Raw genomic sequence first — 144,179 nt, 5'->3', positions numbered from 1 at the left:
TTTCTTTAGTCCGACACCTGTACCTTGCATATATACAAATATTATTTAGTCACTTTTTGCATATATATAGGGTGAGACCACTCGTACACTTCTTTTCTTTCAAAAATTAAGCATTTTGAAGAAAAACGTTTTAGACAAAAATTGTATGGTTTCAAAGGAGACATATAACTACATCATTTTATTTATAGATGGCGCCACTTTCGAGATATTAGCTGATCATTATTTTTCTTAAATGGAAATTCCAATTTTTATTTTATCATATTTTATTATATTTATTATATCATATTTTTCTATCAATTAATTTAAACAACTTTTATCTGAAATATTTTTTTATTTGCCTAATATTTTTTGAAATATTTAGGGAAAACTGTACTTACTAACTTTTTCAATATTTACCTTATGATATTTTGTTATTTGTCGGAAGAAAAAATGATATTAGACTTTTTTACTCTATTTGATTTCAAGAATATATTGTTACAATAGCGCCCTAATATTTGTAAATTTGATGATTTTGAAATTTCCGAAGATCGATAACAAAAGTTAAAGCGCTCTTGTAACAATATATTTTTGAAATTTAATAGAGCAGAAAAGTCTAGTACCATTTTTTCTTACGACAAATAATTAGCGAGATATCATGAGTTAAATATTGAAAAAGTTATCAAATTTTCCTTAAATATCTCAAAAAATATTAGACAAATAAAAAAATGTTTTAGACAAAAGTTGTTAAAATTAATTGGTAGAAAAAGATGGTATAATAAAAAATTGGGGTTTCCATTTAAGAAAAGTAATGATCAGTGAATATTTCAAAAGTGGTGCTATTTGTAAACAAAATAGTATAGTTGTTTTATGTCTCCCTTGAAATCATACAACTTCTGTTCGAAACATTTTTGCAGAAAATGTTTCGTTAAAGAATTATCGAGATACGTTTTTTAAAATGGGACATTCTGTATATTACTTGATTTATTAAAAAGGTACGATATGTATTTCTCAGATTCGTTAATTTTTGTATATGATTTTTTATGGAAAGATTCGATTATGAATATTTGCATAACTGTTATTACCGAAAGCCTTATTAAGAAATGAATTAAGAAATTTTATTTTCAAACTGTATCGAATCTTCTTCTACTTTTTTTCCACACAATATAGAGAAGACTATTGAACTTCCTAATGTGTAATTCTCTTTTTCTTCAAAGAAAGTAGCAGTTTTTTTTAACGGTAGTTTCAACACTTTTCACAGACTGACTAATCGCACATCGCCTCGGAATTTGATGTATTGTTACGAAGAACGGCAAGGTCTACTCCCATACAAATATTAAAAAAGATTACAAACAAGAAGCCAAATGGCAAATATTTTGAATAACAGAACAGCCACTAATGCTGCATTCGCATTAGATGGCAGAGCACACTGCAAGAAAGTAGCAAATTGATCTGCATGTTTATAATAAATGGATAATCTTATAAGCATCTACTTATTGATTATTTGAAAAATGCTGCAGAAATTCCACGAAATCAGCCCCGAAATGTTCTTCATCACGATTAGCACAATTTTACCTACAAGAAGGCATGCGATCAACGCCGTGCAATATCATCTCATACTATCGTTTGCAATTTATGACGCGGTATGCTTCAGATACTGCGTTATAAACGAAAATAACGAATTTATGTCATTTTCAGATATATATTCTTCCAAACTTTAGCTCGACTCGCTATCTCGCGTCTGCACATGTTTCTAACTTCGTTCATTGAGCGACCATCGTATCACCTGATGGAAACTCAAAAATTCTCATGTCCATTCGTTCGTAATCTTTGACTCGATTGAAGAAGTCGATTCTCATCTTGGTTCTGACTTGAATGAGACATGGTAAACAAGAATGAAATGAATCACACGATTGGTTCGCTTCACTTATGATATTTCTATATGTATCGTACGAAATGCTTCATCTGCAAGAGGTTCATGTATGATCATACGTAGTCCTCGACTACTTAACTAAATGAATCATTTATATCTTTCTCTTTTCCTCTTTATTGTTGATTGATCGTCAACGATAAATATAACAACTAAAAGATAAAATTATCGAATAATTAATTTGCTTGATTTTCCTCATAATATATTTACGCTCGTTTCGATTCAGGATCTGATTATTTAAAAAAATCATTCGTTACTTCTAAATACATAAATCTTAGGAAACGTGTGAAACTGAACATTTCTTTTTTCATATCAAGCGTTTCTATTCTTGTATTAACAGTTTCTTGTGTTAACAATTTTGATAGATGTTGATTGTAAATTATTAATTTAATTTGTTATTATTGTAAAGAAATCGGTGTTGTGGTACAAGCGCTAGTTATGCAAAATAAATTAAATGATTAAGCAATTAATAATAAATTAAATAATAATTAGCAGTCAATGGTTCATATTTTGAACTCTCTTTTATCATTAAAAGTGACTATAAAAGCAACTTATAAGCCTTCTGATTGGTTGTGAGTTACTTTTAGTCACTTTTAATGATAAAAGAAGGTTCAGAATATGGGCCGATATATATAAAAAAATTAAAGTTGAATTATTGTCCATCAGGCCGATGCTTTTTTAACATTTTTAACTCTTTACAAACCACGTGGTTTGTAAAAAGTTATGCAATGTAAAATGTTTATAAAGAGTGGTCAACCACTACGTAAAGAAAGAGAGAGAGAGAGAGAGAGAGAGAGAGAGAGAGAGAGAGAGAGAGAGAGAGAAAATGTTGTTTATTCTACCTTTTGGGAATAATTTCTCCCACTAGTTACTAATCAAGTGCAGTTCAAATGTCAATAACATATTATACGTCCATGTTGCATTTGTAATTGAGGAAGAGAGAAACGGTAGAATAGCGATAAGAGAAAGAGAGTGAGTGAGAATGAAAGGAGAAAAAAAGGAGAAGAGGCCGTTATAACAACCAAATCTATTTCTTGCGGATAACTGACGTGCCCATCGAGAATAATCTGAAAAGAGATACATAGATATAATATGCCAGACCGCTTCTTCTTTTCATTCTCGGCACACGAAGGTCGAGCAGTCACAAGAGCTTATTGCGCTGAAAAATGCGATTCTGATAAAGAAATGGAGAACCGACGAAACTAGGTGGATAAGATCGCTGGAGAAAAAAAACATCGTCGATAACTACGATAGCGGCAACAGTGGATTGTAGTTGCGTCGTTGCTGTCAATCGCTCAACAATCGAGTATTTTTGGAATCGTTGAATTCGGCATCCGGGACAGACATCACCTCTGTGTTGCCTGGACGCGACTCGGAAGTACGTAATTTCTGCTGGGCAGCGGAGCGGGGACCGAGGGACAAATAAGTAGGCGAAGGTAGCAGGAGGTCATTGTTTGAACGAGGAAGATTCCCTCGCGCGAGGAAATGGGACGAAAAACGACGACCTGATCATTACGCTAAGATAATCACTGGGATAATCCGAGTATGTCGCGATCGGTCCGATTGATTATATATATTGATTGGAAAAGTGTTATTTCCCATGTTATTTACAAGTCCTACTGTACGATGACATGATTAATGGCACGATGCTTCTATAGAGCGGACGAAATTAGAACTGAGTAGAAAAAGCATCTATCATTTTGCATATTTTACAATATTAAGTTATTCAGTTATTAAGGAATTAACTTAAAGATATTAGCAATTAAGTGTACGGGCAACGGGATCACAAGATCTATAGCTAAAGTCACCCAAGGTATCTTAAACTTGTTGATAATCTCCTGAGAGACAATGGCAGGTGGAATGTGCGTGATGCTATTCCATATTTCAACTATCACGTACTATTCACGCTCGCTGCCAAGAGATTGTCAACAGATTTTAGATAACTTGAATAGAGTTTGCTTATGAAACTTGTTCTACTGCTCCCCACATAATAATTCGTTAACATTTTTTAATTAAATTCGTAATAATTATTGCGAAATTGACAATGTAGTAGAAAACTTTTCTGTTTAATTTCTGCTTCGCTCTACTAATACGCGAGAATTACATAAATATCATTAAACATTAAGTAATATATAATGAAAACGCTAGATATACTTAAATCATTATAGTTTCTAAATAAACTAATCTCTTTGAAAGATTCGGATGCGTAAAAGAAACATATACTTTTCCAATAATAATACATAATTATAAATGTTGATTGGCTCAATTGCTGACCGATCAGAAGCCGTTTCGTTTACCAGCAAAGCGGCCAGAAGAAAAACGGATTGTTAGAAGAGAGAATCCATCTTTTCTCCGTATACCCTATAAATAGTTTTCACCCAGGCCAGTAAAGCAACGAATCGGAGAGATCAGAGGTGCGCCAAGCGGAGAGAAGGAAAGGGAATGAGAGAGTGAGAAAAGGGAAGCGAGGGTGCGAAGTAGAGAAGGAGAGAGAAAGAAGAGAATCTTCATGGAGCCACGTGGTGTGGCATGCGCGGGACAATCAATGCGGTGACGTCATCGTCAGCCCGACCAATGGCGGCTGTACTTCATTCAACTCCGCTAGCTTCGGCGCCTCCGAGTGGAAACTCGCAGAGTTCCATCGGACTTTCGCCTGACTGCAGTTCGGTCTCGATCACTGAGAGGTGCAAGTTGAAACTCTCGAATGTTCTCTGCACGACGACCGCATCATTTTCAGTGAACAATTCTTCACAGAAAATCTCGAAATCTATGCTTTCACAAATTACTTCGATCATAAAATGGCAAAACCCGTAGATAGATCCTCATATAATATAACAAGATTCTAACAAATCAGAGAAGGTACCGAGGAAAATAATTTTGCTAATCTCTAGCAAAGAAAAAGCAAACTGATGCGAACGAACTCTCGAGAGATGATATGTCCTGTGTAAGAGATTTGGATAAGAAAAGTGAGCTTACGAGCCTGGGAGAACAACCAGAGAACGCTGCTTCATGGTTTATCGTGGGCCATGACAAAAACGTTGAAAAAAGGTGAATGACACTTAACAGTTGAAAAACTATTTCTTCGTCTTTGTTCTCTTTTTGTTTACTTTTTAACCAATTTGCGATGTTATGTGTTGAACTGCAGTGAACAGAAGTATGCAGCTGTGGGACTATTACGGCAGATGATTTCTAGGGAGGGAGGAAAAAATACTCTAATTACCGTATATTCTAAAAATATAATATATTCTAAATACAATATATTCTAAAAAGGACATGACAAAATTATATTTTATGCAGAAAGAATCTGGTCAAATAACAGTTTTGGTATAGAAAATGACAAGTGGTCTAAGAATCCTCTAGCCAACGATAAATTAACGCATTACATAAATCGCAAAAATGTAAAAAAGAAGAAAAAACAAAGATAAATTTTAATCAGAGATTAATGTTTATCAGAGTCGCTATGATATCTGAACAAGTGAAAACTAGCTTTGTTCTCTTTGAACGCAATGTTTCTCGTATATAAAGGCAAACTTAATCCTTTTGATAAATTCATGCTTTTTTCGGATATTATAGATGAAAAATACAAACTGTAACATTTGAATTGGATATATGAGAAAAGATTAAATTTCTTACCCCCATTTAATCGTTTTTTTATTTTATGAATTTTACGTTATTTCAATACAGCAAGCGACAAGTGTAAATAATGTTTCATAATTGTTTATTTTATATTTAAGTTTTAATTAAAAAGTGGTTTTGGCACGAAAAAAATTAAAAAATTGTTAATGGAAATTAGAAAGTTAATAAAGTTTTAATTAGCTTTTTAATGTTAAATAATATAAAGCTACAACCGAAAAAAAATGGCTCCGAAAATGTTCTATTAAACGAAATAAATCATACACACAATCAATAAATATTTATGTTTTTAAACTTTTATATGCTGTATACTCTCTCTCTCTCTCTCTCTCTCTCTGTCTCTCTCTCTCTCTCTCTCTCTCTCTCTCTCCCCTCCCTCTCTCCCTCTCTTTCCCTTCTCCTCCCTCTCTCCCTCTCTCTCCCCCTCTCCCCCCTCTCACTCTCTCCTCTCTGTCTCTCCCTCCCTCTTTTTTAAGAATACATCAGAATTAAAAGATAAATGAAACTCTACATTATGTAAATATTTATTTATCATTTTATATCAATGTATCATCGATATATATAACTTTCTTCTTCCTCAGACAAGTGAAATAGTCGTGAATGCTATTTCATTCCAAATTGGTAATCCACAATTTTTCTCGATTTTAATTTATCGGATATTCTGATATTGAAAGTAATGAATACATTTACATAGCTTGTGTACTTTTACTTACTTTTTTTATATGTGACAATATTTTGACATGATAAATGATTCATAAATTAATCTCTGAAGGTTCTAGACCGAATTAAAAAAATTTTTTTTAATTATTTTCACTAAGATATCTTTATTATAAATTATTATAATTCTCGTTGTGAAAATTACCTTTCGCGATCGTTTGAAATTGTGGAAATATGTGAAACATCTTCGTGGCATTGATGCGAGGGAACAGCACGGCTCGAGCGAGACCCAAACAGACGCCCACGCAGAATTCTTAGCAGACGAGACGCCCACGTTTCTGAAAATCACCGTGTAGCCGTTGCTTTCACGAAGAGCGAAAGTGCGACGACCTGCCACTTGCCTGCTCAAAATACTATACACTCACCAAATAGAAATATTCTATTTCTTCTTCTCTTCACTCCATTATTCATAACTTCTAAACGTTACACTTTCATAAAGTTTCGTTTACGTACCTACACGATTATCAGGGTATAAATATTAGATTGCAATTTCTCAGGAATGTAAATATATACTTAAATTATATATTTTTTATTTAGTCTGTCGCTCCCCTGCACCTTGATATATTTATCGTTATTTATAACCATTTCTTCAGTTTATATATGTGTTATATATATATATATATATTGTATATATATATATAATATCGTAATATATTCATATAAGTATAATATATTATACTTATTGAAAGAATTAAAAAGATTTTATTAATTAATCTCTGAGCATATGTGTGTGTATATATGTATATGTATGTCATGCATACACATGCTGTTTGATTATAAATGTCTCGGCCAATAATTTGGCAATTTTTTGCAGTTATAGAGAATATCAATAAAAGAAATTTGCATGGTTTTTAGACCGCACTAAAGTACAATTAAAATATCTTTTCTTACCTATGATCTTTCTAGGTTTTGAATATTACCTTCATTTTTAAGTGAATACATGGATTTTATATGACGTACTTATGTAATAGGAAATAAAAGAAATTAAAATTGTATCGAATAAAAAATGTTTGCTAATATCCAATTTTACGAAATTGTCGCTATATAAGTACTAAAATAATAAATAAGATTGTAAGCACTTTAAAATGAATTCGAATGTCGACGAATGAAAAAATAAATAAACTATTTTATTATATATTTATTAATGCTCCTGTTTATTCTAAGATAAACATTTCAAAGAACTTTGCACACTTTATACATTGATTTAAGCTATCAGTGTACAGAGATGAGTCGTGCGTCAAACTATAGGACATATAAAGAAGATTAAAAATATTTTTCATTATTGACTACAATTTGTCTGTTGCATTATATACTTTCAACAGCCATAATAATTTTAGAGTATAAGTTTTGTCCATATTTCCAGAAGTAATTGCATAAACAATACCTTTAACTTATTGTTACAAAAAAACCACATAACTAGTTCCAGAGATTTCGGTGATTAATACGAATTTTAAACGCTGACTAACTAATCGATAAACTTGGAATGTTTATCGATAAACTTAGAATGAACAAGAGCGTTAATAAATATTTAATAGAGTTCATTTATTTTTTCAACCTTCAAAGTTCGAATTTATTCCAAACTGCTCACAATCCAATTTACTAGTCTAATGTTTATTATATATAACAAAAATCTCGTAAACAAATTATATATTATATATATTACATATATATTATATATATATTATATATTAGCAATTGGCGCGTAAACGAAGTACATATTAGCAATATTTTACTTATTTTTTAATATATACAATTACACAAATATAAATAAATAAATAAATATATAAATAAATATGTTTACTATCTGGCTTTCTTCTAGCCGAGGCAATGTTTTTCACTTTATATATAAACGTCAGATAGATTTTTATAATTTAGAGAAAAAGTAGAATTAATATGATTTAAGAAATAAAATCAAGATATAAAATCGTTGGAAAGTAATGAAGTTTATAATTAATAACTCGCGCACGTTTAGAAAATCAAAACTTCTCGGTACATGCAATATTATGTCCATATTATCTTCCAATATTATGTCCATATTATCTTCTAATTATAGAAATAATTCTTTGCAACTATTATTTTGCACAACTGTTATTGGCTCTAGAAATTTTTTGTAATTGTATATCTAGATGAATCTTGCCGTTAACCATACAAAATTTTCTTTCTTCTCTTACAAGTTGTATTTTATATTAATTTTTAAGGAGTGTTTCCTATTAATAAATGATTAAATGAGCAATTAATCATTGTCCAAGTTTATTCTCGAACAGCTTCCTGATTCTCCACAAGGCGTATCGTTTTGCGAAGAAATTACGATAAGATGTGATCTTCGTGCTTCGTCAAATTTGATCCCTCAAGGGAATTGTTGAATTCGTTGAGTTTTTATTGTCGAAAAGAAATTATAGTTTGTTTCTTTCTGCTCCCACCCTCCTTTCTCTTTCTCTACGCAATTGCTCAAACATCTTTCATAGCAGTGTCTCATCGCGGCAACAATTCGTGCAAAAAATTCACCGTAATGTGACATGTCGTCTCTCATCATCACTATCATTGCCCTACTTTTCAGCCAGTATATACGATCGAGCGAGGTTACGTGTGAACGCTTTCAACGCGCACGACGTAAATTCCACGTGGCTTAAGAAAGCCGCGAATTATAAAAATAGCGACACGCTCGAGAGACAAAGTTACTTTTTAAAACTTCTTTCCGCTATTTTTGGCGGCACTTAGAAGAAATTTCCTATCAACTTGTCGAAAAATACCAAATGTATCGCGCGCTTTTATACGTTACGAATTTTTCATACGTTGATTACGTGATAATCTTATTTCGCTTGTTACTTACCATTTCAATTATCTATCTTCCCATGCATTGTATGCAACAGTGAGAAGAAGTTGCTTACATAACCAGAAAAACGGAGATTTCTCCGAAGCTATATCGATATGTGTCGATCTATAATGAAAACCATAATCCAAGAACATAACCATCGGCATTGAATCTAAAGTTGATCTTCGAGTAATTTTAAACAAATTTTCAATGGCGTATTCAACATCATTAGCCGACAACCCCCTCGAAATCTTACAATTCATGTCGGAAACATTTTTTCGAACAAAATCCATTTCTTCCGAAATATCTTTCATGAGCATTTAAAGTAAGTCATCCTGTGTATAATAAAATATCAGTGTTACGTTGAATAATATTATCTTGATATATTTTATGTATTGACCTACAACGAAGTATATCGGATAATTTCCAAACTGCATTTTAATCTGCAGTTATGATCTGCCCTGGCACAAAACTTAACACAAGAAGTCATTAAACAGCGAAATTTTTCGTATGTGCTAAATTCCGCAAGATCGGCGATCTTTACTCCTGCTTCATCGATAACACGGCTAATAGGGACACGTTATCGCGAATGTCCGAAGAAACGGGCAAATTTTCACGGCGGTCGTTTAGTCCAGTTAATTGGGTCAAAATATGGCGTACCCCTCATCCTTGTCATCCTGCACCTTCCGCCGCCGCCGCCGTCAGCCTCACCCTTCTCCACCGCGTTCAGCACGACAACCCTGTTACCAAACCCTTGCTCCCTCTTTCTCCTTGGAATGCACGTCACAACGGGGGAGGTGATGACGTCGATGGAATGCGGACGTGCGATTGGCCGAAAGCTGGCTGACGTCACGGGGGTGAGTCTCTACATGCGCCCGTATGCAACCCCCTGGACTCCCTGCTGCCTCGATCGCGGAAACCCCACTCCCTTCCTCCTCGGTCGTGCATCGCACGCGGAGGGGCGCAATAGGTATCGAGAAATGGTGCATGGCAGTTCAAAGCCACAGTTTCCCACGGCTGTCCGATCCGAGAGGTTGTGCGTCTTTCACCTTCTTCTCCGTCTCTCTGATTCTTCGGGGCAACCGAGAGATTTCACCTCCTTTCCCGCTAACACGCGATAAAGACCCGTTTATCACAGCTTCTTTTCATTCGAGTCGGGCATACATCACACATCAAACTACACACATTCACATATACATGCGCACATACGCATATGCACATACATGCACGCGCGCGCGCACATACTGTTTTGCTGTCTCCATATTTCTTCACTTCTTCCTTGTTCTTCATTTCATCTGGTTTCGTGAGATTCAGAATCTTTTCCAAATAAGTCTCACTTTATGTTCTTTGCAATGTGCACTTATATCGATACGTCCGCAGTTAGGCGGCGAAGTGGCATAGTTCGTCTTCTTAAGTCTCTCGAGGGGCACAAGAACGGTATACCCGCACATCGGAGCTTTCTACCGTGCGCGCGCGCGCACGCGCGTATTGAAATAAAAATATAATTTAAAATACGTTACGAATCTACCGAATGCGAAATTTTATGCACATTTGTCTTATACGCGGAAACTAGTATCCACCATTTGCAAAAATTCGATCACCAGGCTCGTTTCTTTTGCCTGACGCATTTCCGAGTACAATTTGCTGAACTTATCGATCTAATCCCGTTGTCGTGTTATTACTCGGCCAACTTAATCGATCATACGTGACTTACGTCTGCGAACATGATTAATGAATAAAAGTAGAGTTCAATCTTGAGAAAGTTTCGAGTCGATACGAGCGAGTAGGTAGAGAGTTATACTTTAATCTGACCGAGTTTCCGTGACCTTCGGGCAAAAGCGGACAAATCGATAAATCGTTGACATTGTCAAATGAGGTAATTTCTTCTATAAAGCTCAGTATATATATAGCGGTGCAAGCCGTTATTGATTAACGAATATTCACGTACCTACGGTTTAAAAGCGACCGCGGCACAAAGTCCACGTATTAAATTCTTTTGTGATACTCGCAGAAAAATTGGTCGACTCGCGCTTCTTCGGATGACTCTCCAGCTATTATTTTCCTCGACAAAATTAGAGAAGAATCCTTTCCTTCTGAAAATAAAAATAAAACTCCGGGAATAGCGAAATAAAATTTTCATTGAGAAAAAGGGACTCCGAGAATACGTGTTTCTGTGTACAACTGGCCGAAATATTCGACTAACGGGACTCTATGAAATCGCTAAATCGCGCACACGTGCGGTGAAAATCAGTGTATTTTCCACTCCGAGAAAGATCCAAGCGCTCTTCATGGAACGGGGACTTCAGGAAGACGGTTATTTATTGGCCGCGCGGACCTCGAGTCGAAATCCTATTCATGATAGGTGCTTTAATCGCAACGTGATATCCCATCCTATCCGCACATCGGTAGATACATCCTTGGCTGGGCGACATCGGGTTTCATAAATAAAGCCCCATTGATGAGAAGTTCGCTGAGGGATGGGGTAGCATGACCTGCTGACCCAGATTTTCCATGACTTGCGTCATTCACAATTTCTCCCCACCGTGTGCCTCGGCAACTACACGCATCTAAAATAGTGGAGCGCACAAAGGAAAGTGGCGAGAGAGTGAACGGATGATGGTCGCAGGCCAGACAACGGGAGAATCGCAAATTGAACGCATCCTCGACGCAAGCAACCTCCGGGACTGCCACGATAACCGACGACTTTTGCTTCTCTTTGAAGACAGTGCTCGCGTTCGCATACCGGGTTCGCTCGACTGCATCGAATTCTTCCTGCGCTGATCGCCGTCGTGTCATCCTCAGCAGCTAAGTGTCGAGTGTTAGACTTCGCGGTGTCCGAGAATCTTTCGCTGCGACCATTCGGGAACCTATAACGAACTCACAAAGCGTATATCGGGGCGATAATTTTCGAGTTCGTTCGCATGAACTTCGAACTCCCAGACTTGCCTCTCTCCCCCGCGCGATTCGATCGCGAGTCGCGCTTGAGGTAAGTCAACGGTAAACCAGAGCGACAGGAGAAAGTTCAACCGCGCGCCGAAATGGACCCGTGATGAGCCATGGTGCGCCCTCGCTGCTGCCTAGCAACTATCCCCGGGGTCAATGGGATACGCGCACATGGGAGAATCTGGGTCAACCTGCAGGACCTTCAACGGAACCTCCTCCTTGGAACGGAGCCTCCTTGAAACCTCCCATCGCCTTGCAGCGCAAGGATACATGCGAAGGATGTATGTACGTATGTACCTGTGTGTGTGTTTCCAGTAGAACAAGAGAATGCTATAAAAACATTCGGCGTCGGATGGACCCAAGGTCGTTAACGGCTGTAAAACAAACTTGCTTCTAAGAATTTGTCGTACCTGCTGCTCGAGATACGTCTTACTCGCGTGAATACGTGGGGTTGTTTCGCGTTATGATCTGATGAGATGATAATGAAAAAAAAAAATGACAGATGTGTCACGATGAATTTTCTCGCAATTCTGACGTTCGTCCACGAGGATCAAATCAACAGAAATTCGCTATCGAAAATTTGTAGTGTGTGTGCTCGTTACACACATACTGTTCCTTGTATAACACATAAAATGATCAAGTTACTCGCAATAGATTTTCTTTTTTTCTCTTTGCCGGTGTTATGTCCATTTGCAAGGAAAAATTAATAATTATACGAGAGATAAAAACGGGGTTAATGTGAGGAAGGCTGTATTTTGGAAAAATATCGCACTTTGTAACAAATCTTGAACTCGCCCTTGGTTCGTCCTTGTAATCTCTCTTACTGACCCGAATACCTATATACGGGAAGGCGCGCTATTTATAGAACCACCCCCGATGAACGACCCCACGAGCGCAACGTAACGAAGGTCTGTATCAAACGCGGACAAAGAGACGGGGCGAATGAGCGCATTTCTTCTGCGATTACATTTATGCTTAAGCGATTCGACAATTCGACGATTGATGGCGCTTGCACAAATCACTTCCACGGAAAGACAAAACGGGAAATTTATTACAAATCATAAAATTGAATAATCAATTAAACAAAATTTATCACAAGTTAAGTAATTGATCAAAACTGCTTGCAAATTATAAAATTTATTTTTAATTGTTTAATCAAAGGATTAAAATTATATTACAAATTATGGGAAGATAATTTACGTAATATTCAACATATCCTATAAAATTATGTCTCAATCGAATCTTATCTATTCACATTATATATAAAGACATTTTTCTCAGTTAATATATTTATTAATTCTCCATTAAATAAAATAAATGTTTATTTCTTTCTTACTTTTATTTTTAGCGATTATTTGCCTCACTTTGATTGGATATCACGCAGAGAGAGAAAGCGTTTATTCTCTCCATTCTTGACTTAATTTCCCACAAATTGCATCTTTCGCAACATTTGATGCTAATTTTCGCTTGGAAGTCTACAACGTGGCTAACATTGACCTTTTGAGTATTTACGGGTATGTTCTATTTATACATAAAAGTCGATAATTTGATATCTTGCCACTGCCGTTGGGGAAATAGTCGCTGTTGAACGTATATTCTCGATCCGGGACAGGAGACGTATCATCGGTCCCTTGCGATCCCTTACCACACCACGTCTCAATTTTTTCGAAGACGCTTACGCGTCGTCTCCAGCGCGCGCTCGTCAAATATGCAAGGTGCTTATCGAGAGGAACATTTAAGCATTAAGAGTTTACGTCGATCGTTAAAACTCGAGTCCTTAAGCATATTACACAGCGTACTTACCTACGTACACCCGATGGTTCATGCGTTAGCCGGTATTCTTACACTGTCTTCTACCCCTTTTGCCCTGGTTTCGTGCCTCATCCCTCTTTCCGCCACCACCTTCCGTGACCTCGCTCTCCCTGGCGCAACGAGTTCACTGGCCCTACGGTTGCAAGTGTGTTTCCCTCTGACGTCATCGACCACCCGCGCGTCATCGAGCGCCGCTGCCTGTGACATTGTCGTTATACATAATAAGCGAGAACGTCGATAATAAAAGAAAATATCTTTTAAATAATGACGTCAAATAACTCGCTCCGATGCGTTACTTCAAAGGGACGACCTCACTGTTAACGTGCTTTCGCGAAGAAAGATCTATTAACACTTCTTTGACCGTTATAAATACGGAGTATATGCCTTTTCCCTCCTTCCCCCTCACTCTTTCAGCCCTCTCGTTCTTCCTCTCTCGTTCCCTCGATGGTAGATAACATCGCCGACATCGATTGCACTTTCCACGTGTGGACAATGAAGTAATGTTGCCAGAAAAACAACGTCTGGACGAAACTACAGTACCGATGTGTGTCGATAGAGTACTGTCCATTGGTAATTCGAATGCCTTTCCCTTCACAGTAACATATCGCCATTACTTGCCGAATAGAAGAGATAGACTATATCACAGACGACAGTCGTTCGACAAATGCATGGCTTTTCTACTTAGCAGATCGAATCTAAGGCCTACGATAGATATAGTAAGCCTTTAGTCATTTGCATTAAGTTCTATTATTTCTGATAGAAAAATTTTCTATGCTGCCTTAATAGCTAAAATCTGACGAGCTTACCTAAAGCTTAAAGATTATGATTTTTAAGTCATAATCTTTAAGCTTTTTCTTAAGTCAGCGGGAAATGCTTTCTGCAGAAAATTAAATCACAGTTTTGGGCTTGGAACAAAAGACTAAAGTCTCATTACTATTGTGTATCAGGATTTGGGCTCACAAAAAGCCGAAGTCACCTGTATGAAGGTTCAAGCGTGTAATAACAGATCTGTTCTTTGTAGCTGTAATTTTTTAATTATCTTGGAATTTCCCTATTTTATTCTTTCTTCCACTAAGAATCAAACATGTACCTACTTAATGAAGGCAGTGCAACATAATGCAGCAATAAAAACCGATGTGAGCCTAATGTAAGCAGTTTCTATACCTAATGTGAGTTTCTATATTCATCTAAAACGATGGAGCTTTTAAAAATTCTTATGCTATATGGAAGACCTATTAAACAATCATTTTCTTTTCTGCATAGCTTAATAAATTTATAATTAATAAATGATAATCAATAGCTCATAATTATTAATTAAAAATTTAACTGACCTCTCAATGCCATCGCTTTAGATAAGCATAGAAATTGTTCACACTATTAATGTTCAAAACTTTATACAGACAGTTGCAAAAGTGTGACGTTTCAAAAATGTGTTGCATCGTTGCAACTGTTCACGCATACTATTAAATATATGACACACATGTACGCTCATTTGAATTTTTTATAATATAATATGAATAATATAATATAATATGAAGTTAGATTATACGTTATAACATATCAGTATTAATCACATGAATAAAATGTATTAAATGAATAATATATTCAAAGAATAAGCAAAAGAAACTCATAATTTTTGAACTTAAATTAATAGAATATTAGTCTACCTGATTATTGAGGAAGCAAAAAAATGAAAAGTGAACTGTTTTACGTGAATTTTAGTCATCTTGTAAATTTTCATATTGTAGAAATGTGAAACTTACCACGTAAACTTTTTCACCTTAAAAATTGATGAGAAAAGGGATGGAAATTCAGTAAAAATTTAAATATTTCTCAGTCTTGATATGTGTATATAATATATATATATATATATATTAATATTCACAAAGTAGAACTAATATTTATGGTTATATGTAACCTCTTTTAAAAATGAAAATGAATGATACATTCAAGATATAATCATATAATCATATAATAAATCATATTTAGTGGTTTCGCTTTCCGTACAGTCAGTTACATAATTGCTCTCCAAATGAAAAAATTCATACGAAATCAGAATGAGCGAAAAATGAAAAGTGATAAATTTCGCTCGAATTACGTGATCCATGCTTAGAAATTAGTAATACCGATTATTACAATACTTATATTTATATAGTGCCTTAGTAAGAAAATTTATCGAATTTCTCTTCCGCAAATTCTAAACAATCCACAACTTTGTTCAATGACTCACGAAAAATATTCAGAAACGAATTTTAATGAAATCAAATATCTATATAATCTACGAAAATCTACCATGAAAAATTTCCTTATATATTATATTTACATTGTGGATTTCCTTATAAGAGAATAAAAAAATAACAAGTCTATCAGGTGCCCGTACTTTACCAATGACATGTGTCATTATCTTACAAATTGTCTTTTATAATTATTATTTATCGGTATATGATACTAAATAGAAACATACATAGTTATTATTTGCGCATAGTTTTTATTTGTATATACGCTCATGTGTAATAAGCACATATGTCATAAGCGAGCATATTATTTATAAAAAGTAGACTTACACTAGCCTTCATTGTTGCTACATCATTGCCAGAAACCAAAAGCTTTGAAAGAATTTTCTCAAATCGCAGCTAATGCAAGGCATAAATAATATAGTGTACAAGGGAGGTCGTTTTCTTAGCGATAAGATTGCAATTAGCGCGCCTCGTGTCTGCTCTCCTGTGGTGAGACAAGGACAGAAATTGATCGTCCGTCCTTGTCTAACTAGTTTTTACTATACATTAGTGTACATAATACGAAACAAAATCAAAATTGTAGATATTGCGACATTTTTTACTGAGAAAATTGGCTACGTAGTTCAAAGTGTCCATTTTGTGCACCTAGAATCAGTTCAAAATCAGATAACAATTAAACCACGAGCATGGTTACTTTCATAGTTAGGCTTTTCTTTAATATCTATTAACTTTTCGCAATTGCTTTTTTCACTATAGGCACTATAGGCACCGGAATTTTCTCTCGACAGTCAAGAACGCGGCCAACATTGACCTTTCAGATATTTACGGGCATGTTCTATTTATACGTAAAGGTCGATAATTTGATATCGCGCCACCGCCGTCGAGAAAGTAGCCGGTGCTAAATGTACATTCTCGATCCGAGACGTATTATCGGTCCCTTACGGGCTCTCGCCGCATCACGCTACAATTTTTTGAGAACGTCTACCCGTTGAACTCCAGTAAACGCTCGTCGAATATGTAAGTTGCACATCGAGGAGAACAATTAAGCGTCGATCGTTAAAACTCGACTCCTTAACTATATAATACGTACTTCTATACGTACACTCGACAGTACGCGCCTTAGCTGGTTATTCTTACACTGTCTTCTGCCCCTTCTGCCCTAGTTTCGCACCTCCACTACCTTCTGTGACCTCGCTCTCCCTGGCGCAATGAGTTCACTGGCCCTCGGTTGCAAGGGTGTTTCCCTCTGACGTCACCGACTACCCGCGCGTCATCGAGCGCCGCTGCCTGTGACATTGAGCGCATCTAGCACTGCTACCGCTTGCTAAGTGCTCAGTCAGCCTTTAGATCTTATTGGTCTGTACCCTTAGATCTTCATGAAATTCGAAAGTACATATGAAGCAGTTCCAAAAATTCACTGAATACTTATAGTAATGTATTGGACACCTGTGATTGGGTGTATTTTTTCATATCTGACAAAGATCTAAAAATATAATTTATATTATATTCAAGTTATATATTCAAAGTCGCGGAACGTTTAATGAGATATTGTAGTACTGAATGCGTCTATTGTCGTTATATATACGCAACATCGATAATAAACAAAAATTTTTCATATATTGTTATCAAATACCTCAATGAGTTACTTCAAAGAAACTCACCATTTACGTGTAACAGTAAAAGATCTATTAACACTTCTATCTTTGACTGTAATAAATACGGAGGATATCTTGGCTTTCTTTCTTTTTTTTCTCTCTCCTTTCTGTTGGTCTTATCGTCATGATACAATATGATACAATATGATTGGATAATTAAAAGTTGCGTTACTTTTCCTGATTTTTGCAATGCATCCTATATTCAAAGAGAATTTGTCTTTTGGTGATTCCGAGGAGATACATTTTCCTATTGGGGTGTGTTGCGAAACTCATCGAATTAAAAATTGCAATTTTCGATCATCTAACCACAGATAATATTGTTGATGCACCAACATCGATTGCAACATTTCCGCACGAGGATAACAGGACAACATTGCCGGAAAAACAATATAAACTGCAATACCGATGTGTAGGTCGATAGAGTACTGTGCATTGGTAATACGAGCGCCGGGGATGACATGGCATACGACGCATCCCTTACCGTGTGCAAAGTGCCAAGGTGCTTGGCCGAGAGGTTTCCTTTTGCGCTAAACGTTGCCGTTACCCATCGAGCAAAAATAGACGTTCTGAATTGCGAGCACGACCGTCTGATCGAATGCGCGGTTCTTTCACTTGCAAGGTTGAGTCCCGGACTCGCGTTGAGAAGCGATTCATTCGCTGCGTTCGGCACAACTGAGCACTTGGTAATTATTACCGCTGAGTAATACATTCTTCTAGCGATAAGTATATTATTAAGTATCTGATAGCATATTTTCAAATAGTCAAATCTGCGCGAGCAAATTTCGAGCAAAGTTTGCTATCAATTTTTTATGGCAGATACGTAACAAATTTGATGCAGGATCTGTGTTATCAAATTCTGTCGATACCGCCAAATATGCGACAGAGCTTGCTGCCGGGCAACTTGCAGCAAATTTGGAGCAAAAATCGCGTAAACTTTGATATGCATAACACTTGTAGCTAAGTTATATGCAATAAGGTTTACGCCGTTTTTGTTACAAATTTGTTACAAATTACCTGGCAGCAGATCTTGACGTCAAAACACAAGCTGAATGCGAACACAGATTGCTATGGTTTTGGTATAGTTTTTTTATCAAATTTGCACGCAATTTGCGGTCAATTTGCTTACTGCGTTCTAATTGCAGACAATAATCACTAAGAGTTCATTTCTGCAGAACGCAAACAATGATTGTGTTCAATAGAAAAAAGCAGCTTTGCAACTGTTACAAGACTGACAGCCGAACGACACGGTTTATAACAGTTTATGCTTTTCTAACACATTTATCTTAAGAAATCACCATTTTCTCCAACTTTGATATATTAGGTCGCTTACCAAATATATTGAAAAGTATAAATAGCTAAGTGTTATCTAGCGTCAAACTAGCAGTATACAATATTTTTTCTGTGTTATCTTATTTTTTCTCTGCTATCTTACTTTTCTTACTTATTGCAGTCTATTGAGAGAATTGTTAGTTTTGCAGCACTAAATACTTAAACGCTCGTTGACTTAGCCGATAAATTCAAATTACGTAAGATCGAATTTGTAATAATTTAAATATCGCGACATGTTCATAGATGCTATTTAAAATCATCGCTGTATATAGGATCGACTTTTCATTAACAGCAACATTAAAGGCATTCTTCATAAATCTATTTTTATAGAAGAAAAGGTTATTTTTACAAATTAATTTCACTAATTATGTAATAAATATTAATTTAAAGCAAAATTGAGATACATAAGTATATGTAACAAATATATTGCATATATATTAATATGTAATATTACATATATACATATTTATCTCAACTTTGATTTAAATTAATATTTATTACTCAGGTAGTGAAAATAATTTATAAAAGAATTTTTTTCACAATATATAATATAATATTATTATATATATTATATATATTTAACATGCAAAATTATATATTAATATTGTATGTATATTATATAAATATGAAATTAAATAAATATGAAAATATTAGTTATTTTTTATTTTACTTATTAGTGTCTTATGTATTAGTTAATCTAATAAAAATATATAGACAATAAAAAAAGATATTTACATGTAAATTGTATTTACATGCACATGTATCTCGAGTATAATATATATTATAAATTATTAATTTCTCTTCACTTTTTAGATTTTTAGAAGAAAATCGATAGCTTTATAAAAATATTTCACCGTTTTTATCCTCATATTGCCTGTTTTTGGCCCGTTTTTAATCCGTTTTTTACCTGTTTCTTCATTTTTATGTCAGTTTCTTACACTCTCAAGCCCGCGCAGCATATAGGGAGAAAAATTATGATGAGTATACGTAAGTATGCGCGAGTATGCATGAATATTTCTAAGCAGATTGTCCGTCTTTAACACTCTTTTTTCAGCTGATGAGTGACTGCACATTAATACATACCTCTTTTACTCAAGACTCTCTCTCTCCTCTTTTCCTCTCCTCTCCTCAGACCTCTTTTACTCAATTGAAATAAATGGAGTAAAAATATACGTATTAACGTGCTGTTTACACGCAGCTGAGAAAAGAGTGTTAAAGACGGGCAATCTGCTTAAAAATATACTTTATGGTATGTTTCTACTACTTGTTTTTACTCTACTACTCGACAATCCATTTTCACTACTCATTGTTTAAATAAAAGTGCCTCTTTCCGACCTAAAAACAGTGTCATACTCGCTGAGTTGAATGCACACTTTTTACAACTCAAATTTAAAATCAAAACCGATTTTTGAGGGCTAAAAAACAGTAAAATATTTTTGTAAGGGTAGTTTAGAAATTTTTGTTTAATGTGCGTATATATATAATATATTAAATTTAAATATCATAATACTTTTTTATTATAATCTTAAATTTGATTCAAAATATTTAGAAAAATTGAAAATTGAAATTGGAAATATGATATTAACCTCAAAATATATATATAAAAAATGTCAAATTTTGTTGCAATAGTTCATTGGATTTCCAGATTGTTGTCGTGTCCACTTTGAATTTATTTCCGACGTTTCATGAACATTTCAGTCCACTTCTTCATGATTCTGAAAATCAGGCAGAAGAACGATTTGAAACTGTCGGTTTTTAAACCTATTTAATTGTAAATATCTCAGCTTCCTAATGATTAATTTTTTTCAAACTATACATTTGATGTCAATATAGAAAGAGAGAGTATGAACACTTTTTTCTCGGTATTGGAATTTGGATTGAAATGCAGCCGATATCCAATGATAATATTAATTTTCTTTTAATTTAAAAAACAAACTTCAAAAAGGAAAAAAAAAAGTTTAAACTATATTGGAGCCGAATATACAGATGTGCAAGCAGCACATTTCCGCTAATATGTAATTAAAATTTTAAAAATTTTCTAAGAAAGTGATTTTACAGACCAATTATTTTAATTTATACAACTCACTTTTAATTCATAAAATCTTGATATGACATCTTGATATTTACATAGAATATACGTGTATATATACTGGGTGACTCGAAATTCCCGCATTCAGAGTACAAGACATGATACTTTATGCTAAAACAAACAACTTTTTCCTTTAGCAAAATTGCGTCCGACAAATAGTTTTTGCAGAAAAGCGTGTTAAAGTTAACGAATAAGTGTTCTTGTCTATGTAGCGCTCAGGGCCGATGCGCGCCTCACTCGCGTGTACCTAGTTAGTGACTAGTATTCATAAGTAATGTCTTTTAAGACACTCATATGGCTCTTTTGTAATTAGTTTACATCTTAAGACTGTACTTAAGACAATCTTAAATAATAAGAGTCAACTATAAACAATACCAGAATTTCACAAGGCATATTACTCACAGACAACTCACAAAGCATATTACTATTTACATTTGTTTTTATTTTCAGATGATATTGTGCAATCAGACAATTTTTTATTCATTTATTACATTTATATATAATTTATTCATTTATATTCATTAATATTATATTCATTAATAATATATTTATTCATTTATATATAAGAAATAAAAGTAGTACTTATTTTATTAACTTTTCATTATTTAAGCAATACAATACGGACGAAGGTCAAATCCCGGTATTGTTCATAGTTGATTCTTATTATTTAAGATTGTCTTAAATAAAGTCTTAAGGTGTCGTAAACTAATCACAACAACCGTATGAGCGTTTTAAAAGACATTACTTATGAATACCTGTCATTGACTACACTGTAAAAAATGATGTGTTAAATTCAACATATTTCATGTGTCTCAAATCATCCACTCTTATTTATGTGTTAATTTAACATATAGCAAATATGTTAAAAAATAACACACATAAAAATATGTAAAAAATTAACACAAAAATTTAACATTTGAATGCCGTCAAGAATAACAGTTTGTGTTAAATTGACATACAATGAATGTTACTTCAGCATTTGGGAAAAGTAATGATCTATGATTTAATGAAATGAAAATGTTAGATTGACATAATCTATATGTTCTAAAAAATCCAATCTTCACATACTAGAAATGTTAACATTACATTATACATTTAACCCAAGATAACTGTTATAATGAGGAAAGTAACACATTTTAGGTGTTGACTTCAACATATAAGATATGTTACAACAAGAATTCATTCATTTACCTGATGTATACAATTCATTTATATAAATTGTGTTATTTTAATATTTGGAAGTGTCATTTTAACACTTGAAAATAGATAATCTTAATTTAACACAAGAAAGTCTAGGTAACACAACAACGATATATTAAATTAACACACGACTGTGTAAAAATTTAACACAAAACTTTCTACACACAAATAATTTTAACAAAAGTACGAAATGTTTGAACTGTGTAAGTACACGCGAGTGAGGCGCGCGCGCCGGCCCTGAGCGCTACATAGACAAGAACGCTTATTCGTTAACTTTAACACGCTCTCCTGCAAAAACTATTTATCAGATGCAATTTTGCTAAAGGAAAAAGTTGTTTGTTTTAACATAAAGTATCATGTCTTGTGCTCCGAATGTGGGAATTTCGGATCACTTTGTACAATGTATAATTAATATCATAAGTTATAGTTGTACAATTAAAAATATAAATTAACCACATATAAATATAATATTCAACAAAAAGAATACTATTAAAAAACGTTAGAAGAAAACTCCAATAAATCGTTGCAGAAAATAATTCGCATAAATGTGGTCGGTGATAAATAATAATATAAAACAAATTAAACTGATATATTCGAACTATATTATATATTTTAACTATATATTTTATATATCCGCACGAACTATATATTCGAACAAATAAAAAAGTAATAAACCCAACGTTATATCGTTTATTTGATATCGTCTTTCAAAGTTGCCAGTTAATATTAATGTTTTCCTCAAAAACCAACTCTACATGTAAATATAAATTAACAATTAATATTCCTCCTCAAAATGACTCATCAAAACATTGATATATATAGAAATAATCAATATTTTTCTGCCGCCCACCCTTCGAATATTAATCAGCTATCTCAGCTACTTTTATATAACATGTGTTCGAATAAAATATTTTAAAATATGTCGAGAAAAATTATTAAACATGAATTAGTAAGAGATTCCGAATATATAAATAATTACAAATTGTTGTAAAATAAAATTTTCACAATTGTTTTAGTTACATAGAAATATAAAAGTCAAAAATATATTTAAAAAAAAATAGTACTAAAAGAGAAATGTTACTGAAAATAACTTTATTAAGGAAGAAAAAGAGAAAGAGAGAGAGAGAGAGAGAGAGAAAAAGTTGTTATTAAAAATCATACTGTATTGAAAAAAAATCATATAAATACACACATTATCCTAAATATACAAAAATATAAAAATAAAAGAGACATCAGCAAAAATATATAACTTTTTTCACAAGATATCGATATAAATAAAAATATTGGCCAGATCGAGTAAATAATTCCATACAAATAGATGATTTAGCTACAAAAAAATAAATATATATAAAAATGACGAAGATAGAAAATGTAACCTAAATAAGAAAGAAAAATTTCCTTAAATAAGAAGAAACTCGAACTTTAGAACTTTTTTACTATTTTACTACTAACTTATTTTATTATTTTATTATTTTATAAGAAATATATATATATATAATAAATATAAATTCTTCTTTTTATATCTTAATGTATTTATATTTTTTATTACTTTATTTTAGTCCTGTATTTTTATAAGAATAATGATATCAGGAAATTTATGTCAAGTATAAAAGTGACAAATTATTAATACTTGATTTTTTTAATGTATAAGTAATAAACTAGAAATATAATTCAGTAAACTTACACTGTATAATGATCATATCAATGTTATTATTTTTATTAGTAAGGAGAATTATAGAAACTATCTTTGATCTAAAATCTAAAACCCATTATACGCATTATTTTCCTTTTACACTAATAATCAATAAATAATTATAAAATTAATTTTTGTTGTAACACTTATCTCGATGAAAGTACCTAAATCTCGAGCCCCTCGAGATTTGGCTGCGGATAACTACAGCCTCATTAATCAGAACCGAAAAAAACCGCAGTTATCGAGAACTTAAGCGGGTATTGAAGTTTTTGTTTCCAACCCATTTCAAATCCGTATTCGCATATAGAAAAGCGAACATTGCAAAGTGTATAATCCTCTTTTTCTTTAAAAAAGAAAAGACAACAGCATATTTTCCACAAAAATTCATCATCATTTAAGGCCGAGCTCACCAATGGTACGTCGCCTCGAAATTTGATATATTACTGTGAGGAACCGAAAGATCTACTTACACATGACCTCATATGAATGACAAAGAAAATCCCCGTGAACAAGAAGTCCGATCGCAATTATTTTGAACAACAGAAAAGCCTCTAGTGCTGCATCCGCGTACCAGATGGCAGGGCAAACTCCGAGAAACTAGCAAATTGATCTGCCGTACGCTCATATACGGGCAGTCGCCTCGCGAGCATCTGCTATGTCAATTATCTGGATAAGCCGCGTGAATCCCGCGAGATCACCACGCGAGGTCTCCTCCTCTGCGATCAGCGCGATTTCATCTGCAATGAGGCACGCGATCGACGACGCCGCCGCGTGATCGCCGGAATCGTCGCCGCTGTTGGTGAACGACGTTGCAGGTGGCAGCCGTCGGACGCGGCGTCGCGTGCCGTCGCTTGCGATTCACAACGACGCGGCTCGCCTCAGTCGCTTTGCGCCCGTAAACAAATTCAGCGAATCTACATCGTTTTCTCGGGTATGTATCCTCTCAGATTCTCTCTCACGTTCTCGAGGCCGTACAAATTCCTACGCTCGTCTCGGCGATCGCAGCACGGACGAAAATTCAGAAATTCTCGATGAGAACTCGCAAGTCTAGTCGTATGCAATCTTCGACCGCTCGATCGAGTGAGTCGCTCTTTGCTTCAGCCACGATTTAAACCGAACATTCGGTGGCCGAGGAACAAACTAATTGCGCAATTAGTTCGCCCGATTTATAATATTTTTTACCAGTCACTTGGCACACGCGATTCCCAAGAGACACGCTTTTGATCGTGCGCGATCCTCAACTATTTGATCGGATGAATCACTTATTTCTTTGTATTTTTTGTCGATCGTGAACAAGTAGTGTAATAATTAAAAGATGATATAATTACGTGATTAGTTGCCATGGTTTTCTAGTGATATCTACACGCGCGACTCGTTTCGGTATTTGATATCCGATTATTTGAGAAAACCTTCGTTTTTTCCGACAGAAATATTAGGAAACGCAAGAATTCGAGTATTCTTTGTCTTCTATTTCTGCTCGTTAAAATTTTTATTAGTTATTTAAGTTGCATATTAGTTTAATTAGTGCTGCACTATTGTTGAGAGATTGGATTTTATTTTGAATGTTAATAGAACATAATTACGAGTTTCGACTTTGAAAATAAGCTATTTCTCTTTATTACGCAACATTCCTAAAAATGACTTGAAACATAATCTTCACACCTCATACATGTACTAACAAATTTTATATAATTTCTCTGCCAAAGATATATATGTTCAAACAATTTTAGTGTTGTTCATTTTGTTATTTTCATTACTTTTTACATATATTTATAAATATAACGAGATAAGTATATCAAGTATAACGAGAATAAAATTAAGCATACCTATAAGAGCTGTATGGAAAATTGGATTTAATAGTGACAATTACATATTGAAATCAAAGAGAAACAGAAGTAACTTCGGTAATAAAGATTTTAACAGCCGATTTTTACGTTTTCGATGACATTTAATGGAAATCTCAGCCGATATTCGTTGCTTTCGCATTATACACGACGGCAGACGAAGAAAAGACACATTTATTTAATAAACGTTGTTATTTTACAAACTATTGCACATTTTTCTCATTTTTATTTAGGAAAATGCTTTGAATCTTAAATTTTATTCCAAAACTTGTTGAATCGCCAGCAATTGCTATCTCTTACGTCTTTTTTTTTTTTAATTTGCCATATTTAACATTTAAGCTAAACATAAATTAATACATCAAATTATATAAAACCTTAGGAAAAAGATCAATTTAATGTTTCTCGCAAATTTTTAACAGTTATCAAAATGCACAGTGTTTTATTCGACCGCGTTTACGCACATGTAGGCTTAAAATTTAAGAAGCAATTTTTATAGCGAACCTAATAAATCCATAACATTCTTAAATGATTAACTAATAAGATAGAATAAACTTAAATATATGCGTCAATGGCGCTTATTATTCCTAAAAGAATTGCCACTTCTCAAAAAAATGCATTTCCGTATTTCACTTATAAATATCCAATTGCTAACTTCAATAACAATAACACGAACTTTTTTAACATTATTTCTGAAAGAATGGACGAAGTTTCAACGTAAAATCTCCGGTCGAGCATTCATTATCATCAATTCTTACGAAAACAACGATGACTGCGATGACATCGAACAACGTTTAACACATTAATTGTGCCGTGTTGATTTTTTCGTTGATTATACAAATCTTTAACTAATAATCAAATTACTAAAGATATGATAAATAAATAAAACTGCAGACGTAATTTTTAAACACAAATAATTTTATATGTAACTTAATAAGACAAAGTGTAGAAAACTCCAGTAACGTCTACTATTTCGGCTCAAGCCCATCGTATTTACATAATTTTGTATTGTAACTGTATGTTTTGAAAAAAACCGTAACCCAATAACAATGTGAGAGAATGTACGCTCAAATTTCCTGCAAAATAGTAATGATGAAGTAAAATATGTATCCACGAAATGATACTTGCAATCAATTGCACAGATTTGTAAAACAATTCAAGCACTTTCCTTTTGCTATAATAATCAATAAATTACTGTAAAATCAACGTGACATGCAATCCGTTCTTTTCACCTATCTTTCCTATAATTCCGTCACGTTGATTTTACAATTATTTATTGATTACTAGAGCAAAAAAAACGTTCGAATTTTACAAATCTGCTCAATGACTTTCAAGTGTCATCTAGTGAACATATTTTTTCGTCCGAACGTATTTTGCAAGAGTTTTAAGCGCGCATTTTCTCGGCTTCTGACATAAGAAACTAGAATGGTCGCGGAGAATAACCGAGAGCCTCAAATGCGGTAATAATATTGCGTATATGCATTCGCCGTGTATATTATTGTTGCATTTAATGTGTCTGCTAATTTCTCCCAAAAGCAACAGTCATGATACAGAAATACATAAATATGATGCATCCGAGATGAAATATCACTCAGTCAGAACTACAACGTTGACTCAAGGTTGATTCTACGTCGATAAAGGTTGAATTAACGTTGATTCAACGGTTCATCGACCATTTCAACAACAAATCAACGTCAAATCAACATTACGGTTCTGACTGGACATAACTGAAAATAAAAGCCATTATTGAAATTGAATTATTCTTCGTAGTATCATAATCGCTCATCGGTGCTGGTCATAATATTCAACATGTTGAGCCCATGATGTATGCAAAAACGTAAATAGTAAAACGTAAGTAATAATAAATTGCCCAACCGTAGTCGATTATTTCTTTATTAGTGGAGAATAATCGGCTGTAGTTGGTTAATTTGTTCACTATTTATGTCTTACATAGGGTTGTCAGATTTGCAAGTAGGGAAGGATGGCCGAAAATTTTAATGCGCAAAAAGAAAGGTCGTCGGGTAGAATGTGCTTCTCATCTTTCCGAACGTTAATTTTCAACTGCATATACCATATGTTTCATGTATATATTTTACATGTATATGTTATTAATAAACATGTACTGATAAAAATGGTACTAGCTAGTGACTATGATAAGTCACTATAGCCACATCTGACAAACAAACAAAAATTCCTTCGATGCGGTAGAAAAAGACAAATAGCGTCCTTGGCGGAACAGGAAAATTCTGGCTAGAAAGAAGGAGAATCTTTCCCCCAAAGAAGAATCTGGCAACCTTAGTCTTACAACTCATGTTCTTGCGTGTGTCGTGGACCTTAATATATTTGCTACCTTATATGACGCACTAATCTCTCACTTCCAGTCGATTTTTATTCAACATTTTGCAATTGTGTGACAATTTCTCTTCCTATGGCCACATAAACAAACCAAATCTGCTTACTCAATTACATAAAAACATGTACAACGTAGCCTGCGAGGAGAGTTCCCTGAATAAACTGTTGTAGCGAACGTATTAGCGATAGGCCTCAAACGCAACACAGTAAGCGGCAAGAATATTGTCTGAACATGCCGATACCATGTGGAAAATGGCAGTTCTATCATCGAACGATCAATGTCTCGAGGCGTATCGCGCGATAGCCGACGACAGCGAACGCATTCGGCAGCGACGAGCAAGGTCGAGCATGGAAGACGGACATAGGTTAGCTCGACGAAAGAAACGTTATCTTCACTAGGGAAGACGATATCTCTACGCCAATGAGATTGGCATGGCTTCGCGTGGGGTGGACGGGATTAATCCCGTTTACCTCTACGGCAGATTTAAGGCTTCTTATGCATCTCTTCGTACCTACGCACGCATGCGGCTGTCTTGTACGCTCGTACACATACAATCTACAAAACAAGTACGTCTCTTTCGAGCTGGATTCCTCTCGTTCCCTTTCAGCTGCGAATCACTGATTTTTTGGCACTGTATAATCGCTCTGGCAAATAATCTATTAAGTAGCATCGAGAGAAAGTGCGAGAATTTTGACATTTAACACGTTGAACGCTCGATATAAATCGAATATATTTCCCGCAAGACCCAAATCCGGAATTTCTCGCGTAGATCATCGTATTAGCATATAAGCAGCTGATAACGATTCAATTGTCTTTTCAACACGGTTGGAATTATTACAAAAGCAACTACTCAACGATGAAGCTCACTGAATTCTTTTGTTACAGTGATTTCTTTTGTTTCTTGTTGGAAAGACCATAAGTCACTACCATTGCAGCCATCAAAACGTACAGCACTTTCAATTTTCGTTCAGAATGATTTTCTCCGTTTTATTATAATATGTATCATTAAATGAGCACTAGATATTCTTGTTATTACTAAAAAATTATGCGAATTATTTGTGAAATTAATTGAATAAGACCATCACTCGTAAGTGGGTGACGGAGCCTCTACAAAAACTTATCCGTCACTCTGGTATGGCTGACGTGATGTTGAACATATTAATGTTCGAGTGTTGAAAAGTGTGATCGCTTTCCCTTACAAAAATATTTCACTGTTTTTATCCTCATATTGCCCGTTTTTCGCCCGTTTTTAGCCCGTTCTCTACCTGTTTCTTCATTGTTATGTTCGTTTCTTGTACTCTCAAGCCCGCGCAGCGTACAGAGCGAAAAGTTATAACGAGTATAGTGGTTGCACGTTAATACGTACCTCTTTTACTCAAGACATTGAAATAAATTGAGTAAAAATGTACATATTAACATGCTGTTACTCGCAGCTGAAAAAAAGAGTGTTAAAGACGGGCAATCTGTTTAAAAATATACTTTATGGTACGTTTTTACTACTCGGATATACTTGTTTTTATTACTCGACAATCCGTTTTCACCACTCACTGTTTAAGTAAAAGTGCCCCTTTCCGACCTAAAAACGGTGTCATACTCGTTGAGTTGAATGCACACTTTCTACAACTCAAATTTACAATCAAAATCGATTTTTGAGGGCTAAAAACGGTGAAATATTTTTGTAAGAGTTCTTTTATCTTATCAGTGTGACGTAAGAAATTTGTTGTTTTTGTATTATATTCCATCTTGTTACAGCACATATATAATGCTTGTTACTTAAAATTTGTCTCAAGTGACATCCAGATTTTAATTTAGAGTTAGATGAGAACCTCTCAGTTATAAATCGCGATTAAAAATCTGTAAAAAAACGAAACATCTAAGAACTTTGATGTTTTATTGTCTGAATTCTAATAAGTGTGACCGTGCTCTTTCATTTCATCAGATTGATATAAGAAATTTGTCGTTTTTCTATCAAATTCTGACTCGCACAGTTAGATAATTAAAAGTTACATCTCCGCTCGACGAGTTTCTTGACACATCTCATATCCTATAGGAAAATTTGTTTTCAGTAATTCTCAGGAGATACAGTTTTCTATTGAATACGAAATACATTATAAAAACTATCAAGGAAGAGTGTTGCAACTTTTAATCGACTGACTGTATTAACAGTTATTGCTCGAAATTTATCTCAATGACATGCTCAGATTTTTATTTAGAGTTGAATGTGAATTTATTAGTTAAATAGCAATAAAAACTATTAAAAAATATCAAAGATAGATTAGATTTAGTCATAGATTTTGATGTCTCGTTATTCGATTATCGAAAATATAATTGTATTTCTCTATGTTTTATAAAATTGCAAAAGATTCATCCTTTTCCTATTAATTCCTATTAATTCTGACTTGTTACATTTTGTATCAATGGACGTTTGAAATTTGCTTAAAGCGAGATATTTATAATTGTTTAAAATTTATCCAAAGTGAGATATTTATATTTTGTTCTAAAATTATAAATGTTTTGGCTGAGTCACGATTACAAATATGTCACACATATGATTCAAATAAAACAATCAGTTCAAGCGCTGTAAATTCAGATCTGAGAATCTCACTAAGACTAGGAAAACCCGTTAGACTTAAAAAAAAGTAAAACTTTTTAAGAAAACGTCAAGTCGATGTTGTTTATCTTACTCGTAATAATCATCGGTACTTCAAAGCTAGACTTGACAGATATTGTATTATATATGCCTTAGCATCATAACTAGGGTTTCTTGTGTGATTTTCAGTCTTATACATGTACGAATAAGATCGAAAATTATATAAATAACCCTATATAGAGCACAGAAGTTGCAGCAATAGTGCTATAACGTTGATGCAACATTGCAATATTGTTACAACGTTGAAGCAACATTGCAACATTGTTACAACGTTCAAGCAACATTGCAATATTGTTGCAACATTTCAGTAACGTTTTTTCAACTTCGTATGGTATATGGGACTTCATACAGCATAGAAGTTGCAGCATTACGCTGCAACGTTGCTGTAACGTTGCAACATTGTTGCACCGTTGCAGCAACATTTTTTTAACTGTGTGTGCTGCATGGGACCATAGTTATAATGACAAAACATACATGACGTAGTGTACAAACGCGGACAGAAAAGTTATTCGCTATCTTTCATGTAAGTTTCGGAATGCATCTGTCTTGTCTGATATAGAAAGTCCTCCATTGCACAAGATGAATGCATTCTGTAACTCACACAAAAAATAATAAACCACCTTTTTGTCCGTGATTGATACATGAAAAATGTAAGTTAATCAGCACTATCATATCTCTTTTTCTGACCTTTCCGTGTAACATTTTTATGCGATAATTATGCATCACCTGAGAATGGTGCAAACAAAAATTTGATTTTCTTTTCGAACCTATTAGCATAGCGCTTACCGTTTTGCATGGTTCTCTCCTACACGGAAAGAATTTTTTTAGATGATAAAAAAATTCGTAAAAGTATCACAAAAGTACATAAAAGTATCGTGATAATAATATAGATGATAATACATAAAGTATATAATAAAATATGTATAAACGTATCATACGTAGACTGTTCTTAGAGATATACTTATAATAATGAAAACATTTCAAGTAAGAGAAATTTTGTATCATCAGAATAAAAACAAACGCATCAACTATTAATTGTTGTACTGTATAAATTGCACTGTATAAATTGTAGTTTTAATACGAATGTATCCAAATCATGCGGTACAAGTGTGATAATTCTGATTATCAACAAATCGTTCAACAAAAAATCTCTCTCCTTTTCAGACACACAAATAATGAAATAATAGAAAAACAATCAATTTGAATCTTTAGAATATGATTGAATTTAAGCAAACACACTCCTAACGATAGACATAACAATCTATTGTAATAAGTAGTAAATAAAATGGTTAAATTCTTATGCTTTGTCCCAAAGTAAAACAATTGTCCCAAGTCGAGGCGAGACATTTTTTGTCAATAAGTGTCTCGCAATGTAATTAACGTATTTGCACTGACGTATTTGTATCGATGTATTACTAATATATTTTATAGCAGACGTCTTTGGCGCAGCCATAAACGAATGATAAGCGGGTGTGTCGAAAGGTGCAAGTTCATTATTGACTATATGTAAAATGTCATAAATTCGTTACGCAAGAGCGCATATGCGGTATAAGAGCTTTACCACCGTCCTACGACTTCTATAAGTTACATTGGATAACACGTCGCATATAGGCAATGTAAATGTCCTCGACTCGATATTGTTAAATCGGGTGACGAACTATAACAGGTCATCTGACACTACGTAACTAACGACTTTTTATAGTCGATGAACTTATAACATATTTGCGCATAGGCCATTTTTATTATGTCAGGCGCGTTTCAAATTTTTCAAATAACTTTCTCGTCGTAAGTCAAATGTTGAGCCCTTTAGCGTAACTACTATTAATAAGTTCATTCAGAGGGACGAAATATCAAAAAGTACACCCAAATGTGACGAAAATGCATCTCGGCATTATGACTAAGATTGTATATATTCTCGACGATGTTCTCTGAAACTGCAGGAACCTGTGAAAAATCTTATCGTGTTTGGGACATACACGAAAAGATTTTCTCAGAAAAATATTTATGAACCAGAAAATATTATATTAGTTTGTTTCACTTAGAATATGCTTGTGATATTAAGGAAATTTCAAGAAACTACGGAAAATTGCATACCGTCAGATTAAGGAAAATATCGGAATCAACTATTCATTAGTTGTAGCGTATGAATTTTGATTTTGATACGAGCATATTCCAATAGTGTTTCATACAAACGCTAGTTTTAACTCTTAGTATGATATATATTAATAAACAAAAATTTTGTATATCTAAAGGGTTAAGAAGTATGTATACGGAAGAAAGTATTCTTTAAATAATACTGAAAACAAAAGTCAGATAAGAAAACCAAATTTCGGGGTTACACAAATTTCGTTGCAATCTAGTCAAAGTTCAAGATTAATAATCTGACGCAGCACCTTTAACTACAAAATTGATCAGTAGTAAAAAAAGTTAATGAAACAAATGCGGCTGTATGCAATCAGTGATATAAACGTTGATCAAAATTTATTAAAAAATTGATTTAATCGCATAATTCTACATATATCGAATAATTCTGTTTCTAGTGAAATGTTATCTAATAAAAATAAATCGCCAAGTACGATCAATAATGTATTGTAATAACTTATTGGTCACCTCATAAATTTTAGCCTTGTTTTATATAATGAAGAGACAAAAAATTAAGCAGCAAAACTTCACTGGAAAAATTAGGACAGTTGGTTCTCTGTGTAACCCTGAAATTGGATTCCTTTATCTTGACTCAGTTAAATCAACTGATTTTATAAGTTTTACCAGCTTTACAGTGTAGATTCTCGCCCGTGTGAAAAAATACCAAGAACAAAACAGCGATTCTGGGTTCCGAGGGAGCTAAGAAAAACAATATATCATAGGCAAACCGTCTTATGTTTCTGTCTTATTTCATTGTACATTTGCAACATGAAATATGGCATAAACCTAAGGTGGGTGCTTATATAATCAGCACTTCTTCGACTACAACGGACATCTACGTTCACCTCAGTCATCAGATATTAAAAAGATTAAAACCTAACCACCAAATAAAATGATAGCAAATGTCGCAGAACGTCCATCACGAGTCTCGAGACAATGATTAAAAACTGCTGGCGTCAATCTCGACTACTTGGATACCCGAGAAACCGAGTATGCAAATAATTTCAGATATTATCTAATTATTAATTTTTCTAACTACAACATATAACAAGAACAAGCATATTTGTAGCGCAGACTTGAACTAAATATTCGTTAAGAATAGTTAACCAAATAGAAATCTCCTGCAAAATCTTTCTATTTTATAATCGAATTTTATTTGGGCACAGGCATCAGATAAAATTTTATCAATTATACCAAATTGTTTTTTGTATAGGTACCTGCGTACTTAAATAATACCAGCGTACAGCGTATTTTCAGGTACTCAAAAATGCTTGAATATAAAAATACTAAAGTTTTACTATATCGTATTAAGGTTTACCCAAAGAAACATATATAATCGTATACTTTATATGCACAAGAAAATGAATCAATCTCAGATAGTCAAATACGCAGCAGCGAATTTGACGCTATAAATTTTGCAATAATCTGTTTTAAATTTTGTCAACAGCTTGCTAGCAAAAATATAATACAACATTAGAGATGTGCGAATCAAGAATTTTTATGTCGGATCGAATCGAATCTATGAAATTTCATTCGAATTCGAATCAAATCGAATAAAATCGAATCGAATCATTAAAAAAATTTAACATGACTATTAAACATGCAAATAATGATAGAAGATTTTAATATGAAAGGGAATATTGATATTATAATATCATCTTAAAGTAAAATATATATTTAAATATTTAAAGTAATTTATAATTAAGTTATTAATTATAAGTTAAATTAATTACAAGTTAAGGGTTCAAACGTACAGGCCCAGATGGCCCGTTTTGTAGCTGATGCGCGCAAACGCTAATGTATTTGATTCGTATTCGAATCTCCGCGATTCGAAATTTTCGAATTATTTGGATTCGAATCATAGAGATTCAGATTCAAATCGAATCAAATTACATTAGGTTCGATTCGATTCAAATTCGAATAGTTCGCATATCTCTATACAGCATCTATCTGCAGAATATGACAGATTGACAACAGAAATTAAGTAGGATCCATCGTTCCGTAATAATTTAAATACATTTAAATAGAACATGCTGTAGATCTCTCTTTTCCTGCTTGACTTCTGCCGCCAATCTGTTTAAAATTATATCTATAATTTATCGACACAGAACGCGAGACATAATGCATATATAATGCATATATATAAATAGCTGTAGATCTGCCACAATATTCTGATCGAATTTGTGCCAATTTGCCGACGTGCTGCTAGCAATTTGCATATTGATATATGTATAATAGAAAGATATATTTTATATTAGACACACAATTTCCTCATGCATATGCATTATACAACTATGAAAATTTCCTTGAACAGACATTTAAAAACGATTGTACGCATGCAGAGTATCGAATTTTAAAAGTAAATAAGAGAATTAGGTAGCAAGGCCTAAGCAGTAAGCGAATTAGCCAATCACAGTCACGTTCTCGATAATCCTCGAATGCGATTGGTCGATTTGATAGCTGCTTAAGTTTTACTGCTGCTTACGTTCTCTTGTGTGTCATTCGCTTTACGCGTTATCGATACGGGACAATCTGACCGGTGGCTTTTATGCGGATCATTGTTGAGTCGCGAAGCGATAGCTGGGAGACGGGGAAAGAGAGAGCAAGAGCGAGCGAGCGAGCGAGCGAACGAGCGAGCGAGCAGAACGAAATCACTCCGATCGGGGGTAACGTGAGCGCGTAAGGCGTAAGTTAAGAAGTCCTCGGCATAGAATGACGGCGGCGCGGAGCTGTCCGAGTCAGTAGAGGAGGCTCGGCTCGGGCCAGGCAGACGTGAAGCCTGAGCAACCGGGAGTGCTCTAAGCCGTGAATCCTAACAAGTGTCTGGAGCTTACTCGGCTACTGTTACCCGCGGCTCCGCTCACACCGCCATTCGCTCGTGCCCTTTTTTTCCTACCCATATTGTCCCCTTCGGAGGATGCACGCGCCTCGACGCAAAGGCGTAAGGTTGTCGGACTAGCATTCTCGTTCCTCGCTTTCCGCCCATATTCTTCACACTCTCGTTCGTCCAGTTATCACAACAACAGAGCCTCATCCAGTGGCCTCATCCAACTCTGTACTATGCTGAAAAGCTCATTACAATCCCAGACAGCATAAATTTCTAAAAGGTGTCTTAAAGACGTTTAAACGTCTTACGACAATATTTCAGATCGATGTTTATATTTCAGTGTCAAGACACGAGATAAAAAAAACGGGTAGCTTGGGTGCTATATCTTTCTCTGTCTAACAAATGTTAACTGATCAACGATTTTCTGTAATCTTTGCTGCACACTTCAGCTTTACTAACACTAATAAATTCTATTATAAATATAGAATGTTACTATTATACATATTTACGAATGTGTCGTAATCAGTTTGCCAGCTCGAAGAGAAATAGACAAACTAATTATACTTTCGCTTCTCTCTTATTGTCCGCCATTTGAATGAACAGTAGAGTATTACAGTAGTACTTTCGGTTCCGTCGTTATTATTGTCATGTTCAAACTAAAAAGATGTAGATCGCGGTCGTAAAATGAGTTTGACCGAGGCTGGAAATTCTCATCAATACTCGTTACTGGTTTAAATTAGTAATTAGTAATTAATTTAATAATTCTTATTTATATTAACAATTTTCTACGAAGAAAATAATAGGAATTAATTTACTCTAAAAAAAATAGGTCTGACGTTTTACTTTCATTTCGGTTTACTTTGTGAACTTTACGGAGGTGTGTCTTACGTAGAATACTCCTGTTGCACCACTGGATGAGGGTGCGGGAGGGCGGTCGAGACCCTTACTGTCTCAACCTTGCATCGATGTTCCTTGTGTATGTCTGCGACTACGATTCTATATCTCCGTATAAATTCACATAAACTTTTGTTCTACGTTTCACACCATTGACGTGTAAATTGACGAAAATTTTCCTTCTATCGTGTTGCACCGACTACAAGCAATAACGCGTTTCTTGGACCGATGACAACATATCTGTTTAATCTTGTTGTTTCCTTCGCAATAAATTGCAATATAATTACGTAATATGATGATAATGTAAAATGCACGATTGGTATGTTACTGTAATAACAGATAAAACAAAATTCACACGGCGTTATTGTACTATAACTGATTTTTAGCACCGAAAAAAAATAAAAAAAAAGAACTATGTTTCAAAGTTATACAACTTTTACCTTACAAATTGCAATCGAATCAAATTAAATAAAATCAGATCAACAATCAGAGAAACCAATAATGTAATAAGGTTCAACCATCTAAAAATTTGAATTTATTCAACAGTAAATGTTAATGAAACAGTAATGTTAATGAAACTAATGTTGTATGATGTTTTTTTAGTTACCAAAAAATTTATCGCATTGCACAATACATATAATTTTACTTCTGATGGGAAGTTTGAATAAATCAGACAAGTGCAATCGATATTTTGGATTAGCGTTATGGTTGGTTCATTGAACTTTTAAAAACTATGACGTTTCGAAAGTTTTGAGTTTGTTTTATATGAGCAATATTTAAGAAAAACACGAAAATTTTGCCAAAAGAATTGGAGTATTTATTTTGCTATATATAACCCTGTAATTAAGTTTAAGTTTAATATGTTAATTGTTGTCTCGAACTCGTATATGTAAAAAATTCTCTATTCTGTACGTCAAATACAAGTTAATTCGCGTAAGTTCTTTGCGAGTTTCGCTGAATAATAAATATATACATATAGTTGACACGTTAAAAAATAATATTAACTTTTAAATAGCGTCGGGAACAACATTCCCTAATATCTTCGTAGCAGTCAAGTCGATTCAAGTTTATTGCATCTTTTTATAGTTTGTAGTATATAGTACATAGTGTTTGTTATAGTGTATAATTTTTATAATCTGTAATATAGCAGTTATATGTAGATAATAATTTTTGACCATTCACGCATGACTACTCGTACAATGCATGATTATTTTCGCTAAATCTGTCCAAGTGTCACGTGCAGAACAAATTCAAGTAGCACAAAAAACGCGAAACGAAAGCACGAGTTTCCGGCGAAAACTCTCATTGAGTTCCTTCGACTCCGGAGGAATCGTTACGCATAAAAGTGTTCCTCATCCTGGCACGTGGTCGTGGAAGAATCGCGCGAGAAGAATGTGCGATAAGAACATGCAAATTAGGTCGACCTAATGTCGGATCCCACTATTTATCGAACGTAGTATTTGCTTTACGTCGATACATACGTGAGATACGTTTTAGGGATTCACCTTTCTGCAACATGATCAAACGCTACCACCACCGTCACCACCATCATCTCCACCACCATCACCACCACCATCATCGCCATTATCACTACCTCCACCATCACCACCACTACCACCACCACAACCACTATCAGCATCACCAGTGGAATAGCAACGTCGTCGCCGATTGCGACAAATGGTAACGATCAGGTCAAAATCTAACCCTTACACAAATCCATGGAGGGACTTTATACAATCAGCAGAAACAAGACGATGTTACACTTGTTCCTAAAATAAGAGAATCCCCATCGCCTCCATACAAAAAAAAATTCAAAGAAAAAATTATTGATATCCTATTCACTTTCCCCGAAATGAATAACATATTTGATGATGACGAGTCCATTGATTCGGATGTTCTTATTTGAATTTTCAACAACAGATAACTTCGCAATCGTAGTAGGGTCTATGAATAAAATGGATTAAACAGTTTAGTACCATAACCATTCACTAAGCATTTAATGAATTTTCAAGTCTAATTAGTTTGCATTTTTAGGTCTTGGTAAAATCTGAAAATATAATAGCAGTCAGGCCTAAAAGGTCATTGAACACTGGGTAAGAGGTTATAACGCAAGATATATGCAATATATCGTCCTTCATTGAAGTAACTTTCTCCAAACTCCGATTAATCCAATGGACAATTAACTAGCAAAATTGCCAACAGCAATTTCTCACTATATAATTTGTCTTAATAATCAAGGAATTAATAATTTTATATATGCAACAAAATAGAGCAGTTCATATTTGAGAGACTATTAGCAATTTTAAATATAAGTTATGAGGAAAGAATATGAGAATTTCTTTCCTCGCTTTAACAACAAACTGTCTTTTAATTTTCATGTCGACAACTCTGCTAACTAAGTTAATTGTCGATGAGCTTAGGCAGAATTTGAAAGAAGTCGCCTTAAATCGGCACTCTGGCCGCCAATTCGGATAACAGGTGTCTTCGAAACTCGAGATTCCTTAATATATGAAATATGCACCTCAAGATCACGGAAACAGGGACGAGACGAGGCACAGCGATGGCGCGACGGACAACACGCTATTCGATCGGCCAACTTCAGCAAAGCAAATACGATTTCGCCCGTAATTCCTGTGCCCTTATTTCCTAAGGAACACGTGTCTTGCAGCCTTAAAGCGGAACGTCCATTGGTCGTTGCCGTCTAAAGCCACCCTACCATTGGTCGATGGATTAGATGACCACGTGGTGCCGCGCTATATAAACCAAGGGTGAACTAGGAAGGTATCGGCAGTTGTGCTCGACGACCGACGGCGGATGTAAGAAACGCGAGCGTTTTCCGATTGACACGTCTCTCTTTGACACGACTCATCTTGTCTCACTTCGTGCGTTAAACTTATCGCGAGCTACACTTCCGCACTCGAGGCGATCTTTCCGACAGTGCAATTTGCGCGATGTTATCCACGACTTCTACCCTTTCGTCGTTCACCGCCGGCAGCACGACGACGATTTTACGACGGGTCGAAGAGTACTCTAACTACTTTGCGCTGCGAAGTCGTCGCGAAGAATCTCTCCCGAGGAACGCCAACATTCGCGATATACCGTTCAACGCCTCTCGTTAGCAAGAAGATAAAAATAATACGTAGTGGATAAAGGAAACCACCGACGTACCGTCCTTCGATGTGTCCACACGCGTGTCTACGTGCCTTTATACTCAACTCTGCGAAAAAACCGTTCGAGATTCCACGAGGATTCCGATCTCGAGCTTCGATCTCGACCACACTGTCGAGATTGCTTGAATCGAAGAGCCAGCGGTACGCAAAACTGGCGGACTTCGGCATAAGAAAGCGTGAGTAACTTGCAGTTTCGCGCAATGAAGCATGAACTTCCTACAAATTCGCATAATAATTTAACCATTCGATCGGAGTGAAACAATTTGTCGGCGTCTCGCCGTTAAGAGACTCGATTCCCGTCGCGTCCTCGGCGATTCGCTTCTTCGCCTCCAGAAGTTACTTTTAGCGCAGCGACGTGTCGATAATTTCTCGCTGACGATCGCGAGCGAGTCGAACTGCCGTGTTTTCATATTCAGATATCAAGAACGGTTTCAAGCCTGACACTAAAACGGCAGTAGGTCTGTTGTAAGCGCGCGTGGTTAGGCGAAGATCGAACGTAATGAATTTTGTATTCGAGTTGAACTGTCCTACCGGCCTATAGAATCGCCAGATGTCCGATCCCCACAGCTTACTTTAGCGGCGGAGCTGCGCTCGCCATCGACGTTCACCACTGGTTGAGTGTCTCTCTTCCTCGAAAAATTCGCACAAAATTCCTTCACAAAGGAGTCGCCCTTGGAAATTCGCTCATTCGCACCAGAAAGAGCAGCCGCGTCCGGGGTTCGAGAGACGGGAACTCACGAATCCTCGATATTCCGTCGCAATGTCACATTTAAACAGAACAAACGTCTAAAATATATCTTGCAGATATCTAAGATGTAAGACATCTAATAAACTGCAATACTTCGTAGATGTCTGAAACACAAGTAGAATATCTCTAGAATAAACAGAATGTCTTTTAAATAATTCGGAGGCATCTTTTAGGCACTCAAGCTAGTATAACGATGATGCTTTTCTCAGAAAGGTTCGATAATAAGCATATACCATCAAGAGACATTTGTTTGAAGATTTCGTCTCTCGAATTATCGTGACTGCGAGCGAATATTGAGCTCATATGCACTTTCACGCACGACTTTCGTATACTCTCTCTCTTTCCCTCTCTTTCTCCCCCTCCTCTTTCTCTACCATGCGACTTTCATAAGCTTTATTTATTCATTCGCAACGCTTATATATCCTTGACTACTACTGTTCAACCTTTCTAACGATTACATGGATGACGGAAACGATGACAAACATGCACCGGACTTGATGTTAAATGAGGCCGGGAGGTCTCGAACGCGTTAAATGTCGCATCGGAAATATTTTGTTACGATGGTGCGATCATGCGACAATCATGCTGCACGTCCTATGATGAGATGTCAAAGAGAACCGAAGAGCCTTGTCCAAATAAATCAAGGATCATCGATTCCTTCTAACGGCCACGTGTTTATCAGGCCTAGGCACGTATTCCTACGTCGCCTAGTGTAGATTAGTCTCACTCTCAATATTTTTTCAGTCTTCAATGCAAATTGATAAAATCGCAGCGACCAGTGATAAATCTGTTAAAATATTACTGGCAATGTCGATAATTTTAACATCGAATGTCTATCGATATGAAAAAGAGAAAGAGTGTGTGTGTATACGTATGTACACACATTCTTGTAATGAGAAAAAGCATGGTTAATTTTGCTATATTAATAATTCGTTATTATAATCATTTTCGGCACTAGTTGTATTTTTCTGTTACTTTAACAAAAGGAAAGTAGTAACACGTACACGTATAAGATTATTAACAATGGCGTTAAAGTAGCACTCACCATATAAAAATATTATACATCAACTATAATCATTCTTCGCAATTATTAATAATAATGATTATTTATAATTATTATTTTTACTTATATATCATTGATATTTACTTACGATTTTAATTATTATTTATATAATTGTTACTTATTGTTAATATTTATAATAGATACTTATAATTGCAATTATAATAATTATATTTTGATGTAATTATAGTATATAAATATCAGAAACTTTTTTCTCAAAGTAAACATTAATATCGGACACGAAGAAGCAATCGTGAGGAATCATTGAATATTGCATCAAATTATTTCGCTCGTTTGAATTATTACACCACGAGGCGTATCATGAACTTGTATTTTCAATACATCAAGCATCAGTCCAAAGGTACGAATCATATCTTAAAGAGACGCGAATTTTACATGTCGAGATATTCCGAAATATTCCGAACACTGTTTAGCTTTTAACTTTTTCTTTTAGTTCTCATAAGTTTAACTTGGAAAGACATGCTTTACCAAGTCTGCTCATTGTTACTTTTAACATTGCAACATAACAACTTTACAACTCGTTAATGATTAATACTAAGACTCTCAGATATTATTAAGATCTTTTGTTTAAAGACGAGGAAATTTCTCAGCACATATAATACTTCGTCATTATTTTTATTACATCATTATTCTTCTGCGAATAATTACTCGAAACTATTATCCTGCAACCATTATCCTGTTATTAACTTAAAACATTGTCGGTGATTTAGGACTTATGATTCGTACGTCATCGTGTTCCTTAATGAAAAACACAAAGGATAATTTTGGATCTCGCGTGAAATATCTCGCGCAAGTTGAAGTATATGCCGGATCCGACCGGACGGAGAATGACCGGAATCCCGTAAGATGCAGTACAGCACAACGTTGGACCCCAACACAGCTGCTGGCCACTGCACAAGATTAGATATAACACTCTTGTGCGTGTGACAGCGACTATTATGGGGCTTCCATGATACATCATGCCTCGACGGGTGGAAAGCATCGCGAGAAGCGCGAAGGAAACCCCGAAGTGAAAGTATTATTTCAATTGGACAGATCAACATTCCAGGCACCGTCGTGATATAACTATTCGTCGTGTATGGATATAATTGTCCAATTCTGCTTCTTGAATCATTGAATACTGTAATAAACGAACAAGAAATAAAACAACAATATAAAATTACATCAAGCAGTATTCATACTTAACCGTGTAAAAGATGAATGTTGTTCCGTGCACGAGGGGAATTTTTCGGTGCGGAGGATATTAAATATTATTCTAATATATTTCGACTAGAATATATTGGTATATTCACAAAAAATATTGTTACTTTCATTGCAAATTATATTAATCTCCGACTCATATTTTTCGTTATTCTAACATAAAAGTAATGGTAGCAATATACAAGATGTGTGTGCGTGTGTGTCCTAGATTTTTACAGAGTTCATGAAAATATAGAGCGGGTTAGGACAAACATAAAAGTCCCGTACTGTTTTGCGATAGTCGCAATAGTTACCGAGTTATTGATGACGGTGAAATCTGATGAGTGAGCGCGCGTTTAGTTGGATGATTGGAGAAGTATTGCAGTCACTCGAGCAAGAGCGCGGCCCAGTCGACCCAGCAACTATTACCAGTACGCGACGAGGAGAAGATTAACGTGCCAATATTCGTGTTTTATCTCGCCGCTCTTACGTCTCGCCGTACGCTGCCAGCAGTTGCTAAATTGGCTAGGTCGCATTATGGCCCGAGCGGCTGCAAAGTTCGTCCAATATCATTTCGGCGCGTGCTCACTCGTCAAATTTCTGTAATTAATAACTCGATAACTTTGCGATTGCGAATTTCGCAAAATGGTATAGGATTTTTGGATTCACTTCGATCCGCTCTCCACGTCTCCACGACAGATTGTTCAGGCAGTCTAAGACATCTTGTATAACTTATTATTAGCATCTCTATAATAATGTTTATTACAGAAATGGTCTCGTGATTATAATTACATCACCATGTGTAATTATAGTCATAAATATTAAACATAATACTTCTTAGTAAATATTAAATATAATACTTTTTGGTGAATATTATGTTTAACCTAACCTAGTAGCGCGAGATACGGTTGTGACCTTGAAAATATATGTCAAGGTCATTACCTTGAACAATATTCAGAAAGTTTTAGCCGTCACTCATTGTTTGTTAAAAAGTTTATTTTTTTATATTTGAAAAAAGTTAATTCTTCTATTCAATATACTTATTAATTCTTGTCACTTTAGCATAATAATGTGTAATATACAAAACTTATATATGTATATAAATAGTATGTGTATGTATAAACGCATGGGCTCTGCCTCTCCCTAATCCTTGCACTTTCCACTCAATATAAACAAACCTAACCTAACTCGTATATTTTTGTATGGCTTGACATTTTTGAAAACTCCTCATTCAAAACTTTACTGGAAAATTACAAAATTATATAAGTTAGGTTAGATTAGTATACTTTGGAGAAAAGATACAAGGGTACGAGCAGGATTCGAATTTCTTCTAACGTATATCTGTACTGTGTTACAATATACACATTTTTTATATTTTTTATATACAACTCGTATATTTTTAAAATTTCAAAGTTTTGTTAATTTCAAACTTCTATTAATACAACTTCTATTAATAACTTTTTAATAAACAATAAGCGACGAGGATTAAAACTTTTTAAAAGTTATTCAACATAATAATTTTAACATATGTAAATATTATCTTGGAAGCTGGATTTTTGTCAATAATTACCAAAAAGTCTTAGTCGTCGCTCATTTATTAAATAGTTTATTAAAAAATTGTTAACAAAAAAATGTACTTTTTTCTCAATATAATATTGAAAAAATATCAGAGCAACATTTTATATCGTTAAGTTGGAAAAGATCTTCGATTAAATTATTGACTAATTTATATGATATATAAATCTTGGTTCTAAATCTTGGTTTTAATGTAAATGTATCACGATCGCATGACACACACACGCGCACGCACGCACACATAAAATGTCTAACGTAACTTGTACGTGTTTGCTCATATGTAGGCAGAACTCATTAGATTTAACAAAAAAGTGTACTATTATACAAACCTAATAATGATAATTATCGATACATTAATTAAAGAAAATTAGCGAATGAGTACATATATCGCGGAGGAGCAGTTTAGTTAAAGTGTTATTATATTAAAATAATAATAATAATAATAATTCTGATTTTTTTTACCGAGAGAATTGACAATTTCTTAGCAACAATGAATGATGCGTATAATGTTAAAAGCAAAGAGAAAGATTTTTATGCCATAATACACAACAGACTTGATTTATTTATGTGGACACGAAATGAAAAATTATTGATATCATATATATTAAGGGTATGTAAAAATTTCCATCGTTTACGTATGCCATACGTCATATGGCATTGTGAATTATTTACATGAAAGTTGCGACGCATTTTTTTTAGATTATGACAGTATTGGTCAACCTGCATAGAAACTGATGTATAATAAGTCATATTCATTGACACATAAATATTTTTAATTTGTATAAAAATGAAAGTCGATAAGACGCATATTCGTCATTATATGCTTCTTTTATCTCATCAGCGTAAAACAACTCGAAGCAATCAGAATCATTTACGAAACTTATGGTGACAGAACGAAAGTGAGTTTCCTACGAATTATCCGAGAACGCTATTGCCAGCCAAATCACCATTTACCTTTCGCTGCTCAATAAATACAAACATAAGTCTTTTTTATATCGAATCGTGACCAGAGACGAAAAGTGGATCTATTATAACAATCCCAATCGCAAAAAAATCGTGGGTAAATCCCAAAAAATCCTCTACGTCATAATGAAAGATTGAAAGATCCAAGGTCATAAGGTCCTCCTTGTATTTGGTGAAACATGCATGAGTGCTATATTATGAGCTGTTAAAACTATTTCAGAGTATCATCGAGGAATTATACAGTCGACAATTGAGGCAGTTGAATAAGCAATTGACCGAGAAATGACCACATTTTGCGACAAAGCAAAACAAAATAATTCTTCTGCATAACAATATTAGGCCTTATGTTGCATTGACCCGGGAAACTTTAATGGAATTACAATGTGGAAAATCCTACCACACCCGACATATTCTTCAAATATTGCCCCATCAGATTTTCATTTATTTCGTTTTATGCAGCACAGTCTTTTTAGTACACGATTTCGCACAATAATTCATATACGTGAGGAACATCAGAAGGAATATGAAAACTTTTATTTGGCCCCTCATAAACAAACATCCTATATTGCATTGAAGTACGAGTCTATTGAGGTTCGTAACATAGTGGACACATGCGTATGAGGCTCGGGCAAAGGATACAGCCACAATTTCTCAACGCTGGCGTCAGAGAAAACTGTCTTTCTTTGTCTCTGCTACATATAATTACTATGTTCTCCAGTTCTAAAATTTTAAAAAAACATCATTATTTTCAGCAATTGTCGCAATAGATATTACGACATATGATATGTTTGACGAACACATATTACGAGTGTTTACATTAGTATTGAAACAATTATAAAAATGTGATATTTTTTAGGCTTCCGCGATGTAGGGTACTGCTTAGTTTGGCTTCCGGATTAATGTCACGTCCTTCTTGGATTTATTTCTAACGTTTTATGAACATTTCAAAGAGTTTCATGTTGCTCTTCTCTCTAAAGAAGTAAATTAAAATATTCACGAAATATCAGAAACAAATTTATTAAGAACGCTGCATTTAACTCAAAAGTTAACCTGAGTAGTTATAAAAATATTGAACACAAATTTTCTTAAGGATACGGCAGAGCTTAAAAATTTTGATACTTTTTCTTATCAATAAACATTTCGCACTTACATTTAATAATAAAGTTAATAATATTACACAGCGTATAATATTATAATCAACTCGCAGTTTCCCTTAGCTTCTTTATAAGACTCATTCATTTAAACTAAAACTTACTATTTTTAACAAATATCTCAATGGAATTTTAACAATATTTAATAATAACTTAATATATTGGTTTGTCCAATAAGTTTTCTCGTTTTTCTAATAAATTAATATATCATATAATAAAGTGAGATATTCATATTAAACTTCACGTTTAACCCTTTGCATCATGGTGAGACGCTGAGCATCCCACCTTTTTCCGTGCAGTTTTTAATTATTTTAACCAATTTCTTGACGTAAAATACAGGTGTTTCTGTTTTTATAAAGTTCCTAGTATATGTAGGAATGTAAAAAAGAAATAGGCAACTATAAATTTTCATTTGCATAATTGCTATAAATAAACAAATGTTTAAAATCTATTTATACCTTTTCATAGAAGTGCACTAAACTATTATCAATATCGGAACGTCAATTTAGACATTTATTTAGGACACCCTAAAGTATCTTTCAGAATTATTTCAGATTTTTTCGCAGTTTCGTTTTTCTATTATAAATTACTTTGAAAAAAAATGGAAAAATTAATATTTTCTACTATAAATCCAAATAAATAGTTTAAAATATCTCTTATAACAGTGTCCATGAGGTTTCTTGAGTCACTGAATTCTGTTCTGAGGTCAGAATTTTCAAATTTTCCTTAAATGCAAGATGGCGGTACCAATATGGTTGACCAAAACAAAAAAATAGTCTTATTATGTTGGAATTAGTTTTCTGGATTTTTTTGGTCGCTGCATCCAAACCTGATGTCAACATTTTCGAATACTGAAAATCCAAGATGGCGTTACCAAAATGGAAAATAATAAAATGGTTGCATTATTCTGCAATATGTTTTACAGGATTTGGCTGTAACATGTTCGATCAAAATTTTAGAAAACTAAAATGCTTATAAGAGAATAGAATTTGCTGCATGTACACTTGTAATTATCATTCCTAATCTCGCTCTTAGCGCTACCCAGAACTAACGACGAGGACATGGCGAGGTCCTAGTTCCGTTAATTTTTTTTTTATTTTTTATTTTCTTCTATTTCACAATTCTGACTTCTGATTCATAATCAGCGACCCGAAAAACCCCCGGATACTGATTTTTATAAAAATTAAAAACATTTTTTAATTATTGATCCGCCATATTGGATCGGCCATTTTGAATTTTACAACTTATGGACCTTTGGAAATTTCAAAATTATTAAATTAATAAAAGTTAGAGCACTATTATAGTAGTATATTCTTGATAGTAAATAAAATAAAAAAAGTCCAGTATTATTTTTTCTTTCGACGAATAGTTAGCGAGATATCGTAAGGTAAATGTTGAAAAAGTTACCAAGTTTTCCTTAAATATCTCCAAATATATTAAGCAAATAAAAAATATTTCAGACAAAAGTTGTTCAAATTAATTAGTAGAAAAAGATGATATAATAAAAAATTTGGATTTCCATTTAAGAAAATTGATAATCAGTAAATATCTCGAAAGTGGAGCCATCTGTAAACAAAATGCAATCGCTGTCCTATGTCCCTCTTCAAGCTAAACAACTTTTATCTTAAGCATGTTTCGATTTAACGCAGTGTTTCTAAGATATTTGAGTGGGTCTTTTAAAATGGGACACCCTGTATATGTCTCAACCTCAGTATGGGTTTAGAATCAGTGTGATGCAAATGTTGTTAAATACATTGTCGAAAATAAGTGGATGTTCCGCCGAATTTTGTAATAATTCCTCGTCGAAAGGATATATAATGAAAATGTTAACGAGAAATACCGAACGTCGGGCAATATGGACGAAGAATATTAGGCGCAAAGATTGGATATTTACAAGTAACTCGTATTTTTGTGAGGTGAGGTTAAGTTTCATATTCTAAATCAATAATTTATGGTGTTATTTAAGTAAATATCTTCCAGGATTTATTGAATATTTATCAGAAAAACAACAAAATAAGAATTATGAAACGGTTTCCAATATCAACACTAATATAATAAATATTGATACAATACCACCGTTTAAAAATATTTTGACACTGAAATTAACCATTAATTTAAATTTATTATATAACGTTGTGTGATATATTGTAAAATCGATAATAGAAATGTGCAAAACATGTAAAACCTGTATTACTTCTGTAAAATCTAATACTCCACTGCAAATTCTTTCACTAAGTTTATTCTATTTAAATGTTACATTATAGGCTCATTATATTTTGTAAACATTAAGACGTTCAAACTGTTCATAATATTAGAAAAGATGTTCCGACATTATTCTAAATGCTTTAGCACTAAAAATATTGACTGGAAAAAATATTTAATTAGTAAATATAATCTGATTTCCGCAGACCATATTATTAATTGCCATAATTTATTTTCAAAAATAATTAAACGGTATTTTGCGGTATTTAAGTTAAGGATTGCCAACAAAAACGATGTTAATAATTATAACCAACGTTATGATAAGTCTATGGCTGTACATACTTTTTTAAAATAAATTTTGTAAATTCAAAAGTAGTTGTGATTTTAATAATTATTATTTTATTTCTCTGAAACTGTTACTATTATTATATTTGTATAAAGATGATACGTTTGAAATTTAAACGGGACTTGACGAAAATTCTAAATCAAAACTGGCCAGTCTCTAATTAGAGGGTCTCTATACTGTGCTATATGTAATATACAGAGTGTATAAAAAGTACCGGGACGGTGAAATATCACAAAAACTAAGCATTTTAGAAAAAAATGTTTCAAGTAAAAATTGTAGGGTTTCAAGAGATCTATTTACTGACATTATGAGTTTAACCTTGGGTGGTGTCGCCAAGATTAGGACAAAATCAGTTTGAATTTTTTTAACCGGACCCCCTATTTTTTATTGCATATTCTTGTAGCCATCTTCAGACCTTTTCAAAGCATTATAATTTTTTCTACTTCGAGTAAGCTATTTCGAAGTTATCGAGCTTTTTACGATAATGTCCAGCCAGCGGCTGGAGCAATTCCATGACTTGTATTTCAGACACATGTAATATTAAAGTAATACTAATGTACTAAATTTATAACAGCACTAAAATTCACCTTTGAATCATTTCAAATCAATTGCAATGAATTTGACTTGAAGTAGAACATATTACTTGTACATGATACGCGTTGTTTCATACGGAGAAAATAAATGATTTTTTTTTCTTTAATTGAATTATCAATTTTGTTATCTAATTAATACAAATTTCTATTTATTAGATAAATCTTTTTGTTTCCTAGCTCATTCGTTTACCTTTTCTTTTAGAGATTAACGTTATTCTCAAAGGATTCTCGTAAGGATTTTGTCTTGGCTGGAGAGGTACTTCTTTGATCTTATCTTAGTTGGCAGGACACCTTATCATAAAAAGCTTGGTAACTTCGAAACGGATTATTCAAAGTAAAAAAAATTATAGTGCTTTGAAAAGGTTTGAAGAAGGGCTATAAAAATATATAATAAAAAGTAAAGGATCCTATTTAAAAAATTCAAGGTGACTTTGTTCTGATCTTGATGACGTCACCCAAGGTCAAATTTATAATATCAATAAATAGATCTTTTAAAACCCTATAATTTTTATTTAAAACATTTTTTTCTAAAATGCTTAGTTTTTATGATATTTCACTGTTCCGGTACTGATTTTTTATACACCCTGTATATTGTTAGGATATTGTAATACTGAGCGAAAAAGTAACTAACAGTTAAATCATACGTATGATTTTGTTTTTTTTCAAAATAAGAAAAAAATTTTTATCATTAGTTATTACTAATAAGATTGTTTATCAATCAGTTGGTAAAATTTATCCACTATAATAATAATTATTATTATTTGATAAAATAAAGTTTATTTCTCTAGATATTTATTATACTTTTGTAAATTAAGAGAATATATATATTTCTTGTTTTTATCAAACAAATCAAACAGATAAAAAAGTTGCAGCAGAAAATACACTACTGTGATTGAAAAGTATCGAAAATGGTTCATTTAAATTGTGCACGTGCACGATAGTACTGTTATCGCTTTATTCCAGGATATATAGTCTGTTCTTTTTAGCTACACTGCTGAACTAGTGCAATAAGTTAGAATGAGACAACTATATTTTTTCTCACTTTAACTTATTGCACCAGTTCAGCAGTGCAGCTAAAAAGAACAGACCCATAGGCTGCGTTCCCATATTCAGTGCCAGCACTGAAAATCTATAGTATACGTGACACAAATTATGTATTTTCAGTACTGGCAGTGAATATCGGAACGCAGCCATAATATACCTAGGCCAGTATTCATAGTCAGGTCTTATATTTAAGACCATCTTAAGTTCATCTTCAGATATCCCGTAGCCAATGAAGTAATTTGTACAGTATCTGAATATGAACTTGAGACGATCTTAAATATAAGATCCGACTATGAATATCGGCTCTACTAGACTGCGTGTTCTCCCAAATTTCAAGGATGGGAATATAACTCACTGTGACAGGAAAAATCGCCAGAGTAAAAATTCTAAGGCCGTTATATGTAACGGTAAACGCTTTCTGCGTATGTCTCGATGCGTTCTATCCCGCGCGCTCCTGACATACATCGTCGGTTCTTTCGCGATCGGCTCACACTATCGTGTGCCCGCCGTCAATTCCGGTCGGTGTGCAATGGAGTGGCTGGCGTCGAGAAAGATTCAGTGAGGAAAGAACGGTGTTCAATGCTAGAGAATCTCGGGCTTCTCGGTCCGGTTTATTAGGTAAAACAATGATATATACGAGGGTAGTCCCAGAAGTACCTGACCTGACGTATAGATAGCGGTTGTTGTTTGAAAAGAATAACTATAGTAGGAAGTACCAACCTTATAAAGCTTAAGTTTGAAGTTTGATGACGTTGTTTAGTATTTGTTTGGCAGCCATCAATCGTGAACGCTGTCAGTGAATTTATAAACATGGAAAAAGTTGGTCATCGTTATGTGATACAATACTTTCATTTGAAAGGCCTCAGTCCAACCTATATGAAAGCGGAGCTAGATTCTACTCTGGGGAAGTTTGCTCCTTCGTTTACAACAGTAAAATATTGGGTGGCAGAGTTTAAACGAGGCCGTACGAGCTGCCAAGACGAGCATCGCAGTGGTCGACTAAATGAAATGACCACGCCAGAAATGGTGAAGAAAATCCACAAAATGGTATTGGATGACCGTCGACTGAAAGTGCGCGAGTTAGCAGACATGGTAGGCATTTCAAAAAGTGCTGTACATCGCATATTGACTGAAAATTTGGACATGAGAAAGCTGTGCGCAAGATGGGTGCCGCGATTGGAACAAAAACAGCGTCGTGAGGATGTTTCAATCGAGTGTTTGGCGAAGTTTCGCAGCAATAAAGCCGAGTTTTTGCGTCGATTTATAACCATGGGTGAAACATGGGTCCATCACTTCTCACCTGAGACGAAGGAGTCAAAACAATGGACCAAGGTGGCTTGATGGCTATTTTGAGGAGCTCGACGATTCCCACTATAAACAACCTATCGAAGCTATTGAACATCGTCGGGAAAAGTGTATTGAGCTAAAAGGAGACTATGTAGAGAAATAAAGATATTTTTTCCCAAATTTTTTGTGTTTTTTTTGTTAAGTCAGGTACTTCTGGGACTACCTTCGTATATATACAGGGTGGCCCACGTGAAGTGTTGAAAGTCCATAACTTTAAAAATAGTTATCAAATCAAAAAATTGTTCATAACCCATCAAACACAATATTACATGTAACGTGCATGTTAGTTGTAATTTCCTACTCAACATGTGTTATATTATATAACACATGTGTTATATAACAGTTATATTGTTGAATAGGAAATTACAACTAACATGCACGTTACATGTAATATTATGTTTGTTGGGAAGCAAGTTTCATGTATTCGAGAGGCCTCTCTAACTACATAAACATAAAGTCGCCCCCGCTTCCCTTTTAAGGGGAACGGGGGTAACTTCATAATTTTAAATGGAACCCCCTATAAAAAGTTGCATAATTAGATTCTACGGGAAAAAATAAGTAAATTTTATCTGAAACATTTGTTTGGAAAATGCTTCTATCAAAAGTTATAACACATTTATTTATCTGTGATCTATATTTACATTTCCCGATAAATGTGTTTATTTATGTTTCCTATTTCCAGTACTCACTATCGGCACCGTCGAATTTACACAACATGTCCTTGATCATTCTTATAGTGTAACCGCTATACTCGCTAATAACAGGGCTTCTAACGTCGCTCGTGTTCGCTCGGCCTCCCAGTTAGGCTTCGCGTCTCACTAACTCGAACTCACGTTGTAATAAGTCTCTCTCGCGCCGGATTAACTGGAATTCGTAATCATCCTCGCAATCTCTTTTCGATAAAGATTCTCTCTCCTAGATTCGGATGGACCTCGTCGTTCCGGGCTTCCGCACTTGATGTCATCTTTTATGGAACGTCCTCTTCCGTGTGAGTCTCTTCGTCGGAAATCTGACATGCTTCATCCAGCACGCCGGGAGCTTTCTCCCGTAGTCGCAGGATCAGATCGGCCTTATTGCCCGTCGTAAGATCTTCTCCCCGGAAGAGTTCCCTTAGTTGGGCGACAGTATATTTCTTACTAGTTATTTTGGTTGCGACAAACGCAGTAACTAGCACTTGCGACAGCATATTTTACCGGCACACAACTTTCTCTACACTTCTGCACATAGCAACAGTCGTGGTTATACCAATAATGCGTGAATTTAATCACGAAAATCACGCGAGTGATCCCAATTCTGAATGTTGTAAAGATCCTGCCAGGATGTTGTAGGGGTCCCACTTCTGAATGCTGTAGAGTATTCCCTACAGAATAAAGATATTGGAGGTTCTTCGCTACGGAATTGTTTATTCTTCCTTCCGCTCGACACACGAGCTAGGACTCGTCTCTACTCCTGTCGACTTTCACCAGTCTGTCTTCTCTACCGAAAAACAAACGAAGTCCTCGCCTGAAACAAGCGAGTCAGAGAGGGAACGGGGCGCGCTATTGCCACGATGCGACACTTTCAAGCGCACGAGATATGCTATATCTCTATAGATAAGACTAAAATCTTTTGAATATTATTCAAGATGATGATCTTGATAACATATGTTAAAGTCATAACCGATACAACCGTATTTCGTTGTTCCATTAGACACAATATTTACCTTAAACTTTTATTATACTATTTCGTTCGTGAAAATCTTGTAAATAAATAACTATAGCAATTTTTAGCTCCATCATTGTTTTCTACATTTAGATTTAAATACTTTAGGAAACTATTCGGAAACTATTTTTGTTTTGCGTCTTCAAGGTTATCATAACCTCCTTCAACCTTTGAACGTTGAGATAAAACAAATAAAACAAATAAAAAATTTGGAACTGTTATTTTTGCTGTTCGACAGAATATCCAGAGTTCATTAAAATGGCTGAGAACTCCAGTTCTCACATAGCAACGGTTCTTTTGTAAGTCTTCTGGAAGTATTATTCCGTATTATTCGTCGTGTCAAAGATATTGCGTGCTCGATAATCAGTTGCCTCCTGAAAGAGAGATTTCTGTTACAATGTTTCTTGTAAGAAGACGTATCTTTATATACTTATGCTACTATTTTAATTCTCGAATTTTTAATCTCTATGCAGACAACCTGCCGAAATTTGTCTATTTGGGTAATAACTTAATAACTATTGCAATTTTTGCAAAATTATACATGACTTTTTTTCTCAGTTTGATCTGATTAATCTTCACAATTTTTCATTTCCAAGAGATTGTCCTATATAATATGATATTACTCTTAACTGCAAACGTGGCTATCTTTATACACGTGTTATCCATCATGAAGGTCGATGTGTCAAACTGCCGCCGTTTTCATTTTTGTCTTATCTTTTTCATTGTGTTTGTCGTCAGTTTAGTATAGGTATAATAAAATCTTAATAACAAGGTAGCTTCCAGGTTAGAATTATTATTTCAAATGTGTTTAAAGTGTAGGAGAATATGTCAGCCACGTTTGTGAAACGCAAATCATGAATAAACATATGGCGGAGTATACAGGGTGATTCAAAACAACTTTCCATTGTTAAAAGTATAAAATCCTGATAAAATTCTAAAACAACTTTTCCTCTTGCAAAATTTTGGCAAAAGCTTAGATTTTAAATTATTAACAAAAATAGTAGACCTATTGCGGGTCGGGTACGGGAGGTAGACAGGTGCGGCGCTACTCACCGTCAGACGTGGGCGCTACGTGGAGTACCCGCAGCAATCAGCTGATCACACTACACATATTATACACTAGCTACGTTCCAATATTCATTGTCAGCATAAAAATCTGTATTTTGTATCTGTAACGTGGTGCGACGGACGTCTTGCTCGGGTACAGCTCGGCGTATCTTCGAGCAGCAGCGGCGACCTGGCCGTGACAGGCTCCGAGTGTTAATAGCATGTCATAACATTCTTCGTTCGTGTATGCTGCCATATCGTCTTGACGTTAACGCTTCCAATAACCGCAGGATTATTGATTAACGCATCGATTGTTTCAACGCATTTATACGATCGTCGCGGGATGTCCATTGGTCCATCCCCCACCACGCACGACTGCCGCTTCGCATTGGTCGTGCAATGAATACGAGTGAATGAGTGAGAAAGAGACAGAAAGACTCGGAGAGACCGAGAACGTGCTTGCATGTGTGTGCGCGTACAATCCTGGCTGTTTTCCAAAATTTTTGCCAGTTATAACAATCACCTAACGTCACAGAAAATACAGATCTTTATGCTAGCAATGAATATTGGAACGTAGCTAGTGTATAACATGTGTAGTGTGATCAGCTGATTGCTGCGGGTACTCCGCGTTAGCGCCCACGTCTGACGGTGAGTTGCGCCGCACCTGTCTACCTCTCGTACCCGACCCGCAATAGGTCTACTATTTTTGTAAATAATTTAAAATCTAAGCTTTTGCCAAAATTTTGCAAGAGGAAAAGTTGTTTTAGAATTTTATCAGGATTTTATACTTTTAATAATGGAAGGTTGTTTTGAATCACCCTGTATATATACAGGGGGCGTCATTAGAATTCGGGCATAAAAATATTTTATCGAAAAAGTCGTTTATTACAAAAAAGATATAAAGATACAAAGAAATGCTAGATCAAACTGAGAAGAAAAATCAAGTACCACTTTGCGAAAATTGCAATAGTTAAGTTATTAATGATTGAAAATGACCACATCTAAAGGCATTTTTAATTGATAACTTGAAGTTTTGTACTTATTTGCAGAATGGTAAAAGAATTTTTTGCTCAGAATGACTAATCTACAATTATACGACAGCTATTGTGTCTAGCAATAAATATGAATATATTGAACTTTGAACCCTGAATCTTGAACCTGTCTCTACACATAATACCCTTCATATAATTATTGATTAGATTATTCTGAACAAAAAATCCTCTACCACTTTGCAAATAAGAACGCAAATTTTCAAGTTATCAATTAAGCCTCTAGATATGGTCATTTTCAATCATTAATAATTTAATAACTATTTTTGCAAAATGGTACATGACTTTTCTTCTCAGTTTGATCTGAATAATCTTCACAATTTTTCGTTTCCAAAAGATCCCGCACACTCTATATTATAGATTCCGTCTAAACTAACTTTCCTTTCCTACTTTTCTTCTTTTCGTTCTAATAATGGTGGGAAACCCCTTCTTGGTTATGTGCTCTAACGACAGCGCTAGCTTATATCTTCTTTTAAATTATTATTATTGCAGATATACCCTCTCATCGTATTCTCTGTTATTCTACATATCCGGAAATTATAGCTTCCTAATATGTAACTGCAGTGGAATTTTCTTAACCCATTTTCATCCTTAACCGGATTAATCACATAATGATTGTCACTTATCATCAGCTGCGGAATATTTCGCGAGCCACGACGTTCACTTATTACCAACAGCGAAATAATACGCTCGACGTTTATTCATCGCTAATAATGTGCGACGTTAATGTATGGTGATACAGGCCGACTGTCGGTTGAACGTCTCCGATTTTTAAAATTAGTTGTATATTTAGAGCTGTGATGCATATGGGTTAAACATCTGTAATGTAAACATGGGTTAAACATGTTGATAATAGCACACAGGTATTCAATGTATTTTTTCTACATATCTTTCTTTACATACATATCTTTATATATGTATGATAAGATATGTATATATGTATATGTATAATATGTAAAACTTTAACCTTCGATATCTCCCAAACGGTTAGAGATACAGGCCTGGTTCTGGCACCAAAATAAAGTCCTCTCTAAACCCTACATTTTCGACTACATTTGACTCTCTACTCCCAGTAGAAGCGGAAATATCAACGGAGAAAGGATAATATATGTATTATATATACATATATCATACATATCTTTTCTACATACATATTATGTATTTTATACCACTGGAGCGGCATAACATGTTTGTAATATGTTTGTAAGAAATATATATTTATTATTCTATACTTTAGAGTAAAGTATCAGCTAGTTATATTATTGGATAATTATATCCTCTTGCCGATAAAATACATAGTATGTTGCCGCAATTTTCTAGAGAGCCAAACCTGCGCGAGCAAATTTCGAGCAAAGTTTGCTATCAATTTTTGATGCCAGATAGGTAACAAATTTGGTATAGAATCTATGTTATCAAATTTTGTTGCCACCAAATATGCAACAGATCTTGCTGTTAGGCAGCAGGCCTTGACGCCAAAATACGAGTTGAATACGAACATAGATGGCTATAGTTTTGATATGGAATTTTGACCGAATTTGCTGTTTTGCGCGCAATTTGCAGTCAATTTGTTTACTGAGTTTTATAGCATCAGGTCCCAGCAAACACAATATTACATGTAACGTGTATGTTAGTTGTAATTTCCTACTCAACAATATAACTGTTATATAACAATGTGTTAATGTATAACACATCGTTATATAACAGTTATATTGTTGAATAGGAAATTACAACTAACATGCACGTTATATGTAATATTGTGTTTGCTGGGATTGCTTCTTTATATTCTGCTACAATACTTCTTGTATGAGGACGCATTTCTATATATTAGGTGTAGTAAAAAGAAATCCATTATTTTTGCATGAAATTGAAGGCTTTAATTACCATAGTTAGAATGATCCTATTTAGGTCAAATATGCACCGTTTTGTTCGATAACCTGTTTCCATTTTGAGGGTAATTTCATTATGCCTCTCTCATAGAAGCCCTCGTCCCTATTGGCAAAAAATTGAGACAGTCGATTTTCACAAGCCTCTCTTGAAGCGAATTTTGCACCAGCAAAATTGTTCGCCATGGACAGGAACAGATGGTAATCACTTGGTGCCAAGTCCGTACTATAAGGTGGATGCATAAGAATCTCCCAACCAAGCTCCTGAAGCTTCTGGTGAGTCACTATCGATGTGTGTGGCCTGGCGTTGTCCTGATGGAACACAATTCCTCTCCTATTGGCCAAAGCTGGCCGCTTCTGGGCCATTGTTTCCTTCAGACGGTCCAATTGTTGACAGTACAGTTCCGAGTTGAGAGTTTTGCCGTAGGGGAGCAGCTCATAGTAGATAATTCCCTGCCAATCCCACCAAACACACAGCAAAACCTTCCTGGCCGTCAATCCTGGCTTGGCCACCGTTTCCGCTGGCACACCGCGATTCGACCACGACCGTTTTCGCTTGACGTTGTCGTAAGTGATCCACTTTTCATCACCAGTGACCAACCGCTGCAGAAATGGGTCGATTTTGTTGCGATTCAGCAGCGATTCGCAGATGGAAATTCGGTCCATGAGGTTTTTTTTCGTTAACTCGTGTGGCACCCATACATCGAACTTCTTTTTGTATCCAGCCTTATTCAAATGGTTCCAAACGGCTTTTTGTGCAATCTTTAGCTCTTGGGCAATCGAAACAGTGCTTACATGACGGTCGGACTCGACAATGTCCATGATTTTATCGATATCTTCGACAATTGGCCTTCCAATGCGTGGTGCATCTTTGACATCGAAATTACCGGAACGGAATCGACGAAACCAAAATTGCGCGTGATTGGCTGTTACAGTATCAGGATCATAAACACTATTCACATTTTCAGCCGCCTGGCTTGCGTTTTCGCCTTTATCGAAGAAAAACTGTAAAATATAGCGTATCTTCTCTTTGCTAGTGTCCATCTTTGACGCGCGCTCAAACAAAACTGAGTCAACTAATCACAAAACTGTCAGAAAAGTTTTTTTAGTACGAAATCTCATCTTTCTAACGCGATCTAGTGGAACCCGATCGGACTTATACAACGCGAGATACAAATAACTAAAGCCATTTATTGGAAAAATAATGGATTTCTTTTTACTATACCTAATATTAGGAGCGCAAAAAAGTTCTGAGCCTTTTTTTGCAAAATTCAAAATTTATTTAAAAACAAACAAAACTATATTAATCAACGAAATATTCCCCGTTTGCATCGATGACCTTTTGCCATCTTTCGAGCAGCTTGCGAATTCCCTGATGGTAGAAGCTCACCGGCTTCGAGGCGATAAAGTCATCAATGCATTTTCGTATCTCTTCAAGTGTTACAAAATGTGTATCAGCCAAGAAATGCTGTAGAGACCGGAATAGGTAGTAATCGGAAGGCGCCATGTCTGGGCTATACGCCGCGTGCGGGAGAAGTTCCCAGCCTAACGCAAAGATATGGTCCTGAGTCACTTTCGCAACATGTGGTCGGGCATTGTCATGAAACAGTATCACTTTACGACGTCCTTTGCCAGTAAATGGCCTCTTTTCTTCAAACGCATCGCTCAAATTGCTCAATTGTTGCTGATAGCGATCTGCCGTTACTGTTTCACCCGGCTGTAACAACTCGTAATACAATACACCTTTCCAATCCCACCATATGCAAAGCAAAACCTTCTTGGCGTGGATATTGGTCTTTGGCGTCGATGTCGAAAGTTGACCAGGGTCAACCCATGATTTTTTACGCTTCGGATTATCATAAAGTATCCACTTTTCATCACCTGCAATGATTTGATGCCGAAAATCCTTTTTCCGGAACCTTGAAAGCAAAGTGAGTGCCGTGTCACGCCGTCGATTTTTGTTGTCTTCGGACAATGCATGCGGAACCCATCTGCCTTCCTTTTGAACTTTTCCCATTGCATGTAAACGTGTGGAAATGGCTTGTCGCGTAACGTCAAGTTGCTCTGCAAGCTCCTTTTCAGTTTATGCAGAGTTTATATCCAACAATGCTTGCAGTTCGTCCGTTTCAATCTTTTGAGGGCGTCCAGCACGCGGTTCATCTTCAAGACTGAAATCTCCTTGGCGAAATTTTTGATACCACCTTTTACACGTAGCATAACTTACAGCGTTCTCTCCATATGCAACACAGATCATTTCAGTGGCTTCAGCAGCATTTTTCTTCAGATGAAACGCGAAGTGGATGGAAAATCGATTACGCTCTTTTGTTATTGCCATCGTGAACACTGCTGATTTTAAGGTTATGTGCATCAAACGTCAAATCGCACGATGTTTCGAAAGACCAAATGTCACTGCTTTAAAACCGCAAGAGGGCGGAAAAATTAATGCAATTTAAATTGTGGTTTCAGTAGTATGAAATCTAGGGCTCAGAACTTTTTTGCGCTCCTAATATTTATGCTACTATTTTTAATTCTCAAATTCAGTCTCTATGCAAACAATATACCGAAATTTGTCTATCTGAAAACAATGCTGAAATCCACTACAGATCTTAGAGCTTCTTCTTTCTCTTCTTGTTTGATCGGATCGACTTTATAACTAATCTGTTCAATATTTGTCATATAAGATAATTATGTATAATAATATCTATTTAAGATTACTATCATAGTAAGGCCTTATGTTAGGGTCTTTATGAATGTAACGCGTCCAATATATAAGTTATGAGAAAAGGACATCACACAAAATCATGAAAATCTTTTTTTATTCAATTTGTTTATCACATCCAATAACACATTTATGATTACTAGATAAAGAAGAAAAAATAATTACATTCATGAAACCAACACAATACCTATGAATAAATATCAATGATAATTATCAAATAATTTATTTTTATATAAATACAAAAGCGTGATAATTTTTTATTTGTTCCGAATATCAGTTGTGAATTTCGCAATAAAAGAATAAAATTCCCCCCACAAATAAAAAATAGTACATATGTACAAATATCAGTATTAAGCAGATTTTGTCCATTGTCGCAATTGAATGTCTCTTCTCTTTTCTATCAATAACGTGTATATCTCTTTGTTATTTATACGTACGTCAACAGTATAAAAAGACTTTTAATAATTCTATCAGATTCCTTGATATCATATTCGCGATAAATAGCTTCACGATAAGATGTTTCTCACTCATGGTGGACTTTATATCATAAGACAAAAATCACCTGCAGTCTCTTGATAGGCGGTTTGAAGTTGGGATCGAGTTCGAGCAAAGATTTCGCAGACATAGAATCTTGCTGCGATCTCGAAATTACCATATGATATAGGCATCCTAATATATCATTTACACTACATGTAATCTTATAATTTAAAGATATATTGCGTTATTTAATGTAAACTCACTCTGGGTTTATCAAAGTAGCGTGTAGATTAACGAGAATATAGCGATTTACTATGAAGTTTAGACCGATGAAGAACGCAACTTAAGTGTTTTGGAGAGTCTTGTGGAAATAATTCTGAGTGAGTTGAGCCGAGATGCTGAAATGTATGAGAAGAAGAAATGTATGTCTTGCGTATCCTTCAGGATGTTCTTTAGGCCTTATCACACGCAATCTAGTGTGTTGCAATTATCGCCTGCTATGCACCAATAAAACGACACAACTATCGCCAAGGTCCAAGGAATGCTAAAGCAAATCGAGCAAGTCATGAATTAATTAAGATATCAAGAAGAATCGCGAAAACGATTATGGAAAACTAGGATTGCAGAATAGATTAAGTAAGAATCGAACAGATGAATTAAAGTAAATATGTCAATAGCTAGACACTTAACAATATAAACAAAATTTTTAAATTTTTATAAAAATATAAAATTTTTATAAAATATATAATATTTAATGATTTAACTATATAATTAATTGAAATTGTGAGATAATATTATTGCTTTCTATTAAGGCTTATTGCTAAGGATAATATATTAGTATTTTTATGCTGAAATATACAAAATTAATTGTTAATATATGGAAAAAAGAAATAAAACGTTTTCACTTTAAATTTGAATTTTATTTAATTTAAACTAAAATTTAATTTCAATTAATTTTTAATTTAAATTTTAAAGTATATCACACACAAAAATAAACTTAACCCGTACTCAGAAACCTAAAATGTTTTTAAAACTCGGGAAAACCTAAAACCTAAAACCTTATCTCAATTACTAAATTTCTTCGACCCAACATCTAAATATGATTATTACGCAAACAAAATTCTTAACTCTTGACTATTGACTTTTCTATGGTATATAACAATTATAATTTATTTACAAAAATATCTTATAAAATGATATACATATTTAATATAAAGTAACTTCTATTTACTAATTAAACTCATCACACATCACACAGCTTTCAAGTTATAATAACGCGAGGTTGTATTAGTTGATACAATTTTGTTAAAAAACGCACGATTATATACACGAATTACGAAATTAAAGATTTGTTATTATAATGTACATAGTACACATCCAATTAGTAAATGTTTACTTTACCTTCGCAACACGAACATGATTTTGATCCCAAGTTCTTACAATGTATTGGTTTACATTCCAGTTATCATCATCAATTACTACTCCATACCGAGTTCGGCTTTATGTCGCAGCAAGTGCGAGAATTGCACCATCTCAGTCACATGACTCATCACAGGATTACTCTTGTCGCAAATCAAGCCGAGATATTGTTGTCCAACGATCCTTTGAGGCTAAAATTAAGTGTCGACTAAAAAATTCTGCACTATTTCTGTTTCAGACAGAATGATCTCTCTCGTCGTGATTTGCTGGTTACATACATACATCATGTTTCATCACATAAACTTATAAAATATGAATAGAAAGGTAATCGGTCTCCTCGTACTTGAACTTGTCACATTCGTCCTTATTCGACTAATAGAATTCTTTCTGATTGTCAGACATTTTGTCGAACGTCCAATCAGACACTTTGTGCGGTGTGCCCTTGTATGAATTTGTAAATTATTCATGCGAGCTACCTAGTATTAATTAGCTAGTAAATTCGCACGAAAAACCTGCGAATCAAATAACGTGACGGTGTTACCTTTACGATGAAATCAATTACATACTATAGAAGATTAGCAAAAGCTGCTCGCTTACATTGTCCAAAATTTTACTGGCATCTACATGGCTCGTGCAGCTGAGTAGCGCTATTGGGAAGCAATGATTAAATCAGATCTTGATGTTTTCTCTCATGTTGTAACGCGACATCCGTTAACTCGACTTTACGCTTATTCCAACAATTTATCTCTACAATAACATCCTTCCACTATCGCTCGTGGAAGGCTCGTGGTAATAACGATAAAATTCAAGTATCAAGATGTCTTAAAAAAGAAAAAAGCTCAAATATATAAATTCTACCTCACAAAGATATCCCGTTCAAGAATTTTAAAATAATTAAATGTTACTAAATGTAATTAAAACACAAAAGAGATGTACAAAAGAGATGCATAAAAATAAAAAGTTATAACTGAGTTATACGATAACTAAATCAGGTAAAATAATAAAACAGACACAAAGTAAGTAAAAACAATTTTTATTATGTACTATTTTATATATAAGGAAAGAAGCGACAAATAACAAGATAAGAATTACAACGTAAAATGCATAAATTTGTCTTTTAAACTGGAAATACTAAACGTGCTATTCACTCGTTAGTCAAGCATAGCAACGTAACGAATAAAAAGCCCAAAATTTACGTCGAATGTAAGATATAAATATAAAATAAACGTCTACTGTTTTAAGACACAGTGCGAAGATACGCACCTGATCCCTCCGGTTTCTGCCTCGAAGTATAATTAATGCGGTAGTTACAGTTCTTGACTTGTCGTTTGCGCAAAAGAGCGTCGTTCGTTTACAGATTGTACTTAGTAAATAATACAGTTGATAGGCTCATGGTACGTTTATGTGAATTAATTCCTTATTTCTCACAGCCCGTGGTTATGACAATATGACTTCCGTTATACATCACAATTACCTGCGTTTTTAAAACACAGCGTCATCAATAGCATGAACAGAACTAATTAACTGAAAAAAAGAATGAAAGAAAAAAGGAAAATAAAAGCACGATAAATTCTGTACAAATGCAGCCGCATACGATAATCGCAACAATAAAGGAAAATCAAGACTTTAATTCTCGTGCGAATTTCATCATAAGACAGAAGCATGATTGGGCAGCGATCATGCAAATAAAAGAAGGGTAATGTTAAACAAAACAGAATATACTAACCCATATTTTCTCTTAATCCTTTATTTTTCCGTTTATCTTAAAATTCCTACGATTCAATTCCTACGTCATTCAACGAGAATAGATTATATATATCTTATGAAAATCTGCATAAATACACATAACGAAAACTCAACATAAAACAATGCAAAAATATGTATCGCACATTCGTCATTACTACACTTTTTATGCATAAAAATATATCAATCAAGACAACATGAATATTTAAAATACGTCGTCAAGATGTTTAAAAAATATCTTTAAAAAAAAAACGAAAGAAAAAAAGGTCTAACATTTTTATTAACTGAAATGTGCATGAAATATGTCTAAATAATATCAAGTAAATATAATATCAAGTAAATATACAGAAAGGGATATATCTCACCGAGTTTTTCATTTTGAAATATGTTATAAAGAATGAAATTCTGAATGACTTTTCCTGATACAACTATATGGGGGTCGCTTATAGTTTCTGAGATATTTAATTTTTAAATTTTGAAATTTTGATGTTAAATTTCAAATATCATAAACTGACGTTATTTATAGTATAATCCAAATAGTTAATCCAAACATAGTGTATACATAGAAATATAGGAAACAATACATATAAGCGGGAGAGCGGCTCCGCCCCTCCTCCGCACTCCTTCCCCAAAAAATTCTAACCTAACCTAATTTATTGCATTTTTATATATTGTTGGGCGATGTTGAAAAGATCTCCTTAAAAGCCACAACACCTAATTACATGCAGATATTATAATATATTAAATTGAGCTAGGTGATAGATCTTAAGAGAACTTTTTTCAACAATGTCCAAAAATATATAAAGATGCAGTAAGTTAGGTTAGATTAGGATTTGTTTGGGGAGGGGATATGGGGGAGGGGATATGGGGGAGGGGCGAAGTCCCTCTCCCGCTTATATGTACGGTTTCCTATATTTAAAGTAAATTAGAACTGCTTGTCTACTTCAAATATACTTCAACGTACAATTATAAAACTTTAAAGTTAAATATCTCAGAAACTATAAGTGACCCCCATATGATTGTATTAGGAAAAGTCACTCAGAATTTTCATCCTTTATAACATATTTCAAAATGAAAAAAATCGGTGCGGTGTGCCCTTTTCTATATATTTACCTAATATCAATATATATGTATATATAATAATATAATTAGTGGTAAAATTAAACAAAAGGTTTACATACCTGAATGATCACCGGTGATAACGTTAAATTTTTCGCGACAGGCTAACGTTTTCAACAACATTAATGCCTTATCGTCATACAGATGTAAATCCACTCTCAATGCTTGTTTCAAGTAATGCATTGCCCCCGTGTGATTTCCTTTTACATTCAATAATATACCAAATAAAAAATTAGTCATTGGCTGAAATATATTATTACAAAATGAACTCTTTCTATCGGTATGTAGTAGCAAACAAAATAGTTTCTTATAATATACACTGCTCAAAAGAATTATGGCATAGATAATTTATTGCCGAAAATTGGCCAACTTTGTCTGGCGATTACTTCGCGAAATATTATTGTAGACTAATGATTTTTTTTTCAAAATGAAGCTTGAAGTCTCTATTTTAAGAATGTATCTCTATCTTTTGCATGCGATGCACCGCTACCTCTGTAACCCCTGACATCTGAGGGCATGTTTGGTATATTGAAAATTGCAAATTTTGACGGAATGCACGCACATGGACAATTGTTTTTCAGGGACGCCGTTTGCATCATAAAGTTCAAATCTTCCCCTTCAATTTGAAAAAAGAATGGAATCGCTACAACCTTTTTTCGCAAAGTTAAAGCCCTTCAAAAATAACGATATTTTTCGGTCAAAGGTTACAGAGATAGCGATGTATCGCATGCGAAAAATATTGTGTATATTGCAAGAAAAAATAGATACATTCTTAAAATAGAGACTTCAAGCTTCATTTTGAAACAAAAATCATTAGTCTACAATAATTTTTTGCGAAGTAATCGCCAGACAAAGTTGGCTAATTTTCGACAATAAATTATCTATGCCATAATTCTTTTGAGCAGTGTATATAGCATAAATATACGAGTGTAACAATACTTTGTTACGATACGATAACTATAATCGCGTGTTTCATACACACCTCCACAGCATTGATACGCAGGGCTTCTTTTGTAATCCTCAAAGCGTCATCAATCAAGCCCATTTTCTGGTGTATCGAAGCTATACTAACTAAAGGAACATCCCTGAATTCTCCAGGAACTTCGTCCAACGCCAATTGAAGACAATCTAAGGCTAAACGAGGCTTCCCTACTGTCCTCCAATGCAATGATGCGAGCACAGACAACACCCAAGGAACTATTTTCTGTTTTGATTCACATATACATAGTCAATATTTCCCAAGTCAAAACATAACAGCTGATCAGTATAATAATAGAAGAAATCGCACCGCCTCGATTGCTGTCAAAATCCTCTGACCAATCTCTGCCGATTCCGCAGTTTGCACCAAACTATGTAGGAATGATTTTAAAGAAGCGTCCGACGAATGTTGCTGCGTCGTCGCGTCCAGTAATGAGTCTGTGATATACTTTTCGTCAAATAACTTAGGCGCTTGGCATATGGGTGGATGCCATGGCAGTGGATGTTTTTTTCCCGGTTCTATATCGATCAATTCGTTTACGAACAAATGTATTCTGATGACATACAGAAAAATACATTCCATTAGATAATTTATAACAAAACTTACGCACATAAAAATATTGTACACTTAGTTTCAATACAGTTTGAATATTTTTTTTCTCAATATAGTTTGAGGCGCAATCGATACCTAAAAAAATTACCTAAATTATCTAAAAAAAAAACTCCTAGGAAATATCAAAAACAAGTTCTCATATTCAACATCAACTGCTTTCCGAATCAAGCATTAAGAAAAAGTGTCTACACCACACTAAAACCCAATATACACGAAAGGTTTATAAAAGAATTTATACTTACGCATAGCCTTTATTTTCTGGAGACAAATATATCGGCAAATATTGCTTTCCATCTCCGAACGTCAGCATAGAACCGTCGCAATCAGATATCCTCGGCCAATAATCAGCCTCGAAATCTTTGTTTCCCTTCTTAATTTCTACGTCGTGATACTTTGGGCTCTTGGTCGGTGTCGCGAAAGCATGAGTATGTTCCATATTTAGTTCCATTAATATGTCTATACAGCAAAAGCAGGGTTTAAATAAACTTCATCAATCGCAACATGCGAAAGTATAGTTTAAGCCCGAAAGTAAAATGTAAAGTGTTATTTGTAATGATGTTACTATGTTACAAATTATTTCTTTTTTCATGGGCTTAAGAAAAATGTTATTTTGTTTTGTTGGTAACTACAATGAAAAATATAATACGATTATATTTGATAAATGTGACCATAAGGAAAATAATCTCGTTATTTTCGTTATTTTCCACATATATATGTACGTGGAATGCGCGACAATAGATTATAAAAAAAATTTTCAAAACTTAAGAATATGTATATAAACAATGTAAATAAACAATATATGCATGAACAATGCAGAAATACAGTAAATACACAGAAAACATGAAATAAAACATAAAATCATGTACTATACATCACTACATATTTCATGACTCAAAAAATTATGTCGAATACGTCATAAAGAGATTTTATAAGAAAAATTGTAACAAAAATTGTGATGTCTTGTTACTTCTTGAGTAATATTATCATTATTTAAAAAAAACATTTCTCGAAAAAAGTAACAGTAACGATAACGAATTTCCAAAAAATAAGACTTCCAACACAAGCGTAAGTCAATTACAAAAGTACCTTGTGTAGTACGATCGCGTTCTTTCACCGGTTGTTGCAGATTCTTCAGTACATGCAGATTTAGATGCACGTGCTGCAACATATTCTCGGCTATCTTCTTTCTATCTCCCACATCCACATAAGATAGTATGACATTATTACCGAGATCGTGGTTGATATACTTTTCGATTGGATTTATAGCAAGCAAATGTAGATTTTGTTCACGCGCAAAGGCGAGTTTAATCTCTCTCGTGGTGGACTTAATATTCTGTTCCCAGAGCATATGCTCATAGAGCTTCAACCACTCCTCCTTCCAGTCGTGATATGCATGTATCTCTGACAGCACATCTCGTAAACGCCTATGACGAACCTAACGATAAATACTGTCCGCACGTTTGTTCACCATTAGTTTTCTGAACCATAAATCGCTAAGCGTGATGTTCACTTACTGATTGAATGATAATAATGTCATTTCCAGTAAACGATGACACAGTATAGCGTATTTCATCTGCTTAGCCTCCGTTGTCTCAGGAGCCAATTTCAAACAATTATCATAGCACGCCGCGGATCGATCGAAATCGCCAAGAGATGTGTACACATGACCCAATGCTAAATGGTGATAACTCTCCAACGGATTATAGTCTATCGCCATGTGCAAAACGATAGCGGCTTCGCCGGAATATCTCGCAGCGTGCAAAATTCCAGCAGTGGTTAGAAGTGGAATATCGCGATATTGCCTGCGAATCACATATGTTTTCGTTAAAAAATGGCTCAAGGACAGAATTCGTGGCCGAACGCCATAAAAACCTACCTATAATGGTTGTAACAATAACATTATAAGTCCATGGCATTTGATGAAAGATCGTAGAATTTAATATTCTTAAATTAACTTAAAACATTGTTTACCATAAATTAAAAAACTTATAACAGACCAATTAAGAAAAAGAAAATTATAGCTTTAATTTTGAAAACAATGGCTATATTATTTGTTTATTATGTATATTTTTAATCATTCAAAAATAGATTTAAAAAAATAGTATTCATTACTATTTTTATTTTATTAATTGAGTTTCATTAACAGCAGTTCACACCTACTATTTCACTTTATTATTACTATAATAGTCTAATTTGTTATATAAATAAGGATTGACTTTGACTACAGTTATAAATTCTATCATCTTGTTCATCACTCGCCTCATACTTCTTCAGAAAATCAACTTCTTCCTATTTTATTTTCAGATAAGGAATATCGATTTCATAAAAGTGAGTAATACTATTAATTCTATATAGTAATTCTACTAATAATATTAATGATTCTACATTTTTGCACTTTTTATGTGATGCTTTATTCTGATTGGTCGATATAAGGTGTGAAAAATAAGCCATAAAACATAAGAAATAAAAATAATTCATTTTATGATCTTACATTATAGTTTACTACATCGAAAGGTTCTTATGACTACATCTTAGACAGACTTATAACTATACTGCTACAGCCAATACAAACTTAAGGCAATGCTTCTATCCAACATTTTTTTTTCCTTAATCGATATTCACACCGACTATCAAATATGAGTTATCTCGTAATTGGCGTAAAAAAAAGAATTATATTCCATACGAATTAACTTGCATTTCTTTTTTGAAAATTTTACTGAATAACAAATGTCTAATATTAAACACGTTGAGACTTTAAAATAGGATTAGGAGATAAGTTCTAATATCATTGCAATAATTAACATATCAATATATCTTTTCAACAATTTCCTTATAATTATTACCTTGGAGCATGTACGATTGCTCTGCGGCTGCATTCTAGAGCATTATAAGCGTTGCCTTTGATCCGCCAATAAAGTGATGCCAGATTCAAGTATATCCAAGATGTTTTATTGCGAGACAGACTGTTAGTGAGCTGATAACCAAATTGATTGAGATCAGTATTTGGTGGCAAGTACTTCATCAAGCTAGGTTCTTCATGTTGAGTAAGATTTTTTCGATTTTGCATTGCCTGGATATAATAAGCAAATTTTATAAATATGCACTGTCAATTTTATTCTTATTATATGATTATATAATTATTATATGATTATATAATTTTATCATATCTATTATAACCTTGTTATATCATATTTATCTTATAACATTTATATCTTACATTTGTGTTTCATTTGTATCATGAAAGAGAATACTCACTTTAAGGTGTTCAAATGTATATACACTAAAATCTAGTGGAAATGTTTTTTGACAATTTGGCTCTGTTTGTTTACCATTGGCTCCTTTATTGTATAAAGTATAATCCTTCTTGCTACAATAAAGTTTGATGTACACATCAATTACTTAATATGTCGTTAAAGTCATATCAATATATTACTTTATATATAGCGTTTTGATTTATTATATTATCTTAATTAATCTTTATCATATAATGTTGTTATATACAGAAATATTTACCTTATTCCATTTCTGTGTTTAAGATCAATCATTATGCTATCATATATATCAATATCAGCTAATGATTTATCCCATAAAAAACAATCCAGATTTGAACTTTCTGTATCAGCTATATCTAAGTCTGCAAACTGATTATCAATGGATACTTCTTTCCTTGAAATTCTCTTGTATATGGCATTGGCTGTTTCTCTGCGTTTCTCCTGTTCCAAAAATGCTAAGAGATCATAAGGTCGACGCATATCAAAAACACTGTCATGCTGAAACATGAATATGACATAAGATCATAATAGGTATATTTTATATATATATACACACATACACACTTAATTATTTTATATATGATATATATATATATATACATAAATATATATAGAATATAATATAATAATAATAAGAATGCAAAATAATATATAAAAAATCAAGATAAAGGTAAACTATCTAACTGATTAGACAATTATGGCTGTATTCCGATTTATTACCAATACTGAAAATCTATAGTTTATATTATATATTCTATAGAATTTAGTACTAACAGTGAATATCAGAATATAACCTATATTACTGAGTTACACAAAAATAATTTAATATTTATCTTCAGTCATAGAATATTAATTTAGTTAATTAATTCAAGTAATTATTACTAATATAAATATTTACTAATCTTTACTAATAAACATACATATAAATATGTTGATATAATATTAAATAAAATGTTATATTAAGATATATATACAAGAATAAAAGTACGAAAGAATACATGAATAAAATGAATAAAGAATCAAAATAAGAATCAACTACAATCATATATTTATTTCTAATCATTAAAAGGTAATTTACTGCTTATTCTTAACCATAGAATAATATACATGAAACTGATATATTTTAATATTTATATAATTTGTAGTATAATTTGTTCCTTTTGAAAAGTCATAAAAAACATATTTTTCTGAATTTCTAAAAATTGTCGAAACTGTAGAATGACAATTTATATTTTCATATATCATTATTGATTCACAGTATCTGTCGGTAGGAAATTCTCGTATTTTGAGGTTAAAATATAAGACAATTTGAGAGAAAAAAGAATACCTGCGGCTGAATTTTCCCATTTTCAGTAACGATCCAATGTTTAGTGGCTGAAATTTTAAATATCAGCGCAAATAATGCGACGATCCTGTGGAACACGCGGTTTCGTAGCATTTTTCACAATATAACCCCATACGCGATATTTATGCTTCACCGATTTTGTGTCTTTTCCGAAGAAAACGCACCAGCGTGGAGCATGGCTACAAAAATTGCGAGTTATTTTTCAGTCAGATGTGTCGCGTAAAGTTTGCAGGAAACGCGCGAAAACGCTTATTGCGTCTTTTATTTTCTCCCAATATGAGGCCTGTTCGTTTTGTATGCACTGCTGAACTGGTGCATTAAGTTAAAGTGAGACAAACGTAGGTTTTCTCACTTCAACTTGTTGCACCAGTTCAGTAGTGCAAACAAAACGAACAGGCCCTATTATTTGGGAACGGTTCAAGTCATAATACGTCGCGACGTCATTATAGCCGTAAAATGAAAGAGAGAGAAAGAGGAAGAAGGAAAAGAGAGAGGAAAGGAAGAACGATCGTTGTACATAAATCGTCAACCATGAAAATTGATTATCGTAGTAAAATTTCGTTTTACTTAACCGCACATATAGGGCAGAGGATCATAAATATATCTGATAACATATTTATTAATATCGATATATTAATATCGATATATCGGAAGGCTATAAAATGAATTTTAAAAACGTCCTATGCAGCACAGAAGCTGCCAGTTACATTGCAGGAACGTTGCAACATTGCAATTTACCACTGTAATATCTAAAATATTATACTTATTATTATAGAGCATACAATTGTAATATTTCACCGAAGTGATCTAATAATATTGCAAGAATAAAATATTAAATCTGAAATGTATATGTCAGGAACAACTCATGTTTATTCTTTTGTACCTGGCGAGCAGCATTTCGCAAATGGTTTTTCGGTTTTCCTGCTGTCTTTCATTCAGTTCATGTGGAACCCATTTTCCCATCTTCTGCATCTTTCCCATGGCTTTCAAACGTATGGAGACGGCTCCTCGTGTCACATTTAATTGATCCGCGAGTTATTGTTGCGTTTGAGCGTCTTCCTCATCCAACAATGCTTGCAATTCGCTATCTTCAAACTTTTTCGGTGGTCTTCCACGTTCTTTGTTTCTCACGTCAAAATCGCCACGTTTGAATTTTTTAAACCACTCAAAGCACTGTGATTTACCAAGAGCATGCTCACCGTAAGCTTCGACAAGCATTCAATGCGATTCTGCAGCAGTTTTCTTCAAATGGTAACAGAAAATCAATGCTGTCCGCAAATCGTAGCTTCCAGGCACAAAATTCGACATGTTCAACGCTATTACAAACTATGCTGTTGTATAAAATTTGTATTGTTGTGAGTTGAAAATCTTTGTCAGATGTGAACAAATGGAAATGGCGCCAATGATGCGGTTTGACGGTAACTACATTGATAGTTAGAGCCATCTATGGGCAAATTCTGGTTTCACATTTACCTGGTATACCAACTTGTTTACAGATGGCGCCATTTTCAAGATATTCACTGATCATTATTTTTCTTAAAAGGAAACTTCAATTTCTTATTACATCATCTTTTTCTACCAATTAATTTGGACGACTTTTGTCTGAAATATTTTTTTATTTACCTAATATTTTTTGGGATATTTAAGAAAAATTTGGTAACTTTTTCAATATTTAAATTACGATATCTTGCGTTTGTCGGAAGAAAAAATTGTACTAGACTTTTTTACTCTATTTGATCTCAAGAATATATTATTACAATAGTACCCTAACTTTTGTTAACTTATCGACTTTCGGAAATTTCAAAATCATCAAATTAACAAAAATCAGGATGCTATTGTAACAATATATTCTTGAGACTAAATAGAGTAAAAAAGTCTAGTACTATTTTTCTTTTCAATTTTCAATAAATTAGCGAGATATCATAAGTTAAATATTGAAAAAGTTATCAAGTTTTCCTTAAATACCTTAAAAAATATCAAGCAAATAAAAAAAGTTCCAGATAAAAGTTGCTAAAATTAATCGGTAGAAAAAGATGATGTGATAAAAAATTGGAGTTTCCATTTAAGAAAAGTAATGATCAGTGAGTATTTCTAAAGTAGCGCCATCTGTAAATAAACTGATATAGTTGTTTTATGTCCCCCTTGAAACCATGCAACTTTTGTTGGAAATATTTTTCCGTATCTTCCATATTTTTCGAGATATTTGCCTGGGGGATTTAAAATGGAACACCCTATATAATGGTTGAATTCCGAAATGCACTAACAGTACTAAAAATCCACAGTATATATGATGAACGTGATTTACATCACGTAATGTGAACTATAAATTGTAAATACTATCAGCACATTTTGGAATGTATAGTAATAGTTAATATATGTGAAAATATATTTGTAATCACGATATAACTAAAAAATTCCCATCTAACTCTAAATTAAATTCTAAATAAATTTCAAATAATTTCAGTAATTTAAATGGTTTGAATTATATTTGATTTTAGAATTTTTCTTTACTATTAGTCGTAGGAAAAGCAAAAGCTATACAGAAATTAACTAAAAGTAAATAGCCTTCGAGGAGACAAACGTGTTTACACATCTATTTGTAGTGATCACGCGTAACAATTCAATAACTTATTCAATGGCTTACGTCTCGCACAGAAGAGAAACAATAAATACAACCGCGTATTCATTGTATGTCTTTGAACGGAATTTCTTTGATAGAAATTCGTTTATATAAGAACAAAGTGAGTAAGTTATCAATATAGTCCTTACAATTGGTTAAATTTTGTATTTCAAATCCCAATATCAAATTGCTGATTTAAGTTGTCAAATTGCTGATTTAACTCGATTTTTATTATAAATAATTCAATTGCAGTTTATACGAAAAAAATTGTACATAACTCCGAGACCTCATCTGATTTTTATCTGATTTCTTTTTCAGTTTTCAATACTATAGACTACCAGTATACATTTCAGAATACATCCATTACCCTACTGACCATGTTCGGAAAATGTATAGCCATATAGTTCAGAATTACCGCAGATAACCATATTGCAAGTACCGTGAAACGCGATAACACGTCATCTGTCAAACGATATCTTAATGCATGTTGCGCAACACTCCCCACACGTTGTAAAAACTAACGTTAAACTAACTGAAACTGGAGTAACAGAGTGGAAATACCAAAAGTTACGTGAAACTTCACATTTATTCAAGATAATGTCTCTCATTGAACGTACGATTTTCGGTTTACCAGACCCTCGGGAAAATTAACATAACGAGATCAATGTAACCCGATCAATTAATGATCGTCGATCAATTGTTCATCTATCGGATTTCATCTTTCCTCGCGACATGTCGCTGCTGGTCCATTCCTGCCGGTCCTTCCTTCAGTTCAGCACTTTTCCCTGGCCAAGGCCGCAGGCTCTTCTTGGCAATGTCGATCGGGGTAGCCCCGCGCTTGCGTGCAGTCTCGTGCTAACTATTCCTCGTACTATACGTCGCTCGCAGAATGTTTTGAAAGCTCGTGCGCGTTAGGTGATACCGTGCTCGTGTATTTCTTCTCTTGGCAAAAGAAACGAACGAACGGATAGACGAACGAGCTCGAGCCGCTGTGTTCGGATCAGTTCGGGTCCGGTAATCGATCGGCCGTTGCGCGCAGTGATATTCTCCTATAGTCCAGTGCGAATTACGTACCTTTCCTGTTCTTTTCCCTCCTATCCTTGTCTCACACGCTCATTCACGCACTCGTTCTTCTCCATCAATATAACACACCATGAACGTGCGGCAGAACTTCCACCAGGAGAACGAGGACCGGATAAACAAGCAAATCAATCTGGAGCTACACGCCAGTTATGCCTATCTGTCTATGGTCAGTCGACGTATCGATTAGACACGCTTTTTTTAACCTGTCTCCGTTCCACCGTCACAACCCCTTACGTATGCACCTGTACACTCCTCCATCGGTCAGCGTTTCGTAACACGTACGACCTTTCTGCTGTCTATCGATTAATCTATCTATCTACCTACCTACCTACCTACCTATCTATCTTTATTGTCTTTTTTTCGACATCGCTTCCATCGTTCTTCGCGTCGATGCAAATGTTACTTATCCTGAAAACTATATACTTCATTCTTGCAAAATCAGTGCGAAGCGGAACCTAAATTTCGCAGAAGTCAATACCTCGCGATGGGGATCTAGACAGAACAGAAGAAATCGATTGCGTGAGAGAATTGTATCAAAATTCCGAGAAATTGATTATTTATAATCAATAGACATTTTCAATCATTATAATCAAAAGATATTTTCATAGTCATCTCGACGCCATTATGATTTTCTGTCCTGCACACCCATCTTGGGCACCCTCGCTTTTCATCTGGCCTTGACCGAGTAAACAACATTCTAGAACTCGTTACGACGAAATTCCATCGTCAGTGAAATATATAGCACTCGCGTACAAACTTTCCGAAAATCTCATGGAAAGTTAATTCTGTACTCGATAGACACCAGAATAAGAATATATTATCGCGAAAACATATTACTACCCTTCGCTCTCTTGTTTTCTTTCTTTCTCTTTCACACACATACACACACACATATACTCTCTCTCTCTTTCCTCCATACATACTCTATATGCGTCTCATTACAGGCGTACTACTTCGATAGGAACGATGTCGCTTTGCCGGGCTTCTTTGAATACTTCAAGAAAGCGTCAGATGAGGAGCGCGAGCATGCCATGAAATTGTTAGCTTATCAGAATAAGCGGGGAGGCAATATCTTTCTGCAGCCGATCAAGGACCCGGTGACGGACTGGCAAAGCGCGCAGAACGCGATGATGGAGGCTCTGCAGCTGGAGCGGAAAGTGAATGAGGTGCGTGCGCGAGGTCATTGCGCGCAAATCGATTCCGTCGAGGAGCGCAGTGACAAACGAAAAAAAAAACAAGGAAAAGGCGGAATTATTAGCATTTCGCTGAAATGATAAGAATTCGACTTTTTAACTACGTGACGTCGACCCAAACTCAGACCGGAATAGATCGTAATTTTCATCTTGCGTCGGAATTTTCACTTCCTCGATTAGCGCGCAGTATTCACAAGTTCTCGAGTTTGTGTTAAGTGCCTTTCGACGTGCCTATCACATCACCGTGTTAACTGGATTATTATAATTAGTATAATTTTTGTCAATGAAGCTAACTCGTTCAGGTAGTACAACTTTAAAGAACATTCTAGCAATTGGGGGTGTAACTCAGTGGTAGAGTGTCCGCTTCGCATGCGGAAAGTCCTGGGTTCAAATCCCAGCTCCTCCAGTCAGATTTTTTTTTTTCGAACATTGCACATATACGTGTGTACTTGTATTTTGCACATGTGTATGTAATTTTTGCGTTATTTAACTAATTTTACATAAAGCTGGTGTAAATTTAATGCAAATTTATCCATCTTTTCACTTTTCGCTGTTGCAGCATTTGCTCCAGTTGCACGAGCTCGCTTCAACGCACAATGATCCGCACTTGATGGATTTCTTAGAAACTGAATTCCTACAAGAGCAAGTAGACTCGATAAAAGAGATCGCCGATCATGTGACGAACCTGGAGAGAGTCGGAGACGGCCTCGGAGTTTACATCTTCGACAAGGAGCTGAGAGATCGAAACTGATCAAACAAGACTTGCTGCATCAGAACTGGATTTTAGACAAATATCGCAAGACGCCATATTCTTTATATCGCATCAATAAAGCGCCGTATGCGATAAACAGATAGGCAAAAAAGAACAAACGTTTAAGCACAATGTTTTTTGTGAGATGTATTGAGAAGATCTCGGAGGAAACATATAGCCAATTAAATTCAATATCAATTTCACGTATTAAGTGGCTTTATTGTGCAATTAATAATATTTAGCATTTAACTTTCTAAAAGGTATATGTATATTGCATTCCTATAATATCTATACAAGATGTTGTGTAAATTGCACATCGTTGTATCATTTAAAGTCGAATAATAATAATTGAATTATTATGATCGCAACACAACACAGTCTCTCCCTTCACTGGATCCTCAATAATAAAATGATTCACGGCAGAACGATCGCATTTTAAAATTGCTGTTTTTTTATATATAATTAATTTTTTTAGGTAGAATTTAATTATCAATTTTTAATAAAATAAATAATAAGAAACTAAATGAATATAAATGAATGAGTGTAAGAAAGATAATAATAGATAATAATAGATAACAAATGATAATAACAATAAAAGATAAAAATAAGTAATAAAAGAAATGTATAAAAAAATTCTTTAAAACATAATAATCTTAAATAAAATAAAGGAATAGTAAATCCTAAAGAATAGTAAATCCTAAAGAATCCTAAGAATCAATTTTCGATCATGTTTCTATTTTTTTTATTTTATTTTTGTTCGTCTTTGCTACTTATCTTATTAGCATGTTTTTCTGAGTTAAATTTATTCATCTCAACACATTCTTAGAGAAACAGATAAACAATAGATATACATGTTTCATTCGCTCTGCCTATCTTTGACTTTACTTCTTTCCATTCTTCTTATCTATCAGGCATCTACATTTATTCAAGAGATTAAAATTATTCGTTTTGCATTGAATTTTTAATTTGTCAAATTATTCTGAAGAGACAAAGAATCACCTATATTATTTTACAATTTGAAGATAAATTTCTATATAAGAGAAACCTTAATCTTAAATCATAAGAGAAATATTATTATTAAAAATATGTTGAAAAATAAAGACTTAATTAGCGAACTTTGAAAAATTTCATATATCAAATATTAACATTAGAAAACAAATTATCGTGTTTGACAATTTGTATATTTGTCACAAAATTTAATATTCAATTTAATGATGCATTGCAAATCCTAAAAGGATGAGACAAATGCCATCTTGAGGTTGCTATGAATAGAAATAAACTTAGAAATAAATATTTGACATAATCGCCCGGTTAATTAAATTAAATTTTAATTGAAATATTTTTGTTGGCAAGGAGTCTGTTCTTTATAGCTGCACTGCTGAACTAGTGCAATAAGTTAGAATGAGAAAAAATATTGCTGTCTCAAAGAACAAACCCAAGATTTGCACATTTCAGGTGCACTTTCTACTTTTAAAAGAAAACAGATATCTATTTGGTCTTGTGAGGCAGCAAGAAATAAGACATGAAAGGTGCAGGAAGTGCAATTGTCCAAACTTTTAGCTATCTTAAGCCAGCGGCACACGGTGCTTGTTTTCGTGCTGGATTGCTTGCTGGATGAAAATACTACGTTCTGATTGGTACATTTCCGAAGATGAATGGAAATGCACCAATCAGAACGCAGTATTTTCATCCAGCATTTGTCCAAGTACAATGACGATTTGTTCTCATTTTTCAGGTATTTATCCCTCTAATTTACTCAACAAATAACTTAATAAATTGGCGCTACTGTTCTAATATATTACTTCTTTTGTACAGTAGAAAAGTGTTGCAGAGTTTTATTATAGTTATAAGTTTTACTTGTAAAAACTTATGTACACAAATATATACAATAAAAAAAATAATTTGACTTCTAAAAATAACATAATACATGTTGCGCTTGTACTTGGCGCCTTTTTCTTACCTTTTCGTTTAAAAAGGTAAGTTTTATATAATATTAAATATACGTACGTTTCACGTATAACATGATTGACTTGGAGTACTCCGGTGTTATTCATAGCGACGCATTCATACTTTCCCTCATCTGTTACATCGGATTCGATAATTTGCAAGGCACCTGGAACATAAAATGTGATATTCTTGAACAGCATTCCTCTCAGGATTTTCTTGTCCAAAGAAAGATCAATGATGCAATCGCAGATCTCGTGTATGTCATGTCAAAATAGAGACAGTTTGAATACGGCGTAATATGATTCTTGGAACAGACGTAAATAAGTATTGTGAAGTTTGAAGCGAGTTTCTCACAGGCATGCTTTGAAAACACGAGTTGTTTTCATTTTCAGCTAACGGACGACGCAGGCATCAACACTGATCGGCAAGGTGGGGGGTAACCGTGCCTTCCCGATTGTTTGGTTTCGTACCCTTATGTATGACTCAATGATTGCGTAAAAGACATTGCGCCTCGGGCCGACGAACGACGCGCATATCGCGACGCAGAGTACGAGTGTCGGTAGTCGTATCGCGGTTAATACGCGTTTCTTTATCCGAATCTTACTTGCGCGAGTGTTAGAGCTAAAGTCAGTGTCGTCGCCAGTGCTACGATGGAGTATCCAGGGATGCTGCGACGGAGTAACCAGGAGGAGGACGTCGGATCGAGAAGTCAGGATGGAGAGAGGACTTGGAGCGCGCCGAGAGACGTGGACAGCGATACATCATGTATGGTATTCGAGGTACCTCGAGTCATTATTATTACGCAGGATTTTTCTGATTTTAACAGACCTTACTCGAAGTAAGGACATACTCGAGTCGAAATTAGATCAGCATTCATAGTTTATTATCTAAAAAATGATAAAATAGCTTGAGATTTGATTATTCGTTAACCTAATTTCACGTAACATGAGTTCTACTTTTCTTTTCTCATAAAATATGAATATCTATTCAAGCAAGGTTGCTGAGGCAAGCTAAGATTTATGAATACAAATTTTTAATTATGTTCTCAATAAAAAGTTGCACATAATTTAGAAAACTATGAATAATGATCATAGAATCTGATATAAATTTTACAAGTGTTGATTTTTATTCGTCTAATAATGCTCAGATTGCTGTTTTCGTTTAGAATTTGCTAGAATGTCCGTCTCTCATTCTTGTTTATCTTTCTTATTGTACCGAATCTGAATTAAAATCTCTATTAGTGAAACAGCATTATTAGACATAACCGTTGTCTTTGCCTTTGCAGCTTCAGCTCTTTTGAGAGCTACAATTCTCATCATTCTCATTAGAAAAAAGAAAAGAAAAAAAAGAGAAGCAAAAAGAAAAAAAGAACTTTAAGAATGATGAGAATAAAAAGTGTTTTTCATCTCCCATTTCCTCTAATTCTTATATGGTTATTTAATCCTTATATATTTATCTCACGCGCAGTTCTAACAAAGGCAGTTCTATTTACGTTTTTATCTTTGTTCTCTTTCTTGCGTTGTTAAGCGAATATATAATCAACATCAACAAAAATTGCTCATTTAAATTAAGAATATAAGGATTAAGTACATATACATTATCGAGATAAACGAGTATTAAATAACTACGGAATACGTCGCTGTTGAAGACTCATCATGGGCGAGACTGCGAGAGTAGCCAGATGTAACGTTCAGGTAGGACAAAGCTTGTTCACTATTGCGCATCTAGACATTCTGCATTGATTTTTCAAATTGGATGCAATTTGCAGGACCAATGTAGAATTAATATTTCGACTCGAGAAAGACTTTTTTTTTATCCTAACTTGTAGAAAACTATCGATTTGAATGTCGGCAAGAAAAAAACGGAGATACTTTTGTCAGATATTTGACAAAACGCCGGATCGGTATTTATCCAACGCTTAAAAAATAACACGGAGAACGTTTTAGTTGGATGAATAAATTTTCGTTACTTTCCGCTTGCGGTTTTCGATCGTTAGCGGCGATTCAGAGACGAAGAGAGAGGAGAGCGAGAAAGAGAGAGAAACGTTTTGCCAGGATTTCTGCAGACCGGTTCATTTCGACAGATTCGGTATTAAAATATTACATGTAGAAAAAATAAGAATGAAAAAAAATTTTTTATATTAGTTAGTACAGAAAATCCGACGTACTTTTGTCAAATAGAGATGAGTACCAAATTTTCTACAAGTTAGGACTAGGATAGAGAAAACGACAAATCTTTTGCGACGATGGAATTAAACAGCAATATAAATTTTGATTTACGATATTAATCGTATTCGATATTCGATTTCCGGTGCAGATTTACTTTCTCATTTCTCTATAAGAGAAGAAAAAATTAATACGAATCGTTCGTTTATATATCCGAGTTCGTTTATATATCCGAGTTAATTTGTTGAATAAATTAGGGGGGTAAGTACCTGAAAAATGAGAACGAATTGTCATTGCACTTGGACAATCTTCTCACACTGATTTCTGATATTGATCGATATTCGATTTTCGGTACTGATTTACTCTGTCATTTCTTTACAAGAAAAAAAAATTGATACGACTCGTTCATTTATCCGCGTTAATTTGATGAATAAATTAAATATTGATCGGTCTTCAATTTTCGGTAATGACTGATTCTCTAATTTCTTTATAAGAGAATAAAAATTCATACGAATCGTTCTTTTATCCGAGTTAGTTTGTTGAATAAGATTAGAGCGGTAAGTACCTGAAAAATGAGAACAAATTGTCATCGCACTTGGACAATTTGTTGACACTGATTTATAGTATTAATAGATATTCGATTTTCGGTACTAATTTATTTTTTCATTTCTCTATAAGAAAAAAAAAATTCATACGAATCGTTCATTTATCCGCGTTAATTTGATAAATAAATTAAATATTGATCGGTCTTCAATTTTCGGTACTGATTTATTCTCTCATTTCTTTATAAGACAAGAAAATTGATACTAATCATTCGTTTATTCGAGTTAATTTGTTGAGTAAATTAGAGGGATAAATACCTGAAAAATGAGAACAAATTGTCATTGTACTTGGACAATTTTCTGACTCTGTTTTACGGTATTGATCGATATTCGATTTTCGGTACCGATTTACTCTTTCATTTCTCTATAAGAAAAAAAATTCATACGAATCGTTCATTTATCCGCGTTAATTTGATGAATAAATTAAATATTGATCGGTCTTCAATTTTCGGTACTGACTGATTCTCTAATTTCTTTATAAGAGAATAAAAATTGTTACGAATCGTTCTTTTATCCGACTTAATTTGTTGAGTAAATTAGTGGGTTAAGTACTTGCAAGATGAAAACAACTTGTCATTGCACTTGGACAATTTTCTTGACATTGATTTATGGTATTGATCAGTCTTCGGTTTCCGGTACTGATTTATTTTTTCATCTTTTTATAAGACAAAAAAAATTGATACGAATCGTTCGTTTATCCGAGTTAATTTGTTGAATAAGATTAGAGCGGTAAGTACCTGAAAAAGGAAAACAAATTGTCATCGCACTTGGGCAATTTTTTGACACTGATTTATAGTATTAATCGATATTCGATTTTCGGTGCTAATTTATTCTTTCATTTCTCTATAAGAAAAAAAAGTTCATACGAATCGTTCATTTATCCGAATCGTTAATTAGATGAATAAATTAAATATTGATTGGTCTTCAATTTTCGGTACTGACTGATTCTCTAATTTCTTTATAAGAGAATAAAAATTGATACGAATCGTTCTTTTATCCGACTTAATTTGTTGAGTAATTTAGTGGGGTAAGTACCTGCAAGATGAAAACAACTTGTCATTGCACTTGGACAATTTTCTTGACATTGATTTATGGTATTGATCAGTCTTCGGTTTTCGGTACTGATTTATTTTCTCATCTTTTTATAAGACAAGAAAATTGATACGTATCATTCGTTTATTCGAGTTAATTTGTTGAGTAAATTAGAGGGATAAATACCTGAAAAATGAGAACAAATTGTCATTATACTTGGACAATTTTCTGACTCTGATTTACGGTATTGATCGATATTCGATTTTCGGTACCGATTTACTCTTGCATTTCTCTATAAAAAAAAATTCATACGAATCGTTCATTTATTCGCGTTAATTTGATGATTAAATTAAATATTGATCGGTCTTCAATTTTCGGTACTGACTGATTCTCTAATTTCTTTATAAGAGAATAAAAGTTGATACGAATCGTTCTTTTATCCGACTTAATTTGTTGAGTAATTTAGTGGGGTAAGTACCTGCAAGATGAAAACAACTTGTCATTGCACTTGGACAATTTTCTTGACATTGATTTATGGTATTGATCAGTCTTCGGTTTTCGGTACTGATTTATTTTCTCATCTTTTTATAAGACAAGAAAATTGATACGTATCATTCGTTTATTCGAGTTAATTTGTTGAGTAAATTAGAGGGATAAATACCTGAAAAATGAGAACAAATTGTCATTATACTTGGACAATTTTCTGACTCTGATTTACGGTATTGATCGATATTCGATTTTCGGTACCGATTTACTCTTGCATTTCTCTATAAAAAAAAATTCATACGAATCGTTCATTTATTCGCGTTAATTTGATGATTAAATTAAATATTGATCGGTCTTCAATTTTCAGTACTGACTGATTCTCTAATTTCTTTATAAGAGAATAAAAGTTGATACGAATCGTTCTTTTATCCGACTTAATTTGTTGAGTAATTTAGTGGGGTAAGTACCTGCAAGATGAAAACAACTTGTCATTGCACTTGGACAATTTTCTTGACATTGATTTATGGTATTGATCAGTCTTCGGTTTTCGGTATTGATTTATTTTCTCATCTTTTTATAAGACAAAAAAATTGATACGAATCGTTCGTTTATCTGAATTAATTTGTTGAATAATATTAGTGGGGTATGTACCTGAAAAATAAGAACAAATTGTCATTGCACGTGTGCAATTTTTTGACACTGATTTATGGTATTAAACGATATTCGATTTTCGGTACTGATTTAGTCTTTCATTTCTCTATAAGAAAACAGATAATTAATACGAATCGTCCATTAATCCGCGTTAATTTGATGAGTAAATTAGGTATTGATCGGCCTTCGATTTTCGGTACTGATTTATTTTCTCATTTCTTTATGAGAGAAAAAAAATTGGTACGAATCGTTCGTTTAACCGAGTTAATTTGTTGTGTAAATTACAGCGATAACTACCTGAAAAATGAGGACAAATTGTCATTCGACAATTTTCTGACACTGATTTATGGTATTAATCGGTATTCGATTTTCGATACTGATTTACTCTTTCATTGCTCTATAAGAAAAGGAAAAATTGATATAAATCGTCCATTTATCCGCGTTAATTTTTATTTTTTTTTTATTATATATAAGTGGTTCATAGGACGATTAAATATTCGAATATATATTGCCGTATCAAAGTCTCCTCTATAATAAACGATTTGACACGTCTGGAGATGCATGATGTATCGTTGCCCGCATCCCATTCCCTTTGTCCTGCTTCCCTGTATAAAATGTCGAATTGAAACATATTAAAAAGTATTGACATTTTGAATATGTCTGAATTCTGAATTTTTTTGCTCCGAAGCAAAGGATTGAAAAGTATTAGTTCCCATTAAATTTTACTGCGCTAAATTTTACTGCGCTAAATTTTACCGAGACGGTCTCTTTCGCCCAGATGCCTCACCAGGGAAATTTCTCTGGTACGCTAAATCCCGTAAGGCCATCAGTCTTTGTAATATATCTCGTCGGTGCATAAGGTTTATATTACCCGTAGATACATATTTTGAAACATTTTCTTTGGATATTATATCAAACGGATTTTGCGTCACGTAATATCCTTTGGACTACACGTACATTATTATTTTGATCATTTTTATTTCTTTGGTATTCATTGAATTATCCAGAACGCGCAACTGCCATGTTGAACGACTCAATTGTCGTGTGAAATGTTTCGATTTTCACAAATTCATATAAAATTTTTCATTTTTCACTGATTCACAGAAGTCTTTCACTTTTTATTAGTTCACGCTAGGGAAAAGATTCATGATCGCTGCCCCGAGCACCTGCAACGCTTTTCGAATCATCTATGTCGGCGCGCTTTTACTCCTCAGATTTCTGTCATTAATAATTATTGCGAATCTCGCAAAATGGTATGGGACTTTTATATTTGTCTTAACCCAACCTACCCTCACACTTCGGGTTGGCAGCTAATTACCGGACACTTCGTATGATCTTTATGATATTAATCATACAATGTCAATTCTTTTTTTTTTGCACATGTTAACATGTTAATTCATGTTATAAACGCGTAACAATGTGCGAGCCATGCTTGTCAAGTATGCTATTATGGTTGTAGCACGGATATAAGCCGCCTAAAAATGGATGTAGCACGGACTGCCACCACATACAGATTTTACCGCCGAAACCTGAAAGTGGATGTAGCATCGTAGTTCCCCTCTCAAAATGGATACAGATGGCGCCCTTTCCCAGTGCGGAAAGTCGGTGTCGTCGAAAACACCGTGTTGGCCGCTCTCACGTTCCTCTCTAGTAGGACGTAGGTGGTCTTAGGAGTCGCTTTATGTCAACGTCACCTCAGTCACCTTGTTGAAGTCGTGCGTCTGTCAGTCAGCGTTGTGAAGTTGTGTGTCTGCGATTTAGCATGAGCACGACAGCAAATAACGCCAACTCGATAATTAGTATCGTACGATGAGACGTGGCCTTATGTCGATGACATCGTAATTACCCTTGGCATTACTCTCGTTATCACGTGTCGCAGTAAAATGTATCTGTCGCATTTCGTCGTCAGCACGCTGCTCTGTGTGTTTTCATTTGTTCACGGGGTTAGTATTCTGTTGGATTGATGTAATCGCGATAATTATCGAGATTACTCCAACAACTTGAATGTACGTGCATGTCGCATTGGTACTCACGAAAATCAAATTGCAGAGCGAGCTCGACTACGACGGCTGGCTGCAATTGAGGTTATGGCATGCGTTCAATGATGATCCGATAGCCATGTTTACGGAGCGCGGCAACATCACCGTGTCCAGCGTGCGTAGTGGCGCGTCCGTTGTCGGACAGAATGGCCTGTTGCCCGCTGAGATAAACGCATTAAAAACTCTTGCCAAGAACGACGGCAAGTACAGACTGAAGGCATTAGCGCGAACCTCTTCCGGGAGTGAGATCACATTCCTCACGTCTGTCCCAGCGGTAATACACATTGGATAGATAAATTTCTGAAAACGAGCTTTTGGCTCAGGATTGTCAATAGAGCTCAGATGGTTCTTAGACGTTTATTTTGCTCAATAATATATTAGCCTTCATAACATACAGATATATATTATACTACTTAATTTATAGTGCTACCTGCTTGGTTCCGATTTAGAAGACATTATAACGATATGGTTGGACAGTGCAGCTGAGCCAGTGGCTGTGAGCATATCATCTTCAGGTCCTTGTATATTTGATAATCCTTTTACAAATATGTGGACCACCAATGTCATAGTCAGATATCCAGATGGTGGTCCAGTTCCAGATACAGCTACGTACATTCAGAAGCTTGAACGAGAACGAGAAGCCAGAGAGAGAGGAGAGACCAAAGATAATCGTTCATTTCTTGCAAAATATGTAAGTACTTTCCCATTGGTTTATTTATACATAGTTTATATATCGAGTGATTGCCAGATTAAATAAATTTTATTTAATTGATAATTTTATAGTAACTAACATAGCTATATAACTATATAACTATAATTATAATTATATTATAAATAGCTATTAATACCTATTACAATATGTATTAACAAAATATCCATGTTTTTCTTTTTTTCTTTTTAGTGGCTATATATTGTACCAGCGTTGATCTTTCTACTTCTGTCATCTGCAACGAATCCAGAAGCTGGTGCAGGGGCAAGTGCACAAAGACAATGATTTGCTAATAGAAATAATTTCATTGTACCTGCATGTGCATTATGTCCCAATGTCAAAGGGTGATCTTATGGAAGTTGTCAAAATTTATAGTATAATTTCATAATCAGATAGTGATATAATAATATTATTAATAATAATTATAAGTATTGCTATGATAATTACACTTCTGATAAAATAAACAATCTAAATAAATAGTTTATGTAAATCACTTGAGTAATCGCATTTTTCGACGCAAGCATAAACTGTATCTATCGTATCGATAAAAATTTAGTTGTTTAATTTAATTTCTTCCCATTTTAAAATTGTTCACTTTTAAACACGTTGAATAGACTTACTCTATATATGACGAAATGACAATACATGGTATTATAGCTGTAGAAAATCAATAATCCATCACCATGCCAGTGGTAGTGGCACAACATTAGTGAAAGCTTACTGTAGTAACCTAGCAGAATGGCAGAGTTTTCGTTAAACATACAGAAACACATAAAAGCGGGTCTCGTTGTGAGTGGAAAATTCGATGGGTCTCACGCATGTCTCGCGGCTGCCACGCCTGGCGGTACAATTTTGGTGCACAGTCCCCACAGACAACCGCAGATTAATTTCTCCGACGATAAACAATCCAATAAGAGATTATCGTGGAGTGGAGAGCTGGCGGAGCTTCAAATCGGTACCGAGGTCTGAATTTGTCAGAATTAAAATTTCATGAGTTATTCAGTTTCACGAAAGATGTATGCACAGATCAACACAGTAGTTTTCACACATGAAGTTATACTCTAATACATAAAATATATATTTTTTCATTGAAAGTTGTAAAAAATATAACTTGTGTTGCGTTATTTTATTATTGTTATAATTTGTATTATGTTATTAAGAATACCCATAAACAATAATTTAGAAGATTGCCTTAAACTAAAGTGATGATTGAGTAAACATATGGAGAAATATAACCTGAGGTTCTCCAATTCGGCAAGTCCGTGATTACTTCTCGTTAGTGTATTTCGAAGACTATAGCGATCGTGACTTAATATTAGCGGTATTTATAATCAAGTATTTACAAAAAACTTTTATCAGTTTCTTTGCTTGATTTGTGTGTAATATGTTAATAACATTTTCTTTGTATTATATTTATGAGTGGAGCGTTCAATTTATTATATCATTTATTAAAACATAAAATTTTTATCTATGTCTAAAGTTTAAGACTTTTAAATGTGATCAATTTTTAAGAATACTTGATTACTTGATTACATGATGAGGTGCTCTTAATATAACGTGTGCTAGGACTATTATGTTGGTCTCTATAATCGTTTGCAATTAGTCGACAACATTAGTTTATATTTCCCTTTTGTATCTTTTATTCACGAAGAATTACACTTAGGTGAAGTCAATATGTACCGGCCGTCTTGGGGAAGATGAGAGGGACATTCTTTTGGTCGGGACCATTACTCATGTGCTTGCTTATCACATTGAAGACAACGCTGATGTCTTTTACAAAGAGGTATTAACCGTAGCTTGAAAGTATGCAATATAGCAAGCTCTCTTTTCTGATTCTAATTATTTCAGATGTCCGACGGCGCTAATTGCATGATTATCGCTAAAGTTGGCTGGTTACCGCATCAGGTTGTCGTAGTAGGTGGCAATTGTTCGGTGACAATTTTAGATGTGCAAGGAACGGAAATATTTTGGACGGTAATGGGAGGCATTGTCACTTCATTAGCAGTATTTGATTTCGATGGCGACGGAGAAAATGAGGTGAATGTTATTATACGCGTTATTGCATGTATGCATCTCCCTTGGGTAGTATTTTGAAGGTCTACCTGCGAGCTAATGCTTTAACTTCGTAGTTACTGACTGGTACGACAGATTATGAAATCAAAGTACAAAAGGAGGATGTGATGCTTTGGGAGACTAAAGAAACAGCGGCGATCGTCGCTCTGACCGATCTACCGAACAGGCAGTTTGCTTATGCGGTTGAAAATGGCACTATTGGTGTCTATGAAGCAGGACAAAGATTATGGCGAGTTAAGGTCAAATTTCACTTATATCTCAAAATCGTGCATGTAAATTTTAATTTGACATTTCTACTCGATGCTATTCGCACGTCCATTATGGATCAATTCTTTCCAATATAATGCTTCTATGAATAACTGAAGTAAATCATTTAAGCAACCATATTTCGTATCGCGTACCATATTGCATATCATCGACGCAAGTGCAAGTCATATTCATCTTTCGTATCCATATTTCATCACTTTATTATTATTAAATTTTTTTGTTTGTAATTCTTTCTTTTATTTTCAATTTCTAATCCTCCAATAATTTTCTACTAACATTCCGCAACTATATATGCAGATATCCTATTAGGTCATTAAATATGAAAAGTTTGATTTCGAATTAAAAGTTTGGTTTATTATATCTCAAACTAGAAATAGTATAATTAATCAAAGTATGCACTTAAATTATCAACACAATTCTGCTATCTTAACGGTAGCTTATTTATAACAGCAGCGAAAAAGCCTGAGAAACGGGTGACGATGAAATCGCGAAAAGCGTTGAAAGCGTCTCCACAGCTTGTTGAAAATTGAATATTTTTCGTTGCAAGAAGTGGTCCAGTGCCTGGAAGAAATGGTAGTCAGTACGTATAAGGTCTGGTAAATACCTTGATGGGTGACAGAAAGTTTCCAAGTCTAGCTCCTGTAATTTGAACAACATTGTTTGTGCGACATGTGGTCGAGCGTTGTCTTGCAAGAGGATTGGCCTGTCTTTACTGACCAATCTCGGCTGCTTAATTGCAAGCATCCTCATCATTTCGTCCAGTTGCAATGGACATGCGCTGTAATTGATTGACTAAGTTTCATGAAGCTATAGTGAATAATATCAGCGCTGGACCACCAAACAGACATCATTAGCTTTCTTTTGTGAATATTCGGTTTCGGACTATGTTTTGGTATTTCATCTGTATCCAACAATTGTGCCAAACGCTTGCGAATGTCAAAAAGAATCCATTTTTCATCACACATAACAATACGATGTAAAAATGGTTCGCCTTTATATCGTGATAATAAAGAAAGGCAAGCTTATAGACGATTTCTCTTCTGACGCTCGTTTAATTCATATAGAACTCTTTAACTTCTTTACCTTGCTGATTTGTTTCAAATGATCCAATATTGTAGGATTCAATATTGTTGGAATAGTAAGTTGGAATTAAACCTTATTGCTAATTTGTAGTTTGAGATATATCCGCTTCCAGTTTTCAGTTTACAGTTTATAGTTTTCAGCTTTCATTATCCACTTCAGTTTTAGGTCTCCCACGTAACTCATTTTCAAGATTAAAATCGCTAGAACGAAACTTCTCGAACTATCGGCGTACTGTATGTTCATTAGCCCCATCTTCACCAAACACTTCATTGATATTTCGAGTTGTCTGCGTTGCATTGGTTTCACGACAAAACTCATATTCGAAAATAACACGAACTTTTGACTTACCCATGGTTATACAAAAATTGTTGTAATAAAGACAACTCGAAAGATAATTATAAACCAAAACATGTGTTTGAAAGTGATGATGTACCTTCACAACAAAAAAACCAAGATCTATAAAAATGAAATGTCTGAGATATCGACTATCGAACTTAGTAACTTAAGGGGGAACATCACTATGAAAGGTCAAAAAAATCGATTTTTTTCTTATGGCATCTTTTTAAAGTACATTTAAGTACATTTAAAGTACATTTAAAGTACATTTAAAGTACATACTTTCAAGAATATGTCTACAAATTTTTATGTCAAAATTCGCAAAAATGATGAAGTTATAGCTTTTTAAGTGGGAGCAGGTAGTACAGCCGGTCCCAGCTGACCGTACAGGTTGAGTACCTGTTTTGTTCGGGGGAATTTCAGTCTCCTCTCTTTTGTCAAATTCCCTTTATGTTGACTTATAATGACTTATAATGCAACAAAAATCTTGCTAGAACCTTCTAACGGTCAAAATTTAATGTCAATTAGTATCAAACATACATAATATATTCGTCAATAAACCACCACTTCCTGAAGATGTTGCTGAAGCCATTCTTGCTATTTATGAAGACGAAATCGAAGGAAGAATTATTGAAGAGATACGCCGATAGATTTACACAAAACAATAATGAATGTTTCAATTCATTAGCGTGGCAACTAGCACTAAAATCAAATCCAAGCTATGCTATCGTTGTCGAAATTACCTTGTTTCAATAATAATCTTTAACGAGGATACACGGGCAACATTGAAAATACTAGAGCTACTTGGCATTGAAATTGGATTGACTCTACACGCCTATTGTACTAAGCGGAATGAGAGCCATGTGCGCACCGCCGAGAGACGCGCTAACAATAATAGCCATAAAAATTGAAAAACTGCAAGAATGATGATAGGGGAGAATCTTATGAGCACGGAATTCATGAAATTTAATAAGTAAAAAGTTTTTATTTTTTATGAACAAAACATGTACTTTCAATCGCGTTTTTCTCGAAACGACTTTTTCTGAACTGATATTATCGATAACTCGGACACTAATAGTCCGATCGTAAACATTTTTTATCGAAAATTTTTGTAATCACAGTGGCTAACGTTAAGCGTAGCCGTTTTTTTAATTTGAAAATTACTATTTTTTAAAACCCTTTGAGTGAAGAAAAAATTTGGGAAAAGTCGAGGTTTTTTTAACATGCCGCTATTTTGAAAAAAATTAATTAAAAAAAAAACGGTTACACTTCGTGAAAACTACATTTATGCAGATTAAGAAAATATTTGATTTTTTTTTATGCTAGAGATATCGATTCCACCGTTGAAAGCAGAATTTTTTACGGACCGGCATTTTGTTGTATACATCTTTGTCAATTTTTATTATTTTTTAATAAAAATTTGTATAAAATTACTTCAAAGTGTTCTTAATAACATATTCTTTCCTCAATCCTTAAATAATTCATTAAATGTTAAAAAATATTCGTGAAAAGGTACCTTTTTGGGCCCGTCACAGTGGTGTTCCCCCTTAAGGAAATCGGACATTTCATATTTAACGATCTAATAGATAGCCAAATCTGCAAAAATAGACTTTGTATTTTAGAATATTTGCTGCAAATTTTATCAGTAGTTTGCTGACGGATTTACAGTAGAGACTGAACAAGATTTATCTTTCTAAGACCATTTAAATATTTAAATAAAACATATCCCAAATCTTATTCAATTTCTGCTGCCAATCTGTCTGTTAGCATATTGCTAACACTTTGGGATTTGATTTGAAACAATTGGATTTTTGAAATCTGTTTTACAGTCGAAGCACAAAGTTGTGTCTATAGGAACTTTCGATATTAACGGCGATGGAGTACCAGAACTCATCACCGGTTGGAGTACTGGAAAAGTGGACACAAGAATATATAATACCGGCGAAGTCATATTTAAAATACAATTGTCTTTTGGTGTAGCGGGTATAGTAGAAGCCGATTATCGAAGAACGGGTAAACCTGATTTGGTAGTGGTTTCCATTAATGGTGAAGGTATGAATTTAATAATAATCTTAGAGATTATTAACAGAGACTATTGCTTTTGTTGCTATAAGATATAACAGTGATTATCATTTTGATTTTAATTTATTTACCAAGTAAACCAATATTGCATATAATGCTATTGGAAAATGCGATATCCATTTTGTGCAACATATATATACAATTATGCAGGGTGTTTCAAGAAGAATTGTAGATATTCTAGGTGGTAGTACAAATTATTTCGAGTAAAATAGTTCATGTAAACTACATGAATTCCTATATGTATTCAATTTTCAATGGGTGTGGAGATACAGCTGTTTGAATGTTAATAAAAGAATCTTACAAAAGGTATTAAGCAAAAACAAATGATTTATTGATTGCATTTATTTAAATGATATAAAACATGAATAATTCGCAACAGTTTAAAGTAATTGTTGAAAAATTCCACTGAGGACTCGTCGTTTAAAGACTCGTGGAGGTCACGTTCATTGGCCACCGAAATTACTAGACCTTACTTCTTTATATTATTACCTGTGGGAGTGACTGAAAAATGAAGTCTATATAAATGAAATAAATATAAAAAACGAATTGATGGTTCACATTATTTATGAGAGCAACAAATGCTGCTCTCATAAAAGAACGCTAAGACCTCAGAAGAGCTACACATACTATTGCCAAGAGAGTTGAAAAATGTACAGAAGTGAATTGTGGTAGAATTTTTTAATAATTACTTTGAACTGTTGCAAATTATTCATGTGCCATTTTTCAAAATTTTTCAAAATCATCAATAAATGCAATAAATAAATATTATATGTTTCCTTAATACCTTTTGTGCGGCTTTTTATAAGTAACATTCAAACAGTCGTATCACCACACCTATTGAAAATTGGACACATGTTTATATGAACTTTTTTATTCGAAATAGTCCATATTCTCCTAAAATATTTACAATTCCTTCTGAAACACTATGTATAATACAATAAAATAAATTGGATAATATTAAAGACAAAGTTGGGAAATAACACGTTACTTACTTTGCTGTTACTGTCACGAGTAACTTTTTCTCAGTGACGACTTAGTAACAATTTTTTTCATTAATAACAGTAGTAATAACACGATATAGAATATATGCATGGTGCCCCTTTTTAAAAGATCTACTCAAATATCTCAGAAACTGCGTTAGATCGAAAAATGTTTGAGACAAAAGTAGTTTGGTTCGAAGGGGGATATAAGATAGCGATAGCATTTTGTTTACAGATGGCGCTACTTTCGAAATATTCACTGATCACTAATTTTCTTAAATGCAAATCCCAATTTTTTATTATATCATCTTTTCCTATCAGTTAATTTTAACAACTTTTGCCTGAAAGGCAATTTTATTGTTTTATTGTTTTATTGTTTTATTGTTAGGAATTTTATTGTTTAATATTTTTTGAGATATTTAAGGAAAACTTGGTAACTTTTTCAATATTGAACTTACAATATCTCGCTATTTGTCGAAAAAAAAAATAGTACTAGACTTTTTTACTTTATTTAATCTCAAAAATACATATATCGTTATAATAGCCCTAACTTTTGTTCACTTATAAACCTTTGGAAATTTCAAAATTCTCAAATTAACAAAATGTTTTACGTAACGTATTACTTTTCAATAGTAACTTACCTTACTATGGCTATTTATTACATTATTTTTTTCCTACAATGTATAATAGTTTAGTATAATAGTTTAGTATTTCATAAAATTATTGTGAATATATTCATTAAAAATAAAACATACAACAAGAGGTTAAAGAATATATTTGATTTTTCAAAAGTATTAAGGAAATAGTCTTCCCTCTAAGGTCAACAAATTCAGTTTTTTGCATGTTTTGAAAATATATACTTTTAAAAATCTATTCTTAAATTTGCATCGAAAAATTCGAAAAATTACGGAAGTTACAGCCTATTGTTCAAAGCAACGTACACATAGATTAAAATCAGAGCATTCGCCAGACCTTTCAAAGTTTCGTTATAAGTTTTGCATAATAGCTGTAGGAACGTACATACGAACCTTAGAAAAATAAAAAAGCTCAGGAAAATTTGTCAATACTGAAACTGGTTTTAATATGCAATAACGTATTCGAAGTAGCTAGGTGCATGCACGAAGTTTAGAAGACATCTTGTCATTTGTCGTTCAATGGTTGTTCGAATCTCAGCCCGTACGGATGCGTAATCTAAAGATAGATGGATCAAGAAGATACAAAATATAACTAGAACACCATCGAGGATAAAACAGAGTTTGTGAGAACGTTAGCAATAGAAATGTATTTGAGCGAAGATGCGTTTAGCATTGCCGCTTTTCACGGCTATCGCTTCGTAAATTTTTCTGGTAATTTCGCAGATGGTAATGTGTTAAGAGTGCAAGAAGGATGTATAGTTTGGTGAAAGTGGACATTGCGACCTTGGTTTCAAAATTCACTTGCATGATCTTCGCGATCATTTGCATTTGCGGCGTGAAAATCATAGATTCATGCCCAAGAATCAATCAAACCAATAACCAAACCTTTGTTTTAATCACCGATTTGTCATGGTAATGAGATTGTTAAGTATCTTGAAAGAAGATTTGAATTTTTTCTGTGGATTCATGGATCTGTGCTAAGGATAATCAATCAATGCTTATAATTCTGCCTTGCAAACTCTGCACACTACGTATATAATGTTTTTAATTTATTGACGAAAAGGGCAGTTGAAGAAGAAAAAGAAGCGAATTCTTTGCATAATAGACTGTTGATGAATTTGATAGTCTCATGTTACGGCTCATGGAAGAGAAAAGGTTTTTTAACTCTTTATTTGGAATGACAACGTTGACTGGCAAATATATCAGCAAGGTTATTGATTTCATTATCAAATGCAATTTCCAAATTCAATTCGTTTGCAAATGTGCAAAAAAACGCATGAATGATAGTTTGACATACATGTAGATAGGTAGTTAGATAGATAGTTAGATATAGTTTGGAATATGGATTGAGGATAACGAGGCAAAATGCTTAGCCAATTATGGTTCAGCAGGAGGAATAGAAATTGAGGCAGTAAAGAAAATGTTCAATCCATTGAATAGTAAGACGTAAGATATACAAATTACATTGGAGATAACTGCAAGATGCATAAGGCTATTGTGGACATGTAACTTTACAATAAAAAGGTACTAAATTTGAAGCAAAAGCATATTAAACATGTATAAAAAGATACCCAGCAAAAAAATGCGTTTTTATCAATGTGAATCCATAAACTTTGTGAAACATGTGCATCAACAGATAACCAATTCAACAAAATAACATTGTGATATACAAACAAAATAACATTGTAATATACAGACAAAATTTTTTGATATATATATTATGCTGCTGTTCCACAAAGATGATATAATATTATAAACGATTAAGAAATATTTTCTTACAATACTGTAACAAAATGAATAGAATTGAACAGTAAACAAATAAGCAAAGAAATATGAAAAATATATTAATTGAAAGAATTAATGTTAAAGAATTAAAAATATTAATTGATAGAATAATTTAAGGAATATAATAATTGAAGGAAATTTTAAACATAACAATATATACATACAAACTTGTAGTTATGTCGTGAAACAATGGAACGGACTGAACTACTCAAACTCTTATGATACCACCTCCTGTACTGTTGCTATATACTGTTGCTACATGTAACATGTACTCCTCCATATCACATTTACGATTTGCGTTCGACAAAAATGACTGACAACGTGGCTTTTTACTTCAAATAACAATTCTTACTTCGACGTAACTTGTTATTAAACTTTTATTTATGAGCAGTTTGTATCTATTTTTATAGTATGTGACGTAACTACTATGACGCAAGCGATGGAATTGTAAGATCGGTCATGTTTATTAATGTGAAGTTTTTACTGAATTCATTACATACAGGGTGTCCCATTTCAAAGTACCTATTCAAATATCTTAGAAACACTGCGTTAAATCGAAAACTGCTTAAGACAAAAGTTGTTTAGCTTAAAGAGGGACATAGGACAGCGATAGCATTTTGTTTATAGATGGCGCCACTTTCGAGATATTCACTGATTATCAATTTTCTTAAATGGAAATCCCAGGTTTTTTATTATATCATCTTTTTCTACCAATTAATTTAAACAACTTTTGTCTGAAACAGTTTTTTATTTGCTTAATATATTTTGAGATATTTAAGGAAAACTTGCATACTGAAAATTTGCATACTTGCTGCTATTTATTTGCAAAATCTACAGTTATATGACAGCTATTGTGCCTAGCGACAAGCTCAAAATTCAGGATTTAAAGTTCAGTATACTTATATGTATATATCATATCGCTAGGCGCAATAGCTGTCATATAATTGTAAATTAGGTAACTTCGAGCAAAAAAGTCCTTTATCATTTTGCAAATAAATATGCAAATTTTCAAATTATTAATTAAAAGAGCCTCTAGACATGGTCATTTTCAATAATTAATAACTTGATAACTATTGTAATTTTTGCAAAATAGTAGTTGATTTTTTTCTTAGTTTGGTCTAGCATTTCTTTGTATTTTTATATTTTTTTGTAATAAACGACTTTTTCGATCATTTTTATGTTCGAACTCTAGTGACGTCCCCTGCATAATATATATCCCGCTACATCATGTTTATTCACGATTCGCGTTCGACAAACGTGACTGATAAATTTTATTTGCATTTTAAACACATTTCAAATAATCATTCTGACCTCGAAGTTACTTTGTTATTAAGCTTTTATTACACCTATAACTAAACTGACGATAAACACAATGGAAATGAGATAACATAGAAAAAAAAGGACGACGATTTGTCAGATCGACCTTCATGATTGATGATACGTGTATATAAATTGTCACATTATATATTTGCAGTTAAGAGTAACATCATGTTACACATGATGATCCTTTTGAAATGAAAAATTGTAAAAATTAATCAGATCAAACTGAGAAGAAATATCATGTACCATTTTGCAAAAATCGCAATAGTCACAAATAAAAAACAAAAAAGTCCTTTACCATTTTTCATATAAGAAATTTTTAAGTTATCAAATAAAAGAACTTTTAGATGTAATTTTTAATCATTAATAACGTTTGCAATAACTATTGCAATTTTTGCAAAATAGTACTTGACGTTTCTTCTCAGTTTGATCTGATTAATCTTCATAATTTTTTGTTTCCAAAAGATCCCGGACACCCTGTGTATTCAAGTTTAATTCTCTTACTTGCTGCGTTACTTTCCAGTACGTGGATACAGTGCTGGCTCCGCAATGCAGGCTTCAGAGCCTGGCGAGGTAGTACGTGAATTATTGGCCAAGAAGCAAGCGCTCCAAATGGAATTACGTCAAAGAATCGCGATGGGTTCCAATATGTATCATGGCTCCAGACTGGCGATCAGCTTGCTAACGAAAAGAGGCGCGGCCCGCATTGCTCTTGCTGCTGGACCTGGACTTTTGGTAATGCGTTGTATTTATAGTTAAAATTTATAATTAAAAACATGAGATTTTTTGCAAATGCCTAATGATAGTTTCATCCAGGTTCATTGCGCTATAGTATTCGCTGAAGGTGTTTTCGAGGGCGAAACATTGGTGACGCATCCCAATCGCCCACAGGGCGAATTGGAGATCGCGCTTTACCCTGTTAAAAATGATCCTGTAGACATTCACGTGAAAGTGTACGTCGGACCTCCTGGAGCCGATTTGTTGCAGGTATTCGATGATATTTCGTTGGCTTAATTCTGCAATAAATATTCGTAGAAGCTTGTGAGGTTTCTGATAAGGTTCTAGCCCATAAGGTTCTTTGCAACGACGTATATAACTAGACCAAACATTCCCTCGAGGGAGATGAAGCCGGAAGTTGGCAGTTTACGACAGAGTGAGAATGTTGCATGACATCAAACCTCTCTCACTCTATCCTATAGACTGTCAAAAGTAATATGTATGACTACGTAAATCATGTGAACATTGAATGCAAATATATATATATATATATCTGCATTAGCAAATTAAATATATATATAGCAAATTAAATATATATTATAAGCATAAATAATTAATAATTACATAATATGTAGAGTTATCGATATCATATATTTTGGTGATGAATATTTTGACATGATATATATACTATTTTCCTAAAGTTGTTTACTGTCAAACTTACGTGATTAATACGAGGGTAGTCCCAGAAGTACCTGACCTGACGTATAGATAGCGGTTGTTGTTTGAAAAGAATGACTATAGTAGAAAGTACCAACCTTATAAAGCTTAAGTTTGACGACGCTACATTGTTTAGTATTTGTTTGGCAGCCATCAATAATGAACGCTCTCAGTGAATTTGTAAACATGGAAAAAATTGGTCATCGTTATGTGATACAATACTTTCATTTGAAAGGCCTCAGTCCAACCAATATCAAAACGGAGCTAGATTCTACTCTGGGGGAGTCTGCTTCTTCGTTTACAACAGTAAAATATTGGGTGGCAGAGTTTAAACGAGGCCGTACGAGCTGCCAAGACGAATATCGCAGTGGTCGACCAAATGAGGTGACCACGCCAGAAATGGTGAAGAAAATCCACAAAATGGTATTGGATGACCGTCGACTGAAAGTACGCGAGTTAGCAGACATGGTAGGCATTTCAAAAAGTGCTGTACATCGTATATTGACTGGAAATTTGGACATGAGAAAGCTGTGCGCAAGATGGATGCCGCGATTGGAACAAAAACAGCGTCGTGAGGATGTTTCAATCGAGTGTTTGGCGAAGTTTCGCAGCAATAAAGCCGAGTTTTTGCGTCGATTCATAACCATGGGTGAAACATGGGTCCATCATTTTACACCTGAGACGAAGGAACAGTCAAAACAATGGACCAAGGTGGCTTGATGGCTATTTTGAGGAGCTCGACGATTCCCACTATAAACAGGGTATCGAAGCTATTGAACATCGTTGGGAAAAGTGTATTTAGCTAAAAGGAGACTATGTAGAGAAACAAAGATATTTTTTCCCAAATTTTTTGTGTTTTCTTTGTTAGGTCAGGTACTTTTGGGACTATCCTCGTACTTTCTCACTCTATTCTACAGTTGTCAAACGACGAATGACGTGAATAATGTGGATGTTGAATGTGTATATTTGCATTAAATCGTGTAAATATTAAGTATATGAAATATATATTAGAAAAATAAGTATCAGAATAATACAATAGCGAAAACTGCTCAATGTATATCTTTGCACTCAATATTCACATAACTTATGTGGTTCGTACCGCGCCATATTGCTTTTGACAGTCTATAGTATTCTATAGGATAGAGTGAGAAAGATTTTGATGCCGTGCAACGTTCTCATTCTGTCGTAAACTGCCAGCTTCCGGCTTCACCCTCCTCGTTTATAGCTGATCGAATGCTTGGTCTAGTTATACACGTCATTGATTCTTCGCCGTCATTTTCATTTTCAATGACATTAGAAATAAGAAAATACATGTTAATATATGTTAATATATGTTAATAAACTGATAATCGAGATTGAATAGATTTATAAAGTGTTCCAAAAATTTTTTACTCTAATAACATTATTTGGCAAATTTTGATCTTCTTTTATTCCACGAGTACAAATAGTTCTACAATGAACGTAACATTTGATTAATATTTTAACTATTTTTTAATTGTTTAATTTAATACTACGTCGATTTTATCTTTATTGATTATTCAAATAAAAAAAATTTTTTAAGTATTTTATAAATCTGCTCAGTTAATTGCAAGTGTCATTTTATGTATGTGTATTTATAGACATATATTTTTCTTTTAATATACTTTATAGAAGAATTTTGGGCATATATTCTTTTTTGTTTCTAGCGTCATTATAACCATGACCGACAAACAGGATCCGTAAATCATTCCTGTTTCTACCGTCCGCGCCGTTGTTTAATTCTGCAATGCGTACTTCAAATTTTTTATTATTCTGTAATATTCGACAGGTCTTCGAAATAACACGACAATTACCGAGATTCTGTATGTACGAATTTATCCCGAGACCGCAACAAATCCCAGAAGAATTATTGAATAATGGCGTCGTAGCGGACGTAAGTCAATACGTTTCGAGTTTTGACTCATTGTCAAAATGATATCCAGAGGAAACTCAATACACTACATTAGTATCGCAAAATATTTGTAAGCTGTAGGTTGCCGAAAGACCGCAGCGTATCGCCATTTGGTTGAATCAGAGTCTTATCCTGGGTGAGGAACTGGAGGTCGCAGAGAGCGGTTCGAATGCCGGCTGCATCGAAATATGGCTGCGTGGCATGCGCGACGACAAAGTGCACTGTTTCAAATCAAACGCCACCGGGAAGGTGACCATCCAGACAGACGACTCGACGTTCGCCGGCGACATCATTCAGTCTCTCGCAATGTATCTGGGCGTCAGGGAATTGAATTCTGAAGCGACATTCCCGGCGGAAGAGAGTAAAATGCTGGATGCGTTGGAGCGTGTTAAGGGTAATTTTTATTGCTGCCAATATAATCTGGTATTTTATATTTGAGTGCCCAAACTCGCAGATATTATCCAAGTACATCGAATCAAGAAAAAATCGTTTTAAAAAATTATATTTTTTTATGTAAATACATTTGCTTTGATTCATATGCACACATACGCGCGCACATACACACACATACACGTACTATTTAAAATAAAATCAACAAAAAATTAGTCACTTTTGTTAATTTTATTTTAACATATTCTGAAATATGTATGTACACTGCTCAAAAGAATTATGGCATAGATAATTTATTGCCGAAAATTGACCAACTTTGACTGGCGATTACTTCGCGAAATATTATTGTAGACTAATGATTTTTTTTTCAAAATGAAGCTTGAAGTCTCTATTTTAAGAATGTATCTCTATCTTTTGCATGCGATGCACCGCTACCTCTGTAACCCCTGACATCTGAGGGCATGTTTGGTATATTGAAAATTGCAAATTTTGACGGAATGCACGCACATGGACAATTGTTTTTCAGGGACGCCGTTTGCATCATAAAGTTCAAATCTTCCCCTTCAATTTGAAAAAAGAAGAAAAAAAGAAGGGGTCCCTACAACTTTTTTTTCGCAAAGTTACAGCCCTTCAAAAATATCATTATTTCTGAGGGGCTGTAACTTTGCGAAAAAAAATTGTAGCGACTTCATTTTTTTCAAATTGAAGGGAAAGATTTGAACTTTATGATGATGCAAACGGCGTCCCCGAAAAAAAATTATCCACGTCCGTGCACTCCGTCAAACTTTGCAATTTTCAATATACCAAACATGCCCTCAGATGTCAGGGGTTATAGAGGTAGCGGTGCATCGCATACAAAAAATAGATACATTCTTAAAATAGAGACTTCAAGTTTCATTTTGAAAAAAAATCGTTAATCTACAATAATTTTTCGTGAAATAATCGCCAATCAAAGTTGGTCAATTTTCGGCAATAAATTATCTATGTCATAATTCTTTTGAGCAGTGTATATGTGAGAGAGAAAACTAAATATTTTATAATTTATCCTTTTTTTGACTTATCTTGATATAAAATGCATGACATGACTTGAAAAATGAATAAGAAGAAATAGTAATAAGAATAACCCTAACAACACAGAGGACGTTCTGAAGACGTTCTGAGAACGTCTCAACGGAATATTCTCAGGACATTTCTAGGAAATCGTGTGTTGTCAGGGAAATAATCGAATCATCGAGTATTTGAATAATTTGGAGAATACTTGGATCCTCAGATAATCTAATGAAAAACTTGGTTATCAAAATATCTGAGATACTCAGCTATACAGGATATCACATTTTGAAAAACGCATCTCGATAATTCTTCAACGAAGCATTTTTAGCAAAAATGTCTCGGACAAAAGTTATAGGGGTCACTGGGGGCTATCGACCGGCGACCTTGAAGTCGATTTTCAAGGTCAGGTCAAGGTCAACTTAATTTTTTTAAATGAAAACCTTCATTTTTTTATTATATCATCTTTTCCTATCAATTAATTTTAATAACTTTTGTCTGAAACATTTTTTATTTGCCTAATATTTTTTGAGATATTTAAGGAAAACTCGGAACAATTTTTCAATATTTAACTTACGATGTCTCGCCAACTATTTATCGGAAGCAAAAATGCAATTAAACTTTTTTATTCTACTTTGTCTCAAGAATATATTGTTACAATAGCACCCTGACTTTTGTTAATTTGATTTTGAAATTTCCAAAAGTCAATAAGTTAACAAAAGTTAGGGAACTATTGTAACAATATGTTCTTGAGACCAAATAGAGTAAAAAAGTCTGGTACCATTTTTTCTTCCGACAAATAGTTAGCGAGATATCGTAAGTTAAGTATTGAAAAGTCATCAAGTTTTCTTTAAATATCTCAAAACATGTTAGATAAATAAAAAAATGTTTCAGACAGTTGTTCAAATTAATTGGTAGAAAAAGATGATATATTAAAAAATGGCGATTTCCATTTAAAAAAATTAAGTTGACCTTGACCTGTCCTTGAAAATCGACTTCAAGGTCAAGTTCAAGATCGCTGGTCGATGGCTCTCGCCGATCAGTGATCCCTACAACTTTTATCCGAAACATTTTTGCTGAAAATGCTTGAAGAATTATCGAGGTATGTTTTATAAAATGGGACATCCTGTATAAAATTAAATTAACATTAATTCTTGTTGAATTTTCAATGTTACGATATTATTGTGATGTATTCAGGCTTAAAGGAAGTTGACGCGCGACTTCAAGCGGAAGCTGCAGGCAGTGCGACTCTTCTAAAAAATATTGTGATTCGCCTGGAAGATGCTAGAATTCTCGAAAATGTCGAAGACATGCGCAAAAGACTAAGTCAATTAAAGAATATTAATGGTGATCTGATCCGTGAACACGAGATTCGACTTAACAGTCATCGGGAGCTCGCAGCCAGCTTAAAAGAATTAAATATTGGTGTACAACATGCAGCAAGACTTAGGGGTAAGGTTTTCAAATATATGCATACAAATTTACTTGTTAGGATTATTAGGTTAATTCAAAAGTCTTCTTTTATAAGTATTAAATACGTGTTAATATTGTAATAAATATAAATTTTATTAGGTTAAAAAAAACTAAAGAGTATTATTCAAGGATATTCTCAATAGGAAAATAATATCGTCCCTAGAGAGGCAAATATTGATTTTAGGATTTCATTTATGAAAAAGAATTTTTTAATGTCGAAATAGCTCTCTATGATCCAAACTTATTTAATGACACTTTATTTCTTAATATTTAATTTTTCTCGTCATATTTTTTTGAGTATCTTATAAAGAGCATTGAGATTAATTTTATGAAAAATAAAATGCATTACGTAGGAAAAATAAACTTTATATTTATTCTTTTAATTAGGAGGTTGAATTAATTCTGGCCTTATTTCGTCAATATTTTTATCTTTATTTTAAGGAAATAGTTAAATTTACATCAATAAAAATATTTTCTGTTAGCTGTGACTTTTTCACATCTTTCTAGCAACATAACGATTCCGCGTCGATAGAACGATCTATCTTTCGAAGCAATCCAATTAGACACCCATTTTTGCACATTTTCGTAATTATTGAAGTGTGTATCTGCCAAAGCGTGGTGCATCGATTGGAATAAATGGTAATCAGATGGTGCTAAGTCTGGAGAATACACTGGGTATGGAAGGATTTCCTATTCGAGCTTTAACAATATTTGTTTAACGATTGAAGCAACATGTGAACGAGTATTATCGTGCAAAAGAATCACGTTGCGTCTATTGCTGGCTATCGCTGGCTTTTTTTGCATCAATTCATCATTCAATTTATTCAATCGTTGCTGGTATCTCTCCCTCGTAACTGTTTCATTCGGTTTTAGAATCTCATAGTACACTACATAGTACACTTATCCTACCAAATATGAGCATATGAGATAAGAGCATTGCTTTATGATCGAGAATGTTCCGTTAGTATCGCTGTTGATGGTTGTCCTGGATCAATCCATAATTTTTTTCGCTTTCGATTATCAAAATAAATCCACTTTTTATCCAGTTACAATTCGCCACAAAAACTCTTCGTTCTGTCTGGCAAGCAAAAACATGACGATATTTAAACAATTTGCAATGGCGCCTTCACTGAATTTATGTGGAACCCATTTGTCTTTCGTTTGAATTTTTCCCATGGCGTGTAGGCGTTTAGAAATTGTTGATTTATCGACGTTGAATTATTGAGCTAATTATTTCTCCGTTTGAGCGGTGTTTTCATTCAATAATGCTTGCAATTTAGAATCTTTTAAATTTTTGGTTGATCAATACGTTCTTTGTCACTCAAATCGAAATCACCACTTTTGAATCGTTGAAACCAAAATTTACAGTTGAAATACAGTTGAAAAGATGGAACTTGGTCGCCATAAGTTATAACAAATATTTCATGAGCTTTAGTTGCCGATTTTTCAAATCAAGCAGAAGAAATAATGAATGTAAAAAACGCAATTTTGTACAATTTTAAACGCGTATAAACAATGAAACTATCAGTAACAATAGCGCACAAACTGTCATATATCATAAAGAAATGTTAAATCTTTTAGTGTTGCCAGATTTCAACATTCGTACTAACCATTAACTTGTTGCTAAAACGTATCTATTGCTAGAGACCAAAACTCAACCTCTTAATCAAAAGCACAGATACACATATAATATATGACGATACGTAGTATATTGTGATATTAAAATTTCGTAGACGATTATTAAAGAATATGTGTAAAAAAGTTGTATAAGGAAACGATAATAAAAACAAAAGTTGAGATACTTTACACTAAAGTATTTGATCGACGTACGACAGAGATCTGTTTTAATTAAATTAAACTCCGCGACTGTTACTATCTGATCAGTTTTCTGTCTCTCTAGTAGGTCCTACTTTAAGGACTTATAAACTAAATAATGCAATTTATTATGCTATAAACAAAGCATTTTGCAAATAGAAATACACCGACAAATAAAAGATATATACTATAAAAGACTTCTGAATTAATCTATAATATTGCACAGGAATAATATTGTTTTATATAAATTCTTATAGTCGGAAAAGCTGCTTCCAACACGGTGACACGCTGCAGAACGGCGATACAAGATGAAAACCCAAAAGCTCTAGTGTTCGCGATAAGACACGGATAGTTTCGAATAGTGTAAGATATTTATTATTTATTGTTTTCTCTTTATCTGTTTTTTTTTTTTTCAAAGAAAATTTAGTACATCTAAAACCGTCGAATTTTAAACTATAGTGCCGTTCGACGTTACCATTGAAAAAAATTTGTATTGCAAATCAATCGAAAAATATATGATTAGAATACCGGTTGATATATTTTGCTATCAATAAGAACTAAAATTATAAAAGAGTACGCAAGTAACTCATTTGTATAAATACAGTTTTATTAAACCGATTTTATTAAACCACCAGTTTTATTAAAACGATTACTATGCAATATGGCATTTTCTCTATTTCTAGCAAAATAAATTATGATAAAACAGTGTTACAAATTATATATGGCGATTCCTCTCTTCTCTGAGAGAGAAATCTGAAGATTACAGTAAATTGCCTCGTGCGGAGATGCTGAACCTTCTATTCGTAGGAGGGGGAGAAGACCGGCGATATGTGTTGATGGATCCGTCTGTACAAGCTCTCGTTCTGAAAGATGTCGGCTGATTTCCCGGGGTGGCGGGCAGTTCCGTCAATAGTCTTAATATGTTCATAAATACGGCCATGACCTGTCGAATAAAAATAACCGGCAAAGCCCGTTATTGCAGAAAGACTAGATTATCTGCCACGTGTAACACATTAAATAGAAAGAAGAAAAATATTTGTAGCGTTACTGCTCATGTCATCGTATTTCTCTGTCTTTCTTTTTTCTATTTTATGCGTAAGTGTGCGCGAAACACATGACAAAAGACTATTATTTTATTGAGGATGTTTGCATAATTCGTTGGTATTTAAGAAGTAATGGATCGATAAAAATCAATTCATATTCGAAAAAATATGATTTAAATACGTGTTATTATCGACAATCGATAATTATCGAATTTGATAATAACCGAATCAGTTAGTACCGAATTTTAAGATAAATGTATTAAATATTTTTATCCAAACGTTTTCGATTTAAATTATTCCCGTTCTTATCGTCTAGCCGACTATTGCTATATTTTTAATTGTTCAAAATCTTTCCCCGTTATATCGTAAATGAAACTAATATGCAAAATATTAATTCAGAGAAAAATCGAACCTGATTTTCCTAAATAATTATTTTGTATATTTTTTTACAATACTTCTTTGCATCTATACGGGCGCGTATATCAAACATGTTATCCATATTATCAAATTTGATTTTTCGCGAACTATATTTCGTATATTTGTGGTACCTCTTCAGACACAACACAACTCCATCAAGCGGTTATGTAAAATTAAGTATTTTGACGACCGCAAAAATTAAATTGGATGTAGCTACGTCATAGATTCTGCAACGATTTCGCGTTGCAATTATATCTGGAGATTATTCTTTGGAATTTACTGTGTTCGTTTAGAATTATAGCACTCTGTGAAATCATCCGGGTTCTGAGATATGCCAGTTCACTCCTGATCGTTATTACAATGTGTAGATAATCACTCGAAAATATACTCGCACACTGCCTGCCTTGAGAATGAGCGATATAGCTTTTGTTTACGCCTCGCGATCACGCGTAAATGCCATGATTGGGTTCCCCGCGGAGTAAACAATCGTTTAGAAAAATAGCTCCCGCTGCGATTAGGTTGAACGATTGAGGACTGACTTTATATCCTTATTCCTATTTTATGGTTACTTTGATTTATATTTATATCTCCGTTTATCGGACATTCCGTCCATTTATAACCAATCGATCTTTTAAAAGTAATATTTAGATTACGATTATTTTTAAATGCTCGAAACGGTACAACAGCATTATCAAAGTTCGATTATTACCCGGACGAAAAGCAGACGCTTATTTTGTTCGTTTTATCCGGAATTTTACATTTAATTCGGAGTTATGCGTTTAATCCCTGACCTTGCCTCCTACTGAAGCCATATTGTGAATACATAACGAACATACTAAGGCCTTTCTTATTCTTAAGTTTAAACATTATTATTATAGATGACATACATGTAAGAAAAATAAAATTTAGAATCAACGAAAAGACATGACATAGATTTATTTTGAACGGAGAATCAATAGGAAAATACTAAAATCGGATACGAAAATTGCAAAAGAAGTTGTGCCTACCCCATTGAGAAATGACTCATCGATCTATGTCGAAACGATGTCAAATTGATGTCGATTTGAACTTTCCGACATTGATTTGACGTCGTTTCGACATCGATCGACGAGTCATTTTTCGCTGGAACTATATCCGGAGAAGCAGTTTAAGTTGAGCAAAATAGATAAAAATATTTAATGATTAATGATTAATATAATATTAATATAATGATTAATGAATAATATAATTAATTTAATGATTAATAATTAATTCAATCATTATTGAGTATGATAAAATAATAAAAACATATAACAATAATGAAAACATTATCGATTATTTATCTTTTTTTTTAGGCTTACGCTTTCAATTCACAACAGAACAGCAATATTGCTTTGCCCTTTTTCTGTTCCTTTTCTATCCTTACTTTTGTGTATTTCATTGCAAATTTTCTTTTTTCATATTTTTTTGTAGATAATAACAGATTTTGTAGATATTAACATTAATTAATATATTATTATGTTATATAGTATTATGTTAAAAAATATCATTATCGTATATAAATAAATAATTATCGATATTTCTCAAGATTTATATTTCGTTAAATTTCCTTGATATACATCACTAAAAAAGATTTACAGCTATATATTCCATCTATTTTTATATTATTGGGAAAAAAACTGGTACCCTTTAACCTTTATATCATGTTCAAAGCACTATCTCATCTGATTACTGAATTAAAGCAATATTAAATACTGAAATTAAGCAAATTAGACACGGTTACTACTTAGGTTTTGGCTTTTCCGCATTTTTATGTTTCTCCCTCTGTACTAATTAATATTTTCCTAGATTTTGTTAATGCATACTGAAAAATTAATAATTATGTCATACTTTACAATCCTTAGATTGCGAATCGTATGGAAGCAAAAGGATTGCTGTGTACGAAGTTAGCACTAATCTTATCACGATGCTACATTTTCATGTGTTATGATATTGACAAATGTTCAGTTTCTTGCTTTGTATTAACCTTTTTGTATGGCAATGTTAAATATATTTATCATCTTTCTCTCTTTCATTTTTACAATGCACTGTTTAGAGTTTAGTGAAAATAAGTATGATTTTTCTGATATATTAATATTTTCTTTATATATTTTCCATAGTTTCTATATGCAATTATTAATTTTTAATTATTTACAAAGTTGAAAAAAACTTGACTTAAAAAAATTTAATTTCTTAGAAAATATTTAAAATTAGAGGCTGAAAATTTTACTGAATATTCTTCATATATCAAAATATAATATATTCATAGAGCGTTCGGAAAGTTCCCGGAAAATGTATAAAAGGACAGCAAATTAAATTAAGCACTTTATTTTTTAAATGTCCTGATCCTATGAATATGTCTAAAGTCTAAGCTATCATTTGAACTGTTATTCAGTCATCATTTTTTACTATAATTTCCACAATATGGATTTCAGAGATTGAAGTTGATGGTCTCCTACTGCAACTGTCGTCTTTAATGTTCTCTCGACTCTCATTAAACCGATTAATCCATTCATCAAAAGTAGTTTGTCTCCAAAACATCTGTGATAGCCTTAATAATAACAGATTCTTTCCAACTCAATTTAACTAAGAATTTAATGTTAGCGCTCACTTTAAATTTACACGAATTCATGTTCGCAGATGCAAGGGTAAATTTAGCTGACAAAGCATCACATGTGAATATTGTGCAACACTGCCTCAGCAAGATTACGTCCGCATCAATTAGTAACAAATATAGCATTCTATTTACGAATAATAACTACTTTCCGGAAACATTTTAAAAGCCCTTCGTATAGTTTTTCCAGAATTTTTCGCATGTTAGTTTTTTTATAAACGAATTATTTGTTCACTGTAAAGATGAAAGTTATTAATTTATCGATATTCCGTAGATTCTACAAACGTTTTATATAGGGGATCTTTTAGAAACGAAAAATTGTGAAGATTAATCAGATCAAACTGAGAAGAAAAGTCATGTACCATTTTGCAAAAATCGCAATAGTCATTAAGTTATTAATGATTGAAAATTACCACATCTAGAGGCTCTTTTAATTGATAACTTGAAAATTTGCATACTTATTTTTTGTTCAGAATAATCTAATCTACAATTATATGATGGCTATTGTGCCTAGAGACAGGTTCAAGATTCAGAGTTCAAAGTTCAATATATTCATATCTATCATTAGACACATCCTATTTTGCAAATAAGTACGCAAATTTCAAGTTATCAATTAAAAGAGCCTCTAGATGTGGCCATTTTCAATCGTTAATAACTATTGCGATTTTTGTAAAATAGTACTTGACTTTTCTTCTCAGTTTGATCTACCATTTCTTCGTATCTTTATATTTTTTCTCTAATAAACGACTTTTTTGATAAAACATTTTTTATATCCGAACACTAGTAACATCCCTGTATAATATTGTATATACTCCGCCACGTCATATTTATTCACGATTTGCATTCGATAAATGTGGCTGATAACTTTTTTTGCATTTTAAACACACTTCAAATAATCAGTGTAACCTCGAACCTTGTTATTAAGCTTTTATTACACCTATAACTAAACTGACGATAAACACAATGGAAATAAGATAAGACAGAAATAAAAACGATTGGACATATTGACCTTCACGATGGATGACATATGTATATAGATAGCCACATTAGATATTTGCAATTAAGAGTAACATCATGTTACACAGGATAATCTTTCGGAAACGAAAAATTGTGAAGATTAATCAAATGAAACTGAGAAGAAAAGTCATGTACCATTTTGCAAAAATCGGAACAATTATTAAATTACTAATGATTGAAAATGATCACATTTAAAGGCTCTTTTAATTGATAACTTTGAAAATATGTATACTTATAAAATGATGAAAGAATTTTTTGTTCAGAATAACTTAATCTACAATTATATGACGACTATTTTGTCTAGCGATAGATGTGAATATATTGAACTTTGAACCCTGAATCTTAAGCCTATCTCTAGACACAATAGCCTTCATATAATTGTAGATTAGATTATTCTGAACAAAAATATTCTGTATCACTGTTGCGATTTTTGCAAAATGATACATGACTTTTCTTCTCAATTTGATTTGATTAATCTTCACAATTTTTCGTTCCCAAAAGTTCCAAACACCGGTACATAGTAAGTTTCATATATTTTCCAAAGTTATATTATTTATATATATTTCTAGTAGACTTAATTACCGCTTCAATATATAGAATCACATATTCATATATATGTGCGTACTTCTATAAATCGCCTTTTTATGGAATATTGGTTCAGCTATTCCAAATTTTTTTAATTTAACATTAAATTCATAATAAGCCATGAAATCTATAGTATGTAATATATTTTTAGCATGTTTATACATATTTTGATGATTTTATTCTTGTGTAATGGCCATATTGGGTTTAGTATTTTTAATTTTGTAAATCTGATATGAAATTCGTAATTAACGATTTGAGAAACTTTTATATCTGTAAATCACAGTTAATATTTTGAAATGTTTGATATAATATTTCTTTGTTGTGATATATTTATCCTTTGATCATCATGAAGCAGACACATATGAAGGGGACCTGCGAGGCTCAACTGTTTAGATTAACACAGTTGAACACTTACGCTGCTCATAATCTATCGCTAGCATTTCTCGCGCAATATAAAACATCTCGTTCGATTAGAAATACAAATCGTCAGGATATCGACAAGCGAATTATCCTATACAGCATAGAAAGTTGCAGCAACATTATTGCAACATCGGAACAATGTTGCAGTGTTACAGCAACGTTGCAGCAACTGTTGTGCTATATGGGATATATCAGATAACTAAGAAAGTTCGTGCCGTTTTAATGCACGCTTTAATATATGCAAAACTTTAAATAATTGACTTCTGTAAGTGTTACACACCGATAAATTCTCTGTTAAATAAGCTTCTGTTCAAGCATACATAATTATATTTTTAATTGATAGTGTGCACCTGTGCAGTTTGACCTAGGAATGGCAAGAATTTTATTTGTTACATAATGGGTTCACCATATGTTTTTGGCTGGGCGATCATAAGATTCAGAAGTGGACACAATTGGTTGTACAGATAAGAATAAAGGACGAATAATACTGGGTATTCTTTTCAATATCGTTTATAATGCTGACGAGAAAATAACAGGAGGAAAAACAGAGTGAAAATCAGCCGCGGCGACGCTAAAAGAGAGAAAACGACAAGACAATAAGGTAAGTATGACTTTTGGGTTCGACTTCGGTATTTGAAAAGTAGGACGCAGCAAGTCTTCCATATGTAAGTCGAAACGTAGTAAGTTTTCTTTTTCTTTTGTTTAATTTATTGACTACAGAATAAAGTTCTAATATCATTTTCTAATATCAAAGCGACTCAAGAAACATAGAAATGCAAGATTTCACAGAAATCTGTCAGGTAGAAAAAAAGTGCCAAAGTAAAAGAGTTAATTAATACGTCTTACTGAAACAGAATTAACAATCGATCGGCTAGGCTTAACATCAAACATGCGTTCATAATAAGACTTCTGTTCATGCAAAAAAGAAAGAACGATGCGAAAATGAGTATCCGTAGTTGGTGTAACCGTTTTAGATGCTTTTTACGCTGGTTCTTACCTGGTCAACCGATTCTCTCGCGGAAATCTCGTGGAAAGCGTGAGCCTCGATTTCTTTTGCCCTTTTCTGGCCTTCCAGGGCGGACACCATGCGCTCACCGGGTGAGCCAGAGAGATCGGCCTTGTTTCCCACAAGCAACACGACTGGCGGCACCTTTCTACCTCGTCTCGCGTGCGACACCAGAAATCTGGACAACAGTGACAAAGATGATAGATTTTTATATCGGGTGTCTCTCCAAACTTATGATACAAGCGGGAGGGGGATGATTCTACATGAAGAAATAAGTTAAAAATATAGAAGAATTTTTTTATACGATAGAGACTTTATTTTCAGAGAAAAACAATTTTTAACCCTTAAAGGCTACCATGGGTGGAATTTCAGCCCATGCGAATTTGATTTCGTTCTTATTAGATATTAAATTATCTGCTGCAAACTTTTCTACTTTCCATCTAATATTCAATAATATATTAAACTGCATTTTTTTGTTTGACTGTTTTTATTTTTAAAACAAAAAGAAATATATATCGGGATAAAATTTCACCTATATAACATCATTAACGTGATTCTTTTTTATGGTAGCTTTTAAGGGTTAATATTCGTCAGATGCGTAATATGTGTTTAATCTCAACGGAGCTCATTATACGTTATGTTTACAAAATTGCCGACATTTGTGTTTACAAAATTGCAAATATTATAAGGATACATCAAAGATATAATACATAACAAGTCAAGATATGTTTACTTTTTAAAAACTTTGTTTTATTGACTCAAAAATTGTTGAAAGTGTTGCTAAATTTGTCGCATGCATAATTGTGCTCTTCGTGTTAGATTTGCGCGAATACTTGCCAGCGTATTTTGTTTTTAAGTGTTCGAAAGCTAAATTTATTTTATTATCTCAACTCTGTTCAGATCGGGCATAGCACACGTACCTGACGAATATTGAAAGTTAATTTTTCTCAAGAAAGAAACTAACTTATAAAAAGAATGTTATTTTTTTTCTACATTTCTCTTCGACTCATATTTTTCATTCAGAATTATCCCGTTTGTATCACAGTTCGGAGATCATTATTGGAGACACTCGGTATACCTAAAGGAGGAATGAATAGCGAATATTTTAAATCAAGAGCCTATTTCTGATAATTTCTGTTTTCTCTTTTAGTGAGAAAAATGTATTATTCCAAGCATTCTGTGTCTGAACACTCGGCCCGCATATTTGTCACATCTATTGCAACGCGAACGGATCGTGGCATGATGACACGCCGGATGCGATTAGAATAGAAAAATGTCACTCTCGCCGCCATCGTGAGGCGATTGACCCGTCAGTTTCATGACTTTAGGGACACGTGTAAGGCCCGAAATACGATGGATGTAGAAGCCTTTAGCCTTTTGCCGGAAATTACGTAACAGCCGAAGCTTCCAGCGAGAGTTGTTTCTCGCGTTACTAGAAGTAATAACGCTTAACGTAATAATAACGCTTAAAGCTTAAGAATTGCAATCACATGGGAATACGTATGCCTCGATCATAAAATACCTTTTGCTAGAAAGATAACTATACAGTTTTCTTCGTATAGACATATAATACTTAGACTATGCATTTGGCTGAAAAAACGTGAAAAATTAAACAAGGACAGCATTTTGTATCATCATTCTATCAGGCTGGTAAGAAAGTCATATTACTTTTTTCTATACAAAACGAAAAGCTATTTGTTTTTATACAAAACGAAAAGCTATTTGTTTTTATACAAAACAAAATCTTCATTCTTTAACTCTTTCTATTATAGGATAGAAAAATGACATTCTCACCGCCATCGTGAGGCGACTGACTCGTCTCATGACTTCGGGGATACGTGTAAGGCCCGAAATCTCCATCATTAACTCTATTCTAAAACTTTATTCTGTAATATATTATCCGTTTAATTCAATAACCTTTTGCCATCTGTTTGATAGCTTCATGATTCTGGCCTATATAATAGAACTTTTGCAATATCCCATGCAATAAAAAATTGGGGTTTCTATTTAGAAAATCTGAGGTGACTTTGTCCTGACCTTGATGACGCCACCCAAGGTCAAATTGTTAAGATCGGTAAATAGATCTTCTTCGACGCTACAACTTTTGTCTGAAACATTTTTTTATAAAGTGTATATTTTTCGAAATTTTCAGGGGTCCCGAGGTTTTTTCTTCACCCTATATAACAATCCGACGTTACCATACGAGATCTGTCCAGGAAATATCTGATCTTATGCTGTAGCAGGAGAAAGAGTTAATTCTGGTCAATGGTAACAATGTCTCTTTCAAAGTACTTCCCTTTAGAAACCATAACTTTCTTCCAGTGATCTTTCCACTGTCGGCAACACTTTTTATATTCAGCTTTCAGAATAGCTAACAGCTGCTTTGTCGCATTCTTTTTTATTTCTTCTATGTCATCAAATTTTCCTCCTTTTACAGGATTTTCCAATTTGGAGGACAGCCAGAAGTCGCAGGATTGTTATATATATGAGTTAGATTAGGACTGTAGGGGGGCTGGCGAAGTTGAATAATTCCGTGTTTCACTAGAAATTGCTGAATAAGTTGCGATGAACGATGTGTTCATCGCAACTTATTCCTTAGTCCTCAGTTGTATTAAAACCTCAGTTGTGATGAAGCATCCAGTCACCACTTTTCTACAAATCAGGCTTTTTCCTTCTTACTACGTCACGTAATTGCTTCAGAACTTTTAAGTAATATTCTTTGTTCTAATCCTCTGCAGCATATTCATGATGAACAATACCTTCCTGGTCGAAGAAAGCAGTGTGCATTGCCTTGATCAGACTTCTGGCATGCCTTCTTGGGCCTTGCTCTTCGGACATCCTATCTTACGAAGATTGGACTTTTGTCTCAGGGTCATAACCATAACTCATCCTCAGTAGTTTTTGGCAAGTTTTTGACAAAATTTAATGCAGACTCTTTGTTCGATGCGTTCGGTCATTATGAAATAGGACATGTACGAGGTTCGACATTTACACAACAGCGTACCGTTGCTGACTGAACAGCTGTTGTGCCGTCGTGCCGTTTGGTAAGGGTACTCATAAAAGTCCCCCTTAAATGGTAAAACCTGTTTTTGACAACAGTATTCCTAGGTTCAAAGTTAGAACACAAGGTCAGATATCTTCCGGATAGACCTCGTACAACTCTCGTAATGACTCTTTTAATGATTTATTAGAGTCGACCACGAACTTTTGCACTCATCCAATATTATATGTCTATGCAATTTTGGTCTTAGAATAACAAGCTAAAGGTGTTATATTGCAATCATTGTGCATCTCGGATTTAAATGAACAACATACCTCAATCGAGAAGTCTCATCGAAGCTGACTCGGTCCGTTACGGAATAAACAAGAACTATTGCGTCGGCCCAGCGCAATTTCGGTTCCGCGGCCGCCGCCGGGTACCCCGGAGGATCTGCTATTTCCCATGAGCACCCCAACTGACTGTCCACTCGATAGATTCTGTCCGTGGTGCAGTCATATTCGCCGATGAAACGCTTCGTGGCGAACCGCACGGCTAAAGCTGATCGTGAAATTACGAATAAGAATAACGACGTTTGAAATTTTCATGGAAACTCAATATAAATACTTCAAAATGTCAAACAATATTATTCCGACCAAAACCATTAGAGGTTACAATTAAGATATCAGCAAAATATATAAAACTATTGACATAATGGATTCAAAGAACAATAAGCAAAGCAGAAAAGTAATGCTTCCCACAAATGTTCTTTCTTTTGGTACGAAACCTGACATCTTCAATGCAATAAAAAAGTATGTTCTTTGTACTCCGATGTAATGTCATATACTGATTATTAAAGCCTATTGACAGTATTTTCATATACATCAACGGTTACTTTCGGCCATGTTAAAATAGCACAACTATTGACCTCTATTAGCCAACAGCGAGAATTAATTCAAGTACTTAATATATTAAAAATATTCTTCTGCAGAAATTCAATCTCGCAAATCTCCTACCAAGGACGCCATGGTGCATTGGTTTTAACCGGTTCATTATAACATAAATTCAATAAATCACGTAAATTTCTAAAGATAATTAGGAACTTATTAGAATAAGACACGTCATTGTCCTCAAAATTTCTGTACATCTTAAAAAAATTTATTATCGGTTGGAGTTACTCTTAATGGTGTCCAGAAATTTACTTAACTCCTGCATGTTCTGTTCAAATTTAGAGTACGATACGGTAATTACAATAAATGGACAATATTGTCTCTTTAATTTTAAAATTATTTCCGCTCGTAAACCCCAATCACTAAAAATCTGCTTCAAATGCTATGATTACACTCGGTGGCTTAAATATAGGCATCATATATGCATAATCGCGAAAAGGCGAAAACTTTTAAATTCGAAAACTTTTAAACTCGAAAATTTTTAAACTCACATTTTTAAACTCACATTTTTAAACTTACATTTGCGTTGGTTACATTTGTGACAAATTTCGACATTTCGTGTACGCTCTGCATTTCTGTTCCTACCAGTATAACTCCTAAATGGCGTAATTCTTAGATAAAGTATACAATATAATTTCCCAAGCTAGTATACAGAGTCATCAAAAAATATTGGACCTTCCTATTATCTTAAAAGTACGCACTTTTATGGAAAATGACTCCAATAAAAGTTGTAGGGATTTAAGTGAGCTATCTTATGATGACCTCAACTTTGACCTTGACCTCTATTTTCAAGGTCATTTGAAGGTCAACCTGCGTTTTTTAAATGGGAACTCTTATTTTTTATTACACTGTTTTTTATTACTAGTTAATTTGAACAACTTTTGTATAAAACATTTATTTCTTTGCCTAATATTTTTTTAGACGTTTAAGAAAAACATGATAACTTTCTCAATATTTAACTTACAATATCTCGCTAACTATTTGTCGGAAGAAAAAGTGGTACTAGCATTTTTTGCTCTACTTAGTCTCAAGATTATATTGTTACAATAGCGCCTTGATTTTTGGAAACTTCAAGATCATCAAATTAACAAAAATTGGAATATATTATAACAATATATTCTTGAGATATTCTTGAGACTACTTGAGAATAGTCTTGAGAATTTTTGCCTTGAGAACAACAATTTTAGCTTTATCGGCAGTAATATCATAAAATTTATAATATGTTAATAATGTATATTGTGTAAGACAAAAAGGCCGCCGCAATCGAAAGAAATGCAAACGAAATCATACGGTGGAGAAAGTGCCACGCACTCGTAATAGTTTAACGGTAATATAGTATTTATTCAATTACAATAATCGTGATAAATCTGAAATTATAATGAAACGTAAGCGATCTAAAGTCGAGAGAAAAAAGTGTCTCCTTTTCTTGTTCGCCGTTCTTAAACATTTGTTGTCGAATCGTCCAGGAGATTTCTTATTGGTCCACATTAATGCTGATGTGTCGGCGGGGACAACGAACGAGCCGTAATATATTCTAACATGCTTATCGATGATATATTGTTAAATACATGCTGATCAAAGACTCCAAATAATAGCTACAATCGGAACAACAGTTTAGGAATAATCAGAATAACCCGATCTATTCGATTGCGATCTGTTTATTTCCTTTATTTAATTCGTTGTCGAATAATGTAACGGTTCTAACGCATCAAATATTCTACGATCTCGATGGAATTTGCCCGCTAACTATTTACAATTGCAAGATAATCTGTTTGGTGACATAACTTCAATTTAGCGCAATTGGGACTATGACGATTTTTCAAGGTTTTTGCATGATTCCAACAATAATCCACGCAATAATATTCCGTACAAGTTTCCGTGAAGATTACGCTGTTCATGACAAATAAAACACGATTTAGTGAACATTATCATCTGTATTTCGGCTCCATATCACATTGTAACTCCACTTTAAATAAATATAAAAAGTCTTTCCACGACTTGATCCAATCCTCTTGACTAAAGTTATGAATGTGCCAAAATACCGGGTGACAATATGAAAGTTTTTTTTAACATTTTGCAGATTTCTCCATGGTTCTCCTTATATTTTGATTTATGATCTCTCCTACAGTAAAGAATCATGTCGCACGAACGATGTAATTTTTCAGCATTTTGTTTTGGCATTTTCTTGCAAGGGTGGCAAATATTTGGGTTAAAGAAGTTATGATAAAGCACAGTTTCCAAATTATTCAATTCCGATGGTAGAAAAAATGATGGTGAAAAAAATTGCACATACCGATATGACGGACTCTCTATTGATGAGACGAGATTCTTCTATTGAAAATATACCTATATTTTAATGTAATGGGTGTTTGCAGAAACGCGTTATTTGTAATATTAATTTAGAAATAATGTGCGAAACTCGATATTTCTTGAAGGGAATAATAAATTTCTACTTTCATAAGTTACGAATATACTTAGTGACTGTCCAAAGAACACTAAGAAAATATCTACATATTATATTGTCATATATTTGTGTATTATGATATGTTTATTTATATTTCTTCCATTTCCCGGAAATTATCAAACGAAATTGATTCTGAAGATATAAGAAACCTATATTTATCTTTTGTTAAATATTAGTACATAAATTCTTCCGGAGCTTTTATTTATAAGCTGTATTAAGTTTAGAAGTAAAAAATAAAATTCGAATTCTACGTCCATTTTATGAATTTATTGTCCGATGTTTTTCTAATATGGAGCGAGTTGAAATACATATTTTTAAGGAGAGTATTCAGGTATTGTTACCTTGAAAAAATATAATTCTAATTCCATGTATTATTTATTTTATAACATGCTGAATTCATTCGTATAAATAAATATATATTGCCTAACAGTTTGTATATTATCTCTCATATTATTGTTATAATGAAGTTACAGGCTGATATTATACGGCTTGCACTGTGCTGTTAGTGCTACAGAATGGTGCTATAGAATACAAATTAATTAATTCAATTTTTACCTGGAACGTGTCCGATAGAGTAGAGTAACAAATCTTCTACATTGACTGCGTTCGGAAATCGCAATAGTATACAACTGCTCCAAAATATTTTCTATGATATACTTTTAGATTTAATGTATTAATGATATTCTTCTTTAAAAATTCAATTTGGCAGAAGTTTTATATGTGTGAAGGTCCTGGCACATTTGGATCAGTATTTACGTAAAATACATCACTTAAATTATTAATAATAAATAAAAACTGATTGCGATAGTACACCTCATTGTCTTCGAAATTTCTGTATGCCTTAAGTGAACTAAATTTATTTTCGTCTGGAGTTAAACCAGCTAGTGATCCCGCACCCAGAGCGTCTCTTAATGTCTGTATGTTTCGTTCGCATTTGGAGTACGATGCGCTGGTTACTATAAAAGGGCAAGATTGTCTATTTAACTTTGAAATTATTTCTGTTCGTGAATCCCACGCTCTAATATCTGCTTCAAATGCTATAATTACATCTGGTGGATGAAGTTTAAGTATCGTATTAACATAATTGTTAAGAAGCAAGCGATAACTTTGAAACTCGAACTTGCTTGCGAACTTACTTTGTGTACATTTATAACAAACTTTGACAATGTGGTGTGCATCTTGCGTTTCTGGTCCTATCAATACAACTTTTAAATGCTTTAATGTTTTAGATAAAATATGCAACATAATTTCCCAGGCTAGTACATATCGTGCATCTAAAACAGTTGCGGCTATTATATGAACAACATATTTCAAATCTTTTATATCTAGATCTAAATTTTTACTCTTCATTCCATAATAAAGTGTCAACGGTCCTGATAGGTAATCGGAATAGGCATAGAATGAATACTGAGTGTCACAAAACGCAAATTCTTTCAAGAATTGTTGTATGTCAACGATATTAACTGTGCTAATTATATCGGCACTAATATTCATAAATTCTTTTCGACGGATTGAATAAAATTTGAGTAAAATTTCACGATCTATCTCGAGATACGACTTCAATTTAGTACAATTAAAACTCTGATGATTTTCCAAGGCTTTTGCATGATCCGAACAATAGTTCACACAACAGCATTCCGGACAAGTTTGAAGATTATATTGTTCATGACAAATAAAACACGATTTAGCGAACATGATCATTTCTATTTCGTACGGCTTCATATCACGTTGTAACAACATTTTAACTAAATATAAAAACTCTGTCCTCGACTTGATCCAATTCTGCTCAGAAGTATAGTACAGTTGCAGGTTACTATGCGAAAGTTTTGTTAAAACTTCGCAGATATCTTTGTGATTCTCTTTATCCATTAATTCATGATCGTTGTTACAATAAAAAATCACGTTGCAAGAACTACATGTATAGCATTCCATCTTCAGCTGTTGTGGTGTTTTTTTGCACACATGACAAACATTAGGATTGAAGAAGTCATAGTAAGACTTATCTCCTAAATCACTGCTCGCCCATGGTGAGAAAAAAGATGGTATGTCAGGTATACCGATATTATGTGGTAGAGTAATTGGGTCATTATATAACCTTAATAGATCACGTAAACTCGTAATGATAAATAGAAACTTATTGCGATAGGACACGTCGTTTTCGAAATTTCTGTATGCCTTAAGAGAACTAAACTTATTTTCGGTTGGAATTAGATCTGCTAGGGATGCATTTAGAGCTAGTTTTAACATACCTATGTTTGCTTCGCATTTGGCGCGCGACGCGGCTGTTACTATAAAAGGGCAAGATTGTTCTTTTAACTTTGAAATTACAGTTTGTAAATCCCATGTACTAATATCTGCTTCAAACGCTATAATTACATCTGGTAGGTGAAGTTTAAGTATTGTATTAACATAATTGCTAAGAGGCATGCGATAACTTTGAAACTCGAATGTCTTCTGATTGTGTTTACACACGCTACAAACCTTGACATTTTCACATGCCTCTTGCATTTCTGGTCCTATCAATATAACTTTTAGATGATTCCGTGTCTGAGGTAAAGCATGTAATATAATTTCCCAGGCTAGTATATATCGTGCATCTAAAACAGTTGCGGCTATTATATGAATAATATAGGGAGATTTTTTTATATGTAGGTTTACATTCTTCATTCCATAATACAATGTCAACGGTCCTGATAGGTAATCAGAATAGAAATAGAATAAATACTCATCTTTAAAAGTCGCAAATGAATCCAAGAATTTTTGTATGTTAACGATTTCAACTTTGTTAAATACATCGACGTTAATATCAATAAATCTTTTTTGAGAGATCATGCCTCTGAAAATGTCACGATCTACTTCAAAACACGACTTCAATCCTGCGCAATTAGGACTGTGCAAAATATTGAAGGATTCTTTATGCTCCGAACAATAGTTCACGCAATAGCACTCCGTACAAGTTCGAAGATTACGATGAAGTTGATGATGACAAAGAAAACACGATTTAGCGAACATAATCATTTGTATTTCGTACGGCTTCATATCACGTTGCAACTCTCTTTTGACTAAACGTAAAAGGTTTTTCCTCGACCTGATCCAAAAGTCCTGAATATAGCCGAAAGTTTTCCACATTTCCATGTATTTATATGAAATTGTTACTAAAATTCCGCAGATTTGTTCATGATTCTCTTTATCCACTAATTCATGTTCGCTTTGACAATAAAGAATCATATTGCACGAGGGACATATATTGTCCTCTTCCTCCAGTCTTTCTGGTTTTTTGCACAAATGACAAATATTTGGATTGAAGAAGTCACTATATGACCTAGCTTCTACAAAATTGATCGACCACGGTGAAAAAAACGGTGATATATCAGACATATTATGATCCTCTTGTTGCTAAGGCGATGAAATTTTTCTGTTGAATATATGCCAATATTTTGATATAATGAATATTTACAGAAGTGCGTTATTTGTAATATTAATTTAGAAATAATGTGCGGAACTCGTTACCTTTTAGGGGGAATAACAAAATTCTGCTTCCACAGTTTACGCGTTCACTTAGTGACTGTTCGGAAAATGTCAAGGAGATATCTACATATGCTATTATATTTGTGTATGACTATGTTTATTTATATTTCTTATATGTCTTAGGAATCATCAAACGGATTTGTCTCTGAAGATATAATGGAATCATACTTTGTTTAATATTATTACATAAATTTCTCTGGACCTTTCCATTTGTAATTTGTATCTAAAGATAATAAGATGAGAATACTGTTATGCGTCATGGTATATGGTGACGCCCGTCATTTGATTGCTGCTCAGCTGGGACGATCTGATCAGCTGTGCTGTCAAAAAATCAATATCGGTGCTTATTGACTCGTCGTCCAGGGAGGTCGCTCTTCAATTTTAAAGACCGCTTTGATTTTTCGATAGTACAGCTGATCATATCGTCTCTGTTAACCAACAATCGAATGACGGGCGTCATTGCATATATATGTATATCAAATTCAAATTATTTTTTTCTATATATGTATGTAACATGTACACCAAACTCAAATTATTTTTTTCTCAAAATATACAGGATGTCCCATTTTTAAAAATCGTACCTCGATAATTCTTCATCGAAGCATTTTCAGCAAAAATGTTTCGAACAAAAGTTGTATTATTTCATGGGGGACATAAAACAACTATACTATTTTATTTACAAATGGCACCATTTTCGAGATATTCATTGATCATTACTTTTCTTACATAAACTTGGTTGTTCACCACCCGAGAAAAGAACAATTAGCTGGTAGGAGTCCGGCATAACCCTAGACTCTTCCCCGAATGTTTGGGGTATCCGTGATGGATTTCCTTCTCACGAGAAAAAGGAAAACACACACGATATAATTGAACCAATAATACCAATAATATTAACCAAATTTAATTTAACTCTAACTTAACTAATTTAATTGGTCCAATATACTAATTGGTATTGAATTGGGATGCCCCCAGGATATTGATTTACATATATTTATTTATTTTCAGTTTATTATAATGACAGAACTGTATACTGTGGACAATGGATTATTTTACGTAGGTTGCTGCAAATGATTCGGAAAGGTATGGGAAAAAACAAAAAAATTTGAACAAATGGCTTTATTGTTTTTCAAAATATTCCTCTTTAACATTTATGCATTTTTGCATACGCGTTTAAATCAGTTTTTTAATCACTTTTTCTATTCAAAGCGAAGTATAACCAAAAGATGCGATTTATATGCTTCGACAATTTATATGCTCTTCAAGCGTTGTAAAACGCTGATCTTATTTATTTTTATTTTTCACCATAGGGAACAGGAAGAAGTTATTAGGTGATAAATCAGAGCTACAAGGACAATAAGATATTAATTCGATATTTTGGCGCTTCAAATAATCGACCGTTTCAGCTGCTATATTATGTTGATATGATGCAGAATGATTCATTTTCTCGCATTGCTTTTCCTCATTTCACCGATGACTTCTATTGTGAAAGAAATTGTGTGGATCGATTTTTTTGTGGAGTCTAAATCATTCCAGATAACTGGGTTATTGCTGATGAAATTTTGGCATGCTGGCCTAAAGCTACATCAGATAGAGATTATGATACTCTTGTCTATATTAGGAGTTGTGTAAAGGATGATTCGACATTAGAAATTATTAAAATTATTTTATATAATATATATATATATAACAAGTTTATAGAAATCGTTGATTTCCGATTTTCCATTTCTTCATTTTCTGACTTTGGTTTATATTCTTTTTTACATGAATATATCGCTAATAAAATGTATTTTTGCCAATTTCTAGATTCATTTCTAAATGCTAAATGCTAAAGAAAACTGAATATAAAAAAATGTTGGCTCGCCACACAATACAAATGAGAGGAAGAAACAGAAGAGAGACAATATTAAGGCAGAGTTCAGCGATAACGATGATAATGAAGAATAGATTCGTGAAAAAAGAAGAAGAGTGAAAAAGCGAATTTACCGTCATTTCCTTAAGCTGTGGACATGAAATCATTATCTTGTGGTAGCCAAAATGTTGCAACATTATCATCCGATAATGAAGAACTTAAGAAAAATTGTGTACTTTTTCTTTGTATTATAATATCAATTTGAAGATCAAACGCTTTATATAATTATTCTTTTAGGCATTGGCAGTAAAATTGTTTATCAAATATTGAGAGGAATAGAAAACTTGAAAATATTAGGAGGTTATATTAAAAGCCGTTATTCTCGTGTAGATCTAAGCTCTAGCTGCGTATGCTATGAACAGTGACAGACGTTTCTTATGTCATTTTGAAGTGTGAACATTTCCTACATAAAAAATTAGTCATCAGACGCCAACCTTTGTTTACACAAGCTTTTCTATAACCTACTATTAAAATGGAACGCGATAAATTGTTTTTCCGATGTGTGCTTCTACATTACTTTGATTTGGAAAAAGTGCAGCTGAAGCTTACCGGCTGCTTGTGAAAACTTATGGTAAATCTGCTTCATCGGAAACAGTATGTAGAAATTGGTTTCGACGATTCAAAAGTGGTGATTGTGACGTTCACAAACAACGGCCAGGTCAATCGAAAAAGTTCAATGATAAACAACCACAAGCTCTATTGGAAATAAACCCTACTCAAGCACACAAAGAATTGGCTCAACTGTTTAAAATCGATAAGTTAATTATTTCACAACATTTACAAGCCATAGGAATGATCCAGAAAGAAAGGAGATGGCTGCCACATGAATTGACCGAAAATTGCTAATCGTTTAAACATCTCGATTTCTGTGCTTGCAAGGCATAAAAAGAAGTTTCTTGTGGCGTATTGTGATCGGCGGTAAGAAATAGATTTATTTCGACAACCCGAAACGCAAGAAATCATGAATTGATGGCCAACAATCAACGTCGACACCAAAACGAAACATCCACGTTCACAAAGCAATGCTCTCTATTTGGTGAGATATGGAGAGTGTCTTATATTATGAGTTGTTGAAAAACTGAACGAAACAGTGACCACTGAACGTTATCGACAACAATTGGAGCGTTTGAATAATAATTTGATCCTAAAACAACCACCAATTGCACCAAATCGCTGAAAAGTGATTCTTCTTCATGACAATACTTAGCCCCATGTTGTTATAGCCGTGAAACAAATACTGATGGAGGTTGAATAGGAGGTTCTCTCGCACCCCGCATATTCTCCGGCCCCAAGCGATTACACAAGCGACTTCTGATCGATGCAACATGCTTTGGAAGATACACATTTCCATAATTACGAAGAAGTCGAAAATTGGGTTGCTGAATGGAATGGCTCAAAAGACAGACCGCTCTTTCATCGCGGAATTCAACTTCTACCAAAAAAGTGGGAAAAAGTCATAGCTTCCAAGGGCAAATACTTTGATTGATGTATTCATACGTTTTGTTATTGAAACAAATACTCAAAAAACACAAAACACAACAGTGGCTTCCAATGCAATCGCTTAATATAATATGACGATTTTATACAGTGACTTTTAGTGCTATGGAAGGGCAAGTTAATTAATTAAATTTTTATCTGGAACTTATCGAGCAAAATAAGGTAATAAATTTTCTACAGTGGCTGTGTTCGGAGATCACAATAGGTATACAACAGTCCAAAAATATTTTCTACATCGATGCTGATGTGACGGCGAGTAAAACGAACGAGCCGTAGTATATTTTAAGCATGCTTATTGATGATATATTAGTCAATACATGCTGATCAGAGACTCCAAATATTAGCTTCAATCGGAATAACAGTTTAGGTCACCTGATCCATTCGACTGCGATCTGTTTATTTTCTTCATTTAATTCGTTGTCTTCGTTGTCGAATAATCTAACGGTTTTAACGCATCAAATATTCTACGATCTCGATGGAATTTGCCCGCTAACTATTTACAATTGCAAGATAATCTGTCTGGAGACATAACTTCAATTTGGCACAATTGGGACTATGACGATTTTCCAAGGTTTTTGCATGATTCCAACAATAATCCACGCAATAATATTCCGTACAAGTTTAAAGATTACACTGTTCATGACAAATAAAACACGATTTAGCGAACATGATCATCTGCATTTCGTACGGCTACATATCACGTTCGAACTTTGTTTTGACTAAATGTAAAAGCTCCTTCCTCGACTTGACCCAATCCTCTTGACTAAAATTATAAATGTGCCAAAATACCGGGTGACGATATGAAAGTTTTTTTTAACATTTTGCAGATTTCTCCATGGTTCTCCTTATATTTTGCTTTGTGATCTCTCCTACAGTAAAGAATCATGTCGCACGAACGATGTATTGTAATTTTACGGTATTTGTTTTGGTTCTTCCTTGCAAAGATGGCAAATGTTTGGATTAAAGAAGTTATGATAAAGCACAGCACCCAAATTATTCAATTCCCATGGTGGAAAAAATGATGGTGAAAAAAATTGCATATACCGATATGACGGACTCTCTATTGATGAGACGAGATTCTTCTATTGAAAATATACCTATATTTTAATGTAATGGGTGTTTGCAGAAACGCGTTATTTGTAATATTAATTTAGAAATAATGTGCGAAACTCGATATTTCTTGAAGGGAATAATAAATTTCTACTTTCATAAGTTACGAATATACTTAGTGACTGTCCAAAGAACACTAAGAAAATATCTACATATTATATTGTCATATATTTGTGTATTATGATATGTTTATTTATATTTCTTCCATTTCCCGGAAATTATCAAACGAAATTGATTCTGAAGATATAAGAAACTTATATTTATCTTTTGTTAAATATTAGTACATAAATTTTTACGGAGCTTTTATTTATAAGCTGTATTAAGTTTAGAAGTAAAAAATAAAATTCGAATTCTACGTCCATTTTATGAATTTATTGTCCGATGTTTTTCTAATATGGAGCGAGTTGAAATGCATATTTTTAAGGAGAGTATTCAAGTATTGTTACCTTGAAAAAATATAATTCTAATTCCATGTATTATTTATTTTATAACATGCAGAATTCATTCGTACAAGTAAATATGTATTGTCTAACAGATATTATTATCTCTCATATTATTGTTACAATGATGTTACAGGCTAATATTACACGGCTTGCACTGTGCTATAGAATACAAATTAATTAATTCAATTTTTACCTGGAATGTGTCTGATAGGATAGAATAACAAATCTTCTACATTGACTGCGTTTGGAAATCACAATAGGTGTACAACTATTCAAAAATATTTTTTATGATATACTTTTAGATTTAATGTATTAATGATATTCTCCTTTAAAAATTCAATTTGGCAGGAGTTTTATATGTTTGAGGATCCTGACGTATTTGGATCAGTATTTACGTAAAATACATCGCTTAAATTCCTAATAATAAATAAAAACTTATTGCGATAGAAGATGTCATTGCCCTCGAAATTTCTGTATGCCTTAAGAGAACTAAATTTATTTTTGTCTGGAGTTAGACCTGCTAATGATCCAGCACCCAGAGCTTCTCTTAATGTCTGTATGTTTCGTTCGCATTTGGAATACGACGCGCCGGTTACTATAAAAGGGCAAGATTGTCCATTTAACTTTGAAATTATTTCTGTTCGTGAATCCCACGCTCTAATATCTGCTTCAAATGCTATAATTACATCTGGTGGATAAAGTGTAAGTATTGTATTAACATAATTCCTGAGAAGCAAGTGATAACTTTGAAACTTGAACGTGCTCTCCCATAGTATGCATTTGTGACAAATTTCGACAATTTTGTATGCGTCTTGCGTTTCTGGTCCTACCAATATAATTTTTAAATGCTTTAGTGTCTTAGATAAAATATGCAACATTATTTCCCAGGCTAGTACATATCGTGCATCTAAAATAGTTGCGGCTATTATATGAACAACGTACTTCATACCTTTTATATCTAGATCTAAATTTTTACTCTTCATTCCATAATAAAGTGTCAACGGTCCTGATAGGTAATCGGAATAGGCATAGAATGAATACTGAGTGTCACAAAACGCAAATTCTTTCAAGAATTGTTGTATGTCAACGATATTAACTGTGCTAATTATATCGGCACTAATATTCATAAATTCTTTTCGATGGATTGGATAAAATTTGAGTAAAATTTCACGATCTATCTCGAGATACGACTTCAATTTAGTGCAATTAGAACTCTGATGATTTTCCAAGGCTTTTGCATGATACGAACAATAATTCATGCAATAGCACACCGTACAAGTTTGAAGATTACATTGTACATGACAAATAAAGCACGATTTAACGAACTTGATCATTTCTATTTCGTACGGCTTCATATCACGTCGTAACGCTTCTTTAACTAAATATAAAAGCTCTTTCCTCGACTCAATCCAATTCTTCTGAGAGATATTGCAAGTGTGCCACAATTGCGGGTTACTCTGCGAAAGTGTTGTTAAAATTCCGCAGATATCTACATGATTCCCTTTATCCATTGATTCATGATCGCTGCTACAATAAAGAATCATGTTGCAAGAACGACACGTATTGCATTCTGTCTTCAGCTTTTCTGGTGTTTTCTTACACACATGACAAATATTTGGATTGAAGAAGTCATAGTAAGACTTGTCTCCTAAATTATTGTTCGCCCATAGTGAAAAAAACGGTAGTGTGTCAGACATCTCGATATTATGGTCCTCTTGTTGATGAGACGTACGTTGACGATGAGATTTTTCTGTCGAATACATGCCAATATTTTGATGTAACGGATATTTACTGAAGTGCGTTATTTGCAATATTAATTTAGAAATAATGTGCGGAATTCGTTACCTCTTAGCGAGAATAATAAAATTCTGCTTCCACAGTTTACGCGTTCACTTAGTGACTGTTCGGAGAATGTCAAGGAGATATCTACATATTATGTTGTTATATTTGTATATGATTATGTTTATTTATATTTCTTATATGTCTTAGGAATCATCAAACGGATTTGTCTCTGAAGGTAACGGAAGAGAGAAAGAGAGAGAGAGAGAGAGAGAGAGGGGAGGTGTTGGAAGGGAAGGAGGGAGTGAGTGAGGGAAGAGGAGGGAGAGAGGCATAATGTGTGAATACTATTGCATCACGGTATGTTATGACGCCCGTCATTTGATTACCGGTCAGCTTATGCTGAGCAGACGATGTAATGTAATGAGCTGTACCATCGAAAAATCAACAGCGGTGCTTATTGACTTGTCGTCCAGGGAGATTAATTTAATAATTTTGAAATTTCCAAAGGTCGATAAGTTAACAAAAGTTAGGGCACTATTATAGTAATATGTTCTTGATAGTAAATAAAGAAAAAAAGTCTAATACTATTTTTTCTTTCCACGAATAGTTAGCGAGATATCGTAAGTTAAATGTTGAAAAAGTTACCAAGTTTTCTTTAAATATTTCAAAAAATATTAAGCAAATAAAAAAATGTTTCAGACAAAAGTTATTAAAATTAATTGGTAGAAAAAGAAGATATCATAAAAGATTGGGCTTCCTATTTAAAAACATTAAGTTGACTTTCAACTGACCTTGAGAATGCCCTCCAAATAAAAAACTGATAATGCCATTCTCTTTCCCCTCCGAAATCATGGAACATGTGTTTTAGATTTTTTTAATATCTTTCACAGTTTTCGAGATTTTTCACCTGTTACGTTTTAAATTTAGTACCCTGTATATCGCAAGAACAAAAAGAATTGCTTGTAGAGTTTTTCAAAGGAAGAAAGGAGCTAATAAGAGGCAAAAATTCTTAAATATATAATATAATATAATATATAATAATAGATATAATATAATATGATAATATATATACAGGATGTCCCAAAAGTAACGGACCACCCTAATAGCTCTTCAGTATTGAAGTTTCAAGGCAAATGATTTGAATAAAAGTTGTAGGAATTTAAGTGAGCTACCTTATGATGACCTTGAGTTTGACCTCGACCTCTATTTTCAAGGTTATTTGAAGGTTTACTTGCGTTTTTTTTAATGGGAACCCTTATTTTTTATTATACTGTTTCTTTCTACTAGTTAATTTGAACAACTTTTGTCTAAACCATTTTTTTGTCTAATATTTTTTCAGATATTTGAGGAACATTTGATAACTTTTCCAATATTTAATTTATTTAATTTATTTAATAACGATTTCCAATATTCCAATATTTAATTTATTTAATAACGATATCTCGCTAACTATTTGTCGGAAGAAAAAGTGGCACTAGACTTTCTTGCTTTATTTAGTCTCAAGAATATATTGTTACAATAGCGCCCTGATTTTGGTTAATTTGATGATTTTGAAATTTCCAAAAGTCAATAAGTTAACAAATGTCAGAGCGTTATTGTAACAATACATTCTTGAGACTAAATAAAGCAAGAAAGTCTAGTACTACTTTTTCTTCCGACAAATAGTTAGCGAGATATCGCAAGTTAAATATTGAAAAAGTTATCAAGTTTTCCTCAAATATCTCAAAAAATATTAGACAAATAAAAAAATGTTTTAGGCAAAAGTAGTTCAAATTAACTAGTAATAAAAAACAGTGTAATAAAAAATAAGAGTTCCCATTTAAAAAACAGGCTGACCTTCAAATGACCTTGAAAATAGAGGTCAAGGTCAAAGTTAAGGTCATCATAAGATAGCTCACTTAAATCCCTACAACTTTTATTAAAATCATTTTCCTTGAAACTTCAATACTGAAGAGTTATTAGAGTGGTCCGTTACTTTTGGGACACCCTACTCGGTCATCGATGAAACATTCCTCTAATATTAAAATGTTTAAAACTCATATTCATACTCAATACTCAGACTCATATTCAATAGTAAAATATAAATCATTTCTTTGGAAATACTAATGTAAAATATTCTTAGAATAGGTATGTTAAAATAATATTCGAATGTATAAAATATTAATAATATAATATATTTTGCTGAAATTAACTTGAATGTATCGACATATATTACACTTATAGCGAGCTATTGAATAGTTTTATTTGAACTTGAAGTTCCATATGAGTGTAAAATATATGAAATAAAATATATTAATAGCTCGCGCGCATCGCAAATTTATCGTTACCTTTTGGTGCAGCCGTGCCAAGATTTTTTGTATTAAATATTTTTTATGGCATTGTTATAATAACTAATTTGTTATAATAACAAGTAAAATAACCATATAACTCAGAGTTCTAATAAATAATGAAGACACTGTTTCCGAAGTACCGGGCTATGTATCATTGGGAGTTTTGGATATATTTATTTTCAGATTGCAATCGCTCTCATTTGCAGAGTTGAGGTTGAGTAGAATTTTTCAGTTGGTGCTACTGTTTTGTTATATCATTTTTTTTGTAAGACAGTTTTGTAGAATTTGATTCATAGGATTGAATAGTAATAAAACCTTTAAAAAGATATCTTTTTTAAATATTGGACACTATTAATAAACGTGTTAAATTTTTGTAAATGTATTGTAATATAAATCTTACTTGTAAAACTTATATACATATATATCTTAAAAAAAATAATTTGATAAGTTTTACTTGTAAAAATTTATTGCGTTATATACATACATATAAAAAAAAATAATTTAATAAGTTTTATTTATAAAAACTTATGTTATGTACATATATAACTTAAAAAAAAATAATTTGAATTTGAAATGTTAAATTTTTGTAACACGATATAAGTTTTACTTGTAAAAACTTACGTTATATACATATATAACACAATACGTGTTGCGCGTGTACTTGACGCCTTTTTTTACCTTTTTGTTTAAAAAGGTAAATTTACAAAGGTAAGTTTTATAAATTTTACTTATAAAAACTTATGTTACGCACATTTTTTGTAATTGTTTGTTAAAAAAATTATTTGATACCAAGAAGTACGCGAGTGCTTCTACTTGTTTCAATTCTTTCTCAAACAATCGAAAAAGTTCAGAAATCGAATGGTTTATTTCGAACATCTTGTAATTATTGCCTACGTGTCGCTCATCAAGAAAAAAAGGAGGAATAGAGAGAAAAACACCGACTACTCACCCGACTTGCCAACGCCCGACTGGCCCATCAGGATCACTTTAACCGTCTTAAAAGTATCCCTGTTAGCAAGACCTAGGCCCCAGCTAATCGGAGGACTGATTCTCTTCTTGGTGGACGCCAACGGCGGCGGACTGTTGTTCTCCATGTCTTAATCGCCACTGCTACCTCGCCAGGTCGTTCCATCGATTATGAACCCTCGTCGTGTGTCTGATGGTATTTAATGGATACATTATTCATGGCGATCTGTCGCGCACGCTTCTCAAAGGGTGCGCATGTAATAAACAACATTGTGTGACGACAACGCGCGCGTCATTAACTATTATTAGAATAATTACGTAGGCCCTCATGGTGAATTATGAAAAAAAAAAAAACATACGTGATCGTCATCAAAGAGGTGTAATAATTCTATTTTTGGGATACGCCCACCAGTTTTCTCCCGCGTATTATTAACTCACATGTTTCTGAAGAAAGAAAAATGTATCCGATATGTTTCCAAATGATCTCTCGCTGAGTGATTGTCGCTGTAAATATGTTAAATAAAAGCGCGTTAAATGAGGACATCGTAAAGAAAAAAGAAAGAGCAAAACGAAGGTAATTTAATTGAAGATACACATGTCTCTCCAACAACTAAATGCACTCGTACGTCCACAAGCATGAAAGATAAGAGATCGCTGGTTCATCGTTATTTTTCTTTCATGTAATGTTCCGATCTCTGAAAAGAACGCACGAATTACATAGCTAGCGAAAGCATATCGTGGGATTAATTGCCGACAACATTAATTGCGTCGTATTAATTGCTGACAGTGTTAATTGCGTCGTATATTAGTCGCCGGCCTGTGCGCCGCAGCGCCACGCGACGAGATGAGACGGGACGAAGTTGTTATTAATTTTACGTAAGTCATAGGGTGAGAGAAAGAGAGAAAGTGTGTACTAGTATATGCCTGTGTGCGCGGCTTCGACGTTACTTTTATCACTTTATATTACGCGCCGCGGCTTCTTAATGCGCGTCTTCCGCAGATACGGCGGTCGCCGACTCGTCGCGCCGTGTTCTCCAGAGTTTTAATCGCGGTTCGATGTACTTGCCATCGATATGTATATACCGTATATGTATATACCGTTTGCCGACGAAACACACCGCGGGCAATCGTTTCATCTACGCTCGACGTGGTTCCTCTCCTCTTTTTTTCTTTTTTTGATGCGGTCTATTTGAAGTTTCCAAACATTCTTAACGCTCTCGCTTCCAATAATTTCATCGTTCCTTGATTATACGGAACGTTTGATACGCATGTCAAATAGTAGCTTTTTGATTAATTAATTTGGATTTTTGATAATGATACGTCTGAGCCGCGGCGTACTAAGCTTCTATAATACGCATAAAAAATGTATTATCATTAACAACAACAATAATAACGATGACATAATGGCAACAACAACATTGCTGTTACTTGTAGCTACATCAATATCAGTAATAATAAAAACAGCAGTAGCAACGACAATAACAATATAGTACCTGAAAAAATATTATATTTGTGGTAGAAGCAACTAATATTGCCATAATAAGTGCAGCAATCGTTTTACAATTGACACTACTTATACTTAATAATAAAAATATACTATTACCACGTTTTTCTTATAAATAGAGAAAGAGGAAAACATCTATTATCAAAGTTATAGAACACATGATGCATACTTTGATGACTGAGTGACCATGATTGTGAATTTTCTACACCAAGAAAAAAGCAAAAATTTTTGTAATTAAAAAGGTAAATTTGCTTGTACTTTTTTTAACTCTTGTGTAGTTACTTCGCGAAAAATAATTTTTATTCTTTTTATTATATTGTCTGGAAAAAAATATTTTTTGCTAAAGAAACCATACAGAAGTTAGAAGAAATACAAGTAAGCTTCCCGCGAAGATTGCAGGCATATCTGGTTGAATATGGTGAAAATTTTAAACACTTACTACAACAATAAAAAGATGGATTCCAAATTTTTTTACTTATAATTTTCTTAATGCATCAATTGGTATGAAGACAAGGACAAAGTGTGAGTATTAATTTATTGAGAACAAATGTTTAATACTTATAATTTTGTTAATATATCTCAACAATGTTGTTATTAACTTATTGAGTACTATTTACGGATAATAACTAAAATATACTCCTTTAAAGAAAGAAAAAAAATTTTTTTGTCTTTTTTGGTATAAAAAACCAACACTCAAGGTTCCTCAGGATCATTAAAGCGTGTACTCTTTTTCAGTCTACAATTTCGATAATGGATGTCTTCCTCTATCTCTAACCGTTTGTGAAAAAAACATGGTGAACTTTTTATCAGATTCATCTCGTATATTCCAATATATATTCTAGTAAATAGTAATGTCATTTAAAAAACTATTCGGCAATAATGTTTTCATTACAAATATAACATTTTATAATATACTATTTTGTTTGTGTGTGAAGAACTATTTAAATATTATTCTAGGAGCTATTGGAAGTTTTCAGATATTATATTCAAATAATGAAATTTTGAAATGTGAACATTCAAACATTCAAATACTCGAATATTTGAAAGTATTCGAAACTTCGAAGGAAAAATATTTAACGGAATATAATATACATATAGAGACAAAGAGAGAAAAAAGGGGAGAAGGAGGGAGAAAAAGGGAGAGAGAGAGAGAGAGAGAGAGAGAGAGAGAGAGAGAGAGAGAGAGAGAGAGAGAGAGAGAAAGAGAGGAAAAAAGAGATTTGATAAGAAATTTTATAATTTCTTATTTTGTAATTTATGCACTTTTAATTTATGTACTTCAAATTACTGACATTATTGATTATTGACAAAGAGAATACCGCTAGAAAATATTACTTTTTTTTCGTAAGTATAGTTAATAATAGTATTTGTTATCCTAATATTTACAACATCAAAAGATCTATACCTTGGAATTTTTAATTTTAATTTTTTTCCTATAAAACTATATATATACTAGTAATTATTTTTAATAAGTAATTTCGGATTCTTCAAGTAAAATGAAACTCGTATTTTTATGTAATTAATGTAATGTAATATAATAATTTTATGAAAGAATATATGAAACATTTTAATGTATGATGTTTTAATATCTTTCACAAATATTGTTTTATAAATATAACGACATGCAAATATAAAGTCGTTTTATTTTATCTAAAAATACGAAATTGCTTATTACATAATATTATTACATAATAATTTTCCCGCGCATCCAAATAGAAATATTGTGTTTTAGACACGTTATCTCTTCGGTAATAGCAAACTAGAAGCGAATATCTATGATGTATTCATGATGTTATACGAAGCGATAGATGCTTCAAATGAGTACTTTTCATTCAGTGACATAAGTTGACACAAGCATCATCTTATCTTTGTCACTTATTGAATACGAAACAAAAACAAAATAATACTCGTGTTAGTTTGTGTTTCTAAATGGAAAACTCTTTAGCTGCGTTCGGCAGAGAATGTTGTTCTGCGACTGTTATCGCATTCATGAATCTGAATTTAGTCCATGCATTTCATCTTAGTTAAATATAAAAGCATATACATCAAATTTATGAATTTTATAACAGTTGTAAAGTAGCAGCTTCGCTCAACACAGTCAATGTCATCAAATAGATTACATTCAAAAAGTTCAAAGCAAACTTGCAACAGCAAAAATAATCTACATCTTTTATTATTTATTAGTAGATGTCAAGTGGCACGCGTGTCCGCGTATCATATTTAGTAATGCAAAGTAATAGAAAGTTTGCTCCCATGCTGTGTGTGTACCGTAGCCAAGCGTATTCTTGACACGCGCATTTATTTTTCTCTCAGCTACCTACCTCTCGCAAATATACGATGAATGTGGGCGCGGCAAATTTGACGAGAATAAACGAAGAAGGGACGGTCAGTAAATAAAAGGTCGTAACAATTAAGTTTTATCGAGGTTTTATCTCGATTAATATCGCAACGTATCTCGTAAGATAATATATAGGATAGAAAAATGTATCTTTATAAGAATTACTGAAAAACGAAGAAGGGACAGCAACAAATTCTCGACAACAAAATAATTATTTTTATATAATTATATATATTTACACTGAAAAAATGTTGTTGCACAAATACAATTAAAGTAATTGCTTGTGTTTGTAGCAGACCGTGATGTAGATGTATAATACAAAATAATGTCTTTTTTCTTAATTTATTTGAGTAGGTTTTTTAAACATAATATAATTATATGCACATGACTGTATTAAGACAAAACTCATATATAGATCATATATGATAGTACATAATTTATATATAATTATATATACGATTTTATAAAATTATGTATAATTTTTTCTAGATTAGGTTTTATCTCAATGAGTTTCGCAACACATTTCTTAGAATAATATGAAGGATCAGAAAATGCTCTTTCCGAAAATTAATAAAAGATAAATTGTCCTATTGGATATGGGCTGCATAGCAAAATTAATCGAGGTAAAAGTGTTGATTTTTCGTCCACTGAGTGGGCAAGGAACGCTAAATGAATTGTAGCGAGAAAAGATCGATTTCTCAAGCAAATTTCCAACAAACCTCTCTAATAAAGCTCAATTAATCGTGTACATCTCGTGAAACGGCTGATTCATAGAAAGTTTTCGGAAGGACCCGAGCACTCAGAACACGTGTCGACGCCTGTTCCATCCTGCCTCTCGTCAAGGGACAATCGGAAGTATGTCGATGATACGAAGCACTCCCCACACTTTGTCGTGACTAGATATCGCCGAGATGATGCGCCGCACGTGCACATGTCGTGTACACGTATCTCGATGTGTGAGATCGTCTCTTCTCTTAAGAGTAATGTTGTGTATGTGCAGAACATGCGCGTCCTTTTTCTTCAACCTTAAGCGAAGAACGCCATGCTTCCGAGAGGGAGCTATATTTAGTTCGTTCACCTGGCCCATCGATGCCCGATTGTAAGAAACGAGAGAGCGAATTTCGCATAATACGAGGGCATTGATTATTTGTAAGAGTAACACCGTTAATACATTAACACTGAGGTATGCAAACTTTTTAGAATTTTGGTGCTAGAACTTTTCGAGCAATTGTTGTGGTCGACTATACTCGAAGATGATAGATACAATTTTTTTGTGTGTTTTTATTTGTTGTGTTTTTTATGTTAAAAACGACGCAGTAAAACGTATACTTTTTTGTAATATTTTTGTTTTAATATTTTTTTCTATAATTTTCTTTCGTATTTAACTGAAATGCAAATAGATGATTGTGACGGGCCTGCTGCCTCTGAGAAGGGGTGAGGGAGGTGATATTGGGGCACTTAAGCAATGATCTACCCTTACAAAAATTTATTATAAGCTATAATGAGTAATAAAATTACTCATACGAGTAATAAAATTATTTATTATCACTGGCCAATTTATTACAGCCGGTAATACATTTCTGTTAGAATATCGTTTACAACTGATTGTAAGTAGTGAGATTTATTGTTGCTGTTTTGCTTAAAAAAAAATGTAGAAACATATTTTCGGTAGTTAGAATATAGCGATCTTAGTTTCTTATTAACATTAGTGTAATTTAAGTTTTTTTAATATTAGAATATTGATTTGTAATATTTAATGTCATAATTAAATTATATGTTAATTTTAATGCCGATTTAAGCAATAAATCATGAAATTATATATCATGTACGAGCTTTCAAACAATTAAATATTGACAATATAAACTACTATACTCAATATATTATATATTCATATATTTGATTTTAATCATTACGTTAATAAAAATTGCTTTTATTATGCAGAATAGTATATAATATGTAAATACAAAAATCTATATTCTAATAAAAAAGATGAACATTACTTAAATTTCTTTACTTACGATAGAAAATATTAACACGAAATATCTTATCAAAACGTTCAAAAATTTAATGGACTATTACTAAATTAAATTTTTCTGTTTTAAATTGTGATATTTTCGATTGTAGAGGAAACGTTTTCTTTTTAACCTTTGTCAAAAAAACATTTTATAATTTCTTTTAATAATAAATACCTAAATGAAACATATGACCAACCAGTCCCTTATACGAAGTTGCCTCGGTCTCTTTTATACCATAATCATCAGAAATTGAATTACACCGCAATTAACAGAGGGATACCAAAACGATACCTTCTTTTCTTGAATTCAAAATCTTCGACTTTTGGATTTAGTTTTTATTTCCGTTTTTATTTCGATATAATACACATTTTTTCCCTTTTTCTCTTTCTACATAAATTACTTAACCGGATGAGGGCATGCTATAATTAATGGAATATGCGCATTACCTTTCTGTTTAAGGCGGCTTAACCCTTGTAATTTCAAGCCGCGTTAAGTTCCATCGATTATTATTACACAGGTGAGAGAGGATAAGGTCGGGAGAGGATACTTTAAGAATGTTCTGCGAAAGTTCAATTTTTCATTACTAAACCATGTATAATCCTATTAATATCCGTAAGTGCTCGCTGTCATTTTGCTGCATTTTGCATTAATAATGCGCTCTAAAAGGCGCTTAAATATTTTCGGAGAATTTTCGAGCAGCCGTTGCGCGACGAGCTCGAAACGAAGAAATTCGACATTTAAACGAGATATTATCTCTCCAGAAATAAAAATAGGTCTCTCGTTGTCTCTTAAATGTATGTTTGATATCGGATCACCGACAGTTCACACGAAAATAGAAGCTTACTGTCGATTGGCCTACAAATCGGGGAAAAGATATTAGAGATATCATCGATAAATGTACCCCCCAAAGAACTCCAAAGGCCGATAAGCTGTCTCCCCGTCGACAAACAAACGACAATAAGCGAACAGCACGTTACGCATTATCGAGCCGTTATTCAATTTTCCGGTCACACAATCGGATTTCTATTTTTATACGGCAAACGTCCGTTTGCCCGTAAAATTGATAACGACCTCACCGGACGACGAATAACCGACAACGCGTGCGCTATACAAAAAGTCCGATCATTCGCTTTCTCCCTTCGGAATTCCTACGGCGATTTTTTGTCGAGTGCACGCGTTTCCTGGTATCCGGTTCAATTGATAATCTAAATATAGAACGGCTCGATCGGGTCGCCGCCGCCGCCGCCGCCGCCGTGGATAGGAGAATAGCATGCTACTCATTGACCTGCGAGTTTTGCGGGGTTATCGTCTGGCCAAACCCATTTCTCATTTATCACGACTGGTCTTCATGAAACTGCTCGCACGAAAAAAAAAAAACCTCAGCAAGGCGCCTACGGCGCGGATCGGGTCATGATAAAAAAATGTACAAAAATAAAGAGGTGTCCCGAGAGGCGATCGGGACCTGTAAATGCGGATAAGATAACGGAGAAAATCCGCGGCGTCAGAGAGGACGACAGGGAAAGAGAAATGTCTGCGTGTGTGTGCGTGTGAGAAGGAGGGATGGGGAGGAGGTTAATTTTTTCTCTCTGTTTCTACATTGTTTTCGTAACGAACATCGTCATTCAGATCGCGTGCGGCCCATGCTCGACGAGGTCGACGGATGACATGAGTTCACGGTACGTGAATCCGTATGACGTCCAAGGGATATTCCATTACGGAGAAAGTTTTAGGTTTGTGACTGTTCAAGAATGTTAGCAGACAGAAACTCATACGTCATGAGAATCTCACGAAATCGCCAAGAGTCGGTCTTCTTCAAATACGTTTTGCCAACCAGAGAAAACCGAAGATTGCTTAGAAAAGTTTACGCTCTCTACATTTAATATATCGAATTTGAAAAATGTAATTTAATTTATAATATATTCCGGATACAAAATTTTATTCTAACGGTAGAACGACACTAGAATTTTTCAATAACTTTTCACATCTTTAATATGAAGTGATTTCTTATACTCTAGATTGTCGAGCGAATATCTTCATTCGAAATTAAAGAGTGCATCCCATGTACTCAGGGCAAAATCACTCTAATTTATTGAAACATTCATTTGTACGAATTAAGAATTCGGTCTCTACGATTAGATGAAACATCAACTCTTGTGATTCCATCTGGCGTCTCCATTGTCAGCTCGATGTTCATTTTAAACAAATTTCTTCCTAAGAAATTGAAAAAGCATCAGTCCAGATAACAAAGATTAAGAGTTGCACACAAGACACGCACGCACACACGTACACACACACACACACACACACACACACACACACAAAAGGTATAAATTCAATTCTGCAACTTCCACGCGGTACACTTTGGATAATGCCAGCGGTATTATAATTTTCAAGCCCCATAACTCGAAAAATACTTAATAAAACATAACTTACTTATAGTATTTTAGAAAGCTCTTAAGGAAAGCTATAAGAATATATAATGAAAAATAGGGAGTTCTATTTAAAAAACAAAGTTGAACCCAGTATAACCTTGGAACATTCACTCAAGGTCAATTCAATGACACCATTTTATGTTCCCCTCGAACCAAATAACTTTTGTCTGAAATATTTCTTTCTAAAATGCATAGTTTATGAAATATACCGTTTCCAGACTTTTGGTATACCCTGTACGTACATAACATAAGTTTTTACAAGTAAAAATTATATCGGGTTATAAAAATTTAACACGTTTATTAATAGTGTCCAATATTTAAAAAAAGATATCTTTTTAAAAGTTATTATTATTAAAGAAAAACTTAACTACAAAGAATGTCCATAACATAAATTTTTACAAGTAAAATTTATCATTATTTATTAGAACTGAGTTATATAGTTATTTTACTTGCTATTATAACAAATTAATTATTATAACAATGCAATAAAAAATATTTAATACAAAAATCTTAGTGCGGCTGCACCAAAAACTATATCGAAGATGTATGTACATAAAAGTCAAATTAGATATCATTGACACTTCGTCAATTATAATAAGAATAACATCTTTGAATAAAAAAGTATCAAAATATGTAAAATATATACACTTAAATAAATTTTCCAATAACACTTATTTTAAGCCATCGTATCTTTTATAATTTTAATTTTCGGAAATTTTGCCAAAAGAAGCTTTTGATCAACACCACCTAAACTACAACATTTTTATAATTTCAACTAATTTGACCCAATCCACTTTTTTCATGTAAAAAGTGTGGGGTTCTTTGGGTTGTTTGGGAGTCAGCTAACGGACAGCTATGATACCGCTAATATATTGTCTGTGAGTCGAAAAGAGAAAAACAATGTTGCGACTGCAACGCATCATTGCTGCTACTGCCGTGAAAACATATATAAACGACGAGATACGATCAAATGGATTTAGTAGTTTTTTACAGCGCTGTCGGTATAAACTAGCTATTTTTATATTCAGTTATATCCAAACTCGCAGGAGAATTATCCGAGTATCCCGCTACTTGCAACCAATTTCTTTTTAATGATTTCATGTAGATTTATCTTTATAATATATAAATTCTCCTCATCAATTTTTTTGCAACAGCTCGTACAAAAATATCAATTGAAGATCAACGAAAAATGAATATCTCGAAAAATGAATAAACTCATGAGTGTCACGTATTTTATTTAAACATATATTGGCATTAAAACCATTAATTTGACAAAAAAGTTAAATTTTGTATAAAATGTATTTATTTATATTAAATATATTATATATATATAAGGATTTTAAGGAATTCCTTAGTTGTTGGAGAATAAAAATGCTTATATACCCAAGTGATTTGGCAACAGAGTTAATTAAATTATAAACAAGATAGTTTCTAGAGTTTTATTACGTCGCTAAATTTGAGTTTGAAGCCAAATTTAAAAATTCAAAATGACGAATTCAATATGCCGAACCAAAAATTCGCTTGATTCTCATAAAAAAATTTCATTGAGGGATTTTTGCGGAACCACTATTTTCAAATTTAAAATAAAAATGTTTGGTTGAAAAATGACGAATCCAATATGGTAGCGAAAAATTTACAAGAATTATCAATTTTTATAATAATTGGTTTTCAAAGGTTTTTTGAGTCGATGATTTTAAATTCAAAAAAGAAGTTTGAAGTAAAAATGATGAATTCCCAATAATGGCCGAAAAAATATAAAAAACTATTCAACTTGCATAAAAGTTAAATTTCAAAGACTTAGATCTATATAATTTAAATTTAAAATTGAAATTTTCAAATACAGATGGAACATATGTTATTCTAAAATTTGCAAATATTTTCATCATTAGCAGTTTAGGCCATTTTTCTTTCCGCGGATATTCCTATCATTAGCAGCTAAGGGATTAAATATTAATCATATATTGTCTTTGTGTTCACCTTGCCTCAATGCTATTTTTATACATAAAAAATTACTTAAAGTACAACTTAAAGTATATGTATAAAAAAAGTACAAAGAAGAAGGAACAATAATAAGTAACTAGATACTGAAATATTCAATCACATCTGAATGCCCGGGTAATTTGAGAAATATGTAAATATATGCACCCGAATAACACCCGAGGTCCTCAGTTACCCAGGTTTAAACAGCAATAGTCTTTCGACGTTGGCTCGAATACTCGTACGCCTGGAAACATTGCTGCGGCACGCATAAGGTGCTGTGCCTTTCATTTTATGGGTTTGTTTTGACGCGCATGACCGTGTAAAATCGGTTTATTGCCCGTCGTAATGACCGGTCACCCTGGAACCCGCCGGTGCAACACGATATGTGCTGCTCATCTTACAGCGTGACTGATGAAACATATCTCACTCTTAATCCTCCGAATCCGGGTCGAAGTCGGGCTTCGCGTGATTAAAGGTTCGCTCGGCTGCCCTTTCCGCGCGGAGAACGGGGCGGATTTAATTACGGTTATAATTCTTTGAATTATTAACGGAGAACCGACATGGGAATAATTCAGTGAGCGTGTGGGACGTAACCGAAATAGCAAAAAAAGAGTCCTCGCTCGCGTAATATTTATAGTTTTTAGCGAGATCGCCGAAAGGACTCGTTTATCAAATAATCCAAGCTACATTGACACGCGAACAGCCGTCATTGCGGTCGACGAATCGCGTCAGGTCGTTATTTATTTGGGGAGAATATTATAGTTTTCGTTCATATCATTTCTTCTCAATTCGACCATGTTTCCAGTAGCGTAAGAATAAACCGTCAATAACTTATAATATAAAGTTTTAACCCGCGCTCATTGTTTATAACAAAGCTATGAACAAGTGAAGTTTCATAAATTTTTCCATACAGTTAATCCAAACACAGTATATATATATATAGAAATGTAGGAAACAGTACATATAAGCGGGAGAGGAGCTTCGCCCCTCCTCCGTACCTCCTTCCCGAATAAATCCTAACCTAACTTAACTTATTACATCTTTATATGAAAAGATTTCCTTAAAACCCACAACATCTAATTGTATGCAGATATAATAAGTTAAATTGGGTTAGATAATAGATTTTAAGAGAACTTGTTCAACAATGTCCAAAAATATATAAAGATGCAATAAGTTAAGTTAGGTTAGGATTTGTTTAGGGAGGGGGTACGGGGGAGGGACGAAGCCCCTCTCCCGCTTATATGTACTGTTTAACATTGTTTAATGTATATTATGTCTAAAGAAAATAGGCTCTATCTAGAAAATTTCATTTATCTATAGCTTTCTAAAGTGGATCCCCTAAACAGGAGTTTTACCTAATTTTTTAATAAACAATGAGTGACATACGAAGAAAAGAAATCCTTGAAAAA

At 33.6% G+C, this 144,179-nt stretch overlaps 6 protein-coding genes, 1 long non-coding RNA gene and 1 other non-coding gene across 19 annotated transcripts; 5 read left to right on the top strand and 3 right to left on the bottom strand.

Annotated features, from left to right (window-relative positions):
• Nucleotides 1-11,187: 11,187 nt before the first annotated feature.
• LOC112589703 (uncharacterized) lies at nt 11,188-17,584 on the top strand. Its single transcript, XR_003113712.1, has 3 exons — nt 11,188-12,296; nt 16,817-17,077; nt 17,224-17,584. It is a non-coding gene; the product is annotated as an uncharacterized LOC112589703 (long non-coding RNA).
• Nucleotides 17,585-61,444: 43,860 nt separating this feature from the next.
• Nucleotides 61,445-71,826, bottom strand: LOC105187672 (tetratricopeptide repeat protein 17). Of its 11 annotated transcripts, XM_025304026.1 has the most exons (16): nt 71,480-71,826; nt 70,394-70,650; nt 70,136-70,247; nt 69,724-69,950; nt 68,395-68,682; nt 67,967-68,304; nt 67,123-67,336; nt 66,578-66,821; nt 66,272-66,493; nt 65,352-65,532; nt 64,154-64,257; nt 63,691-63,901; nt 63,025-63,074; nt 62,710-62,939; nt 62,410-62,618; nt 61,445-61,552 (listed from the first exon to the last, which is right to left on the bottom strand). In XM_025304026.1, the coding sequence occupies exons 1-11, from the start codon at nt 71,588-71,590 to the stop codon at nt 64,223-64,225; spliced, it is 2,229 nt and encodes a 742-aa protein (XP_025159811.1). In that variant the 5' UTR covers nt 71,591-71,826; the 3' UTR covers nt 61,445-61,552; nt 62,410-62,618; nt 62,710-62,939; nt 63,025-63,074; nt 63,691-63,901; nt 64,154-64,222. The 11 variants fall into 11 exon arrangements, with proteins under 11 accessions (XP_025159811.1, XP_025159810.1, XP_025159812.1 ...); XM_025304025.1 differs by having other exon boundaries at nt 62,410-62,939; XM_025304027.1 differs by lacking the exon at nt 62,710-62,939.
• A 3,077-nt stretch (nt 71,827-74,903) lies between these two features.
• Nucleotides 74,904-77,517, top strand: LOC105187670 (soma ferritin). The gene is made up of 3 exons (XM_011148616.3): nt 74,904-75,366; nt 76,145-76,366; nt 76,953-77,517. Exons 1-3 carry the CDS (start codon nt 75,271-75,273, stop codon nt 77,142-77,144), a joined length of 510 nt encoding a protein of 169 aa, XP_011146918.1. The 5' UTR covers nt 74,904-75,270; the 3' UTR covers nt 77,145-77,517.
• On the top strand, nt 76,728-76,799 carry TRNAA-CGC (transfer RNA alanine (anticodon CGC)). Its single transcript has one exon. It is a non-coding gene; the product is annotated as a tRNA-Ala (tRNA).
• Nucleotides 77,518-85,679: 8,162 nt separating the features above from the next.
• EMC10 (ER membrane protein complex subunit 10) lies at nt 85,680-87,125 on the top strand. Its single transcript, XM_011147518.3, has 4 exons — nt 85,680-85,970; nt 86,077-86,340; nt 86,491-86,757; nt 86,968-87,125. The coding sequence occupies exons 1-4, from the start codon at nt 85,911-85,913 to the stop codon at nt 87,058-87,060; spliced, it is 684 nt and encodes a 227-aa protein (XP_011145820.1). The 5' UTR covers nt 85,680-85,910; the 3' UTR covers nt 87,061-87,125.
• Nucleotides 87,126-87,282: 157 nt separating this feature from the next.
• On the top strand, nt 87,283-106,056 carry LOC105186971 (Bardet-Biedl syndrome 2 protein homolog). The gene is made up of 11 exons (XM_011147517.3): nt 87,283-87,738; nt 88,439-88,558; nt 88,624-88,812; nt 88,905-89,087; nt 92,364-92,586; nt 97,860-98,071; nt 98,153-98,323; nt 100,578-100,682; nt 100,782-101,094; nt 103,335-103,589; nt 105,683-106,056. The coding sequence occupies exons 1-11, from the start codon at nt 87,514-87,516 to the stop codon at nt 105,775-105,777; spliced, it is 2,091 nt and encodes a 696-aa protein (XP_011145819.1). The 5' UTR covers nt 87,283-87,513; the 3' UTR covers nt 105,778-106,056.
• On the bottom strand, nt 94,658-132,691 carry LOC105186979 (ras-related and estrogen-regulated growth inhibitor). Of its 2 annotated transcripts, none has more exons than XM_025304024.1 (4): nt 132,485-132,691; nt 115,861-116,083; nt 112,537-112,723; nt 94,658-94,787 (listed from the first exon to the last, which is right to left on the bottom strand). In XM_025304024.1, the coding sequence occupies exons 1-4, from the start codon at nt 132,627-132,629 to the stop codon at nt 94,737-94,739; spliced, it is 606 nt and encodes a 201-aa protein (XP_025159809.1). In that variant the 5' UTR covers nt 132,630-132,691; the 3' UTR covers nt 94,658-94,736. The 2 variants fall into 2 exon arrangements, with proteins under 2 accessions (XP_025159809.1, XP_025159808.1); XM_025304023.1 differs by lacking the exon at nt 94,658-94,787 and adding an exon at nt 105,826-106,368.
• LOC105186970 (uncharacterized) lies at nt 119,313-122,503 on the bottom strand. Its single transcript, XM_011147516.2, has 2 exons — nt 122,447-122,503; nt 119,313-122,351 (listed from the first exon to the last, which is right to left on the bottom strand). The coding sequence occupies exon 2, from the start codon at nt 122,312-122,314 to the stop codon at nt 119,651-119,653; it is 2,664 nt and encodes an 887-aa protein (XP_011145818.2). The 5' UTR covers nt 122,315-122,351; nt 122,447-122,503; the 3' UTR covers nt 119,313-119,650.
• Nucleotides 132,692-144,179: the final 11,488 nt, after the last annotated feature.

Source organism: Harpegnathos saltator, unplaced genomic scaffold (assembly GCF_003227715.2).
Source record: "Harpegnathos saltator strain DR-91 unplaced genomic scaffold, Hsal_v8.6 scaffold587, whole genome shotgun sequence".
NCBI lineage: Eukaryota > Metazoa > Arthropoda > Insecta > Hymenoptera > Formicidae > Harpegnathos > Harpegnathos saltator.
The sequence above is the reverse complement of the archived record's forward strand: the minus strand, read 5'-3'. Positions and strand labels throughout refer to the sequence as shown.

Bases quoted from the DNA above. Each gene is read 5' to 3' on its own strand.
- LOC105186979 (XM_025304023.1), bottom strand. From the start codon at position 132,629: ATGGAGAACAACAGTCCGCCGCCGTTGGCGTCCACCAAGAAGAGAATC. The intron at 116,084-132,484 runs GTGAGTAGTCGG...TTTCACGATCAG, and splicing joins GTCGGGCGTTGGCAAGTCGG to CTTTAGCCGTGCGGTTCGCC. The intron at 112,724-115,860 runs GTATGTTGTTCA...ACTGTTGTCCAG, and splicing joins GATGAGACTTCTCGATTGAG to ATTTCTGGTGTCGCACGCGA.
- LOC105187670 (XM_011148616.3), top strand. From the start codon at position 75,271: ATGAACGTGCGGCAGAACTTCCACCAGGAGAACGAGGACCGGATAAAC. The intron at 75,367-76,144 runs GTCAGTCGACGT...GTCTCATTACAG, and splicing joins GTTATGCCTATCTGTCTATG to GCGTACTACTTCGATAGGAA. The intron at 76,367-76,952 runs GTGCGTGCGCGA...TCGCTGTTGCAG, and splicing joins TGGAGCGGAAAGTGAATGAG to CATTTGCTCCAGTTGCACGA.
- EMC10 (XM_011147518.3), top strand. From the start codon at position 85,911: ATGTATCTGTCGCATTTCGTCGTCAGCACGCTGCTCTGTGTGTTTTCA. The intron at 85,971-86,076 runs GTTAGTATTCTG...ATCAAATTGCAG, and splicing joins TGTTTTCATTTGTTCACGGG to AGCGAGCTCGACTACGACGG. The intron at 86,758-86,967 runs GTAAGTACTTTC...TTTTCTTTTTAG, and splicing joins GTTCATTTCTTGCAAAATAT to TGGCTATATATTGTACCAGC.
- LOC105186970 (XM_011147516.2), bottom strand. From the start codon at position 122,314: ATGTCTGATATATCACCGTTTTTTTCACCGTGGTCGATCAATTTTGTA.
- LOC105187672 (XM_025304025.1), bottom strand. From the start codon at position 71,590: ATGCTACGAAACCGCGTGTTCCACAGGATCGTCGCATTATTTGCGCTG. The intron at 70,248-70,393 runs GTAAATATTTCT...ACTTTATTGTAG, and splicing joins AAACACAGAAATGGAATAAG to CAAGAAGGATTATACTTTAT. The intron at 65,533-66,271 runs GTGTGTATGAAA...AATATATTTCAG, and splicing joins TGCGTATCAATGCTGTGGAG to CCAATGACTAATTTTTTATT.
- LOC105186971 (XM_011147517.3), top strand. From the start codon at position 87,514: ATGGCAGAGTTTTCGTTAAACATACAGAAACACATAAAAGCGGGTCTC. The intron at 87,739-88,438 runs GTCTGAATTTGT...AATTACACTTAG, and splicing joins AGCTTCAAATCGGTACCGAG to GTGAAGTCAATATGTACCGG. The intron at 103,590-105,682 runs GTAAGGTTTTCA...AAATTCTTATAG, and splicing joins ACATGCAGCAAGACTTAGGG to TCGGAAAAGCTGCTTCCAAC.